Raw genomic sequence first — 144,179 nt, 5'->3', positions numbered from 1 at the left:
TGATTCCATCTAAATAAATTATTAAGTTTTAAATTATATTACATATAGTAAATACGCAATTAACACAAATTTTGAAACTATATAATGATTATTGCTTTATTGAGTCTACTATTTAGAATTAATAATAATCAAAAAAATAAATAAATATATAACAATTTATTGTAAACTGATTATCGATTGACTAGATTGATTAGAGTTGAACTGTAGATAACTCTGATATAAATATAGTTTTTGTTTCATTGTATCTTAATAATTTCACGCGTAGCATTGGGGTAATCATTTTATGCTCTTTTATCACAGTCGAATACAATACAATATGTTATATTCATATACATATAATTATACATTATATAGTATCTATGAATGCTATCCACTAACTCGTCAAACATACGTTATTTATATTTTTTGATATAATATATCATCATAACGTAAGACATCAATAATGGTTTAATTAACTTGATTATTCTTTTTACAGGCTATCGCAGTGAGCGAGACACCGGCGTTCCAAAAATACGGGTCCAAACTGTTGCCAATACCATTCCCTGGCTGCGAACACGAGCAGTTCATGTCGGATGCGTACTGGATGTGCGCCACCGGGCTGGTGTCTACCAACCTGCACCACCAATCGGGCACCTGCAAGATGGGACCGGAAACCGACCCGGACGCCGTAGTAGACTCGAAACTCAGGGTACGTGGTGTTAAAGGCCTCCGGGTAGTCGACACTTCCATCATGCCCGTCATACCAGCCGGGCACACCAATGCTATGGCTTTTATGATCGGTGAGAAAGCGTCCGACATGATCAAGGAAAACTGGCTCAAATTATAACGGAAATGACAGTGATACGCAATAACGATGTAACTGCAACACGTCTATATACGCACCATCCGCATTTATAATATTATAAAATAATTATAGAATAATCCGGCCAGGTATACCTTAAGCACATTATTAGAACGCGCGTTAGTTCATCGTTATTATGAGTCGTTGAGAGCGAGGCAAATTTGTTTAAATATGTGTTCGATTTGTAAGCAACGTAGAAGCAACTTTTAATCACGATTTAATATTATGTATTACCTATGTATATAGCTGTAATAACGTATACATTGTATAGTTCTAATCAATTCATTTTAATTTTTTAAATCATTTTGACTCGCACGTAAGCGTAGTATTATCAGATTTAAGGAACATAATGAATGAATAACATCATATGAATGAATACTATATATATATATATATATCTGATACACTATTTAGGATACCTATGAAATTAAACAACAAAATAATGACGATTAAATAGATGATAAGAAAAATTGCATTTTAATCTGATATGCGTACCTAATTTTTTTTATGTATTATGATCTCACACTATAAATATTTTTATTATTATTGTTATTGTTTCTCAATCAATGTGTACATACTGTGTTGTTTAATAGCTTTAAATATAATATTATTATATATCATGCAATTTCACCGAATCTATTACAATAACATTGAAGTAAAATATTATAATAATATAATTCGATGTCAATTAAATTATTGGTTAAGTTATTTAAGATTAGAAGAATATTTTAGTTATACTCAAAATGTATTATATTTACTATCAAACTGTTTATGTTAATGTATTCACGGTTTTAACTAAATGATTAAAATAATTAATGTAAATAAAATTTATAGTTTGAAATGTGTATAATGATTTATATATATAATATATAATATGTGTGTGTATATGAATTAATAAATGAATAAATTTAATAATACAATGTAAAATAATTCTTTGTCAAAAGTAATTATAATTTAAACTTTTTAAATAGCTATGACTAAAAAGTAACAAGGAAGTTATATTGTATATTAATATGAGTAGCATAGTTATCTTGGATTCAAATTCTTCTAAAATTATACAAAATATATTAATTTTTACATAATTCGTTTAAATAATATAATAATGATCGTGGAAAACTAGCATTAATTTTTCCCATACTATTAAATAAATAGCTATTTACTTTTATACAATTATTAGTAATTAAAAAATTTGTGAAGTAGGTGCATGCAGGTATCTTACTATTGTCTACATTGCAGCCAAAATGGAAATTTAGGTAGGTTCATACCAGTAAATATTCTGTCCTCTTTATTAATGTAAATTTTATTATATTCGTATTTGTAGTTTTTTAAGATTTAAAAAAAAACAGTTTTAATTTTATAATATTTAAGTAAATATAAGAAAAAAAAGGAAAAAAACAACTTAAGTTATAATTTTCTTATAAATAAATCTTAAAAGTCTATAGTCACGTAAAAAATCAATAATTTAATAAGCAATTAAAAATATTATAAATTATATAGCCGTTAAATAAAATAGTTTGTAACTAGTAACAGTAACATGTATCTAATAATTGCCAATTGTCAAACATTTTTTAAAACTTAAGTAAATAAATATTCAGGTTTTATTAAACATGCATTTTTTTTAGTATTATAGTTTATCATATAAATGTGTTTAAGTGATATTAAGTGCTTATCTCAACGTTGCATTGTTTGCATAATTTTAATTACATCAGTAGACTAATCTAAAACAGATTCGTGCTATCTAGATTTATATTATTGTATATTTTTATATTATATTATTGACATTACATAAATTACAATGCTAAATTTTGGATGAGAGCCCATAGGTCCCATGTGCCTTTAAAAAATATTAAAATACTTGGGTCATTGTAAAAGTATTTTTTTCTTTAGCTTAAAAAATAGGAATATTTAAATGAAAAAAAAATAAACAAATACAAATTACAGCATATTTTAATATGAATTAAGATTTTTGTTTGACAACTTATGCAAGACTATTAAAAATAAATGAAACCACAAGAAAATATGTACTATCTATATTATTGATAAACAACTATATAGGTACAATAGCTAACAAAATCGAAAAATATAACAAAAATGGGCCATTTATATGACTATATGAAAAATGTGGATAAATTAAACAGAAAATTTAAGTAAAATTACAAATATTATATAGTTGAATAAAATTCCATGATGATCAAAATTATGATATAAGATTAATATAATCATATAATCACATATCAAGGAAAAACTTTAGTAATTTATTTCTTAATTCTATTCATAATATATAATTAAAAAAATATAAAAACTCATAAAAGTTAATAAATAATTTTAAATTAAGAAAATTAAGTGCCTTACCACCGTAAAGCTCTTTACCGATACCTCATTTCACACCTTTACTCACACCAGCAATTTTCATCCTGTCTATCCATCTATTCTTAATTTTTTTTAATAGATTTATACCCAGGTAAATGTAATTTACAAAGAAAACATAAGCGTTGATTTTACTTTCAATATAATTTCTTGTATTTAACCTATAGGTATCGAATTTATCATTTTAACACATCGTTATTTTTTTGCTTACAGTGAATTGATTCAGTAGATTTTGGTACGTAAAAATGTCGACAAATAAAATTATTTAATCGTGCAAATATGTGAATTCGAATTCTTTCGTATTTAAATGTATATTAAAAATACGGACTAAATTTGCAAACAAGAATACATAATATTATAACAATGTCTCTAACCAACTTGAAATTTTATAAGAGCATAGCACACATTTTATGCGTATTCAAAATAAATATACCTATATATATTATCTTTTTTTATATCAACGGATTAACAAATGTATGAAATCAAGTGGATTAGGTTAGGTGCCATTCTTTACATGTATTTGTTATTATATAATTGGCGCTGTGTACTCGTGAAGTCTCGACTATTGACCGATATTATTACCGCATACAAGACAAACGATACCGATGTTTTGTAAGATGCAATAGAATACATTAAATATTGTGTTATTAATTACAGAAGTATCCCGTCAGATCAGAACTTGATTCTTTGTAATGTTATAAACGTACTATTTATGATTTCAGGTCATAGTGCATATAATTTGTCAATATTTCTATATTCGTAGTTTGTACAACAAGTGTGTATTATATTAAAGTTATGAAGTGAAGCTAGATTTAAGTTTAAAACCATTTTGAAAACATTTATTATGATAAATAGCGTTATCACGAATACTAGTTGATTATTATAATAAACGTTACGATTTATCACTCGTTTATCATTTTTTTTAAAACTTCGTATAATAATTATTATAATAACATAAGTCTTTGTAGACACCTATGAATTAATATCAAGTTTCTTAATGATGTTTACGTTTATTATTAATTATCAAGTGTATGATTTAAATTCAATGTTTTGTATAATTCTTAGATTTGCGTTTATCAAATTAGATAAAGCTTAAACATTGTCTATAAATTAATATAATTAATCTTTATGCGTAATAAATTCAGCAGTAAAATTATTAGACGCAGTTATAAACCCTCTCAGTATTAACAAATAATAAATAATTATCACTATGAAAACTACGAGATATTAATTATTTACTTCACTTTAGGTACACAAGTAAACAATGCTTCTTGATTTTGTATACAACTTAAAATGTAAATATTTAAAAATTTAAAACTATACTTATTTTCTTATTTAAAATGTTGATAAGTACATAACATTTTCTTAATATTATTTTATTCAAATTATAAATAATATACATGTTTAGTACTCCATTAATAAGTAAATTTTTTTCAGTAATAAAAAGAAACATTTCAGAAGTTTGTGTAAAAATTAAATTGATATATTAAATGATAATGTTATATATACTGAATGTATTCTATAAACTATATATAGGGCAGTATTATAATTGTTTTGAAAAATATCTCATAATAATAATAACTAAGTAAAATAAGTTACTTTTTGAATACTAATTAAAATTTAATATAATATAACATGTAGTTTTTTTTAAGATAATTCATGTCAATTGATAATTAAAATATATATTTTTTTTTAATCAATGCTTTAATTTTCTATCACGACTTAAATAACCGTTATATACTTGTAAATAGTGAAAACGTATAAAGATTACTATAGAAGTATAGGTTACTTTCTTAAAAATAGTGAATGATAAATAAGTTATAAGTAAATTACTATGTTGGCTTATTTAAAATTCAAAATTGATAGAATAGATAAATATTTCTATCTCAGGCATTTAAAAATTACAAATATTCTTTACTCGTCCAAATCTTTTAAAATATTTACGATGATAAATTATTACAATTAATTATATAATTATACATTGGATAAATAATTTACGTAGATATTTTTACGTAAAATTTACTAATTGCATTTCATTTGGGTTCAAGATGATGTAAGACGGCTTAACAATAATCGTGTGCATATTGAATGTTCTCAGCGTGTGTCTTTTAAAATGTACAATACTATATAATTCATTACTATGTAGTACTACAATTCATAAGAAACCAAATATCAAATTCAAAAGATTATTAGATGTATTGACTTAAACAATGGACATGGTTTATTATACAGACTTTAGATATATCAAATATAAATAGGTATATAGGTATACAATTAACACATTCATATTTCATAGAAAGCGTCATATTATGTAGATAATCATAATTTTATATCATAATATACAATGATAACGAAATAAAAAATATAATATTATATAGTCATTAATACTGATACAACACGCGTACTTAATGACGCGGAGAAATAATATTATGCCTAATATTATTATTTATTATTCATTATAAATTCTTTTCCTTGTTTTGAAAACAAGAGACCGAAAAAACTACGTGTTGTATAAATAACTTAGTATAAATATATATATACTTACATATAAATATGAGTATATGGCATACGTACAATTTTAGAAATTTTAACATTGAACGTGAACAACATATTTTAATAGATAGATTGTTATTGTTCTATCTAAACAATTGCTACTTAAAATTAACCAAAATATTATGGTACAAAATTTACTTGTGTTATCCATGAAAACTACTAATCTATACATCACATATTATTATACTGATATACAATGCATCTATACCGACTATACTACATTATAATTATTTATGAGTTATAATCTTACTATAGTCTATAATAATCCATATTGTATTAAAATAATCAGTGTTTATTAACTAATCAGAATTTGATACGATTCGGCGGAATAAATAATAATCAATTTTTATTTTTTTCTACTTCTTTTTATACATTCTCTGTGAATTTCTTTAAATCTAAAACACATGTGTTATAAATTTACCTATAGTTAAATATAAAACACGTACAAAATATAAAAAATTAAACAGGCTGTAAGTTTGTTACTAAATAATAACTGCAGCTGTGTAGTGTGTATGTAGATATAAAAATTAACTTAATCTAGGTATACCACTAATGATTATATAATAATATGTATTTGAAAAATATCATCGATGGGATAAGTTGTCGTGAACAAGTAGTTCAATGGCATGGTCACTATTAAATAACATGTTGAAACATAGCAAAACGTAAAAATACAAAAAAATCACTATTTATTTACAAATGGCAATGTCTATTAATTCCTCTGTGTAAATATTTAGGTTAAAAATGATAAATTATTGTTTTTATAGAACACAGCTGATAGTGTGAATACTTTATCTGCAGTGTGTACTGTTAATACTTAAATAATACTTATGCATTAGTTATTCAATATTTAATAAACATACGAACTTTTTACATAAATGATATACTAGTAGGTATTAGGAGTACGATAATATTACGAGTACGACGCTATTATTTTTTATATTTCTTTGATAATATCTATAAGATCAAAAAAAAGGTGCAATTATTTATTTTAAAATGATATAGATTTGTTCATAATGTTTTCTTTCATAAAAACTATTGTAACATTTATTTTTTATACCATTTTATAGGTTTTATTCTGTTTAATTATTTTCCTTGCATTTTGTGTTCTTGTCGACATTTATTTAATTATATTTCGTAGCATAGTACAAAAATATATGTAAAACTAATAATTAAAACATGTCACTTGGAAATATGTAATATGACATACAAATGTAGTTTGAATGATATATTATTCACAATATTTGTTTTTACAAGCTGTAATAAAACTACTGTATATTAAATATGAGTAATATATTTTTTAAATTGTCGAAAATATATACACAAATCAAAGAAAAAAACAACAGAATAATCTAATATTATATTAGTATATGAATAATATAAACATTATGTTACTTTTAAGTACAACGCAATTCTCGTATTATAAAAATACTTATTTTATAACCTATGATATATGTTTATAATAATTAATTGTTGTATAAGGAATTTATATTTTACATAAATTAAGTAATTATTATTATACAGTTACAATTGATTCATACTGTATTCGCGTTAACTACAAATACCTTAAAGACAATATTTGACGATAGTAGAAAGTGTCTTTAATATTCAAACAGTAATATTAGCAAATCAAAAAAAAAAAATAATAAAAAATAAAATATTAAAGATATATATTTTTGTACAAATGATTTTACCAAAAACATACAAAAAAAATAATTAATGGAAACAAATAAAGCGAGACGAAGATATATATATGTATAATTTGTATATTAATCATTATAAGTACTCAATAAAACTAATAAAGATGCATAATATTATAATGGCATAGATTAATTCTTATTGGATTAAAACAATAAATGTAATCTAGAATATCACAACAAAAATAAAATCAACACAAAATATTATAAAATGAGAAATTAAAATAATATAATGATACTGAAGCATGTATGCTATTAAATACAAAAGTTGAAAACTTTAAGTTTTTTTGAAGATGACTGTAATTTTATTAATATTAAATTAAATTAAATTTCTTATGATGATAGTAATTTGGTACATTTTAGTGTCATTCACAAAAGATTAATATATTGTTAGGTTATCAATGATTTTGTTCCCAACCGTGATATTGTTAAAATAATAATTGATTAATATACAACAAGATCACAGTGAAATGTTAAGATTAATATTATTAGTCGTTACAAAACTTATTGTGTTAATCATTGAATAATATTTATTCAATACAATTTGAATTGCGTGATTTCGTTTACGTCATGAAGTCAGAAATAAATATTAGAAAAAGAAAATAGTTTTGATATATTGAATTGAGTAACATCGTCATTTTTTTAGTAGTATAATAGGTAATTAATAATTTTTATAGATGACATTAAAAATGAAATTTATAAATTATGGTCTGCAGTCGAAAACAAAAATAAATTTAATACATGTTTCGTCCATATTTTTTTATATATATATAACGGGACTGAAATATCGAAGGTAGTGTAATTAATTACACAATAATTTATTTGTCTAATACTAGTGTCTTTATTATTATTGTATAATGATTAACTAAAATGAGTTTTTGAATTTATAATAATATATACTTATATATGAAAGGAAAACGTTCGTTATATTATGAAAAGTTTGCTTATCTTGTTTGTCGAAAGATAAAAAGATACATTTATAAATATATTTAATATGGATACTTGTAAGACTTGTGATCAATTGATCTACCACACATAATAATAATTATCGTTATTAAGACGAATAAGAGATAATTATGTATTGGTTATGTCCGTTTATAACACAGTTCATCGCAAAAATAACTTTGAAAAAACTGTGTACACATAAAATAACCATGATAATGCCCTCTCTCCCAAATTTAAATCAGAAACTTCAAATATGTGCCAATATTTATTAACATTTATCAAATTTTGTAACCAACATGTGTGACCTACATAACTACTTGATACATTAAAAATTAAATTAAAATAATACAATATGGTACATATTTGTAAAAATTATGCTTTTGCCTCAGTACCGCGACAGTTACTATATCTACAAGAAAAATCATTCACTTCATGGTGAAAATATTTTTGTTATATTTTAACAGTATAAAGATTATAATATTATGAAGACAGCATTTTATGAGTATATGATGTAGCTTACGCGTAAATTATATAGCTATTTTTTTCGTAAACACAAATTTTATACTCCGATAAATTACACGCGTATTACTACATATTACATATTTTAAGTAGTTTGGAAGATCAATATTAAATTATATATAAATAAATAAATTTCATATTAAGCCGTTTGCTTAAATTGTAATTGTGTGACAGTTGAAAATACGAAACAATGGCATATAATCAATGAATGAAAAAAATACGCTTAATGATCGTTACGCATTTAATTATTTTTTTAAATTTACATACAAAACTATGACAGCTTGTTTTTGAAGTTCACGAAACTAAAGCACTGAATTGTAAAAATAATTTTATTAATGGTGAATATTGGACGGAAAATTAAATATATTTTAGATTCATACAAACATAGCAAAATCAAAAAAATAAATAAGACAGTTAAAAAATATAAATTTATTTTTTCTGAGCAACTTACCTTCATGTAATTTGCATGAAATACAATAATATTTAAAACAATACGTTCTAAAGACTATATAAATATTCAACAAATTTAAATTACATCAACTTCACTGACAGGCGTTCAAATTGCTATTAAAAATATGACAATGCCACTGCGCAATAAACCTCCTTAAGTCATAACTCATAAGCTATAACTATAATGATATTATTATTAATTAATGTTGTTTTATAATATAAGTTATTAATAATGGTAGTAATGTTATGGTAAATGGAGTATTAATGATTAAATGGATTTTGCATTGTCATCGGTTCAAAATTTAAAAAAATAATAACATATCAATAATAGTTACTCAATAATAATTAGATTAAATATATTATTTCGTTAGCCAGTTATAAATAGATATTACACTGTACTATAAGATGTATAGTGATCTAGTAATACTGTGAATAATGCTCAAACGATTTGAAAAAAAATCTTATCAAAATTAGATTTGCTTGGTTTTATTGAAAGCATTGTGCACCGTTGATTGTTGGCCAGACATTTTTCACAAAGACATGTCTCAGGTTTTATTCCTGCCCGAATATCATAATAACGAGACGCTTTTGTATAAGACATCTGTGTTTTTTAACCTCATAACTATAGGTATAGACGTATAGTGCAACCCGATAGGTGATAGGTGTACCTTGACCCTTGGGAGACTATAATATAACATTTATAAAATCATGTTATGATTCCAGCCATATTTTTTATTATTATTATTATTATTGTATTCATGAAATTACTATATTAAATTATTATTTAATTAGATAAATATTAATTTTTAGAAGCACCGTGTGTTTGCATGCTATTAATGTTCAGATCATTAGTATGCTTTGATAAAATTCATTTTCACCGTGGATACAATTTGTTCAACGGACAACAATTGTATACTTAAGTCTTAAATATCAAGATTTAAATTAAAAGTCATCCATTATTGGTAAGAAAAAAATACACACAATATATTACATTACATGTAAAATATATATTATTTAAGAGAGTTTCAAATAATATTTAACGAATAACTCTCAATGTTACTTGATTTGTTCTGGTACAATTTCGGTACGAGGTAAACAGACAATTGCGAGATAATTAATTCTACTCGGATAACATAAAACATTCACTTGACTACTTCCATTGAAACGATAGTCACACATATTACAATAGCCTGATATTTTGTATGTTTCCAGTTTCCATAATTTTAATTTTAAGTTTAAATATAGGTCAAACTTGGCTGTAATATTCACTAAGAAATATATTAGTATTTTTTTATTTTTCATATATGAAATATGATTATTTACATATTAGAGTAATTTCTAATTATTATAGTACTATCGTGTTACAAGATAACGCTAGTATTATTTAAATGGATAATCACTAACCAACCAATTTAAAATTTATAATTTACATATTCAATTTATGAATCGAATAAAGTGGTCCATCTTCAAGCCTTGAAGACTTGGAATAGTTACAACATATTTTTGACCCATAGAACAGATACTATATAGTGTATGTTGTTTCAATGCCATTTGAAAGCGAATTATAAAATATATATATGTGTGATTATGTTTACGTAAACCACTTGTTCTTCTCATCCAAAATTGATTAAAAATCTTCTCAGTATTTTAGAGAAATATTCTCTCAGTTATTTATGATTTGTTGACATTTAGATTAAATTAAATCATCTTATATTAAACATATAATATATGTACTGTAAACATTAGTTAACGGCTGGAATAATAATATGGATTTATAACTAATGAGTATGTATTTGAATTCATAATATAATATCATATTTAGATATATTTTTAAACGTGTGGTCCATCCATTAGCCCATATATAATTTAACTAAGTAAGATAATCACTAAAACTGGAAACTAAAAATGTAATACGATTTCTTTTCCAAAGTGTTAAGCCTCTACAATGTTTCACAATAATAAATTGTTTACAATGATACCACACTGCAATATTATTTCAATTTTTCAGATAAAATCTAATTACCATCTATTTGTTATCAGTGTTTTTACAATTAATCAAATTTCAACAATAATCAGATAATCTGATCTATTGGAATGGCCTAATTTATAATAATGAGAGTTACCTATAATATATTGTAGTACCTATTACTATTACAACATATTTTTTTTTAGTAAAATTAATTAAACCTTATATTTATTATTAGAATTAAAAATATTTTACTTAAATATATTACTAAATTATATTACTACATTACTATATTTTACTAAAATATATTTACTATAGGTACACGAGTTCCTACTATTGTAATATAATTAAATATCATGTTAAAATAAAATGGGTAATAGCTATACAATATAATGACAAATATTTTTAGCTAAAGAATAAAAGTACGATTTAAATTTTACATTGCTGTTTACTACTACTAAAGGCACCTCTGATTAAAATCATATTACTTTAATAAAATAATAAATAAATATAACAATATTACTTATTTTATTTGTAAGATTATTTTAATAACAATATAATGTATATCATGTACATACCTTAAATGATAATTATTATTCATATTGGCATTTTTCTGAAATTACTTTCTTTGGCTTATTAAAGTAAGTTTAGTCCTCAAGGCTTTTTACACAACTTCAAGATTTATTCCGTACCCCTACCGAAAAAATAGTAATTTAGGACTAAGTATGCTAATGATAACAATATACCTTCAGTTGTTCAGTGTTTTTATTTTGTCCGTTGTGTTTAAGCCACTAATTTGATATTTTAACATATTTTATGTTATTTGATTATAAATAAATAATATGTAAAAAGATAAAAGAAAAGAAATAAAATGTCTAAAACAGGCTTATGCATAAACTCTAGTGTTTACATTTTTTTTTTTTTGAACTTTATTTACCGAAAAAGACATTTTATTATTGGACAGTACATAGGTAGTTTTTACATGTAGCGTTTTACATTTCAGTGCCTTAATTGAAAAATTGCTTTTGGTGATGTATAGTTATGGGTGGGGCTTACAGATCTGTGTTTTTTTTTATCTAATCAGTTACGGACGTAATTATATGTGTGTGGTTCGTGTAAATCATATGTATATTTGAAATAATTTGTTTTAGTTGATAATATATAATATTTTTAGTTATAATAGATGAACTTACAGACGTATGTAATCAAAGGGGCGAGGCTGAATTATTAATGTAATTATACACTAAATACAGCTACTATATGAATATAATTTTATTGCTTATCTGAAATTAACTCAACTTTGCTGACCGATAACTAGACGTGTTCGTCATAATTCAAGAATAGTTATTTGTTTAAATATATTTTCCAAGCAACTGTGTGTCATGGTGAAAAACCATTACAGTTCTTATTTAAACTGTCGTGATAAGAGTTTAAAATTAAAAAATTAAATCATAAAACACTTGTTTCAAAAATCGTTTTCGCAGTACGTTTTTTGATTGTAAATGTCTTCTTTTTGTTGAACAGTTGTTGACCGAGTAAAAAATATTTTAGACGGTCGACTGACAAACCGTGGTACATTAAAACATGTACGACAGGCCTACGTATTATGCGTACACGCCTATGCAAGTATAACAGTGCACTTCGTACGTGATAGTGTAATATAATATGATGTTTAAGATACACAACTTTTGTGTACACATCCCAATAATATCGTAAAGCTCGATGATCTTCACGCACGCAAATCGACGATTCTCCGTGTGCAGTACCTTACGCGTGTGTCGAGAATATGATATTATAATATCGTTATTCATCATCAGCATTGTTCGATGTCACACATAGATATATATATATATATATATACGCCGATCCATATTTATAATATGATATATACATATATAATACCTGCCGATCTACAAACAGAGAAATCGTCGCATTAGCGTATTTAAAATGTGTACAACACGATCGGCGTATTATTGCATTATAATTGCCTATGTCGCGTTTTGGCCCTACGAAGTGTCGGTCGCGGCGAAAGCATTTCAAGGGGAACGCAAACAGCCACGGGGGCGGGGGGAGGGGGCACGAACGGAATGTTTTAACGACCGGCGCCACTTGCAGAGTGGTAGTGTAAACTAAAGCGATATAACAATATGGTAGAAGTGTAGGTACAGTATATCACTATACTCCGGAGGACCTTGAAAACGCGGAGCGACACGCGTCTGCTCGGGAACGAACCCGATCGAGCGTCCGTCCGTCCGCGCATACCGGTGTCGCTGACAAACCTCCGCGGTCTGGCGGCGCGTTCGCAACGCCTTCGTCCGTTCTCGCTCACGGTGCTTCGACCACGACCGCCGTACAGGCGACTGTTGGTCAGTTGTCGTCGAATGCACACATATTATTGTAGTCGTCGTCGTAAATAGTTTTGCGCAACGCGAAGCGGACAACATGAATCCAACCATAGCGCTTCGGCACGCGGCGGCAGTGCTGGTCGTGGTGGCGCTAATGTCGGCCCGACCCGGCCACGGTATGGCGTACACGGTTTTCCAGGCGGTGGTCGAGTACTACCGGACGATAGCTCCGGAACCGGTGGACGCTGTGCCGGACGCGCCGTACATAGGCCGGCAGTACGACTTCGTGGTGGTGGGCGCCGGTTCCGGTGGCTCGGTGGTGGCCAACCGGCTGACCGAGGTGGGCGGCTGGACGGTGCTGCTGATCGAGGCCGGCGGCGAGGAGAACGCCATGACGGACGTGCCGCTGCTGGTCAGCTACCTGATCGGCACGGGATTCGACTGGGACTACCGGACCGAACCGCAGGACGGCGTGTGCGGCGCGATGGAGGACCGCAAGTGCCGGTGGCCGCGGGGCAAAGTGATGGGCGGCACGAGCGTCATCAACTACATGATGTACACGCGGGGCGTGCCAGAGGACTACGACCGTTGGGCCAGGCTGGGCAACAGCGGTTGGAGTTACGAGGACGTGCTGCCGTACTTCAAGAAATCGGAGGACCTGGAAAACGGACGGGTCGCCGCGTCGTCGATGGCAACGCACCTGCACGGCCGCGGTGGGTACCTCAAGGTGCAGGAGCCACCGTGGAAGACGCCACTGGGACCGGCGTTCCTGCGCGCCGGCCGCGAGCTGGGCTACGAGACACCCGTCGACTACAACGGTCCGCGGCCGCTGGGTTTCTCGTACGTGCTGGCCACGACAGACCGCGGTACACGGTGCAGCGCGTCCAAAGCGTTCCTGCGGCCGATCCGGCACCGGCCCAACCTGACCGTAGCCAAGCGGACGACCGTGACCAAGGTGCTCATCGATCCCGGCACGAAGCGCGCGTACGGCGTGCGGTTCGTCAGGAATCGTCAAACCTCCTCGGTGTACGCCCGAAAAGAGGTGATACTGTGCGCCGGGGCGTTAAACTCGCCGCAGTTGCTCATGTTGTCCGGCGTGGGCCCGGCCGAACACTTGACCAAAATCGGCGTGCCCGTCGTCAGCGACCTCCCAGTGGGCTACAACCTGCAGGACCACGTGTCCATGGCCGGGTTGGTGTTCCTGGTCAACCAGTCGGTGACCATCGTCGAGAGCCGGTACCGGCACCCCAAGTACCTGGTCCAGTACGCCTTAAATGGCGATGGTCCGCTGACCGTGCCCGGTGGTGCCGAGGCGGTCGCGTTCACTGCTACGCGGTACGCGACCAACGGGTCCGTGATGCCCGACATGGAACTGGTGTTCGGGCCCGGAGCTCTGACCGGCGACACGGGAGGCTCGTTGCACCGCTTGTTCGGCATGCGCGAAGACTTCTACGAACGGGTGTACGGCGGATTCCGTGGCCGAGACGCTTGGGGCCTAGTGCCCATACTGCTACGGCCCCGCAGCCGCGGCAGAGTCATGTTGCGATCGACCAACCCGTTTCACGCGCCGCTGCTTTTCCCCGGATACCTGTCCGACCCTCATGACCGCGACGTGCTCGTCGAAGGCATAAAACAGGTATGCTTAAAGGCAACAATGCATAATAGATAAAGTCGGTACGTTTTAATTTCAATATCGTTTGGATTTATAGAATCGATCACATTATAATTACATGTAATACTTCTGTAAATTTGATGTACGTTTGACGTTAATAAATGGTAGAACAAGAAGTATGATATTATTATTGACGTTAGAATCAATTTATAGTGTATATTTATCGATTTGTGCTATATGCGATTGTGACCATGTGTCCCGTTTCATATGGAATTGTCTCTTTTTTAATCATAATCTCCCGTAAATTCGGTAAACTACGAACAGGACGCTTTTCATCCCATTTTTTTCCATATTATTACATTTTTTATTTAAAAAAAAAAACACTACACGAAACAAACATAAAATGGTTTCATATTTAATATTGTAAACCGAAAATATAAATAACAAATAATAATTTTCATTTAACGAGGATTGCCGATTGAAATTAGTGATAAACATGAAGCATGCTAAATGCATTATAAACTAATATTTTTAATACTATTTATAAACAATGATATCAAATATTCGAACTAAAAAAGTCGTATAAACAAAAAATTCAAATTCATGAATATTAAAGATATCTGTCAGTATAACTATTATAAATAATAAATATTATTTAAACTTTATTTATATTATCAGTACATTGTATTGATATGTAAAAATGTATTATTTAAAACAAAATGTATTAGTTTTTAAATGCATTTTATTTTGGTCGAGAGGGGGGTAACAACAGTTTTTTTATTTATTTAAATGTTCGTCCTATTTTTATGTCCCGATACCTGCATAGCGATAATTTGTATTTTCTAATGTTGCAAAAAATAAATCAAAATTTATCGTCTCTTCAACTAAAATGTCAAATATAAGGAAATACATGTAGTTTTTGTTGCAATTTCATGTCCTAATTACCCAGATTTAACAATTTAACAAATTTAAAATTTTTACTAGATAGTAGTTACTTGGCATACTTAACATACTTAATAGTATATTACTTATTATAGTACTACATTGCAATATAATTATAAATAATAAGGCATCTAAAAACTGTTTTTTTGAAAAATCGTAAATATTTACAACATACGCTCGCGTATTTTATTCTGTCGTTTTTGTCAAATTATTAATGTAATAAAATAAAATATTGGTTAATAGTAGGTACGGAGTAAAACCAAAAAGACTAAAAATCAACTTTTACTCCCGTAGGTCTACTATAAGTTGTTTAGTGTCAGCGTAGAAAAAAAAAGCGAAATACATTTATACTCAAACCGTATATGCCACAATATTTCCACACACTTTTATACCAGACATCATTACCCCATACTTGTACTACAACAAATGGTATTCAATATTGTGCATACTATCAAATAATAATAATATTATATTATAAATAATAAAACCTGTTTGTCGACGGAGGGCAATGAAATCGTTTGACGGTTCGTCTGCACAAATATACTACTAACTCGTTCGCACATACCTATAAAATATAATATATAATATACGCGTATTATTATAACATCTACCTACCTATTTCCATTAGCTAGTGCAAATAATAATTTATGCGCAGCCCGACGACGACGATTTCGATAAACCGGAGGCAATGCCGCGGAGTGACGCGTCTGCTGCAGTCTTATCTTGTCTTTTTTGTACAAATATATAAACTTAACCGGTGTTGGTCGACTTGACATATAATACGCGGTCAACGACGATAGATATATTAATATAATAATAATAATATTATTATTATTATTATTATGATAGTTCATACAACATATCATCCGAGTTGTACGCATAGTGGGAAAAGAATGAAATCGAAAACCCGTTGACCGGACGACAAGCTTTACTTACGGTCACGCTGTTTTTACTCGGCTATATCGTTATGAAATTTCTCGTGGTTGTTGCACACCCACATGACTGCAGCCCCCGGTCAAGTCGGCCTATTAAATCATTCGGGATCATTCGCCAAGCATGCTTACGTTCTCGTATTCGTTTCATAATAAATGTATTTAAACCATAATTTTTTGGATTTTTTACTATTTAGTATCCGTCGTAAGACTATATATTTTCAAATATTTAGTTTTTTACACTATTTAAAGATTATTCTATGACAATATCAACATAAATCCTTCAAATTAAAATAAATAATTGTTTTTTCTAGTAAAGTTCAAGTAGATGATATTCTGCAAAGGAGCATGCTTGGTAATTTTTTTTATGATGAGCAGATACGCCACCGCGTCTTTTTATTTAAACAGGAGATGATCATATACCAGCCTACTCGCGTGATATATTAATGTCATATTTGTTGTAATAATAATATACGACGTTATTATAGGTGCTTAATTTGTTTCGCAATAGTTTCGTCGGGCGATCACGACTGCGGTTTTCAAACTGTTTGCGACCCAAACGACCATGTCTATTAACTATGACTTCAATGTTCATATGAAATAATATATATGATTTATAATTATCTTTTTCGCGAATGCTAATAAACAGTATATATACATTCTGCCATCATCGATAATTACGATAATTTATATAAATACGATAATGATCAATGTCATTCAATTTTTTTTTAAACCACCACAATAAGTTTTTCGACAACTATAAAGGATTTAAAAACATAAATATATACATACAGACTGGGCTCAAACAACAAACTTAAATTATTTTATACTGTTTTTATATTTATTGAAATTATTTTGTTTGTCCTTCAAAGTTATCTATGCAAATATATGTATCTCTTAATACATTTCCAAATTTTTATGATGACTATATTTACAATTACAATATTATCAGTTAATTAAAAATTTGTCTTTTATTCATTTTTCAGTTTTCTTTATAAATGTACCTACTAATTACCATTAGCGAGTTATCGTCTATGTTTTTATAGAATAGGACTAAATCATAATTAATTAAACAAGCGTATTTTTCAATAACTATGGTTTATTTATATTTTAACGTAATTCTACTTAAGTAAACTATTATTTTGTAATTTAAACAAACGTTTACACGAGTATTTATAATATGTTACAAAACCTAATGTTTATCATTTCATTTTAATAGGTATCAATTAAATCATTTATCAATAAATCTAAACATGTATTATGAAAATTGTTTTCATTTTCTTTGTTACTTTAAAATTATTATTCAAAATTAAATATTTCAACGTTTAGAAATAATAATAGTAGTTTTGTAAAAATCATTAAATATAAAATAAATAACTCTTTTTTCTTTTTTATATTCATTACACTTAATTATTGTCTATAATAAATTGTTATTGCCTAATTCAAAAATTATAAAATTATTGTAAAATTTAAATTACGCATAAATAAATAAATACATCAATCGTTTTTTTGATAATTAATACATCCTGTATTGCTTTAAAATTAAAATATTACATTTTATTAATTTAAAATGAACGTATTGTATTCAAACTACAAATCAATTGCTTAAAGTAAATGTTTAAGGTCTTTCAATTATCTTATTCATAATATTATTTTATGTAAATTTATAAAATATGTATTAATTATAAATATATTATTGTTACATTAATCTTTAAATTTGAAAGTCAACAGTTTATTACAAATGTATGATACTCATCATAAATCATAAAATAAATTATAACTATACGACATACGTGTTAAGTGACTTTAGTAATAATTTATAACTATTATTATTAATTTAACACATAAGTAGCATTTATTCTTTATAATAGTTATTTGAAGAATGGTTTGTGACTCATATTATACATTTTCATAACGAATTTATACAAAATATTGACCGTGTAACACTAACCAAATAACACCTTGAAATTTTACTGTTACAATTGTAAATGTAATTTTAAATGATTATTGAATTAGCAATATACTCGTAACATAGTTACTATAATTACACTGTGAGTGAATTAATATAACTGATGTTTAACAATATTTTCTAAATAGGTGCGACCTTCCAAGTTAGTTGCAACATAATACAAGATAAAATCACACTTTTTCTTCTTACCCATAGATAAGTAATTTTTGAATTTCCAATATATTATAAGCACTAATTTATGTTTACTCGTGAATATTTTTATATTTTCAGATAACATATTTTATAACTATTGAAAAGAAACAAATTTTATTTTACTCGTTTGAATTAAATTTAAAAAAATTGTATACGCAAAAATATTATTTAAATTACTTATTCTAAAATAATATAAAGTAACCAAAAAGTCAAATTTAAATTTCCCCTAAAATATAAAAATAGATACTTTTATTTTATTTATTAATAGTTTTAGCAATTAAAACAGATTCTGGTCCACGTTATCACCAACTAAACTTTCTTACAAATGAAAACATTTTAAAAGTGTACTAGAAAATCTATCATTCAATAAACTTATAGTTCTTTTAAAATAATTTTCAGATGTAATGACGAAAGTAATTTATTACGATAATACACTATTATTTGTGCCAAAAATTTTCAGATGTAATGACGAAAGTAATTTTTTACAATAATACACTATTATTTGTGCCAAGACGATCTCCCAGTTAAACTACATACTATCAGTTAATGTATAAACACAATTTATTGTACGGCGTAACATATAGGCAATAGAGGTACATCATTGCGTTCAATCAAAATTAAAAAACAATTTAAAATAAAAACGTTTGTTTTATATTACTAAAAAACTGAAATTCTAAATGTGATTCCATAGATCATAATAATATACAACTATAGTAAAAAATTTCTTAACATTTGTTTTAATTTTAATTTTTTTATTTTTCACATCATCTGGTAATCATATTGCAGGCCATCGCGATAAGCAAAACCCAAGCCTTCCAAAAATACGGATCTACGCTGTTGTCAGTGCCGTTCCCGGGCTGTGAACACGAACCGTTCGGGTCAGACGCATATTGGGGATGTTCCATCGGGCAGTTAACCACCAACCTTCACCACCAGGTGGGCACGTGCAAGATGGGACCGGCTTCAGACCCGGACGCCGTGGTCGATCCAAAGTTAAGGGTGCTCGGCGTTAAAGGGCTCAGGGTAGTGGACGCGTCTATCATACCACTCATACCGGGCGGTCATACCAACGCGATAACATTCATGATCGGTGAGAAAGCGGCCGACATGATCAAGGAAAACTGGATCAAATGATTTAACCGATTGTGTTGCGCTACGGTGAATGTCATATAATATATACTACGGTAGGTTCTATTCATAATATTGAAATAATTTGTCGTTGTTTCTGAAATATCTAAATTATATAGAAAAAAAAATTAATATTTTTTACTCGTTATGCGATATATACGGTGTTTTGTGTAGTTTTCACCACCATCATCTTATGTGAAATAATTTATGTTTCAGGTGTGAACGAGGAATTTGATGATAAATCAGTAATTTATTTTTATGAAGATCCTACATCATATCACCCATAATATAATACTGGAAAATGTAATCGTTTTGTGGAGCAGATTTTTCCATCATCGATACTTCCTATCCATACATCGATACTAATGCATAATACACGGTTGCACACATTTCGATACCAATGAACAATAGTGCTCAAGATAGCATACGCTGTAAACTATACGTCATGTAAATAAGAACATTATAATGATAATATTATCTAGTCAAAAAGTTGTACAATTTTGCTTCCATTTTTTTTTTTTTTTTAATTACCTATCTACATTTAGTTTATTAATATCGATTATCATGGTTATTATGTATAAATACTATTATATATATTTAACTATATGATATAATAATTATCATTTAAAATAATATATTTTATTGTTATGTTTTACTTTACTTAAAATCAAAAAAATACAATGTACATATCTTGTTTTTAAAAAAGTATCAAAGAATACTTTAAGTGTAAATAATACATAGTTTAATATTATTTTTATAGCTGTTTTTCTTAATAATATTCCTTTTTTCTACTATACTAGTTATCAGTTATGGAATATTGTTAATTATATAAACTTTTTTATTTTATGAATAAATATATTTGGCAATACTATGTTATAATATTATAGTAGGTTAATGCTGATTAATATTAAGTACGAATATTTAGTGGTGTCTCCATTCAGATTTTTTATAAATTTACATTTGTCTAAAAAAATAGACTATTTTTAACTTCAAACATTCCTCAGTGATATAATATTTAAATATATAGCTGAAACCATATAAAAATATTCAAAAGTAATATTTTACACAGTGATTCACAACGCAAACTTTACATATTATTATTTTAATTTAACGTGATATTGATTAGTAGTCATGTTTTCTAGTAGGTTATTTTAAATTTTATTCTTGTTTTTGAATCGAATATTCAAACTAAATAGATATTAAAGTATTAAAAGAGAAGCATTAATAAGAAAAACTATACATCATACGTAATATTTATACAGTCTTACAACTGCTCAGTTAAAAATGTTGTATGACGTAGTATTAACGTGGTATATTAAAAGTGTTTTGATGTTTAAATCGTGTTACAATATATATTATCGTCGTTGAAGTTTAAACACTTATTCATTTTACACCCAATATTATATCAAATATTTGAAACCCGTCAATTTATGTTGAATTTTTGGTAAGTATTATATTCAATTGAACTATTTTATTAAACAAATATATACTTATACATAAATATAAAATTTATATTTTATATGTGTTTATTAATTTATTTTTAAATACGAAAATCATTCTTAGATTTTGTGCTTATCATTGAAAAATGTATTGATTTTACAAAGATGGGAGTATTTTTGTTTTGTATAATATATATATTTAATAAAATATACACGATTGGTTGTTGAAAAAATAATAATTACATCTTCAATTTTGAGTTGATTTATGATAGTTAATTGGATCTAGTTTATATTTTGATGAGGTCAAAATAAAAAAAATCTTAGTAATTTTCAAAATATTTACTGGGAAAAACAAAAAATAAATAAATAAAAATTAGAATTAAACGTAGAAAAACCAGAATTTGACAAAATTGATAATTGTTTTTTATTGTATTTAATAATCAAATTATGCAAACTTATTAATCATGTTTGGAAATGTAAATATATTTATTCACTATTAAACAAAAATATATAAAATTACGATATTGAGTGATTCTTTTATCATAAAACACTCATTATTTTAAAAAGTTTTCATGTTTTCAAAAACATTTTTTTACATAGTTTCAAGTTGTTAAAAAAACAACGTTTTTATTAAAAAATTATATTTGTTAAGTTTTTTACTTTTTTGAATGACAACATAGTTTTCATTTCATATTCCAAAGTAAAATAATTTTCTGAGTATTTTTATACATAAAAATGAAATTTAGGGCGAGTAGTTTACTAGTTTATGGGTTATAAGTATTTAAAGTTTATAGATGCGCGGAGTGGAGTGGTACGGGGATACCCCGCAATTATATGTGGGTACTCACATAATTTGTAAAGATCATTTTCGACATGTATAACGACCGCTAATAAATTACGCGGAGCTCCGCGAGCACGATCTACATCTGGTATATATACTCTGACGGTTGAACCTATTTCGAGTGGATCAAATCGAGATGGTGATGACTTTAACATATTTTCCGCTTGTTTTTACAAATATGAGACTGATTTTTTCGTTCATTCATTATTTTGTTTTGACACTCGTTAACTAAAATATTTTAAATGTTTTTAATTGTATTTAACGAGAAAAATTATATAAAAAAATCAAACCAAGTTTTGCTTCATCTTTAATAAAATTTTTACGATATTCATCACTTAGACTTGAAATATTTTCAGTGTTTTCATCACTATTTTATATCCTCCTCAGTACACAAACTTTCAATTTCATTTGTTGGAATACCAATTGAGGCTAATCCTACTCTTGTAAGACATCCGAACATCGCTTCATACGGTGATCTACCAATACCTATATAATAATAATAATACATAATAATATATTTAATATTAATATAGTAAAAATTATAGGTATGCAAACTACCATGTACAGAAAAACAAAATTTAAACTTGATTTAAGTATAAATAGGTTAAGTTAATTATAATATAAATTAGTGCCTGAATGGAAAGCGCGATTTTTCTGAAATTGAATAAATTTCAAGCCATTTTGCCAGTCCTTTATATTATTTTGTGCCATCCGAGTGGCAAGCATGTCTTCTACATTTCTGTTTGCCCTTTCTATGGAACCTTGACTTTGGCTATGCCGAGGTTTTCCGTGGACGATTTTAACGTCACTCCACATTAAATGTAATTCAGTTATTATTGAGTTCACAAATTCACGCACATTATCCGAATGTAATATAACCGGAGCTCCAAATGTTGTGTAAATGTCGAATAGGTTGTGAGCAATTTCTTCCGCGCGTTTGCTTATCAAAGGTTTTAACACAACAAATTTTGTAAGATGATCATGATAATTCATTATGAAACAGAAATTATTAATACACTGTAATTGCATATCAATCAAATCGATATGTGCTCGAGAGTTAAAGACATTATGTAAAATTGGTTTTGAAATCAGTCCTCTTTTCGGATTGGATGATTTTTTTTGACAGTATACGCAAAGACTTAAATGTACCATTTTTGTTTCATTTGTAATATTACAATATTTCATTTTAAGCTCAGCGCTCATTCGATTTCTTCCACCGTGGCCAATTGCGGAATGAGTCGAATGAAGAATACCAAATAATTCATCGTTTGTCACATAGTATAGTACGGTATCATTAATTACAGGTTTGATGAGTTTATCTTTTCCATTCATAGTTAAAATATCGAATTTACGTACTATTCTATAATCTTTTATTGTCTTCTTCATACCAATTGTATTTAAAGCCAACTTTGATGTTTTTAATTTCAAACGACAGTCGTATTCATATGAACTTAAAAATACTTTGTTGTCATCACGTTTTTGTGTAATTATAGAAGATATAATATCATCAAATTTTTTCTTCATAACGTTTTCATCCATTTTTAAATATTAAATAAAATAAAATATTTCCTTTAAAAAAAAAAAAAGAAAAAATGTATATATAAGTTATTAATACGAAAAAACAATACGCTAAACAACATATACGCCAAATGACAATTACGATAGTGTCTTCAACACAGACTAGTGTAATTTATTCTTATACCTACTTCATTTATACAATTAATTATATTGGTTTTTCTAATTATAAGATAAAACTTCATACTGGACTTGATTATCGATTACTTATACCTTTAATCTTTAGGTAATGATTATCAGATATCTTGCGCAAAAACATATTTTTAGATACTAGAAATCTACCTAATCTAACACTGTACAGCAGAAAAACATAAAAGTTGTGTTATAGTCGAATTTTAGTAGGTATTATACACAATATTTACCAATTTGTTTGGTAAATATCGCAATTAACCGGTGAATATCGAAAATCTCCATTTTGTATATATGTTTACGATAATTCCCGGTTAATTACGTAATTTTCATGTACATAATTTACCGTAACATATATAACGTATAATATTGTTTAACTTTAATGCATTCCCATGATTAAAATATAAAGCGAATATAGTTTACAGATACAGAATTCATCATCAAAAATGTTTGGATTAAAAAAATTCTGATTTGTATCTTATTCTACGGCGTGAATTTCCGTGAGTATTATATTTGTATATTTTATTATACTTCATTAAAAACGTAGTGAAAAATAGCCACATCGTTAACATTTCTAAAGATGTTCTTAATGTTAAATGTATTTCAAATACGAAAAATAATTGCCATATAAATATTCTAATGAAAATTTATTAACTTGATATTTTATACTATTGCTTATAGTATACTAAATATTAAGCAATTTTTTAATTTCGCCGAACGACGGAAACATAGAATATTAGCATATCATTTATAGATTAGTACCGTTTGGAATAGTCTGAATAGATTCGTGATAAAAATATAGCTAAAAATGAATCTAAATATTTTTATTAGCAATGATAAAATGTTTTTATTCACTACAATCAACATTTATTAAAGTACGACATAATTGTCAAGGTTTGAAGAAAATTGTAATTTTTCATTTAAATATCCATTCTTATTAAAATATAAATTAATAATCTTTTAATAAAAGCTATCTTTACGTATTTTCGATATTTTTGAATTCATCTGTAAGAAAAACTTATAAGGAGCAATGTATTAAAATTTTAAACTTTTATCAACATTCTAATACACACACACATATATATATATGTGTGTATGTATTTGAAAAAGTTTCAAATTGCAATCATTATTCATTTCAGAATAATTAAAACTATAAACAAAATATATTTAAACGTAAACTATAGCTTTTGCAACATAAATGTATTCTAACGTTATCACACTAGAGCCTAGAAACCACCCTCGTCAAAGTTCTGAGAATATTTTCTTCTTTAAAACGTGATGATTAATACAGAAGAAAATTATATTCTTAGTAGATAAAATAATAGAAGAAAACTAAAGATTCATGTATTATTATTATTATTATTATTCATTTTTCTTACCATAATATATTATAATTATACCTATAATAATCATACCTACAACATACTTTATACTTCAATAGTTCAATTTAAAATTGCAGTTGAAGCACGATCCAAAATACGATTCAACAATGAGCTTAACATGGATACCAAGTTTATTCAAATAAATAGTAAGACAATCAATTAGTTGAAAATATATATTGTTTACTAAAAAATATAACTATTAATATACCTATTGGCAACTTTATTTTTAGGAAATTCACCACCCTCCGCATCAGTATGAAACAGAATAAAATATACAAAAATACATTTATTTAATATTGTGTGATTAAGACAAAATGAATATGTTTACCGCCGAAGAAACACACTTATCACTGGTTATTTTATAACAACTTAGCACTCTATGATGGATAATATTAAAGAAAAACAAATGATCTTGAACGATATACCTAAACAAATATAAGTTAAATACAGAGAATATTAATATTTTTAAGTTATAACGTATTGTTTAAAATAAAATATAACTGCAACTCTCTACGATTTTATTTTATTGATTAACTAGCTGAACTAGAAACGTTTTGCTATTACTATATTTCAGTCTACATATAATATACATATAAATTATACTTTATATATACTATGTAGAATTTAGGTATTATATATTAATTTATTATACTATCTTAATAACCTGGCTTCACTCGTGTACAGTTTTCCACCAAATACCGGTTAGGAAATTTTTTCTATTTTTACTCATTTTGACCTTCTTAGGTTAAATTCACATTAAAAGCTTATAGATCAATAAAATAAAAAGAATCCTAAATAGTATTGAAAGTTGGTAGCATAAAGATTATTAATTGTCTATAATAATGCACTTTGCTGATAACAACCAAGTTTTTTATTTAAACGGCTGGTCTTTATGATCGGTTACTTTACTTCAAATATCTCTGGTTAAACCTAACATTTTGAAGAAAACCAATAAGCTATTCAAGTGTGAAAGTCTTATTCTAATTACTTCAATGGTTTTGGAAGAGAAAATTTACAGTTTACAATGTAAAGGTAAGTACAATTTATAAGTAATTCAGTTGAGATAGGTGATAGATTATATAGGTGGGATAGATAGTCTAAATCAGTGCTTCTCAAACTAATAGCAGCAAATATATTACCAGAAGGTAATAACATTTATTTTATTAAAATTATTTTTGACTCAAATTTATATGAAGCCTATTTAGTTATTAAATAACCGAACATATGATTAATCATATTCAATAAAGTCTAATGTTAGATAACCGTTATTTAATAATATAAACCCAAAGCTATTAAAACAAAACGCAGTCGTGTTTCTTTTTTCAATATCGTACGTTTTGCGCTATCTTAAATATTATTTAAAAATAACAATGGAAAAGTAGTTGTAAGGAAATATAGAAACAGATACTTCTATTTAAAAAAAGCTACATAGCTTACATAAATATATTTTGTGCAATATAATTTTTACATTTTATTATTCATACACAAGCCGAACAAACTTTTCGCATACTGTCTTCAAAGGTTTTGCTTAACGTTTGGAAAATATCTGAAGTTACAATAAGCTAATTAATAATATTTAAGTTTATTAATTATTCATTTAAATCAACATAATTCATAAAAATATACAGAAATAAAAACTTCTAAAATTAAAAAAAAAAAATGTATAAAGTTTTTATTTTTTCATATTTAAAGTAAATATCAATATTAGTAAATAAAATGAAACATCAACGCTTACCAAGAAAGAATTTGTTGTTCATATTGTGTTCGCGGAAGATTTTACTTTCTGCTGGACTTCCTGAAATTTTAATAATGTCAAATATTGTTAACTATGTTCTATCTAAATTCTTAAACGAAATGAAAGTGAAAATTTAACTTTATGATATAAAATATAAATATAGAGTATAATAAAGCTAATGGTTTTTATAATAATATAATATATTATAATTTTCTAAATAAAGTTTATTGTGAATAATAAATTAATACTATTAATTTTATACTTACCAAATACGCTTGCGCCATTCAAGCGAAACGCTAACATAACAATCATAAGTACTATAAAAAATGTTTTTCTTAACTGAATCATTATTGAGATTTTAAATATCTATAAAAATAAAAAGTCTTGTCATTACAAATTATATAATAATATTAACAGCATTATTTAATCATAAGGTATATTATTATTTATTAAGCTTGGGATGTAATATATTATGTATTTAAATATTTAATTATAACTGATTGTTTAAACTTATAGTTCCCCATAAATTTCATCCAAATTTGAACTTTAAATTTATATAAAAATAATTATATTCATATAGGTATTTTTTAAATTTTTAAATTCCATTATAAACTCCCTATGAAGAATATTGTTTTAAGTTTTAAAACTTTAGCTATACAAATTGAAGATTCAATACATTTTTACTATAAAATACTTGTAGTTTGTACATATTCGTGATTTTGATAAATTTTGTAAAAATTTAAACTAAAAAATAATATAAAAAAATATTGTATTTATACATTTTTAGTACTTTTATATAAATAAAAAAAAAAATAACTTATGTGGAATTTTGATAGATATTTCCAAGAAATTTGACCCAACAAAAAATTAGTAAAAAAAAAAAATAGAAATTTTCTCATTGTCATTCATAGCTCAAAAAGTACCAAAATAACTTAAAATGAAAATTATACGATATATAGAAAATTATAATACAAACATTTAGTGAAATTTAGTGATTTTTAATAATTATTTGAATAAAAATGTAATTAAATAATTGTCAAACATAATTCTAATAGAATAGATTGCCAAAATTTGTTTACAGTATCATATCAAAATTCAAAAATTAAATTTTTTAGAACAACTAAATTATATAATATAAAAATTATAAATAACTAGATTAGTTTTCTGATTATTGCAACGGTGTGAGTGCATAACTCCTAGTTAATTGAAAAAATCAAGTATTTTTCTGAAATTACACGACTAGGTAGCAAACATAATATATTATATAATAAATTACATATCAATAATATTAATTTGGTATATAATAATAAAAATTAATATATTACCTGAAGCGCTCTCAAATATTACAACAGTTCGAAATATTATTTGTAACTAATAAATTCGAGTGCATAAAAAAATTATTTTGTTTAACACATTTTATGTATCATTTGACAAAATACACACTAGGACGTGTGTTACTGTGCAAATATAATAAAAATCCTGTACAATGTTAGTTTTTATTAAACAGGAACTGTGCATTTCATTTTGACTAAATATAATAGGAATTACAAAACATTATGTACCAGTTTCTTTGTCTTATACATCAACAAAAAAATTGTATTATTAATTAATGATTCAACTAACCAATTACCTACAATTTGGATTAAATCTTTTTTTTTTAATAACAGAGTATTAACCGTTTTTAATTAAAAAAATATATATCTGCAATATATACGAACCAATTTTGCGTTATTTTGATGTTGACCGAATTGGATTCTCCACTTATTGTCGAAAACACAATATTATGTCTTGATCTAAATCTTTGAATCCAACCAGTGGAACAATTAAAATTGTGCTTATCAAGGCCTTCAGCTAATTCATTGGCCTTCTGTTGAAGAATTAGTCCATTTATTGGAATGCATAAATTTCTTTGATTTTTAAACCACCGTAGTAAAACCGTGTCTAAATCCATATGCATACAATTTCGAATTTTTTTAACTGATAATTTTTCGTTTTGAAACATTTGTTCTATTTTGTCTCGAGCTTTCTATATATTAGAAATTGTTAAGTGACCTACGCTTAATTCATTAGCTACGACGGAATTTTTTCACCCTTTTTTAAACGGAAAATTACATTTGCTTTTTTTTCAATTGTAAATTGCTTTCGTTTATTCATATTGCAAAGATTGAACACTCAAACACAATTTACAGTTTATCACAGGACGATTACGATCAAGTACATGAATATCGGAACACTGACGATAAATTTACAAAAAAACAATACAATTAGCTTTATCGGTTGTTACAAGACCTTCGATAAAATCAATAATGTCATTATAGATAAAACCTTTTTCCAATAAAATCAAAAATAACCGTCATAATATCCGTATAGTCACTATACAGACGTCATTATAATCTATACAAATTAGTACATACAATGTAGGAGTTTTGTCGGAATTTGCAATCTAAGGTCATTACAACCGGTGTAATTATAAACGGTTTCTACTGTATAATAATAATAATAACCAATAAGGATCCAATTAATAATATAAGTGTGAAGTGATAAATTCTAGGGCTCGGAAGTTGTTGTGTTTACGTTTTTTGTTTTTGAACTATTTGATTAGTGAGATAAACATCTTTTCCCAGACACTACCAAAATACATGATTATAATAGAAAAATTATTTCAATAATGTATTAATATTTTAAAATTTAATTAAATAAAAATGAATAATAATTATCAAACATTATTTATCGTACTACTGTTTTATTTAAAAAAAAAATGTATCTCCCTATGTCCTATAAATATTATCATTAAAGATCGAAGTAAATAGTATAATGTATTACATTTTTTTAATGATTTTAATGTATGAAAAATACGTTATAGTCCGTTTATACCTTTAAAAACATGTACAAAATATTTTCAAATAATATACAATAATAATTAAAATATCGTAAACGAGAAGACTGCTTAAAAGAATTAAATTCACATAAAATAATTTGTATATATTCAATATTTTTCAATTCTTTAGAATAATGAAAATGCAATCTAACTATTTGAATATTTTGATATTACAAAGTGCTGATGTTTGTTCAAATAGACACAAATGTATAACAGCTTACAAAACATCACCCACTCCACTAACTAACCAAAACTAGTAGATAACAAATTGTTGTTTTCAGGATAATGTTTATCTAGAAGAAAAATACAAAAAAATAAAATAAAATATAAACAATTTGTTGTTTATTATTATTTTAAATAAATATTCAAATTCGATCGTTCCAATTTATCATATGGGTACTTTATGTATTACTGTTGTCACATTTATCACAATAGTCGTTGAGGTGTAATGGTATTAACCCTGAAAGCCAATAAAAAATTATACAATAATTTGTATTATGAAAAATAATTATATAAATATTATTAATATTAAATAATATTGTTTATATTTAATATTCGCATTATAATGGCGGATTTATATGCAAGCACTATAGACACAAGTATAGAGCTTAGATATCAGATATATTATATAGGCTTCTATATAGGGCCTACAGCGACAAATTATTTAAGGTTATACAATATACATATAGATTTTACGGCTATACATACACTGAACTAAATACATGATACATGTATTTAGTTCAGCGTAAACATAATTTTTAAAATTTATAATTTTAATATTCAAAACACATCTTTGAATTCTTTATAAATATAATTGAGTTAGCTGAGAAATTACAAAAAATATACCCAAATGATTTTTTATTCAGCACTTACATACTAACTGAATTTATTCCTCACGATTTACATTAAAGCAACAAATTACATTAGAAATAATATTTAAAAATTAAACTTAAATATTACTAAACTTCTATTATTATTATTGTGTACACGAATAAATAATATAAATAATAATCAATCAACAACCTAAACTGTTATAAACTGTAAAAAAATATATTATACATCACTGTTATTGGATAGATAATTATATTTATCATTTTTTTAAACTTATCATATATGAATTTATTTAATTAAAAAAGTTAGGATACATTATTATATAGTTACCTATATTTCATCATTATTAATCACAACTAAACACAATATTTTAGGATACATATAATTTCATTTTTTATTTATTGTTTTCTTTAAACTCATTTTTTGAATGTGCAATTATCAATTCATTACTAGTAATTAGTATAAATTATTATCATTTATACTCGTACATATCTTAAAAAATTCATAATTGACATATTTTTTACTATAACGTAAATATTTTAGATTTTTATTCATCGTTTGTTTATTATGTAAATTAATAATTGAGTTTAAAAAACTTATTCAACTCGTATCTATTTTTTGGTATAGGTATCTGACTTGAGAATTCTTTCAATATATTCATACAGAATATTATGAATTTAAATGATATATAATTCTAAGATACCAACAAATAAATGTTTCAAATAATATGTATTTATATTGGTTATTGAATTTATCAACATTGTAATAATATAAAAGAATTTTTACAGAAACTAAGCGCATAAATATACAAAATACAAACTAAAATCATTAATTTATTAAATACAAACAATTCATATTTACACAGAACTTAGTTATTTAAATTTTTAAAAATAATAATAATAAGAGTATAAAAGTATGGTAGTGGGTACGTAAAATTGTAATTGAGTTTGTCTATACTCTTGTATTCACTTCTTAAAAATATATATCCGTATATATTATATTCAAATAAATATACAAGGTAAAAAATATACAAAAGAATTTTTTATATGATTAATAGTTGTTTTATATCTGTGTGTACCTATTATAAAAAATAATTGTAATAAATAAGATGTATTTTCCGTAGTATTTCAGGTTTTACTACAAGATAAATCACAATTGAATTGAAAATATTAAATTTTAATATTTATATTATTATTTAATTAAAAAATTTAAAATTACATTCACAAACCTTATAAATATGATCAAAATATCTGTATACATGATAACTTTTTAATACATTAGTTGCTTAGTTGTAAATTACATGATGGTATTTTTTCAAAGCATTTTTGTATAAATTGTTTGTATTGATTCTTAAAACAAAATAATTTTTGTATTTGTTTTATAGAAACCAGTAATCGCAATAATGATTGAATCCAAGAAAACATGGCTTTACGTTCTTTTCGTAATGGCAATAATATTGGTTTCTTCGTCATATGGTATGAGTTTCTTAAGTGAATATTGTCAGCATTTGTACATAATTTTCACAATAAAAATTACAATTTTGTTTTTTCCATAACTAACCCAGGAAACATGATTTTTCGTTTGTCTTTTGAAAAACAATTAACACTATCTCGGTATAAATTAAATCATTTTAGTATAAATGTACTGATTATTGTTTGGGAATTTTGACCAGACTTACGATCTATTTATTCAAGTCGGGTCACTGGGGCAGTTGGACAAGATAACTCCATTTCAATACCGGTTAGTCTGGTTGGCATGGTAGATCACACACCCAACACACTACCTACTCACAATACGATAGAAATAGGTTGGTCCCAGGTTATAAAGGTTTCTATAAAATAAGTTAAGCAATTCCAATCAAGCATTGCACATTGTGTTGCATCAATAATATGAAGTCTACTGATAGGTATTTAATAATCCAAATAATTATTGTATCATATATTATATTATGAATACCAATAAACGAAATTAAAAAAAAAATTGATTTAAATCTATGTATAAAATCTATTAATCTATTTTACACCTTTAAATACTATGTTAAACGCTAATTTTAAATTTTCAGGAGCTCATATTTCGATGAATATGGTCACCAAATATGCCAACGGTAAGCAAGTTCATTTATATTGCGTATAATTAACTTTATAAATATTTAATTCTGACTTTCATGGTGTAGCATTATTGTAAACATTTTTATCTCCATTAATTATGGATATAACAGTGAACATTATTCTATTGTTCCAAATGAGAGTTCTAGTTTAAGATATTGTAATGGTTAATAGTTATAGATATATAATACAAATATATTGAGTAAATAATTGCAGAAATTGATAACACCATTAATTTTAAAATATATTTTAATTATCCAGTTGTATTGCAAGACTTAATGCTATTGTTTTTATATTTTAGAACTAATATCGTTAAGGAAAAAAATGAAAAACACAATTATTACGCATTTTAACATAGTTTTTATTCATTATTACGATATAATTTGCAGATGTAATACAATGAAACATTAAATCATTATATCACGCATCATCAATCATTATTCATCATATGCATATACATTGTACTCTAGATTCTTCTATGATTCTTATTAAAATAAAAATGTTCTATAACTATTATATTTATAAATTACAATTTTTTCAGAATTTCAACTCAATGACAAAACTATATTAAATATCTCAACGCCTATATAAATATTTACAAAATAATAATACGGTTTAATAAAGTAATCTATTTAGATGAATGTAATAAAAAATTTAATTGAATGTTTACATAAAATATGTTTACAGGTATTCAACAATTTACAAATGATTTTAAAAATTACAAATCAACGACTGTATAATGTAGAAGTTAATTTGACACTACAATATTGATTTTATGTAATTTATGATTATAAAAAATAACAACTAATCCAACAATAAAATTGAATTATCATTATCATGCAATATTTATCGCATTATTATTATTATTATATTTAATCAATTTATGTTCCTATTCCTATACACTAACACTAAAGTTTGAATTAAAATTTAATAGTTCTTTAATCCTATTTTATTGTATGGAAAAAATATTAATATTTATAATCCACTTATCATGTGAACAAAAAATAAAATACAAAAATAATAAGATATTAATAATAAAATAATAATAACATTTTTATAAAAAAATAAATAATTCTAATATAAAATAAATGATAGACGATTATTTTAATATTGTGATATTAAGTTCTGTTATTGTTCAAATACACACAAATGCCAAACATAACACATTTCAAAAAATATCGAATCAACTATCATATTGTTGTTTGCAAACAAAATATGTAAGTAAATCCAGAAGAAAAATACTAAAACCAAAAAAATAAAACATATAGATGAATATTATTATTTAATATTTTTCAAAATATTCAAGATCAAATGTTTCAGCGTTGATATTTTATAAAATACCTACTGATTACTGTTATATATATATATATTAATATTTTAATTTTCTTAACTGTTAATAAACATAACAATATTGTTATAGAAATTAGAAACAATTAATAAATATTATAGTATATTGTACATTTTTAAAATTATAACGATTCACCATTCTTTTTTACATTCTTGATAACTGATTTAAACATCTTTGAATAAATGACTTATTATAGCTTTAACTATGAATTTTTAATATAACTAAAAATATTTATTTACCTTGATTTTTCAGGCTTTTGTGATAATCTTTCAGAAGTACCTTGTAGATTTTCGATAAACCAATCTTATCAACAATTATGTTTCTGTTGTTCATAAAAACCTTCTCATAAATGTTTTTTTTTTATATAATATAAAACATTTATTGGTGGATTGGATAAATTATTTTTTCTACTACATACTCATTAATTATTGTATTATTGTAGTATAATATTATAATATGTATCTACCAACATAAAAATAAAGTTAGGTAACCGCTATGCTCATATCGAATATGAACTGAAATATATGTTTTTCAAGTTCAAATAAAGATTAACAAAATAACATTATGAAAACTCACAGAAAATCTCATGTTTCTAAGATAAATACTATTTTTGAATAAAAACAAAAAACTTGAGTAATTTAATTAATCGAGAAGGTGTTATACGATTGAGAACGTTTAATTTTTTTAGTAACACGATTGAGAACAATTGTTGGCAAATCAAAAAAAAATTATATTTAACCAATAAGAACCATTTTTAATCATGTTCTACCCAATCGAAAAATCATTATTTTTAATGTGATTTCGTCAAAATGTTAACTTCATTCAAACACTCATAATAAATAATCAAGAATACTCTCAACATGATTAATAATGTTTGTAAGAAAAATGTATGAAGAATTGAAGAACCTCCAATTAAATGCTTAATTAGTCAATTAACCTTAGAAAAAAGTATTAACTAAATCCAATATACTATTAATAACCTATATACCTCCCCCTCCCAAAAAAACAAGTACTATGTTTCAAAAATAGCTAGTAAGAGAGTTAAAATCAAATCATTTTTTTTAGTTTAAATCATATACATGTGAATGTGAATACATGTATAAAAATACACAAAATATTAAGGGTTTGTATACAACATATCCTTTGCTCCAAGCAAAATTTTAAATATAAAGTTAAATTTTCTTGACTATTACCATTAGTGCATTTTTTATTCAATAATAAAGAAAATTGACATATCATCTATAAAATTTTCACGTTCTATGTTTTTAATCGATGATCTTAAGTACTGTATTCAATAATATTGATAACATTTTATTACAAATGTTTAATAATTTTTAAAATTTTTAAATTTGTTGATCTATCCTATAAATCTATTTTAACTTTTGAAGGGGTTTTAATGATATAAAAAGTGTCCTGTGAGGATTTACCCATTGTAATATCACCTAATATAATGAAAATATTATAATTCTGTTGTTTTTTATAAGACTCAAAGGAGCCATGACTACAAGTATTTTATATTTTAATTTAATTTTAATGTAGTTTTTTTTTAATAGTTTATTTTTAATTAATTAGTTTATATAATTTAGTTTATTTCTCTGAAAATGTTGACGTTTTAACGTTTTATTAATAATTAAATAAAATTATGAGTCATAAAAAAAACAGAATTACGATATCTTTATTATTTCTGGAGATATGACAATAGATAAATCCTCACGAAACACTGTACTTTGCAATTTCCAGGAGATATTTAATGTAACTACATCCTATAACTAAAATGATTTTTGTTGTCTAAAATAAAAAAACTCAAAAATATCAAATTATTTACATCATGTATAGGCTGTTTACATGTATAAACATTAATCATGGAGCTATTGTTTTTAAATTCCTACTGTTCCGATTATTGACTAACTCTTTTAATTATTAGACTTCCATTTTTCTTCCAACTGTAGCTGAATTATAATCGATAATTCCTATTCAAAATATAAAAAAACACACCTTATAGTTATAACTTATAAGTAACATAATAGTATAGCCATATAAGTACTTATTAACTATGAATATTATATTATATTAAGTTTATAAATTATTTAAGCATAACACGTTATTCTTAATTTAATTTATTTTTTATGACCATATAATTATATACAACAATTTACTCGTATACTCGTTTAAAAAAAAATTCAAATTTATAGATGCATAGTATTGATTTCAAATATCGAATTCCGCTAATACAAAGTCAATGTTAAACTTTGTAAATGAATAACCATTAACTTCTCATAATCCTTGTTTAATAATAAATTTATGTTTCTAATTCTAAATCTTTAATTTCACAAATATTAAGTATTTATAATTAATAATTTTTCTTCAAATAAAAGTAAATATATAAAAACTACGGAATAAACATTTTATCATTTTCTAATTTTTTACATCATAAGCTTAAAACAATCGCATTTGTTACAATTATGAGTGACAACTGACAAGCACCCTTAATAGTGTTTCACGGATTATAAAAAATGAATATTAATTTTTGAATCATTTCTGGTTTTTTGATTCACAAATTTTTACACGAGCTAATTTTTCTTAGATTTATAAAAATTCTGGTTAAATGTATTTGTAATGTGCCGTGCTGCTATGAGTTTTGTATAAAAGTGACACATAAAATATTAACAAATAACATATTTCGCTATGTAATTTTAATACCCACTGTATAAATAAGACAAACCTGTTCTAGTTACATACATTTTAATACGCGATATAAAATACAATGTATTTATGATATAAAATATAAGAAAAACATTTAACTTAAGAGTCGTGAAATTTTTGTTTAATGTTTGAAACACAAATCATGATTACAATTACAAATGTCTATTAATAATATTAGGAGATGAAATATTTTTGAAAATTGTATCATACATAGAAAATAATCATTTAAATATTTAGTAAATGTTTTAAGTATCTATAGTTATTCGTTTTCGATTTATAATAAAAAACAAAAATTGTTTAAAAAGAAATAGTTATTATATGGATGAATAGCCAATGTCATAAACATTTTAACTTCAAACAATCATACAAAAATAAATGTCACTTTCCAATAAACTTTTTATTTTTTTTTTTATAAGTGGAAAAGCTTATGAGGAACCTTATACTAAAATTGCTATTCCCAGCAATAAATTTTTTGGCTTACCACCCATATAACAATAACTGTAATTACTTAATTTATATGTCAATGAAATAATACAAGTAATTTAATAATAATTAAAATAAATATAGACTATAATATCAAAATATTAAAATGCTGTATCGTAAGCATATCAAAAATTGCAATTACCATCGCGTTGTATCAACACTAAATAAATAAATTATTCCCAAATTCAATTTTTTATTTTTTATAATTAATTTAATTTGAAGCTTGAGCATATTTAAAATCTTAAAATCACATAATTTATTAATTTAAAACACTTTAATTATGTTTAATTTACTTATATATTTAAAAAAAAAAAAAACCATAACAATCTTCAAATCGTCCAAATGCTATTTAAAATAACGCTAAATATTTACAATAGTAATTATATTGTGCACGAACCATAATAATAATTTAAATTAAATTAAATAATATTATATTATAAATTATAATATCATGATATAATTAAATTTCATTTAATGCTATGAAATAATTTGGATTTTATAAGTTGTTGGATATTCTGATATCTTGGTATCCAGATACTTAGTATATTTATACTTTCAGTAATCTAATTATATGATCGAATTAAAATTACTTATGAATTACTTATGCAGAATCAAAAACGATTTTACAAATTATTATTTGACGAATATTAAAAATGATGCCTAGATAATCATAATAATGCAATTAAATGATTTAATAGTTAAAAACTTTAAGAGCTGAAAAATCCAACTATTCAAATTCTCTAGATTATCCTAACAATTCAAATGATTCGATGTATCTTATTTATCTTGAATGTCTTAATAATCCTAAATTTTCAATAAATTTGAATGTGGACACTCGATATTAGACTCAGCTATTATTATTTTATTACATTTCAGTTTGATGTTGATCGCTGTCCAAAGTTATGGTCACGCTGGGAATGTTTTGGATCGTTGTCTTATGCGACGACGTATAATTGTCTTGGATCTGATTAGGTATGGTTGTGGGCTTAGTCGTAGCCGGTCTTCCACTATTGACATTTGGTATGGTATCGTTGTACTGATATTCGACACTGAAAACAGCGGGTACTGTCGACTGGCCACTACTGGTATACCCACTACTCGTTGAAGGCAACCACGATTGTGGTTGATAGTAATGATCATTCCGCGTTGCTTCCTCGTACGTTGGTGGTGGGGTCGGGCTGTTTGGATACGGGAGATCGGGAGTTTTTAAAACTTGTTGGTTGTTGTTGGAGTTCATTGTCGAGACTTCTCCCTAAAAAATAATAATATATTTAATATAAGCAAGTAAATAATATAAAAATTCGGAGAGCTCGATTTTGTGTTTAGTAGGTTTCGATAATATCTCGTCATCGAGTAAGTTACTATAATTGCAGAGAAGTATTTAAAGTTTTAACGCATTATGTATATCACCCTTACCTCCCCCCTTTAAAAACGTGACATTTATCTATTTAGATTTTAGATTATACATTCAAATCTTCTAGTTTCATTATCATAAAATAATTTTCTAATTTAGGAACATAAAAGAAATAAGTATATTTTTAAAATTTGCTTCTACAACTAATTTTTTAAAACCTACACTTCTTAGATTTATTATTTTTCGAGCCATTTAATATGCAATTATTCATATAATATTATAAAAATATCAAATCGTATCAACTTAAATTCAAAACAATAAATGCAATAGTCAACTATATGATTATATTTTAAAATATTTAAATAATAACTAACTATAAATTATATACTTAAAATTAAATCAATAGGTAGCTACTTAATTTCGATTTTCAAGCAATAGTATTTACTGCTGAATTTATTATATCACTACAAATTATATTGTAATATTATAACATAGTTAATAATACGCCTAGATATGTTTTTGTGCGTTCAGAATTCAAAGACATATTTACAAATTTCAAACAATTTTATTTAAAAAGATGTGCTATAATGTATCTACTGTAACGCAAACAAAATTGAAATGTATAAAATATAACCATACGATAGCTGAATAATTTATATTATATTTTCGGTCTCCTTATTACTTTACTTAAATATAATCGAATGTATTCTATTTTATGTTTTTGCGATTGCATACTTTTAATTTCTTTTTACGTACGATCTTACTAATAAACCAATACTATTTGTTATACATTTTACGTCTCGACAAATGTCATATGGTTTAAATAAATAATTTCTCTTTGAATTAAAATACTAAATAAAATCGATTTTGCCCAAAAAAATGATTATGCATAAAATATTATTTTCCTATTTTTTTTTTTTTATTATTTTTTTTTAAATCATGAAAACAAAAAAATCATAAATGCTTGAGATTGAAGCAATAATTATCAGCTTCAAAATAAAATGATAGACAAAAAACAAAATATACGCAATTCATTAAAAAACTAATTAATCATTATTTTATATTACACCAGCTAATAAACCTAAAAAACCACATTATGTTTTGAACTATTTCATACGAAATTTCGCTTAACAATTTACATGTACAGGGTCATTAGTTTAAATTTTTATGGATTGCCAAAATGCCTTTATTGGAAAGTCTCTACATTGAAGTACATACTAAAACTAAACCCACTAAATACCTATAACATTGACACTTATTGTAAAAATATTTTTTTTTATAGATTGTGTAATAAAAAATTAATGTTAAAAAAATACTATGGATTAGTTTTCTTAGTAATTTTAAATATTCATGTTTTTGCAGAATTTTAAATACTTGTGACATTTGGAATATTAGCATTTAAAAAACAAGCGTGAACACTTGTGTTCAAAATAAGACTATATTATGTTATATAAATCGTACGTATAATAAATGGTTGCTGCATACTATACCATTATATATTAAAAATTATAAACGCAAACTTATTAGTTATTACTAATAACAAAAATAATGAAAAGTGTAAATCAATTTTATTTCACTAATCAATATTATTTTAGTTAAGAACAAAATTTACAATAGACGCGAAGACCATGACGAGAAATTAAAATCACATTCGTGAATAATTGTACACATATAATTATTGTATGTGACAGCTATAAAAAGAAATAATTGTTCGAAAAACATTATAATTAAAAAACTAATTTAAAGGCTATTCAATTAATTTGCTATAACGATAATTTTCACATACCTACTAAAACACGCGATGATAACATAGTAACCGAATTTAACGAGTTCTATGTTCTAAATAAAATTAAAATAAGAAAAGTTTTAGAAATATAATCAAGAAACAATACTGTAGATATTTCCTCTATTATACTTATACCATAATGAAAGTACAAAGCACTAAGTTATCGGTATGTTAGGAGGGCTCTCCTAAGATACCTTACATTTTTAATAAATGATTTCGAGTTAACTTAATAATTCTTATATTATAAATGTAAAACATTATGTGGGGCCTTATCCCACTCTCCTAGCCCATACATTGTAGTTATACGAGTTTATACATAGCTTATACGTTTTACATAGTATGTTATTAGAATTTCTTGACCGAATATTCAATAATGGAGTGGTACGAAGATACCCCGCAAAATGTCGATTAACTTAACAATATTATATAAAATATGATAGACTTATTATAGACTTTTTTTTAACAATTTTTAGTATACTCGTGTACATCGATGGGCTCATTCTATATTTTGCATACCTATGGAAAATTCCTAGATAAATGCGTTTATTTATGAGTATGATACGACAATGTGATGTGTTATTACTTATTACATTTATAATGACTATTATTATACACGAGTGGATGTATAACCAAATCAATTGGATTCAATAAAATATACCTATACTATACCTATACCTATACTTTTACGCCATTAAATTAAACAGAAAAACTGGAAACAATTAATAAAGATAGTATTATATTGTAATAATATAGTGTTGTGTTATTTTAAACAGCAGTCTCATTATTATTATTATATAACGAGCATTTATTTTATTAGCCTCGTGTAGGTAAAATAAAAATTTTAATTATATACTCATATGTAATAATATTATAAGTATAATTCGTAAATGAACTCTGTGTTATTGTATATCTATATCATATATGTATAATATAGCTATATTAGCTATAATATGTATTGTACCTCCTAAATATCCCAAATGCCCATAGGAATTTAAATTTGGAATCAGCAATATGATCGTAAAATGCATCTAACCAATAAAATAAAATTACAATAATTTTGATTTCAAAAAAAAAATTAAAAAAATACATATGAAATATCAAAATGACGATTGTGCTGATCAAATATGCTTTTGCAAACATAACTTGTGTAAACTTTCCGTATTCTGCAGTAGTTTCGCTGTAATGGTAAAGAACAAAATTTACAAACTATACATTACCAAAAAAACAACAATTCTTACGAAGAATTGTCAAAACATTCTACACAAACAATATTACCAACTTATGCACCAATTTTCTAAAAAAATAATAAACGACATAATATTTTAACATCAGTCTAAGGAAATCTGCAACAATATATGACGTTCGAAATTAGTACAATGTACATCAATAAATATTATTTACACTTGAAAGTTGAAAATATAAAACTATATACCTACGTACGCATTGACAAACCTACTCATCAGGGACTTACGCAGAAAAAACTTTCTTGGGAGAGGAGGTGTTTTTGAAAATCAGTTAATGAAAAGTAGAACTTTTTTTAATAAATAAACAAAAAAAATTTTATGAAAATTAGGTATACTTAAAATTCTTTTTTTTTAAATACAAACATTGATATAACAAAATTAACATTAAAATTGAATAAGTAAATAACCATAAAAAAACCCAAATATTTCGGGTGTTTGAACACCCAAAACACCCCCCTGTGTACATGCCTGCTACTCATATTCACTCGTATTTAAAACACCACAATGTTGCGTCGTTTTAACTATATTTGTGGAAAATTAAAAACCTAATAATAAAATGAATTTAAATAATTACTAATAAGAATTACTAATAATACAACAACAAAATCATAACTTTGATTTCTCAATAAATCGGATTGATCAAATATTTCAATAATCATGCAAGTGTAACCATATTTACATTTCAACAGCCTAACGTATTATATTTAATTTCAGACTAGTTATGTTTATTCTCTGATGTAAATTATTCGTATTATTAAATAGTTATGATACATAATTTTCTCCTATCTGATAAAATTGATATACTTGCAGTAGTATAGTACTATAACTACTATTGTATCGATAGCTTTTCTATCATATCTCACGGTTGCATGTATAATAATGTACCTAAATACTTACATAACTTGTATTCCTAAAAATGTACAAAATATTTTGTAAGTATGAGCATTTATATTAGGTATATAAATGTATGTATTTAAGTGTAATAACGCTGCAGTTTTAGTAAGTTTAAAAAGAAATATTATCATTTTTTTTTTTTTTTAATTTCAGTTCAATCAAACGGAAATTTGTTTTGAAAAATACGAGGAAAAGGGTTTAGGCAACAGTAAAGTCATCGATGTCAATTTTATATCGAACGTTGCACCTTTTTTTGGTGGTTAAGATTATTGAAGTGCATTAGAAAAAAATTTCCTCCAAAAATTAACTTTCATGATATCTATAGGCTCATAAATATATGAACTAGTTATAACTTATAATCAAAAACGTAAATACGATAATGTCTGATTATGACGCAATTTAATTTTTTTTACACCAATAAGTAAATTCTATGAACTATGAATCCAATATAGATATTACAGCCATGAATTTATGATATTCTTACACGAAATATTGTAAGAAGAAAGGTCTTTCGATAAAAAGATGTATATCTAGCTTAAATTTTTAATTTATTAGACGATACTGTGCTTAGGCATATATTATAATTGATAATGATTTTTCAGTGCGGAATGGGACAATAAAATGTGCCACGGTCTTTTTTTTTTCTTTTTTTAATATTTTTTACAATGTTTTCTAAAAATGTTTAAAAGATATGCATTTATTTACCTAGTTCAAAACAAATTATAAAATTCTGTAGTATAATATTTTGAGAAGTGGGAAAGATGTGAGGTTTCAATGTGCAATTAGCCAATGGAAAAATCAAAAATCTGATGAATTCTTACTCTTCTAAAAAAAATGGCCAATGATCTATCCCCTAGCCTCTAAAGCATAATGACTAACTGCTGACTACGGTACTGGAGCGAATTAAATACATATATATATATAAATATTACGATATAACGTATATAATATATTGTCTTATCATATGTGCTGCACACAATACAGTGTGTAGTCCGCGATAAACAAAAACAAGCAACGACCTATCGCATAGGCGCAGTATATTATGTGTTGTACCTACATGATGAATACCCTTGAAATACTTTGCATAATATTACGTACAGTTTAGCCAGTTTACTGTGTACGGTGTTGGCCAGAGTTGACACACACTACGATGTTATAACACGTATACCCGTGTTTAATCATACTCACGGCTTGATTCGAAGCAATTACGTTGGTGCTAAACTTCAGAACGAGAACGGTCGTGTAGTAGACGGCCGGCAACAGCACTAACGTGACGATGATCAGCGGCACGACGTGTACTGAAAACTTGGAGAAATGAAACACCGATAACAGAACTAGCAGAACGATTATGAATGCGATTATGTATTTCTTCAGGTGGTTAATCACAGACAGCAATTCGTCGATGTTACCGCGATAAACTGCGTCAACCATGGCAGCGGTTCTATAAAAGACAAAAATTACATACACGATAATATATTATATTATATTTAAACACAATGATATTCTATTTTATATACTGCAGGTACGGTGGATAAAATAGATCGATACAATTTGTTTCAATAAAAAATAATTTGACGCCCACGTAGTATGCCGATTTAATATTTACTGTACCTGCCTATATAAGTATTATTATAACAATATATTAAGTATATAAATAATATTTTAATTTTTAATGAAACAAAATATTGTGCTACTTGTGCGAAAATTGCCAAGTTTTATCAACCAAATATAAATCATTTTTTACATCATATTAGTTATAATTTTAATACGTTTACTTTCTTTTTATTATTATTATTATTATTCAATTGGCTATATAGAATGTTATCGAAAGCGGCGCGCCCATATACGACTCGTATTGTCTTATATTATTGTATTGTATTTTTTAAGTATTATTTTAAATAGTAAAAATTACATTAAATGTAGTTCTCATATTTTTATTTATTTTTAAATACCGATACAGAGATCCGTTATACCTATTTTACTTCGCTCGTCTCGATGATGTAGAGTTACATAAAAATTTAAAATCTAAGATGAAAAATCATAGCAATCGAGAAACGATTCCGAGTTGAGCAGTTCGAGCAATGCCACTGGCAGGTGGCATTTCTTCAAAAATTTTCGACGGACATCTGTAATTTTTTCCTAACTCTTGAGTAAAATCTAAAAGTTACAACTCCAATAACGTACCATTTAGAAAAGAATTGTTTTCTTTAAATATGTTGTAAGTAGATTAAATAATTTATGAACACTTATGATATTTGAAAAAAGTGTTCATGAAAAGATACAATAGGAACCTATATCAAGGAATAATAAAAAAAAAAATCACTAACTAGCATTCTTTGCTTCACTCAGAATCTATGAAAATATAGAACCACAAACGTCAGTAAATATTTGCACTGTAGATAAACAGATAATACAATATATTATATTATATTATAGAGAGTGGAACATTTAATTTTCTATATAATAAACGTCGTCTTACACCAGTGTCAATAGCAATTGCATCATTATTATTATTATCATCATATATATATAGGTACATTTAACAGCATATATTAAAAGACATTTGATAATATTATATTACTATTAAAATAGTCGTAATGAAAATTAATAATATAATCATTTAATATACGTATACCATGCGTATAGCAATATAAAAAATGATTCATAAAAAAAAAATGTAATTTTTACAGATTTCATTATTGAGTATAATTCATTTAAATCGATTAAAGCGGTTATCATGTGCGTACATGTCTGCACAGTTACACTTATTAGTCCTTAGTCACAATAGTCTATTAAGTCTATTTTAACCCAATAATAAATTGACTATTGTACACTGGCTTCCTATAGGTAGTTAGGTATATATTATTATTATATATATTATTCACTGATATATGCGTTATTAGGTTTCTATATATATATTTATATTAGATGTATAGGTATAAACGGAATATTTACATAGAAAACAAACGCTCTAAGAAAGAACCTAAGAGTGATAAACTTTAGGGAAAAATAATAATCATAAATTATATGGACTTACCATTTTAACCGTAATAAATTAATAACGCGTATATATGTACGTCGTGCGCTCGCGAACGGAACAAAATAGAAGAGTACAGGATTGAAACCCACAAACGCGCGAGTGTCTATGTAGTGTGTATATATGTACATATATAAAGCAATATATATATATAATGATAACTCCTATTTATTAGTGTTACAATAATATGTTTAAAATAATGTTTATATAGATATTATAATAATGACTAACGAGGATTCGAATTTAATACGTTCGCGTTAATCGTCCATCGTTAAGTCTCGTTTACCAATCGTAATAAAGCAAAACGACTTGTAGTCGAATAATAAGTCATGGGTTATTATTTTTATAATATTGTTATTAAAATATACACACGCATACGTACTTAAATATATACATACACTATACACGATACACACATGTACATACATACATATATGCAATAATACAACACTCGACTACCACTGTTTACCAGTTGATAGATATATTTTGTATTTACTTGACAGATACTATTGTAAAATGGCGACAAAAAAGTTAGGTACTCCAGATAATAATAGACAATAACCACGGCAAATTATCATTATTATCATCGTCATCGTCATCATTATTGTAACACTAACTGTATGTTATATACTATTCTAAAGCATATTACATAAGCGCTGTATAGGGTGTTCGTCATTGTCGGATAATGCGTGTTAATATTATGTATAGATCAATCGACACCAACGGCTGATACACGCGTGACACTCACCCTGTGCGAAATGTATAACATCGAAAAGTAGGTATTCTTCTTGTGAAATCGAAAAAATATATCAGTTGTTTCAATGTCAAAATGCAGCCGGATTAACTGGGTATTGTTGATAGACACTACGCTGAAACATGCAAACTACAAAATCAAACACTGCGTATTTAGATAAAAAGAAATCGGCTTTGGAAGATTTTCTAAAATAAATGCACGTAGGCCTCGTTAAACGAGTTATAATAACTCGTTCGCACAAAATAAAATATATAAATATATTATAATATTATACAGATTGTAGATATTGTACCAACTGCGATACGATTACTAACATCTAAATCCACTTTATAACCCAGCAACACCCCTATTACACAATACTCGTAAAAAATATAAAAGTATAATATTTAATTGACTGTTTAAAAAAATATGATTATATAATATTATTAAAGAACTAATAATAAGCATATAGGTGCGGGGTTACTCTGTATGGTTTTAAAATTTAATTGAAAATTACAAAAGAAAAACAAATTTAATATAGGTATAACTTATAGTTAATTAATTATACCAAGTTAGGTTAGATTAGGTAACCTAACTTGAGTTTCAATTAGTTCAATAGGAATAATAAATATATAAATATATTTATTTATTTATTTATTTATTTTGTAAATCACAAACTTAGGTCCAGTTACAAAATAAAATACAGTATTGTCAGTATTCGATTAATAACTTATAACTAAGTAACAACAAGTTGAACATTTTTTACATAGGGTAACTTAATAATATAGGTACTTACAAGTAACCAGAAAAATACAATAGAAATAATGTATAAGATATATAATAAGATTTTTATACAAAAAAAATCAAATTTAGAATTGACATAGTTACTATTCACTAATAGAATATTAATAGGATACTAGGAAAGTTAAGTATGTAACTGAGGGAAGTATGTTTTATATAAAATAAACAAGTCTCTAGTATTATGAACATTAATTTTAAAGGACTTAATAAATAATAATCATCTATTTTGTAATTGAATGTTTTTTTTTTTTTTTTAACATAATATAAGAATCTTTCCTACGCTCTTTTAAAAATGTATATAGATTATCGTAATAAGAAAGAGGAGTCCTCGCGGTATTAAATTTAAAACCCATAAAAATGTATTTTGAACCATTTTAATGTGATTGGAAATACCAATTTTATTGGAGTCCCAAATAATATAAGCATATTATAAATGAGACCTGACAATAAGTGAAAAGACGTTTAAAGATGAGAAGATCTTTAAAAGAAGAACAATTTCGCATGATAAGACCCAGCATAGATCCATTATTATTATTATTGTAATAATATGATGGGAAAAAAGTTTAGTATAGTTAGTTAGTAAAATTTAATATCAAAAAACATACCAAGGTCTTTTACTTGATTAATATGAGTGAAAGTAATATCATGTAAATTATAATTAAAAACTAGAAATAATAAAATATTAAATAAAAAAAACTTTATATATAACACGGATCGATCTGATTTTTTTTAAATTAATGATAGGTATCCATGTAAATAAATAAATTACCTCTCCTTCTAAATTATAGTCAATAGAGTCTAAACATATGCACATAAAGGGTCATAAAAGCCTAGCTTATGGTAATTTATCATTATCTGTTTTATAAATAATATATTATATATATATAACTGGATAGAATATGATAGAGACGGCTTTTGAGTAAGTATTAATGATACAGATAAAGCTTTGATGATTCCGACTCTGTTCTCCCTTCGTTGAAAAAAAATTTTCATCAGCAGTTATTTGATTACAAAATGTTTGCAAAAAATAAAAACTTACAAATAATTAACATTTAATATCTACATGTCAAATCTTCAGGTATCTTCTTTGTCATAAAATGAGTGCCTAAATTAGAAACTTTAAAAATAACAAAATGATTTCTATGGATAATTTTCTAGAAGTCGCGTTAATTAGTTTTCCATAATCTTAATATGTATTGTTTTTAAAATATTAAAAATTATTAATTTATATCAAATAAAGTTCAAACCAATACCTAATAAAAGATATACATCTGACAATTTATACCACTGGTTCCCCAACTGGGTAGCGTGAACACATTGCTATAGGGAAGCGTAAGCAATTATTACGAAACTGTCCAAAAAAAAGTGTTGTCAACATTAACATTAATTATTAATTTCATGAAGCATTTTTTATTTACTATTAATAATATTTTATACTAATTTATTACTATAATATTTCACCTTAATTGATTGTTACATTTTATTATTTACTATTATTTATAATTATAATCATCAATAAAAAAGTAGTAATTCCGAATATTGTATAGTTTATTTTTAAAGTACAAAAAAAAAGTAATCGATTTTTTTAAATTTATTAGAGGGGGGCGCGAGATTTCTAATAATCTACAAAGGGAGCGTTGAATAGAAGAGGTTGGAAACCACTGATGTAGTTAGCCATAGTTTGTTGTTAAATTGTTAACAACAAACCATAACAAAAGAAAATAATATATAAGACAAATATTTTAATAATATTCACTTTATTATACATGTATCTATTTTATATACCATTTTACCTGCAAAATATTTTTAAATTTAAAAAACAATTATTAATTTAAAACAATTATGTTGGTTACTATCATGATTAGTAGAAATTAGTTTCATAAATTTAAATAAATAATTTTGATTTTGAGCGATACAGTAGCACTATCATGTGTTAAAAGCCCTTACCTACTAGTCTACCACGCTGCTTAGTAGGTTATGGCTCTATGTATTAACTATATCATACAATTCATACATTACATAAGTAATTTTATAGTATTTGAGTAACCAAATCAATAATATTTTTTTACATTTTTACCAAGCATGATAACGAAAGTAACACATAATCTTGATTTTTACATGGAATTTCAGTACGATGAAACGTTTGTCATGTTTTTTGATTGACAAATGACAATGGACGACGATTATTGATTGTATGCGGTAAATTTGCTACACTTTTTAATCTCTAAAAAATGTACTACCTGATACCACTTCCCCTTTAAATAAGTCTCTAATTCTACTTAAAATACAATATTATATATAATGATGAAAAAAATAGTAGCCACGGTGAGATGGTCTACCATTTACGAAACAATTTATCCAAAATCAGATTCAACTTAGGTAGGTACCTATCTAGTGCCATTTTAAAAATGTACCAGTTACCTCCGACCGAATTACCAATTGCCCTCAAACTAATGTACCAGTTGCCCTCACATATTATTATATATATATATACATACATGATTATAATACCAATCCGTAAAATAGAGGAGGTAAATATGTAAATAATAGGTAATCTAGTATTCATAGTATATAAAAATAATAAAAATTGTAATAGCTCACTTGGTACAAAAATAGTATTTTACCAGGGTGCGTAATTTTAAACGCGTCTAAGAATAATTATAATTATTGTATTTATTATTTGATTGTACCTGATCATACTATTTTTATAAATTTTACCTATCATTGTATACTATTTATTTATTATTTGCATTTTTCATGTTACAATTATAATACCTACGTATCTTTTTTTATATAATTGCAAATATCAATTTTTTTTATCATCTTATACTATTTTACCTTAATAACAAACTACATGGTATGCCGCTAATAATAATTGTATTTTTTATTCTTTTATTATAAATATTATTATTATTAACATATTTACCTCCCCTGTTTTACGGATTGGTATTATAATCATATCATGTTGGTATATAATAATATGTAAAGACAACTGGTACATTTGGTTGGAGAAAACTGGTGCATTCTATTATCAGTAGTTTCGGGGAATCGTTATAAAAAAAGTAACTTTTGAGGACAACTGGTACACACCCAAAGCACCTAAATAGTATTTGAATGGTTTGTTAGATTATGCATACAAGCCTTCCTCCATCTATATAGATTATAGGTAGTAGATAACCTCTCTACTGGTCGTATTAATTGAACATCTTAATCTCATCTTCTATCCGATTACAGTCTTACACTCTCACGTCGTCCGGTCTTACTGCAGATCGCATTACACTGTATATCCTTTGAGATCGGATCTCATTGAATTATTATTGAATAATTGATTTAGAAAAAATACACGCTATTTTTCAACAAGCCATTTGGAGGAATCAACAAACGTATCTATGAACAATGATGAATATACCTAATACTATACAATCTGTCAATCTATATCAATATTTTAGTTAAGGATAGGCTAATAGGGATATGTTTTAATCTGTTTAAATTATTTCTCAAAATAAAAATATTTTATTTTATTAGGACATTTTCCACTTATAAAATAAATTTCTCTTTAAGAGGATGCTACCTTCGCATGTGTTGTCTGGTTGTCTCCCTTTGTTTTACTACAAACAGACAACAGTACAAACATACTACATAGCAAAGGTGCATTAAGTAGGTAAAATCATTAGTTGTGTTCCTAACTTTATTATTAGAATAAATTGACCTATTACCCAAGTTAAAGGTAAGAATATTGTTTGTGCTAAAGCGTTGGCGTTCTTCAATATATTTATTTTTAAACAAGTTATGGAGTATTAAAATATAAAGGTATATTACAAATTAAGGATGTGTATTGTGTAGCTTAAAAATTGAAATATAGACAAAATCAAGTGCCCAAGCACAGATCAATATTAATATATTATCAATTTTAATGATAGATCAATTCACCAATTTACTTTAAAAGTTATTTTTTACACAATTGGTTCAAAAACAATGATTCAACAAAACACAAATTTGCTATGTTAACATGTATGTTTGTAAGACGAATACAACACATATAAGAATACCTAGCATCCTCTTAAGTTACGAAGATATTAATTAAGATCACTACTCACTTTCATACTTTTAAACAATAAATTTGACAAAAACTATTTAAATAGCATTTTACGTAGCTATTTCGTATGGTTTCAACCACGAAAACTATCTCTAAAAAACGATTTAACAAAAAAATCATCAAATTAATCCAAATACTATATAACAGGTGTTAAGAGATAGTGTGGAGTTGATTTAAAATATTCCACTTTTCATTGATACTTGTGGACTTTTAAGATGGCTTAGTAAAATTACTTTAATCATAGATAACTATTCAAATCACTTTTTGTACTTAATTACTAATTTAAAATTTAGGTAAATCATAAATACCTACAAATTTAAAAGAATTTTTCGAAAGACTGGCAATGATTTTTAATAACTATAATTTATAAATTAATATGCCTACCTATTACGCTTTTTAACAGCACGTCATTTTCATGTACACTTACCACGTCATACGCCTGCTCTGACTTCCACGTCCCGACTTCTAGCTCAATTTTTTTTTTCTTTCATGTATGTAATACGTACCTACCTACTTTTACATTTTATATCATTATAAATAATAAATCACCGATAGTAAAAAAATCCTTTGATTACAGATGTTCAAAATAATATTGCACGTAATAGTTATGGAATAAAGCTGAATAGTTCATACAGGTATTAAAAAAATAACTAAAAACGTTACCTACGGTTTTATTATTTTTTAATTATAACGCTAAAAATACTAAAAAAAAAAAATAGGTAGTACCATAAAATAACATAAAACACACCCGTGTTATTCGATTTTAATTCCGAACTATTCCAATGCCACTTTCAATGAATCCAGTTCCCGATGGATCAGGTTAAATATCAGGTACTTGAACATGATATCACACCAAGGATACCGAGAAATACACTATTTTATCATAAAATGGAATAATAATAGTTATGTTCAATTCATCAGTGTTCCACCAAACAATAAGCCACAATAAACATGTCATATCACTCATCACTCATCATATTATTATGCGTGTTTGTTTACTTGAGATACCGTACGTATTTTAATTTTAAACCACTAAACATATTATTTAGTTTATTATTTATTACAGTTGGGCAATAGATAAAAGCCAAACTTATAAAAATAATAAATATTAATGATACAATTGACAACAGCATAATAGAACTCAAGACATAACATAGTTTTAGTTTTTATTTCATATATAGAAATGTCATTATATATAAGACTATTAAGACATTGGTAGTACCTTAAATTAATTAATAACTATAAAAAAAATATAATATTATAAAGGTATCTACTTAGTTACAACTTGACTTTTATGAATAAAAATTTGGTTACAATAAAATATATAAAACAAACAAAAAAATATTAACCAATAATGCAATCACAGCCTGTAAATAAAAATATATCAAATTACATGTAAACATTTAACATAAAATATATAATACACGGTAGCCCACTAAAGAGATTTTTAAGTTAAAATTAATAAAGGATTTTATTGATCAGCTAATTTAATATGTTTAGTGTGAACTCCACTGTGAACATAAATATAAAATAAGATCTGAACTTTTTAAGTAATTTAAAACATTTACAATTTTGGTAAGTCTGTTTTAACATTTTGATTTGATCAACCATATTAAAGCTTAGTAATTAGTAAATATTAAAAAATAACTAAAAATAATTTTTGTTCGAAAAATTTCTCAAACAGTATTAAAATATATAAATATAATAATCTTATATAATAAATAATATATCAAGGCACAATGTTTAAGGCACTAAGGTAACTTATTGTTAGCATATGTAGCGTTTGTATTTGTTATTAATAGCTCATAATAAAACAGTCTTCTTAAAGATTACTAATGTGTATTACAATATTTCTTTTAAGCACATGAAGCAATATTCCATCACTCAAATATCCAGTCACAAGGGAGTTTTGGCATTTTGGACGCAGGCCATGGCAAATATCCAGCTGTTTTGAATACCCAATAATCATATGACACTTTTCCAATCAACAGCAAAAGTACTGACAATTCTGCAGCAATCACGTAATACATATAGTGTGTCCAATCAGCTTTTTTAATGCACACTAATTTTTGATCCAAATCTATTACCTATGAATTATTCAATAAAATTATCAATTGATTAAATCTGTATTGTCATGGCTGTATAGATAAAAATTGAAGATTTCAATAGGCCTCAAAAATTGAAACTTTATTGGAAAACTTAAACTGCATGCTGCTTTACTTTGGATTATTCTAGCCTTCCTAAAAACTCAACTAAATATCTAAATACCCGCCTATGCAAGGATAATAAAACGATCTGAGAAATCAAAAATGACATTAAACCACAGATGTGTCTATGAGTTGTATATTAAATTATTATTAAGAATATCACATATACTCTTGATTATTTTCTCAAAAATAAATTTTAATGGATAATAATTAATTTTGATAAAAATCGACCAGTATACACTACTGTTATAACAATAACATTTTAAAAAATCCTTAGTAATCCAACATTTTTTATGATTTTTTTTTTTTACCTTAATTTATCGATAAATACAAATAGAATAAAACCACTTAAAAATTATCTTTGTAATATGTCAAAATAACATACATTTTAGTATTTTTACTATGTATCAACAAAGTCTGGAAAAGTCTATAAATTATAAACTCGCTAATAGTTAATTTTTATATGAAGTAATTAAAATTAATTTTAACGCTAGAGATTTATAATAACAATTTTAAAACTGGATTTACTTTTAATTTGTATTGCATATTACTGCATAAAATTTCATTATAGTCTGGAATATGAATTTGATTTGTTAATAACCATATCTGAAATTAAATAAACTTAAATTAATAAAGTAACCTTACATAACATTCATAATAAAGATGAAATAATGAATGATAATATAATTATATTTACATTTTAAAGTATTTAATAAAAATGAATAATGTATATTACCATTGATAATTAAAGTAAAAAGTGAATAATAGTATTTATAATCAATGATATTACTCAGTACCTAATCAATAACATTAAAAATTAAAAAATAAATATGTTTTTAAGTAAGAATTTAGTTATATAATATGTACTAAATTAGCATTATTATAATTGAATATAACTGAATAATAAATACCATTAATTATCATTTATAAAATAAACCAAATATTATTTTTTTAATACAAATACAATTTAAATAATTTTTTTACAACTGTAAAACGGATATGATGAAAAATAAATTAAGTGAGCTAGCTATTATATTTAAAAATTATAATTTGCAACCAACAGAAATGGTATGATATTGTAATCATTGGGGTACCCACCTTAAAATCTTTTATTTAAGCATGTACTTATAATTTATTTTTTTAACATAACATGTTTTCAACATTTTTTTTGGTAAATGAATTTTAATAGTAATCATTATTTATTTAGTAATATTATATACATAGAAAAATAAACAAAATTGTATTGATAGTAGAGCAAAGCTCTCCACATTATTTTCTATAAATTATTTAAAAGTGTACCCATACATTTTTTAAAACTACAACACTGATTATAATAAAATATTTTGGAGAATGATAAAATAAACTAATAATGAAATGTATAATAAATATTAAATTTGAATTTAAATTAATAATTAATTTATAAATTATTGGAATATTAATTATCATAACCAATTGCAGTTTAACACTTTTTTTTAATTATAACAAACCTTTAATGATTTTGCAGTACTGCAGTCACATTGAAGTTCATTTCCACCCAAGTTCACAATATGTCCTTCAAATCTAGTAAAGGAATTTTGAAGTATATACATAGGCAACTAAAAAAATAAATATTAAGTATATGCTTTAATAATGTATACTTAGATAAAAAAAAATAATAAACAATGAAAGTGCTGCAATTAGGTCAGTATAAAGTACTAAATTACTATACTATAAAAGTATATTCCTCCATTAAATCTTAATTAAATTTTTTATATTGCATACAAAAAACAATTCCTAGTGAAGATAGTACTCAACATGTCAATATTCATGAATAATTTATAATTCATTTATATTACTTTCAATAATACAGTATGTTGAACTAGTTTTTGCCATAAACATAACATATTTTATTACTACATTAAATATTATTGTTATTATCTTATACGTTTATACTGTTGCACAGGCACAGTACGTATAATGGTGTAAATAACTTAAAAATAGTCTGAGCATTTAAAAATATCTTTGTGTATAGAAAATAATAATAAACGCAATGGAAAAAAGTTGCATATTCTTACAATTAATATTTTTTTAATAACTATAAAATAAGAAAGATTGTTATTTAATTAGTTGAAGATTAAAGCATTTTTATTACTTCTAAACATAAAAATGACATCAGACAAAAATCAACATAGCATTGTAAAACCAATAAATTCATTGATTATAATCAAAAATCAATAAATTATTATTAAATAATAATTATTGTAATGAAAATATACTTACTGTTTTCAACTGATTTAATTTCAAACTCAAAACAGCATAGTTTTCTATAAAAGGTGAACCTTCCAATGACAAAAGATTAGATATTTTATTTTCATCGGCATAAAAAAATCTCAAAGTTTTGTAAGTTTGATCTGATACTAATACATCTATATTGGTGATCTATAAAAAATATGGTTATCTATAAAACCGTTATACACAAATATAAAATAAAATACTTAAATTTTAAATATTAGCAATTTTTGTTTTTAAAAAAAATATTTTTTACATTATTATTGGTGACATTTAATAACACTGTGTTCTCTGGTAGGTTTTCAGGTAAACTTGATAGTTGTTTATTTGAACAATCTACTTCTACAGTATGCAATGTCTTTGTTTCTTGTACCATTTCTATGCCATGCCATTTACAACTACAATTCCATGGACAATCTTCATATAGCTAAATTATTAAATTAAATAATTACATTTTTATGTATGCAATTACAAATGTAAAAATAAAAATAAGTTTTGTTGAAAATGTTTTCAATAAAATAATAGTTTTAGAATACATTTTACCTTGTTAATAATTTCCACTTGATTTAACGCAACCTTTTCTGTAGAGTTGAACCAATGAAATGACAGTGATGACATACAAAATGTTTCATTATATTTTTTAAAGTACAATTTGTACTTGGCATTTCTTGATCTTTCCATAAGCTCTAGAAGACTTGAACAATGAATTTTTATGTTATCTAAAATCATAAAAAATAAAAATTTAGTAAACATTTTTAGTTATCACATGAGTGCAATGTCTAATTACTTGAAACATCCAGCCAAAACATTGGCACTTGACTTTTTATGGTAGGTAAACTTGATATATTTACATTGGAAAAATCTAACATACCTAACATTTTAAGATTTTCCAATGCTAAAGGATCTTGCCATTCTGTACCAAAAGCATTGTTCGATAAATTTAAGCAAGTGATTTGATGCATATACTCTAAACGACCAAGAAGTCGGTTAATATAACTATTTGTAATTGAAAATGAGATCAAACGGCTTAATTCTGGTGAAAATTTTCCAAAATTAAAATTGTCAGCTGTCATGTTGTATATGTGTAAAGCTGTAATTGTTGATAACTTAGCACCTAAAATGTAAATAAATAAATATCTATATAATATACTAAACAGATTAACACTTTGACTGCGGCATGGGCCTGAGCGGTTCTCCTGTGTGGAACATTTTTTGTAATAATAGTAGTAAGTATAATAAAAATATAAAAAATACCCGGAATCTCAAACCACCAGGAATTAAACAATTTCAACCGTTTTTCATGTGCGGAGGCGCAAGCACAAATAGCTCATTGTATACTGGTATTATTGGGAGAGGTCAGAAAGTAATACAGGTTATCGACGCCCACCGCATAGAACAAATACCATTTATCGATGACGCATCGACGTCAGCAGTCAAAGTGTTAAACTTATTACAGTATTTTTTTTCTATAGACATATACATGTAAATATAATACGATTTCCTTAAATCAAGAAAATCATAATGTGATAATTATTTTTATAAAAGGAATTGAATATGAATGAAAGAAATTTTGTTAAATAAAGAATATTAAAAGGATGTCATATACGTATTTGTCGTCTTTGTCTTAACAAATTCTAACATAACAAGATTACGTTTATCGAAATCAATATTATGCTGTTAGCTTTAATAGAGTCAATTTCTCTATTATCAAACTTAAAGATAATAATATTATCTAGGGCATCTTATAGGCTTTTATTAATATTTTAATTTTAAGGAGAGTAATAGTTATGTAAAATATTAAAACTTCAAAACGCTCATAACTCACTTAAAAATTAAAATATCAATAAAAACTTGAGAGATTCTCTAGATAATATTATTACTTATTATTATAGTTTTTATTGATAATAGGTAAATTGACTTTAATAATAAAGCAAATAGCATAAAATTGTTTCTGCTGAATGGACATTTTCCATATTTAACGTTTGTAAGACAAAGACAGCACATAATATGGGTATGATGTTCTCTTAGTATGCAATCATACAAAGACTGTGTGAGGTATATCACATATTTTATATCAAGCTCAAATTTTAAAATTATGTTTCAACTATAAAAATAAATAAAATAAAATAAATAGATAAAATTCTTAATCCTGAATACTTAGTTTTCCCCATTTTTAAATATAGAGTTTACACAAAAACTACCCAAATGAGTAGTGTTATTTTATTACAAAGCAAATTAATTTTGAATCAAAGTACATTAAAAATGTTACATGCAGTAATAATTTGTTCTATACCTGAACACTCAAAGTTTTTTATCAAATCTTCATTTGACTGAACTTGGCAGCAAAATAATGCCGATTCACCAGTTTTCACACATTTACATTTATTTTGTAATGGACAAGATTCTGCAGGCTGGTTGTAACATGGTGGTAATTCATTACATTGAATTAATTTTACATTAATAAAGAAAATAAATGCTATTAAAAATAAACTTCTTTTACTCATATCTGAAACAATTTTTAAGTAAGATAGCCGTTAGTTGAAATCTAAAAATCAATACATCCAAGCAGATACAAGAAAAATGTCTGTTTCAACCTTTTTGTCAGGGTCTCATTAAAAAAAAATTATTTATGAGTTCATAGTTGTTTACTTATTGTATTGACATATAATCAAACATTTAGAGAACAAGACCACTTTATCCACAATACCTACCAACTTCTTTATTAGTTTATTCTTCACCTATCCTATTAATATCAATACTACTATGTAGGTATTGAGATCAATTAACCATGTTTATTCAATTATATTTTAAAATATATAATAATATTATAGGAACTAGATATATTTTCACCTACAAGTTTTTTCTTATCTACTAATATTTAGGTAAGTTCTAGAGGAATATTTTTGTTTTTTAAACAAACTATATGAATTATGATCTTTACTTAATGAATAATATTTTCTAATAGCCAACTTCCTAACACTTATCTTTAAAAAACCAACATTTCTCGTACCTAATCTTATTTAAAATAATATAAAAAATATGTAACTTGAGTAATTTTATTATTTACCATAATGTAATAATAAAGGGTGCTCCTTTGTAATATTTATAGTAAGTAAATAATAAAAGAGAGCAGTTGTTATTTTTTTTAATAAAAATATCTACCATTTCTAATGTATATTTCAGTATAACTATAGTACAATGAACTATTAACTATTGCCTAAAATTCAAATTTAAAAGTACTTTTAATTATTTGTTTCTAATTGAAGTTATTAAATATGATAGTTAGTACTTAATATTAAATATTTATACAATGTAATAAAAATAAATAGATCAATAATGAATACAATAAATAAAAAGGTATGCCTATTACAATATAGATACCTGCCCAATTTACAATCTATTTAGTTAGATAAATCTACTACTAAATATACAAGTTTAGAATTAAATATTTTTTCCAACCTACTAAATTGTTATAGAGTTGTTGATAAAAAAAAAAAAAAAAAAAAACAAAAAAATGATATTATTAAATAAACATAATTTAAATGATGGTACGTTTAATTAGCATTAAAAGGTCTGTAATTTATAAAAAACCAACGATATGAGCTACACCGTTCGCACCACACACAAATCTATACTAGTATAGTTTAGAAAATATTTATGATAACGCATGATCAATTATTCTATTTTTCTTGTTTTACATTGGCTAGTTAGTTAAACTAATTAAAACAATTTATATCACATTTATGATTAATTGGTTCATACATCGATAAAAAATAACCTTCTAACCACCTTATTGACAAAATATAGTAACAACAGAAGCAATGACTAATCAAAACATAATAATATTTCTTACCTAAACAGCAAGTTGGGCGGAATTATCTTAATTCTAATTAAACACCAACATATTTCTTAAATTAATTCAGTCATCGGCAAATAAAAAATAATATATTGTAGTAGGTAATATACAGGTAAATAATGATGTACTTATAAAATATAATTAACACTAATAAAAAAAAAATACAATAATATGTAATAACAATAACAAAACAATATAAACAAAAACCAAAAAACTATTTAAACAACAATACTATTAAATAATAATAGGTACGAGGTACCCACAAAATATGGTTATCACTTATCATAAATTGTTCACGGTTTGCTATATCAATAATTGTATCGAACATTCAAACAGTGTAGACATTAATAACATTTCATAAAATATATATATATATATGTGTGTGTGCGTGTGTGTGTGTGTAAGTGTGTTTATATAATATTATATACTTATTATTAAAAGTGTATTTAAAATTACCTGTGTAATGATAATAATAATTAGGTAGGTACCTCGTACCTAATTAGTAAAGTATCTAGTAACTATATAAGTATTAAAAAATATCCACGATTTAAGAATTTAAGATGGGTATGGTATCTAATGGCTAATACCAAATATTCTAACTCTATATCTTAAATCGTAGTACCTAAACACTAAACAGTAATAAGTTTCAAATGTCCAATATGTTTTTAAGAGAGAGCAAAATTCAGTGGAGTAGCCAGGCGGCGACTGGGGGGGCTGCAGAGTGCAGACCCCTTGAAATATTAAGAAAATTTAAAAATAATTTTAATCTTTAATGGTCTACACAAATAGCAATAAAAATCTTAGATTATATTTTACAAAAATTGATCAGTCCCACCTGGAAAAATCCTGGCTACGCCAGTAGCAAAATTAAGATACCCAAAAGCCATTATGGTAACTGGTCTCGTCGGGGCTAATGCATTGTTGTCCTCCGGGTGATGAGCCCATAACTCCAACAATAACGGTAGATATCTATATTATTTATTGTATATTTATACTTTATAGCAACAGTAAACATGAAAAAATATCATCACATTAAATCATAAAAACAATCTTCATTCGAGTTTTGTTTAGGTAAGTAACTAAGTATCTAATATTCAATATAATGCTATACAGGGCCGGGACTAATTGGGTGGGAGGAATATAAAATAACTTATAAGATGAATCTACAGTGTATTGTGTACACTAAAACAAAAATAACATCATTATAGATACACTAGATCCAATATACATAAACATTAAAATTTATATTTTTTTAAAACAATTTTGACTTAAATACTCAGAAAGTATATACATTCTTGTACATAAAAACTAAATTTATTCAAATTTTGATTAAATACGTCAACATTTCCAAAACAAAGAAAAGCTTATAAAAGATTACTTTTTATTTTTTAATTCATATAAAAATCTAAATAAATGAAAATATAGATCTTAAGTATACCCATTGTACCAGTAGTACCTACTACAAATGTCAAATTTCTATAACTATCAATATACTAGTATTTAAATTAGTTATTTTTTAAAGAAAAAATGGAGATTGGGATATCTATTTTATTTTCATATAATTTTATTATTAATACCTATACAGTATACACCTATTATGATTTATTTCGTGCAGAAATCTAATAACCGATTTGTTTTATTTATAGTTGACATTGATTTAATTTACATAGACTTTTATAACAACAAGTGCAAATTTACAAATATTTTCGGTGTACATGGAAAATACAGCCCAGAGTAAATATTTCAAACCATATATGATTCATATGACTAAAAACTATATTATACTTACATATGTAATTATATTCATGACTATTGACTCACGCGTGTACCTAGTACGTAGACACTATTTATGTGATACGTTACACAAATTAATTACATTTTTTATTCGGCATCGATGCATTAACCTTAACCTATGTACGGCTAGGCCTTATAACAATATTGTAATACTGTCGAAATTCACATCTCAGTAAAAAATGATTTCCAAGTACAGTAATTGTTTTAAAATTTGTTCAGATAAGAATATAACTAAAGCCAATATAAGAAAATATGATATCAGTACAACAGGCATCTACTATCTATCTTTTATTGCTTTTGTGTATTATTTATGTGATTTTTATATTTTTTTTCCAATTGTTTTAAAAATGATCGATTTTTTTAGTTTTTATAAGAACTATTATTATTATTGCTTATTTTTTCAAATAGATTGCCATATTTATCTATATATCAAGTAGAACTCGTAATTGTTCGTAAATTTGAAGTGATTTTTATAATAAATTATATTTAAAATATCATATCACCAGAACCAGTGCCGTTGGGGAGTGAAAGTTATAGATCCTCCCGGAGCCTTATTTTACTAATATTTTTCAATATTTATAGGTAATCCAACTATAAATATTAGAAATAATTGTGTTCTTAGTAGAGTTTAAGGTTTTATTAATTTTTTTTTTTTTTATGTGATAAAAAATGTACAGCTTACAGTCTTCAATTAAAAAGTTTTAATCCCCCTTTCCCGCCAATAAAAATTCCTAATTACCTACTCCATTGCAGCCTGCAGGATCTATATATATATATATATATATATAAGTATATACACTCTAAGTTAAGTAAGGATAACTTTATTTTAAAAGTTAAAATAGTTACTTTTTTCAGAACAATGTGTTTGAAATTGAAATGTAATAAACATTTAGGTATATCTTATACCTATGATACAATTGATACATTGATACGTAGATATAAAATAATTTAAATTTATCTTAAATAAATAACAAGACTTTCACCAGTAAAATGTATTTATATTGATGATTATTTAAAATTTTATTAAACATCACTAATAATAACTGATTAATAAATATTATAATAGGTAATATTGTTTGTTAATAAATAATAAGGTATAACAATATTGAATATTAACAACCAGCAAGTTTCCATATACCTAGTTCTACAATTAATAGTTATTTTTAACTTTTTAAGTAACTACTGTTTTGAAAATAACTTTTATTTAATACCTAGTTGAAACCTACAAGCCAAGCTTTATTTGTATTAAAAAATATAAAATTAGTGTATGATAAAAAATAGGTATATTTAAAATTGTTTAATACAAAAAAAAATAATACTTTTTACAACACTGTAACCGTGTTGGTTTATACAAAGATATGTGATAATTATACGTACATATCTATACCTATATAAGTATTTTTTAAGATTGTGATGACATATGATGATTTGCATATTTATGTTTACTCGGATATATATAATTATTTTGACATAATGACCTCGTGGAGCATTTTATATGCTCTACAATTATTAAATCCACTTACGATAAGATAACGATATAAGTAGGTATGAATAAACTATAAATTACCTAAAGACTAAGCACTAAGATAATAAAATCTAATAACACTAACACAGTAAATATTATTACTATAATACTATATAAACCATTAGCCATTTTCTTGTTACATAAAATATATTCTCAATCTTAATGTTCAGGTAAATATTTACACAGATTATGTGGATACAATTACGACACTTCAATATTGAAAGTATAATTAAGATTTTAGATTTATACTTAAAATTGAACTATACAAGTACCAACTATCACCATTATTTTGAATATACCTACATCAGATTTTTTAAATAGTTATTTCTAAAATAAATAATTATATATATATATATATATATATATATATATATGTTCAAATTCGATATTTTTACATTATATCTCATTTATGATCGTATTTGAATTTTAAATTAAAATGTAATCTCTATTTGATGAATTTAAAAGTTATTTAAAAAATAATCAAGTAGAAATTTCATTAAAAATAAATTAATATTTTTTTCAATTAAAAAACTTATTTTAAATGTACGAAAGGTAGAATGCAAATAACAATATATAATATATAATATATTAGTATATTACTGATTTTATTATTGATAAATTGTTTCTTATACAATATGTACATACAACATTGATAGCAATATAATCTATAAGATAGTACAATATTATACTAATTTAATCTAAGGCCTAATGTATATAATGTAATACAACTTAACGAGTAATGATCGTGTGATTACTGTTTACTCTTATATTATATCTCAATATCTGATAGGTAGACTTTAGAAATATGTAACAATACAATACATTTTAAATTTGCTTTTAAAAAGCATTTTAAAATAACATAAAACTAGTTCGTTAAAAATATTTAACTAGTTAATTATAAATGTTTTTGAATGAAAATGTTATGATTTCATTTATATTATATTGTTATGTAAAGACTAAAGAGTTTCTATAATCAAAAGTTTATTAAATAAAGATTCCACTATAAATATTATACGTTCCAAAAATAAATAATATGATATAATAACAAGGAATTGGTATTATGTTAATAGGTTATAATATTGGTTATTGAAAAAAAAAAAGTTGATATTGATTAGCCATCAATCATAAAATGCAAAATAGTGTAGACTATAGGTAGACAGTACCTATATTAACTATGTAATAGATTTTATTGTAATTGTTACAAACAATTGTTGTTACTTCTGATGTTTTAAAATAAAAAATAAATTTTAAAGTATTATTAATTATTATAATTATTACTTCTTTATGGTTTGGTTAATTGATTTTTATCTTTTATAATAGTGTAAACAATAAACAGTAAGCCCAACTATCTATATAAATGATAAAATGTTAAATTTTATTAGGTATGATTTATAGTTTATTTATTCAGTACAGGTATACTATATTTCTGTTTAGAAATTAAAGGATGTCGTTTGTCAAATCAAATCCAAAAACAGCGAATACAAATTAGTTACTGCACACGAATACTTACTGACTTTTAAGCATTATTGGGAAACACGGAATTGGTTCTCGAGTCAAAAATCATGTATTGATAAAAATTACTTTAATTATCATTATACCACTGTTGGAATTGGTTTACCTACATATAAATAGGTAATATTATGAATATCTGATTATTGTCATTTTTTACCTGCATAATTTTCATCTACTTAATGAGCGAACTACTTAAAATGTCGAATCGTTCGACGAAAAACTTAATAGAGACATTATTTCAACCATACAAATTTATTTATATTAATTGAATAAGAGATCCAATGTAAAACATATGTATTTAAAACCATTTATCAAGTAATATAATTAAATTATTTCATTTTATTTATAATATTTTGAAATAAAGTAAAAAAAAAAAAAATGTAAATGTATTCATGTATTACAATCTGTAGGTAAATATTCATATAATTATTGGCTTTTCAATCGTGGGTGCATTTTTTTTTTCAAAAACTACATTTAGTTATTTTTTTCGATATATTATATATATTATTATATTTACAATATACCTAATTAACAGGCGAAAATGTATAGAAATTAAATAAGAGAAGGAGGCTAAATGAAAAAATTTACTTCAAGCACATAAAAGCATAGACATTAAGTTTAAGTTTCGAAATATTTTAAGTAGGTACTTAAGACCTAAAGGAGGGGCATCAGCCCCCGTAGCCACTCCCTTATATCCACGCTTTCTAATAGACCCATTAAAATAAATATTATTATTTATTTTTTGTGCACAGATTTTATAATTGTTTTTTTTTACTACAATATGCAATATTTATGTATATAATACGTATAAGATAAACCACTGATGATGTGGTAGTTGGACGTTCAAAAAACTTCTCGGTTTTAATTTATTTATTTTTATACTGAATACAGATTCTATTTTTCTCAATTCGGAATGAAATATGACTGGTTCACGAACATTGATACATAAACAAAAGGTTCTACAATAGAACTTTTTTGGCTATTTTTTTATCAATTCGAACATAGGAACATGTAGCATAATACTTGAGTTTTGAATTACGAACAATGAATGCACAGCACACGCGCCCTTCTCCAGTAGTGACCAGTCTTGGCTTTTTATATATAGTCATATAGATCGACAATAACAGGTACCTATATTAACTATTTTAGTGGAAGAAAATAAAACCAGAATCAGTGAGAAGGTTGACGAGTCTATGTGACTATATGTATATATATATATATATATATATAAAATATAGTTGAATGTTTTTAAAACATACGCGCTATATATTATATATTATATTGTCTTTTAACCACAGTATTCAACGTGACGCCATTTGATCTGCTACTTAAGCAATTAAAAAATAAATAAATTTTTCATAACATAATATTTTTTCTAACACAATATGTATCTCATACCACCAAACGAAACTCAAATCGAATTCATAAAGAATGAAGATTTCTATCAACCATTATACAAACTTGAAGAAGATGTCACTCAACTCATGGAATGGTTGACCAAACAACCACATTTACCTAATATTACTGGTGAGTTATAATAACTTAGTTTTAGGTACCTTTATATTAAATTACATCATTAAAATAGGCTTAAAGGCTATGACTGTACGACTCTATGAGATAGTGGAAATACCTATTAAGTATTAATACAGTTTATCTATATTATGAGAAAATATTAACTACATATGTCTAAACATATTAATAAAATAATATTGTTGCTAAAACTAAGAAATATCATGATAATGTTATGCAAGACACTTATTTTAGAGTGCAGTAAAAAAATACATGATATGTGCAGTTCCTACTCGACTATAAAAATATGGAGCTTAAATAAAATAAATGTATTTAAACTTTTTAAAATGTGTACACAACTTCGTCTCTTAGCACATTTTAATCTTAATTAATAAACAGCAAAAAGCGGGTAGTACAGTACTACAGTTTTTTTAATAGGAACTTAATTATCGTGTAGTTAAATATACGACGGATTAAAAAATGAATCTATAAATCTAAAATTTAATTTAAAGAAAGGTCGTCATTTTTATACATTTAGTTTATTAATTATTACAGTCACTATTCAGTAATAACTAAAAAAAAAACTGAGAAAAACAATCGCATCAAGTCATACAATTTTCAATATCTAAGGCTTTAAAAAAATTGAGGATATTCTAACCTGACACTTAATAATACACACTAAACACACATACAAATCTTATTATACCTATTATTGTTCACCATTTTTTTTATACATAACTAAAATAACTTAGATATTTAATAAATGTTTGAAAATCATTTAAGTTGGTTACAATCGATTATTTTGAAATTTATTTAGGTTTATAATAATATTGTAAAGTATTTAGTTAATCACAATGGAATACAAAATTACGAGGAACTCATGCACAGAATCAAACATCATATATGCATCAGTATTTTATGATTATGTATTATATCTATCATATCATCGTGATATATGTGTAGATATAACCAAGAGCGCCTATTAAAGGGGTGCACATATCACCCCCCCTAGAAAAATTTTTGTTATTTAATGAATAATAAATTATTTTTTCTAATAATAATACTACATGATGTACATACTCATACTCGTACTTTGTTAATTGATTATAATCTTACGTCGTAAATCGTAATACAATATTATTAGCCATTAGGTATGCAGATCAATCAGTTACATATATATATAGGTACATGTACTATGTATATAAATATATTTATATGCCATGAAAACAATTTTATTTTATAATTGTCGCCCCCTAGGTTTTGACATATGGGCGCCCTTGGATATAACCATAGACGTATAGACTTATAGGAGGGAGGTCCATATACAATATAATTCCACGCTGTATATTAGTTGAACGGCTGTGGTGTAGCTGGTGTAGGTAGACATAATGCATAGTACTATACATATTAAAAAATGAAATAAAATGCCCACACTACTAAACTACTAAAGTGGGATACCTTGATCTCCAGACACTTGATAGTTTCCGGGGTAATATATAGTTTCGCGAAAATAAAAACGAACACAACAGAATTTAAAATAGTTATAAAATATAAATTTCAAGTCTGCATTTTTCAAGGGCGTTTTATTAAATACCGCAGTATTTAACCTACTATATATTCGTGTCAGCACAAAATTGGTTTTTGATTTTTTTTTTTATATATAACGTATGTGTTTATACATACCTAGATGGCTTGATAAATATCAAGATTCGATCAATTAAACTTAGTCAACCAACGATTTTATCATAGCGTCGAAGAATTATTATTGTATTTAGATTTCTTAAAAGCAATAATACTGTATTATTGTTATGGTACTTTCATATTCCAAAACTTTTTTAGTTACCTATATACCTAGTTAAATTTCAAATTTCAAATTCAAAATACTTTATTATTTATACTTATTATAAAAACGTGTTTTTTTTAAAATTATTATCACTACATTAAAAAAAAAAAATAAAACTTAAAAGTTTACTTGGCTTTCTGTTTCTATTATACAATATTGAATATATTATACATTAACACAACTACACTAATATTAATACCAACAAGGTAATATAAATAAATATTAAATAGATATCTAAGGTACTAATTAATAACTAATAATGTGTACCTACCTAATAAGTAGTAAAATATATTAACTCAATAATGACTTTACACAAATATATTAGGTATCTTAGGATTTGGAAAATATACTACAAAACATAGGGTGGAAAAGTACAAGTGTACAACTTTAGTTTAAATATGCATAAATTCTTTGTATGGTTACAACTTTATATATAAGATAATAATATTTTTCATCAATTTACCATAAAATACGTGATAAATCTATTAACTTTTACTGCGAGCTTAAAATATTAAACAGTTTTGAATTTTGTTAAAAGTCAACACATTAACAATATTTTAGTACTATTAGTATAGTATTAAGTACATAAAATATTTATGTTCCAATTGCACTTACAATTTAAAGTTTAAATAAAAAATAATAATAACATAAATAACGATGAAAACATACCGGTATGATTATATTTTTATACCTACTCATGAGCTATTCGTTTTTGTTATTATCTAAATAAATTATTATACTTATATTATATTATAAATTATAATAGTCAATAGGTAGGTACATTATATACTAGCTATACTATAGATAATATACTAACAATATTGTAATCTTTTGAGTTTGAACTTGCTATATATGCATTAATTGTAACTGCACTAACAAACACATGAAACACGTTTTACAGGATTATATTTCCTTGATTAAAAAGTAAGTACCTAGGTATACTTTTTAGCTGTAGGTATATAAACCTATATCTAGTTTTCTGCGTTCAATATTTCTTATAATTAATATAAACAAAAATAACCTTGATAAAATGGCAATAATAAATATACTTAGTTGCCATTTAATTCCCACCTAGATATAATAAAAAATATAAACATATAATAATTATTTATTATTAAAGTCATTACTTATACTACTTATAGAATTATAATTTATTTTAAATAAGTAATGTAATAAAAAAATACTAATGTCACTGTGATAAATGACAATATATTTTATTTTATACTTATTAACGGATTTAATACCGTTTTGGTATTTTTTATAAATTACTAAATTATACAATAGCATAAAGTATAATAACTATTAGATTATTAAATTAATGAAAATAAATAATAAATATTCATTTATTGTACAAATTAAATCATTATGGTTTGATTTATTAACTATATATTTGTATATTGTACATCGCAGTACTGTGATTGAGTATATTATAATACGTATATTACCTATAGGGTAAAACATATTACATTTATATGTTTACATTATTTGAATATAGAATTAAATTTATGTCTAAGCATTAGGACACAATAATAGAGTATATTATCCAGTTTGTCCTACATAGGTACAAATATTATAAGAGTTATTGTCTATTGAGTGGGTGTTTTTACCCCGTGGGATTTTGCTTATTAAAATATATTTTGCTAAATATTATTTTATTTAAATATATATTTCAAGTCCTCGTCTAAGAAATATCAATTATTAAAATTAGTTGAAGGAAAAAAGTGATTTCTAGGACTAAACAATAACTATAAGGTCAACGACAATATTTGTAATATTATATAGTATATATATATATATATATACTATCATACCGGTATAATAGGAGTATGTACCTTCCTATCGCTATGGTATAGGTACAACGACAATTTTTGCACGAATTTAATATAATATATGAATACCTTGAGGCTTGAATAATGATTTGTGCATTTATGGGTTTAATACCTACTACAATTTACAAGAATATTTCCGGTTAGCAAATAAAAATCATAAATAATTTTATTATAATATTTGTAATACCTACAGTCTATACACATTACTTGTTTGCTATATTATGCTAAATGAGTAAATGAGTATACTATGATTTATGGTTAATTATTTCGTATTTATGATGAATTAATGGATTCATTAATTCATCATTCCCAAAACAAGTCATATCTACTTTATGTGTTGTCCTTGTGACCCCATCTTAATGCACAGCATATATCAAATTTTATAATACTCATATTACCATTGATTATAGTATAAATAATATTTACAAATTTATAAATTTAAAATATTTATAACTTGTTTTAAAATTAATATATTAAAAAATCCTAAAGGGCCCTAAATAATATTCTTGCATTTACATTTGATAACAGCTGTTCAAATTATATTCTAATTCCAACAAAAAAAAACAATTAAAAACAACTAAGTAGAATAGATTACACTGAATGTAAAATGTGCTATTTATGCGTTAGTTACACGAAAAATATATGTGGGTATGAGTGTAGGACGTCAAATGTTATGGATAGAAAATTATAACCACATAGACAATAATAATACAACGGAATATAGTAAAAATGTATTAAAATTGAATAACTTAATTTGGATATTATTAATAATAAATTAGTAAAAAAAAATACCATTTAACATCTAACATAAACAATTTTATTATTAATAATTTTAAATGGTTTAATTGTTATCACTCATCAGAAACAGTTTATTCAATTACATACTAATTAAATACCTATATAAAATACTAAAAAAGTTTTAAAAGCTACAAGTTATAAGAATTTCTTACTCCCTATCCCCCTCCCAATTTCCACACTTGAAGATATTTTTGAACATCTACCTACGATTAACTTAGTAAACTAGTAACTAGTAAGTTGTAACATAAATTTATATTATTATGATATATATGAATAAAAAATATTATAATTTTCACTAACTATCTATATAAATACCTATAGATACTTTAATTTTAAATTATAATAATAGTTTTAATATACCTTATAATAATTATTTTGGTAGTAATTACTAATTGAACAGAAATTAGTAGGTAATTATTTTATTAAAAATTATGCACTATTAGCTATTGGTATATAAATATAATATATATTTACTATAATAAATTGTTACTATTAGGTATTACTATAATAATAATAATTTTTATTACAGATGTATAAAATTATTATAAAAAAAAAAACATATCTAATCGCATACCTAAATGTATTTAAATTGCAGATAGAAAATGGTTAGCACATTTTATAACGGGATGCAAGTATAATTTGCAAAGATCAAAGCAAGTTATTGAATCATATTTCTTAGCACGAGCAGAATTTCCAGAATTTTTTGGCTCTTTTACTAGAGAACAGCTAAAAGAAGCTACTAAACAAGGGTAAATACTAACTTAATACAGATTACTATTCCTTATTATATATTTACACAATAAATTATAATACCTGTTTAAAATTATTAATATACTACAAGCTATTTTATCTATTGATTAAAATTTGGAATTAGAATGCTAACGCTGACCCATTGTCGTCTAAATTCTAAACGAAGAATTTGTAATTTAAAACCACAACATTAAAATAAAATTAATCATAGTTAGTATCTACTTATGGGTTGATGTTTAATGACTTAACTCAATTTCTTAAATTTTTGGTGCTCAATATTTAGGTGCATGTAAAATTTGCAACCAAATTATTAAATTTTGTTCATCGCATTAATCTATGAACATCCAATGATTGAAAATTATTCATAGCTATTATCGAAAAATTATTTTTTTAATTTCTCGATAATTGTTAAATGAGATAGTTAGCCGACTGAATTCTAACTCTCCCCCACCTGCATCATATTTGAAATTTATTACCGACTTACGTCTATACAAATTATTTAATATACGCACTACTCCTATATAGTCCTACTCGTACTACCTATGTAATAGTATGTCAAGTATTTGTTTTATTTAAAAGCTAGGTATAAATACATACGAATATACGAGATTCATATAGTGCCACGGCTAAATTCAGCGCTGATCTTGTATATACCTACGAACTACCTTTATATGAATGATAATAATTACCGATTGTTTTACACTTTTACAGATCCGTATGTCTGTTCCCAAAACTAACACCGGAGGGTAACCGAATTTTCTGTACTACGACCCGACCATCGTCGGACGATGACAAATATGACGTTATGCTGTTTTGTCAAGTATCCATCGCTATTCTTGATTTGCAACTGAAATTGGAGCCCATGTACGGCAACATCATCCTGTACGACTTGAAGCATATCCGACTAGCTCAATTCATGGCCTTTACGCCGACCTTAACAAAAAATCTATTGAGATGTTGCATCGTGAGTATATTCGCGTTTATTATATTGGATATTATTATAATAACCAATATAGTTATACAAATAATAGGTATACATTTTTACTGGACACTTTTTTTCTTAATGTCTGGAAAATTATACCCTTCAAAAAATATGAAAATTCACTTGTGGTCTACCCGAGTTCCTGGGTGGTCTGACATATACAAAGTTGAAGAATATTTTCGATTTAAATTTTTAACTTTCCAAGCGAACGAGTGTCCCCGCCTGGTCAGCCCAAAATATTAGGAAAAAAATCATAATATTTTTATTATTTATATGTTATATCATGTATAAACAGGATTATTTTCCGTTTACAGGATTCGTTTCCGCTGCGAGTGAAAACTGTTCACTACATAAACCCGCCTAAGTTCATGAGCCGCCTCATCACGTTCTTCAAGCTATTTGTGTCGAACAAAATCAGAGACAGAGTAAGTTTGGATAACTATAAGTCTGTAAGACTATAATGGTGTATTATTGAAATATCAGTAAATCAAAAACGTTTCTAAAGCACCTAAAATCTTCCTAGCATATTATATAACCATTATCCACTTCTATTATTTGTACTTAATATTTACAGGTTTACAATAAACAAACTACTTAGTTTGCTTGTACCAACTTATCATTAATTGTTTATACTTTTCACAAAAACATAAAATACTCTTACCACTTTTAATACTTAAATAGTAAAATTTTTTTATGTTTACATAATAAAAAAAATTAAGATATTACATCATTGTCTATTTATTTTATTATATAGATTTTTGTACATGATTCACTGGAAGATTTGTACCAGTATATCCCAAAAGACGTATTGCCAGACATATATGGCGGTACAGGTGGAAATCTCGAAAAATATGAAGGTGAGGTATACCAAATTTTAATATGTAGTAGGTACATATAATGCTTGAGTGCCTATGTCAACAGCGGGTACTTATGTTTCGAGCAATATATAGGTTCACAGATCATACAATTATATAATTTTGTATAGGTATCTGTGTAATAGAAACTTTTATCTATATTGATAATCAAAAATGATATTTTTCCTTTCAGAGGATATGTTGGACCTTTTGATGGCTAACAAAGAATGGCTGGAAGCACGACCAAAGGCCGACTTGTCAAGACGACCAGAACATACAAAAACAGATGAGTTAGATATGAATGGCACATTTAAGCAATTACAGATTGATTAAATTTCCATTCTAAAATATATTGGTTTGGAAAAGAATCTATAGTGATTATTAATATTATTCGTAATTTATTATAAATATACAATATTATCTTTATTTTTAATGTTACATGAAAATCAAATAAAATATATTGAAACATGTGAAGTATAAAACTGTCGCATAGTAATGTATTAAAATAAATATTTAATAGCTACATAAAAAAAATTGTTGTCTTTTCAAATACATAAAATATACTTTAAACAAATTATAATGGTACTAATAGTTGTTTTGAAAGTAAAGTAATGTGATATTGTCCATCACAAAATATTACGAAATAAGATAGAATGGTTCTTTAATCATTCTGTACTGTTATTATTTATTAAATTCATGAATGAATTATGAAATAAGATCAAAATATGGTTGACATTGAATTACACACTTGCGTTATGAAATTATTACATGATAAATTTTAATCAAATGTTTAAGAGTCTATTAATAAATATTAAAAGTGGACACAACAATATTAATTTCTATATAACAAATAATTTGTCAAAATATTTATTAGTTACCAAAAAAGAAAACAACTATAATAGTAAATATTTGAAACAAATAAATTATATGTATACGAAAAAAAGAAAATATAATTACCATGTTTTCTAATTATATTGAAAAGGAACATTAATTTAAATATTTAAAAATTAAAATAGATAATACAAAAATAATACGTAAAATGTGTTATGCAAAAACAACATAGCCAGTATACAAAAACAGTATACTTTTAATAAGTTTTCTGCAAAAAATACAATAGTGTGCAGTACTCTTAAGCAATTAATACTTAAATTAAGCTTCCGTAATTTTCATCTTTTTTATTTGAATTAATGTTTGGTTGCTTATTTTCATTATTTGTTATTCCATAACTGTTAGATTCACTTTTCCCATTCACTGATTTATTACTGTAAACAATAAAATATGTGAATTAGTACAATTAAAAAATATTACAAGCATATCTGTAAAAATAATCAATTTAATTTATACATTTGTATAGTTTTATATTTTGAAAAGAATATTTCATGTAAAATGTAGAAAAACGTAAAACTAAATACTTGCACCCAAATTAAGTATTGAAATTTGAATAAAATTTTTTAGTTTACTATTCTGAATAAAAAGTTTTAAATAGATAATCAAGTGACATTTTAATTAATGCTAACATAAAATTAATAAATGATACTTGAGCAAATAAATCTTCAAAGTTGCAATGTTAAATATCTGTATATAAGATCAACTCGCTGAATAAGTATATATAAAATAAGGTTATATTAAGTGTTAGGGATACACAATTTTTATCAATTTATTTACATGATAAATTACCTTTCAGTTTCAATATTTTTATTTCTTCTATAAGCAAATCGTCTACGCAACGACGGTGGCGTATCAATAGCAAAAGGACTATACATCTTGGTAGGTGTTCTGCCCAACAAACACTTGGACCGTGTTCTAGGTGTGTTGGGAGTCAAAGGTGACTCGTCCAATTTGAAGCGACGTCTAGTCGATGGTCGTAATTTCTGAAACATAATCAAGTTTGATCAAACAATGGTAGTAGAAATAAAGTTTTTGTAGTATAACAGCAAGCACAGCAAACACATAATGCGAGTCCTATGGTATTCAATTAATAGTAATGAAGTATTGAATTAAGTTAACGGTATAGTTCTAATAACCTAATGAAATATTACAGTAATGTCACTCTGATATTAAAAAACTAGGGTTGAAAGTTTTTTTTTTTTAAAAATGACAAAAAAACGTGTTTAATAATTTAAGCAATAGTTTTTAAACTCAAAAATACTTAAATTTAATTAAATCAGATAATTTTTATAATTGTAAAATATGTACCTATGTAAATTTTAAATGATAGTAAAAAAATTAGTTAAATTTAAATCAATGAATCGCCTCGTATTGCTAGACATTAACTATTTTTATTTTACGTATTTTAATAACGCATATGATTTTATAAACGTCGTTTAATACGACCAACCGTGGCCGTAAAATGTAATGACATTTTAAAAATACCAATCATATCACCACTACCCCACGATATACCTGAGCGGCCACTTTGAATCCAGTCCTGAGTTTGTTCATGGACCTGAACACCGAGCTGACGCTACGCCTCAGCGTGTCGCGCTTCTTGGCCACCGTGTTGACAGCCACCTGCCATACTTGCGAGTTGCAGTTCCGGGCCCGAGGGCTGTTCCGTACCGACTTCCTAGTCAACGAGTACGGACACTCTTCGTCGAACCTGTCGCGTATCTGCCGCTGGATGTCGGACTCGACGATGCACTCGGTGAGCGCGCCCGGTTCGCAACACTCGCCACTGCCGATGAAACTCAACCGCCGGCGCATCATGACCACAGAAATCTGTATCTCCGTCTGTTTCGGGACACTGCTGGACGGTATCCTCCTTCGGAACACTTGCGTTGGAAAAGGGATAAAAAAAATTAATCGGAACCACAGGAAACCGGAGAGCGGACGCGACGAAAAACAAACAAGAGTATCTACAGCAAAGCACAATAGGTCACGGTAAACCGGTGTTCTGGAGCGTGTTTATGTCACTTGTCGGTGGGTACTCGGGTGTTAGAGTGGTTCTCGTGCACGCCCTCGGTAGGTAAGATACAGGCACAGCGCTCCAGTATGAGTAGCGGTGGTCGTAAACCGTTAAAATTCAAAACAATCCAATGCGACGTCGTAGGCGTGTGGGACAATAGATAACTGTGATCGTATATTATTTTTATGGTTACCGGTCCTAATCACGACTCTATGGGACAAAACGAAAACATTCTTATCGTCGTTTGATAACAATAATGTTTTTATAGTTTTTATTATCATCATCGTAGGGCAATGAACATCGGATTCACGACTGATTCAGTGTTTTAAGTGTTTGAAAAGAGCTGCAGAGAAGACGTGAATCAGTGACTATCGAACGAGAAAGTTGAAATGTAAGAAATTTGCTCAATAGGTACGCTAATTGCAGTTCGGTTTTAATCGTTTCGTTTCGAAATTTTTATAATATAATAACGCGGCGGTCGGCCAAGTACCAATTGTTGGCCGTCATAATGTTTACGAGAACGAAGGTCGGTGATATTTGTACTACAAAACTTCACAATTGGCATGTTTAGTACACTATACAAACAAGACGAGAGAATCTCGAGACTATGATAACTTAGCTTATCATACATATTGGTAAGTAAATCATATTATATGTTACATAATAAATAATACATATTATTTTGGTTTATTTTTTATGTTTTTGTGAGCATACTGTACCTAATTGTATCTATTAGTCTACTCCATATTATAGTCTTTATGACTACCTGAAAGATATTATTGTTGAATGAAATAATCATTTTTAAATAAAAAGAATTTTTTCAGTTGCTTACTTTTTACTTATCTCATGTTAGCATACTATTTCTAATAACACATTCCATATTAGTATTTTATTAATTATGATTCTTCTAAATCTGCAGCAATTTTATTTATTTAGAAATATATAGATTTTTTATAAAGCAAATGTATAAAAATATTTACCTTACACTGCTGTAATGCTGTGACTTAACTATTTCTTTTGTACATTTTTTATAATTTAATAACAATTTAAATATTGATCTTGTCGTTCACGTATGAATAATATCTACAGTAAATTATTATTATTAAGTGATAAATTTTAGAATTATTTTTATTTATTAATAGAGTTTAAACATTTTTCTAATTATTATTCAATATTTATATATTATATTATTTACCTATTTATCATCATAAATAATTCATGTATACTTGAGTCAAAGTATATGAATATAAAATAAAACATTAATGATAAGTATGTATTATTTAATCATATTTGGCTAGAATAGTTATACATTTGTTGACATTTTAACTTTCTCATTTTTTTTTTTTATTCCAAACAGTCAGTTTTATTATTTATAGTATAATACATTACATTTTTTTTTCTAAAGTTATGAAATAAATTTTTGTGCTTATATTAAGAATTTTCTTACTTCTATAAGTATTATTACACAATGTAATACTTTATTTTGTTGTAGATAATCTCCTTGGAGGAATATTGGTCTACCTTGGAAACCTAAAACAACGTCTATCAAAAGCTATATTTTGTTACAAAAAGTATAAATTAGGTAAGTAAAATGATTTTATATTATATACTATCTGTAAAGGAATTAATAATTTAAATGTTTGTTCAAGTTTTTAAATTAACAATTTACAAAATAATTGTATGATGTATACCTTAATACTAATTGAATATTTTAAAGATTATAATTGTAGTTGCATCTTTGTTTAATGAAAACTAGTTTGGAAATTACTGAAGATAATTTTAAATTATCTTACAAAAAAAATATAATATTAAGAATAATCATGAATTTTCCTAATGTTTTACCTAATATTTCATTTATCAAAGCTAATTTCAATGTGTAACGTAAATAGATTAGTTGAAGGTATTTTTTTAGTTATCCAATATTTATTTAAGAAAGTTATTTATCAAAAAAATGGAAAAACACTATAACTTACCTTGCCTAATTACTACAATTATATATTTATAAAGTACATTAATATATATTTAGAAAATTATAAGAGCAATAAGAAATTTATACTATTTTGATTAATGTTTGAAATTTATTATAATTTTATTATCTTTTATTTTAGGAATAAAATGACGCTGTTCTACAAAAATCTTGGAGTGCCTTGCAAATGCATCATAGCATCTATGAAAAGTGATGCTATATTAATTCGCAAGTTATCGCGGTATGTTACTCGATACCAAACTCATGAGATTTCTATTGCAAAAAACCAATTATGGCCAATTCGATGTTTTTCTTCCATTAATGACGATGGCAATGATGATGTAAAAGCAAAATCAGAAGAAAAAGACCCATTATTGAAAAGTGTTCCAGTTAAAACTGTGTTAGATAAAGTAAGTTTTGAAAAAAATATCGACAAAGTCCAAAGACCTGAAAAATCTGTTGATAGAAATTATATTACTGCTCGTCGTGCAATGACCGAGTTCATGTTGAAATCGACTGATCTAGAAGGCCTTAAAACTATTAAACGGCGATCTCCTTTTGATGATGAACCCCCAATAAATGTTTATTGGCGAAAAGATGTTGTAGCCAAAGCATCTGAAGTTTGGGGGTCTCAGGAAGGTTTGGTAACTCAATTAATTAAGAGAGAAATTGAGAGAAAAAAAAAACAACAAACAATGTTCACAATTAAAGCACATAGAAGAAATAACCGTCGACAGACTCTAAATAAAAATGATCTCAAAACACAAAAGTCATCAGGACTATTCGGTGACTCTGGTCGTGTTGTCTTGACAGCTGTTTTCATAAATGGTATGAATACAATTTTCAAAGGTTTGGCTTGGTTTTATACTGGAAGCCACAGCATGTTTTCAGAATGTATACATTCAATGGCTGATACAATTAATCAAGTCATTCTTGCATTTGGTATTTATAAATCGGTACAAATAGCAGATTCGTATCATCCGTATGGGTATTCAAATATGAAATATGTTGCTTCTTTAATATCTGGAGTAGGAATATTCTGTATTGGCTCTGGACTCTCTATTTACCACGGTGTAACAGGACTTATTCATGCTGAACCATTAGATTCTCTATTTTGGGCATATTTCGTACTTGGTGGCTCATTTATATCTGAAGGAGCAACATTAGCAGTTGCTATCAATAATATTAAAAAATGTTCCAAAGAATCAAAGATTTCTTTCTTACAATATGTGTTACGAGGTCATGATCCAACTGTCAATGTTGTGTTATTAGAAGATTGTGCTGCTGTATTATCTATTGGAGTCGCCGCTGTATGTATGTCATTAACTTCATACTTAAATACCCCTATACCAGATGCTGTTGGATCATTACTAGTTGGTGGCATTTTGGGCACAGTTGCTTCCTTCATTATTTATACTAACACATCAGCTATAGTCGGCCGTTCTATTAGTTTGACATATTTAAACAAAATTAATGCTGAATTAGAATCTGATGTCATGATAAGGGCTATTCACGATGTCAAAGGCATTGATATGGGAAACAGTTTGATTAGATATAAAGCTGAATTGGATTTTGATGGAAGAGAATTGGCTAAACAATACCTTGATAGACTTGATCCTGAAGCATTGATGGCAGAAGTAAAGGGTATTGAAAATGCAGACTGTGCTGAAGCATTTTTATTGAAACATAGTGAAAATATAATCGACATGATTGGTGGAGAGATTGATAGAATAGAATGGCAACTAAGATCAAAATTCCCTGAAATAAGACACTGTGACCTAGAAATACTTTAGATATTTTCTTTTTCTTGTTAAATTAATACACTAAGCACATAATATCAACTGGCTGGCTGCTAAAGCTTATGATCAAATAGGATTTTGCATGACATGGGAAAATATGATCTTATTCTACATGTTCATTTTAAACTTATTATTAGTTATTATAATAATTAAAATGTATGCAATGTAATTTATTTAGCTTATAAACTATTTAAATGTATGCATGTATTTTTTTTTATAAAGTTATGCTTATTATATACCTAATTATTAAGTATAATTACTGAGAAGAATTTATTTATATTGAAAATGAAAAAATATGATAATTAAAAGAATGATATTAGTAATTTATGGTATTAAATTTGGAGAGATCAAGTCAGTGTCAAAAGCAAAATGATTTTACAATTAAAAGTATTTCTTTAAATTAATATTGTTAATATAAATATAATAATATAATAATAATAATAATAATAATAAAATAATAATAATAATAAAATATTATATTATATTATATTAATAATATAATATATATTATTAATATTGTATTAAACAGCTTCTAATATGTTGATTGTTGATCATATACTGTACTTTTTATGTTCATTTTTATCCAAACCAATTAGGGTTTATTTTGTATCATTCTGCCACTAAACTGTGATTGCTTGTATAGTTATAATATAAATGTTAAAATCTTTAAATTAAGAAGTTTTATTTTAATTAAAACCATTATTACATTATATAATGCAATAAAAATTATTAATGTACACAATAATGTGTTTTTACCTATTTTATGTACCTATATAACTTATTTATTTTAATATTAGACTTAATTTACATTAAATAATAATACTAAATAGTATATTAAATCAAATTTATCTTATACTATTGAATAAAAAATTACTATTCCATGTCAAATGCTAATTTTATTCAAAAAAATATATCCGTTTCCAAGAAGGTGCCACAAATTTATGTTCAACAGTGAACATTAAGTTTTGTCAGTTTAAATATTGGAGTGGATTGTATATTAATCGGATATCATCAAATATCCATATTATTGTATAATACTTTTTGATATTCTTTAAGATATTTTAATTTTAAAGCAGTTATGATTATTTTTCAAGTATAATACTACCATTGATTACAAAGACTACTTCACATACTTATAACTTGTACATATTAAGTGTTAAAAATGTATTTACAACATTGTTATATTGAAAACAGAAATTTAATTATAAACCATATATCCTCTTAATTTTTTAAAAAGTTATGTGTTAAAATTATGATTAAGAAAAATAATACAATTTAAAAATTCTCATAACTCACTTAAAAATTAAAATTTTAATAAGACTCCTATAAAATCACAGATAATGTTCTTACTTTTAAGTCTAGAAATAGATCAATTCACTATTATTAAAGGTTACTACTCATTACACACAATTGTAACTGCGGGTATGTTGGCCTCAAACAGTCCAAAGGTTAATGATTATTTTTGATCTAACACGACTAGTCACTGGTCCTACAAAAATTAGCGGGTTAAAAATTCATGTTTAAAAATAAGTTGTTGTAATTCCTATAGAAAAGTTTTATTTTTTTAGGATTTTTAACATTCGGACTTTTAATGGCATGTAATGTAATTTCTGTTGTAAATGAAAAAATGTTTATTAATATATTTTTTTTACTTTGAAAATTATTTTATGTTTTCCCGTATTCTTGGAACACTCTATATAACATTTTTAAAAATAATATTCTGTGTGTTATTACGAGTATCACTATTATTTTTTTTTAATTAATGCTAAGTTGCAAGAAAATTGATTAATTTAATGGCTTAATAAAACTCAATGGATCAATTATGGACCACTAAATCACGTTAAAAGGACCATTAGCTATTAGTTCACTATTGGTTTATTAAATATTTACCTAATGATTGACATGCAACCATTAACCCAGCATAAGTCTTCCTAACCATTGAAGTTTGTCATTTAAATGTTTCGATATTATATTTTTACATCATTTAATAGTAGGTAGGGCATCATTGCTTGCCTATATTTTAATTATGTAAAACATTTTCGTTGTTTCTTTTATTTTTGACATTTCTTACCTACCAATGGCTACCATAGACTTAACATATTATTGCTACCAAATGAAAAGTATTATTATACAATAAGTATTAAACATTAAAAACAATGTAGGTAATACAATAGTATAAATGTTAAAGAGTGGTCACTAGTATAAAGAACTTATTTTATCTTTATAGTGGCGTAGTTATGGAGGTGGGATGATGGGGATAAATCCCCCAGAGCCTTTTTTTATACAATGTATTATGCGTTGACTTATAATCGATATAAGATTATTTGATTATACAATTAGTAATTACAAATATTTAATGTTAGGTAGGTACCTATGTTATAATCATGCATAATATAATTCACCACGTCATTACCTATTGGCTCTCAAATTATATCTATCGTCTATCATAGTATCATACGTTCATACGCGATACCACTATACCAGGGAGTAGAACCATACCGAAAAGAACCTGTTTCGGAACCGAAACCGAACCGAAATCCTAATTTAAATTAATTTAAAAACCGGAACGTTACTTTTTTGTAAACATTTTTTTACAATTAATTTCGGTTTTGTAATAGATTAAATAGTATATTATAAATATAGTATGCGGTAATAATAAATACCTACAAAGTTGGTGAAATTTTAAAATTTGAAATACCGAATACTAATACAATAAGTGGTAATTAGTAAATAATTCATAATAATTAAAGTATAAATAATAAGGTAATAATTAGAAAAAGGGTTATTTAAAATGTGTTATTGTTATAGTGTTTACTGTTTAGTAATTTTTTTTACTTATTTAGTCTTTTCCTTTGTCCTAAATAATTGGTAGGATATCTGTTAAAAATTGGTATTGACCTGTCATAATTAATGTCAATTTACATTACAGTAATATTTTTTTTTAAAAATCGAAACAACCAAAATTTTTTACTGAAGCATAAAGCCATAAAACCAAAACAGAAAACGTATTTTTCATTTATTAAGAACCGAAATGCAACCGAAACCCAAATTTAAAAACCGAAAAGGAACCGGAACCTGGAACCGTAAAAATCATTAAGGTTCCAGTCTGTACGATATTCACCACTCACCAGATGTAGAAAACTTTGACATTTTACTGGTTGAGCTAAAGTTGCGGAGGCGCAAATTAATAATGTTCCAAAATTAGCTCTTCAAGCTCTTGCTAAAAGTGATGATAATTTATTATTTATTATTTATTTTCTAATAACTAATATACTTAAAATTATCAAAATCTTATGAATCTATATTGCCTGTCTTCACCACCACACCTGAGCGGATGTTATTACTTAAAAAAAAAATAAAGACGTATTTAAGAAATACAATGTCTAAAGTAAGGATAATAAAAAACAACAACTTATTTTTTCTTAAACATTGTCATAAAACAATTGTCATTACATTTTCATTATAATTAATTAATAACCATTATTTGTCATAAAACAGAATAGATTAACTAACTATGTTAGCTGTTTACAAATACATACACATTGACCCAGAGGAAATAATAATCGAGTTAGCCAAAAAACCTAGGAAATTTTTCATTTTAATTAGGTACCTATTGATTTTTGGATAATATCATGCGTGAGTAGTGAAAAATCGTGACTAGCCAAAAATATAATTGTCTTAAAATAGATCTAGATATGCTAGTTTGATCTATTTATCATAAATCATTTTACCTAGCATATTATGAGAACCATTCAACCATCACATAATTGTAATTACCTATTTTTCGAAACGCGTTTCACTATAAATGATAATACATATTATTATGTTATAATATTATAATTTATATTAATCAATAACAATCGTCACGAACGTAAAAAAAAAAAAAAAAAAGAAATCACATAATATTATAACGATATAATGAAAAATGAGATCCTAGAAAATCAAAATATTATAAGATTAAGACACGTCGTGTGCATCGTTCAAAACACTTCGTCCGCTGTGCAGCTCCTCTTGCGGTATTCGATAACGCCGTCTGACGGCTTCTTCCGCAGAAACTCGTCGCTGATCTGCTTGATGGTCTTGCCCCGGGTGTCCGGTACGATTGTCGTGACGAACACGAGCGTGAGCAGCCCCAGCGCTCCGTACAGCGCGAACACGCCCGGGCCCAGCCATATGCGCAGGTACGGGTACATCTTGATGGCGATGAAGTTGAACACGGACGACATGCACGCGACGATGGAACCGGCCACGCCGGCCACGTCGGTGGGGAACACCTCGCCGAGCATGGCGTACGGTATGGGCCGCAGTCCCAGCCCGTTCATGGCCATGTTGAGCAGCACGCAACCGATGACCACCACGTTGATGACGAGCACGTCGCCGCCGCCGTAGAACTGCAGGAACACGGCCAGCAGCACCATGGACGCGGCGTAGCCGGCGCACGACACGTAGGACAGCTCCTTGAACCCGAACCGGGTGAGCAACACGGACAGCAGGATCATGGCGGCCAGGTTGGTGAACCCGGCCAGCAGCGTCACCAGGTAGCCGTTCACGGTCACGCCGAGGCCGCTGAGCAGCTGGATCATGTACGCGGTCAACACGAACGAACCGCTGAACTGCTGGAAGAACAGGAACGTCGTCATTATCGCCATCGGTTTGTAGACGTCCGGTTCGAACAGCCTGTCCACGAACCGGGACCGGACGCGCACCAAGGCCGCCGAGTCCCCGTCCAGCGACTTGGCCCGGGACGTTTGCAGTATGGGCTGGGCGATGCGCAACACCCTCTGCGAGAACTCGGCGTCCACGCGGCGGCCCTGTCCGAACAGCCACGGCGGGCTCTCGGGTATGAGCGTGCCGATGAATATGAACGCGGTGAACGACACGAACGCCGCCACGTAAGCGACCACGTACGCGGGCATCAGCGTGCCCAGCAGGTACGTGAGGAACATGCCGAAGTTGAGCATGATGGACGTCATTATCGTGAAGCATCCGCGCAGCCCGGTGTAGTTGACCGTGATGCACTCGGCCGCGTACACCGTGGCCGGGGTCGTAGACAGGCCCACGGACAGGCCCACCAGCAACTGGCCCGCGTACAGTACGTACAGGCTGGCCGGTTGCTTGGACAACAGCAGCCAACCCAGGCAAGACGGCAGGTTGGTCACCATCAGCGCCGTCTTCCGGCCGAGCTTGTCGATCAGCGGCCCGCTCAACAGGCAACCGATCGGCATCATCGTGGACGGCAGACTAGCTGCACCGGAAAACAAAGAAAATTCCGAGTTATAGGTAACAACAATTGGCGATTGCGAATGCATTTTTTCCAAGTATTATTGTTATATACGAGTACTAATACCAATGCAAGTAGGCACGGTAAAATTGTGTAAAAAAAATGTAAATAAATACCAAACCAAGATTGTTCGTCCAATGATAATTGCAATTGGTCCAACACAATAGCAGAATATCCAATACTCATGCCCGGCGCCACACATGGCATCGCTACTATCCATACTAGCCATAACTGAGACAAACGATAAATAATAATTAGTGATCGATAAGGATATTTTACGAAATTAAAAAATAGGTATATATTTTAATAGTTTATTATTGATATTAATTATTATATTATATACTTATCTATATAAGTACCTGAGCATACAACTAAATAGAACAAAGTTTAATTCAGAATGACTAGGCACTTAACACAATGAAATGAATGTTGTAATTTGTTTTAATAAATAAAAACCGCATAACATATAACAAGTATATACCTAATCGATAATATTAAAAATACTAGTGTATTATAGGTAATAAATTAGCTAATTTATTAATACCTTCAATCAAAATATATATATTTATGTTTAATGCTAATAAAATTATAAAATACAAAGCATACCTACCTAATTAAATAATCAAATAAATAATGGGTAGCTATAATAAAGTTTACTTATTTTTATAAAATAAAAATAACTTAATACAATCTATATAGTTGTTTTTATAGACAGATACTAACCACTCTGCTTATTGCACTTGTATAGTGCAAGTGGGGTGGCTTATTCGAGTAATTTGTGTATACATGATGACTAGTTATTAGGTTTGTTTTTTCATTTGACTCCATGTATTTTGATGTTAAATTCTATTTGAAAGAGCCAGAGAAATATCTGAAAATGTGAGAAAGTTTTGTTAATATTTTTATAAACTATAATATTGTAAGATAATACACACAGCACAAGCATAATATACAATATACATGTATAATATATAGGTACATAGTACTAGTAATTCTAATATTAGATAAGCAGCTTTCAAAGGGTAGGTAATGAAGTTTTTTTATTTTTACCTACTTACCTACCTATTTAAAATTTAAATGAAATGGTCTGTTCCTAATTCGCAGACTTCCAATTTCCCGACCAGGGTTTTATGACCAAAAAACCAGTTTTTAATGGTTTTTTAAAAAAGACACAAATCAGAATTTACTTATTACAGTGAAAAATATTATATACATAGAATAGACTGAAAACGTGGATAAAACGAGTAGCATAAATTCATGGATTTCTATATTCCTTTCTGGACAATATTACCTATTTATAATGGTACATTTGAATGATTGGGAGAGCATGATAAATTATAGCTTATTATAACTATATAGGTAGTAACACTAGTAACAGTAATAACCACAAACATACAAAATATGCTATCAAATAAAATAAATAATATAATATTAGTTACCACAGCAAATGCACAGGGGCCATTATTAAAAATAATATACTGTCATGGGGTTCAACATTTCCTCGCATTAAGAAAACTTAGTAATTATTTCATCATTATTATTTATTTTATACAACACTTACTCACCATCAAATACACAAAAAAACAAAAATTTATTCAAAGTATAGCCTTGCTATCTGCTTATAATAAAATATTATGTAATACCTATAATATAAATTTTACTTGCACAAATTTTCGTGATCGTACCTAAAAAACCGGTTTCATTAAACTGTGTACACACTATACACAGAGAAGATCGATTAAGTTGATTTATTCTGTGATTCCGTTTTTAATCTACATTAAACATTTTACTATATACAGTGATTAATAGGGAACGGATTTGAATGCAAATTGCATTTTTTTCTGAATGTCCGAAAACATTGCTTTCCAAGCACTAAGTTCATTTCATACATCAAGTAATTAAAAAATGTAATTTTAATTTTGCGTTTTTTGTGTATTTTATATATTTTTGAGTCATTTTTATGTAGGAATGAATAAAATTCGATAAAAATGTATGAACATTCATTCTAAAAAAATAAAGGTAAATATGATGACATGGCTCATATGAAGTTTGCACCTATGACGTAAGTTGACGTGGAACGAAGGAATCGCGGAAAAAAACCAAAGGATAAAAAAACCATGAAAATAAAAACCAAAATTTTATATTTTGTCATATTTCATAAAAAATAAGTTAATTTTCTAATTAAAAATTTAGATCAATAATTCAACTACCCAGATGTTCTATGTGTTTAATACTCTCGTAACCAAATTTGTAAATTTTGAATAATTAAAAAATATATATAAAAGTAGCTTATTAACTTTATTATACTATGGTTTGGAAGTACTAGTATTTACTTAGTATTTCCGTTTTAAGAAAATTTAGGTAACATGCTAACATCATTCAATTAACATATTGTATCTTTGTACCTATATATGACCATAGTGTGTGTATAAGTAATAAGTACATAGCCATAAAAGTATTATAGAGGCTTAGAACTACCATTAAGATAAAAAAGGTATCTACGTTATTCATTACAAATTTTGACTTATTTAGACTGTAAGATAATACAGATTATTATTATTCTTACTTTATTCGACTTATAAAATTTTTATTTTTATTATTTTTACTTTATTCGACTAATAAAAATTTTTAAAAACATAACTTATCCTGACTTTTTGTCCAAATTTTTCAATATTATACAATAGTTTTAAATTGTTTTAATTTGTTTCTGTATTTAAGTTAAAACGTATGTTTAATGAAATATGACAACATTTAGCAAAATATGAAAATTTGGTTTTTATTTTCGCGTTTTTTTTCCGTCTACCGGAACAAAGTTACTCGAGATACAAAACAATACTGGCCGATAACCGTCGAAGATTTATGTTTGAGAATATTAAGCAGCACCTTATTATACAATGCTATGCAAAAAAAGGTAAAAGTATAACGAATATCTAAATTGTATACCTATTAATTTTTTGGAAATAATTTTTAGGGTAAAAAGAAGACGGACAGAAGATAATTGAGAAGACAAGAGAAGTTTTTAATATATTTAAATATTTTTTATCAGATAAATTTTTCATAATAATATGTTTTTTATAAGTTTTAAGTTCAAAATTGTGTTTTTATTGAATTTAAATACATTTTTAGTTTTTTAGGGAATTTTTCAATGAATTGTTTTGATATTAAAGCATTTTTTTAAGGCATTAAGTTGTATTTTTTTAGGACATTTTTCTTAATTTTTATGGCATTTAAGTCCGTTTCCTAGTGATCAGTGTCCAATGACATTACTATATTAGTAAGTTATAAGTCATAAGTTTTAATACGTTCATGCAAAAAATATTACTTTTGAAACTGTCATTGTTTATACTGATACATAAATTATTATAATAAACCTACGTAAGTTTCAAATCCTCACAGATATAATACTATCGATATTTTTTAGGTTATAGATAAAAAACCTAAAAAATGTCAACATATTTAGATAATTATACCATGATTAAAAAATATTAATACAAACACAAGGTATGTACCTATATCCATCGCGATTAAAATCCAGCGTGAAAATCGATTTACCAAAAACTGATTTTGCATAAAGATGTCAGTATTTTGAATTTTTCTACTTTTAAAGCCCTCCTCCACCTGTCTAATGAGTAATGAGTAATGACATACAAAAACGTAAAAAACATACATCATTATAAAATCAATGTTTTTCCATTTTTATCTATATGCGGCATAGAATATGCCTGAGACCAATGGCCAATACTGTGAATGTTTTTAGAGCCAAAATACTTATCAATACAAATAAAGTAATAATAAGTTATGAATATTGATAATAAAAATGTTAATCGCAAAATAAGAATAATTATACGAATATTTAAAGTGAGTTTAATATTTTTAATATTACAATTACAAAGTATTAGATATAGGTAGATAATGGACAATGGTATAATATATTGTGTAGGCCCGTGTTTATATTATCATTGCTAATTACTTAAATCATGATATATATTCTTTTACGTAACTTTGCAAAAAATTAACATTGTATTGACTGATGTGTAATTTATTTATTTTTTGTGATTATATAGCATAATTTACGATATTAAAATAGCATGGTAATACGATAACGTAGGTATTTAATTATTTTGACTTCCAAGGCAGTATAATATGTTAACAATTATTATTGTTGTACCTAGTACCTACCTGTATAATAATATAAAAAGTAATATATACATTACACATAAACAATAATCACAGAAATACAGTTTCACATTCATATATAATTCATAGTCTTTTATAGTTTTTATAGATTTTAGAGTCAAATATCAATGCTATAATAAATAGGTACTGAATAAGTAATGAATAATGATCAACATGTATTAATCGATCTTAGATAACACTGTTAGAAACAATTATGTTTTGATAAGTTTAATAAATTAATAATTTTTTCTAATAATAAAAGTAAGTAATCGTATTGTCTTTATGAAGTTACGTGTTTGATACTTCATACTTGGATAGTTGGATATCTGGATTAGTTGGAAGTTCTTAAGTACCTATATATCTACCTACATTATGATGATTCGTGGAGATAACTGACAAAAATCCAAAAATATTAAAAGGAAAAAAATATGCAATTGCGTAGAAATCCGCGCTCTATATATTATAAGTAATAAGTACATATACCTATTTTTCAAAGAAATTTAAAAAGGTATAATTTTAAGAATAATATAAATGGAAATAAAATAAATTATTATTGTAACATATATATATATATATATCGTATGTCTTCGAAACAAGGTACACTCATCATTACCCTGTAAATATTTTTCGATTCTTTTTGCGGGATGTTAAACTAGGTAAACTAATGGATTATAAATTCTTATGATTTACAATTATTTAACTCCTGTATTTTGCACATGCGTAACACAACTTTTTTTTTTTAATTTCAACCTCCATTTTGAATATCATTTTCGAATTAATCATTTTTATTTAAATAATTTTGATCTATCAAACCGAAATTGGCGAAATTAGTGGAAAGTAGAATTTGAAAAAAATGTATTAATACATTTTAATTTTTTTTTAGTTGTACCTACGTATTTTGTTGTTGTAATAATATCAGTTGATAACATTTCTTATTAAAGTAATAAATAAGTAATAATTAATTTATAGTAAATATATTACAATAATAAATGTATAATGTATCATGATATACTATTTAGCATGAAAAAATACGTACAACTAGACACCAGTGGCGTATCCTCTAGGGGCCATGGCCCCTCTCATTGGCCGTATTTACTATTTTTTTTTGCATTAAAAACATTAAATAGTTTGTTGATATATTTTTTTTTTTTTTTTTTGGTAGCATATTTGATAAAATTGTACCAGTGACCCCACCCACCTAAATTGCGTACAACTAAGAAAAAAAATCAAATTGATTACATTTTTTTTTAAATTTTACTTAACTCTAATTTTGGAAATTTTTACATTAGAATACAAGTTTATAGATTAAAATTACTTAAAAAAAAATGATTCATTTGAAAATTATATTCAAAATGGGGGTTGCTAATATAAAAAAAATGAAGTAGTGTTGCGCATGCTCAAAATAGATGAGTTAAAAATATTGTAATTCATAATCATATATAGAAATTCATGACCCATTAGTCTAGTTTAATGTCTACCAAGCAAAATTGAAATAATTTACAGGGTAATAAATGGTTAAGTGTCTTCCGCGCACGGTAATAATACGAATATAGGTATATAAAAATATATAAAAATTTAATTATTTAACTATGTCTGCCTTATCTCAAAAAAAATTATACGTTTAGCGTATAAATAAATTCAAATGGTGATAATCAAAGTATAATATTTTTTTTTAAGATAAATAATTATATAAGTAAGTACTAGCCACAAGGTACATAGTCTATAAGTGTCAAAACTATTCAATATAAATAATATAATTATATACAATTAATAAGTTATGTAGCTATAATAACGTGGTAGCTATATGTATTAAAATAATATATTAATAAATCTATAATATCTATCTTAATATATTTTATCAATTATTTATTGTTAATAAAGTAAACAACTAACTTAAATTATTATTTTTATTATTAAATGTAAATTTGATTCTTTTTTTAACACTTATTCAATTTATTAAAATGAATTAAGATAACAATCAAATAATTATTTTACTATAATATTTCATAGTCTAGGAATAATTATCAGTTTATCACTTATCATAACTACTTATGACTTAGTTTGTACTAAAACTTAATAAATATAACTACAATAAGTGATAAATATTAATTATAGATATATATTTTCAACAATTTAAGACAAATTTAGTTCTTTTATTATAACTATTCAAAAAGCATCTGTTAAAAATTCGTTTATTAATGTCTAAGGAGAGAGACCTGCAGTCACCAGATGCAAACGCACAATATAACAATCATTCCTACATAATAAATGCTAAAAAGTAGGAATTTTTTTTAGGAGAGTTTTGTAGTTTTCTATTTAAGAATCACTTGGAGCAGTTCATGCACTCTTAATTTTATTAATCAAGCTTCATAATAATATCAAATATGAAATACAACTATATGACAACATATTGTTTAGAAACCTATTTAAATATATTTATTAATTTTTTTTATATAAACGTGGTTGTTATTATAATACGAATGTATATACCATTGCTAAAAGCTATACCAAGTGTAAATTAGTATTTTGAGTATTAGCGTAAAAATTCTAAGCATACCTCAACATATCTGTGATTATGAATATAAATGTAAAATATTAGTATAAATATTATACTTTTATACATACCAATCAATAAAATAATCAGAACATATATCATAATAAATATAAGTTCATAACTATGTGAATTACCCGATCCCTTGGTTATATTGTTATAACTAATCGTATCATAATATTTACAACTAAATTGTTGGTTTTATCACTTCTATCCTGTCAATTTATTATTTATATCCTTTATAACAAAGGCTGAATTCTTTATTATAATGATTGTTAACATTTTTAATGGTTTAATATTATTATCATTTATATAAATGCCTTTAAAAATCATAAAATAGGTTTTCAATGTATTATTAATAATATGTAATTATTTACATTTTACATTAAAACGTTTATATGAAAAACTTAGAAGCACCCTGTATTTATAGACATATAGTTCTCAACGAACAACGATCATAGGTTATAGTATTATGTAATTCTTTGTTGGAATCAATTTATGTGATAAAAAAAAAGTTTTTGATCTTTGAATTTGATAATTGTAATTTGTGTTTGAATTACCTATAGATAACTAGGTAAGTACTAAGTCGGCATATAGAGATACTATGTATAATAGGCTCTATAGGCACATATTATAATAATAGACTCGAATATTTTCACAAAAGAATTTTCATATTTAAAATATAAGTAACTCACTTTACAACTCTAATTTATCATCAATTATTTTACTTGGATTTAGATAATGTTTACTTAAATGGCTAAACATTTAAAATATATTATATATATATATATATATATATATATATAAATTGGTACCTACAAGGCTACAACTTACACAAATTAGGTAGTAACTAGTAATTACTAATAAACGTTTGATTATAATATTATGCTGATCTCTTAGCAATATTATGTTTCAACGTTCAAATAAGATGTGTTACATAATAAATTTTAAATATCAGACATTTTAATGTTTAATTAATAAAATAGCCTTGCGATAATATTATGATAACAATAAGAAAAATTGTTATCATTAAATTCTCATTTATGCGACACGTATGTAACATTATAACAAAACGTGTTAAGAGCAATTAAAAAAAAAAACTGAAACAGAAAGATTTGATTAAAAATTACAATAATAGTAGCGATTTGGCAGCTTGACATTTTTGAATACATATTATATAGACACATAACATGTCTAGGGGCGCAAATGTATTGTCTTTTATTTTCTTAAGTCTTTACTTAATTGATAAGCAGCCATATTATAGCCATATAGGTAACATATAAGGGTTACAAATACAATACATTACTATGAAAAAATAATGTAAATGTAAACTAGGTTTGCCAATGCCAACAAGTAATTAAAAAGTCGATTATAATTTAGGCAACAGTTAACTCCGTGATGCGCTTAGAAGGATCATCAGGGGGTGCGGGTGCACCTGGGTCGGTTTGTTTAAAGGGCCTAGGGGTCTATTCTCAAAAACTACGTAAGGGGAACGAACGAGCAAAATGTACGTATGAACAATGTTTTCATTTTGATAATTTAAAATAAACTATTAAAACATAATTTTTTTTAATAATTCAAATTTATTACATAATTCTGAATCAATAAAACATGCAACAATATTTTTAAAAAATGTATAAAATAGTTTTAGTAAAATTAGTGCATTAAAAATTTCACTCCCAGTTAATAATCATAGGTAATACCAGAATTTTCATAAATTATTTAATAAAATGAAAGAAGAAAAAATAATTGGAAAAAGTAGGATTTTCATATGAGATCATCAGTGTGGTTTCCTAAATAATGTTAAAATACTCTTAAAAATAAAAATAATTAAGTAATTATGTTTATCCATACAATTTAAAAAAATGGGCCTCAGTCTACCTAATTATCAAAGTTTTATTATATCTAGACATCAAGATAAAACGACTCTATAATATATACATAATTTTGGTATCTCTTAATTTAATCCTTTAATAGACTATAATTATTCTTATAAATTATAATGTACATATGTAGCTTGTATAATTGTATAATATTAATAGTGTACAGAATACAGAAGCTGAAATATAATAAGTTCACCTGATATAATATAACTAAAAATACGAAATGTAGATGTTAATATTTTTACAATTCATATGGTTGTCATACAGCCATACAGGTCATATATATAATATTATATTTTAAATTACTAATATTATTATACTTCAAGTATACAAATATGGCATATTATAATTATATTATATATAATTATTTCGTAATACAGTGATATATATAATAACTAAACATGATTTGTATACCAATAATTGGAATACAAATCATGATAAAACAAATAATATTATTTATCTAAGGTCTAAACCGTACAAAATATATTATATAATTATTAAAATTTAAAAGTAGAAATCTACGATAGAAGACTTAAGATCTAATTTCTAATATAAACTATCTATACACTATACAGTAAACGTATAATAATAAATAATAATCTTGATAATATATTAAAACAAATTGTGATAAATTTAGGTACATAAAGTATTTTAAATTTATAAAAACAGTTCGTACATTTCTCACTTTATAATTTTTCAATATAGCCAACAAATTTTAATATTTTACATTCACTCAAATTTTTTAAATTAAAAATTAAAAGCCATTGAGCAATGAAAGAAAACAAACAATGAAATATTTAAAAACTTTAAATCTTAAATTGATCTACGAATCAACGAATCTACAGCTTAAATCGTTGATTTAACGCCAAACAACTAGACTACCTACGCAAATACGAACACGCGTTTTGTTTACCATTTTTAAATTCAAATAATATGTTATTTTAATACTAAGCGTATCACGATTATCTAACAGTTTTACATTGAAATTATATTTATTTCAAATCTCAAAAGTGTACAAGATTTTGCATTTGCAAGTGGTGCATTCCTATTTACTATTTAGTATTTTTATAATAGTTTACCTCCTTACTCTGCTTAATAGGTAATAGCCGCTCACCACAAAATGTAACACACAATTTATTATTTAATATAGACTATAAACATAGAGAATAAACTTAAGGCTGCCAGTGGTGCATGTTCAGTGTGCATGAATACGCACAAATAACATTTTTGCTTATTTATTTAATTTGAATAAAAACTAATTTATCTTCTCCATTGTTTATTATGAAATTAAAATAATTTCTTTTTCCATAATTTTTACACGTTTTTTATCTTATAACATACTAGTAAGTACGAATTATAAATTATAAATACATTATGAACAAAATAATATTTATTTATTTGATGACATATTAATAATTAATAATAAAACTGTTTGTATAATTGTATAATAGTAATGTTTTAGAACAGATATTAAAATAATATGTAAATAGATTTTGTTTTATAAAATAATAAATATTATAATCCGCGGCTACCAGCTAGGTAGGTAGGTATATTAAAATGTTTTATAATTATTCGTATATACTTATTATAATAGGCTATAAGTGTACACTGTAATTTTTATTAGCATATTATGTCGTGTTAATAATACATTCTAAATAATTTAATCTCAAATAAAAAACACGTTAACAGAGTATTTTATAACATGGCTAATACTTTGAGTAGGTTACCTACTTAATACCTATATATAATATATTAAGTTAAGATATTAGTGTATATTTACCTTTGAAAATAATTGTTATTACCATACTCAATGAAATTCACAACCGTTTTATTTAACATTTACATAAAATAAATAATAACTAAAAATTATTTAGCACAGACATTTACGGTAAACGTCTATCACCAGGTCAGCTACTGTGGACCACTGACTAGTGAATAGTGACTACGGAGTAATGAGTGTTCCACACTGGTATTGCGTTATAACAGCACATGGCGATGGTAACCAAGCAGACAACATAACTTACATACCTATAACACATTTTTTGTTTTGTATAAAATATTATTAGGTAGGGATATAAGTGGGGAATAGCCGAGAGACGAGAGTAAAAGTACAAAACTGTAGATAACTGATAAAAATATAAAATATTAATTAGGTAATATTGTACCTAATACAGTATTATAAATAGTATAATGTATTAATTGCATTATGTACCTATGTACAATGCACCTAATATACAAAATAAATACAAATTTATTATAATTATATGTATCTATAAAGTATATACTCAAAGAAACGGCTTACTTAGTTACATTATAGATAATAATGTATAGATCACGTGTAAACTGAGTAATCTGAAAATAAAAATGATAAAATTTCAAAGGAACTGCAGTACAAATAAGTTTCTTAAAGACTATAATATCGTAACTTATAATCAATATTTATTATTATAAAAGTCATTTATTATTTTAAAATTATTTATTTATCGTTTATTCATGGAGACACGGAACAGTCATAAACTATAAACATGTTTCATACAATCATAATACAATCACACATACGACTTTACCTATAAATGGATATAATAATAAAACATTTCAAATTTTTTATAACGCCGCACGCGTCTCCATATTACAAAAAACGCAAAAATAACATTTTAATTTTAAAGAAAATTTCGATTGTTTCGTTTTTTTTTTTATATACCTAAATTATTTGTCGTGGATCATTTATTGCCTTAAAAACGGCGTACAATATAAACTTTTTTGTAATTATATTATAGATGTCTGTGCAAAAAAAAAACACCCAAGCAATAAGTCGTAATTCAAATCATAATAGGCTGTAATAATCATAGCTCGTAACGGTATAAGAATAAGATAGATTAAACTTCCATAGTTTTATGGAATGTGGTATTTTATTTTAGATTCTGCAACGGAGTGATGAATGTACTGATTATACAATGATGCGTGTTTTTTTTTTGTGCCTGTCATCCCGTTTTAGAGTAGTAATAGTGCTTTAATTTTTGACTTTAGCCCCTTTTTAAAAATGAAATTTAATCTAATTGGTGCTTTAAGGGGTCAAAAGTAAAAAATTTCCAGTTGTTTTCAAAAGCGTCAGGAAAAACCCTGAAAAAGTAACGGAAAAACGGGAATTTTTACGCGTAACCACTTTTTGACAAAATCGATTTTTTGGTTTGGCTATAACTCAAAACGAATCATTTTAAATACTTGAAATTTTCACCAAATGTTTATATTATGGTTATCTATTTACGATTACATTTTCAAAATCTTTAGAATTTTTTTAAACTATTTATAGACCTTCTAATTTTTTTTCTTGAAATGCTGATAAAATAAATTTGGCTTTCCAAAAAATCTTTAAAATTTAATACAAGGTTTATTATATAAGTTGTTCTTATTGTAGTAAAAAAAAATTCAAAAGTCGTTAGTTACAATTTTTGTTTATAAGCATTAAAAGTTCAAATGTTTACAGAATATGTCAAAATCGCGAAAATTTGCAAGAAATTTTGAATTTTGAATTCATAAAATTTTTGTAATTTATATCTAAGGTTCAAAAAACCAACACAAGGTTCTCATAAAATTTTTCTTCAAATAACTGTAAAAAAAAATTCCAGTGTCAATATAAAAAAATTTATGAATGTATGAAATTTATTTTTTTACGAAATCGAGTAAAATAACGATATATTACAATTTAAATATAGGTAATAATATAATATATCCTAATAATTATCCTAGACTGACAAATCATCTCCGTTCAGAATCGTTTTTCGTATACAATTATACCTGTCATTGCATTCAAATTTAACACGTCCATTATAGTGACCTACTCTCTCCATTTCTACTAGATATATACAGCAGAGATACCCACTTTTTATTATTTAATTTAATAAGGTTTGTTGTATTATTCAACATATCAGCTCTAGACGATAACAATTGTAAGTACATCGACAACAAGGCTCTCGTATCCTCGTTATGCCGTTTTCAACAACAAAATGGCAATCTGAAATGACCGCGACAGTTTCTTGGGGACCACATACATAGGTAGTATAAATATAAATACAGGTTTATAGATATTATTATAGTATCTATTAAACATTTTTTTACAATAGTTATAATTATAAGTGTTACAAATCATAACAAATAACAATAAATATATTCACATGATTAGGATTGGCGCATTCAGTTTACTCGTATATATAGTATAAGTATAAACATTCAGGGGCGGATCTAGACCAAGATAAAGAAGGGGGTGATTTTAAAGGGCACACATTAATTTTGATAAAGTATTTATTTAGGTATATACATATGTTACTTTCCACAGTCTCGTACAGAACAAAAAAAAATATTTTTTGTAGTATTAAAAAAATATATCACTAATTTTGTTACTCTTAAAGTATAATTACGCCAAAAACTAAAATCAGGGACTTTAAACTATTTTTTTTAGAGAGAACGTGGGGGGCGATTGCCCCTCTCCCCGGATCCGCCACTGTAAACATTTGTATAATACCATAAATTATACCTATATCATAATATAAGAATGAAATAAAATAACTTAATTTAATATTATTTTACTTTTTAGACTTTAAATGTTTAACGAATGCTTTATGCTTAATATGTAAATATATCATAGGTATTAATAAAAAGATAATCTACAAATTTAATACACCCCTTACAGTAACCTACTTGACATCTACTAGTGCACAGCCCACCTTTTTATACCTAATACAATTTAAGTTGAATATCTATATTAATTTTATAATTAGTATAATTTGTATTCATAAATTATTAAAATATGTTTTTCTTATGTAATTTCTTATTATTTATTTCAATTGATATAATATGTTTATACTCCAAATTTATGCTGCGTAAAAAATATTTTGTTTGAAGGTTCGTTTAAATAATCCTTTTTTTAAAATTGACTTTAATTTATCATTTAGATATAAACACAAAGCACAGTTATAGACGTATACGTGACTACGACGTATATAATAGGAACAGTGTGACACAATTATACGAACGACGATATTAACCCATTCGGCTCTCGTTTTCCTAAACGGCTCCCGTTTTACAATAAGGTAAATTCCCAAACGGCTCCGGTTTTGTACAACACAAATTTCTTCCCATTTCATATATAGACTTAGGACTGTCTCAAGAAAGGTATAGTTAAAAATGTATTGATGAACACTAAGTAAATTATAAAAATGATATAAAAAGCATATATTATCGTATTATTATGAATTAAATTTAAGTTAAAAAAATAAAAAAATAAAGTAAAACATTTATGTATGTATAAAAATATTAAAAAATCAAACATTTAAATAATAGGTAAATTTTTTCGGCATAATTTTTTATATATTAAATAGATAACAAAATTAATAATTATTGTTTTTGATATAAAACATCGTAAAATTCGTTCACTAATACTAGAACCTTTGAGGAGCTCAAATTGGTATACTAGTATTACCCTTAGCAGTTTGGGAATTTACCTGTTTGTAAATTTTTTTTCGACGGGAGCCGTTTCGAATGCGCCGATTGAACTATATTTATTTATTAAAAATACAGGCTGGTATCCAATAGTAATGGTTACATTATAAGTAGGTAACATTTAATAGTTTTTTGTCAAAAACAATGATAAGCTATAGTGTTTATTTCATGTACATAGAATATAATATATTATTTTCGTTTCATTAGTCATTACCAATTCAAAACTGTACTAAGCAACACATTTGCGGTTATAGCGTCTATTTTTGCATCGTTATAGTCTATAATATTTTTATTAATCGTGTTTAATATAACAACAATGCATCAAAACCAGCTAATTAAATATGCGAGTATACCTGATATTTCGACAATACCTGACCTGCTCTCGGATCTGAACGGGAAAATGTAAACTCCCCTAAAATTTTGTAAATTCCCCTAAAACCGTTTTCGTTCAGCTCGTCTGGATTTTTATCAATATTTGTAGTTAAAATGTAATCTTAATAATTTAGGAATTGTATTGTATAAAGTGAGATAATAGTATTATTGCTATATCATATATTATATATTATTAAATTACAAGTATCGGCATTTAATACATATGTTGTTTTGACGGTTATTTTCAAATATTTTTGTTTATCTGTCGTCTGTCGATATTAACGATATTAATTGGAAGATACGCTGTAAAAATATATAATTCCTTGACTTTTTGAACACTTAACAATTTAGTTTCTTTCAAAAGACGACTGCGTCTAAAATTTTCCTTTCTCAGTCAATCACATACAGTCGTCGTTACTTGTGTGATATATATTATTCTATAGTAAATTTATAATATCGTTTGTGTTTCATGTGATTATTTATTTATTTATAATAATAATTAATAAATTATGTCAAAAATTCAATTTATTACCAGTGAACGTGGTCGTCCATTAATTTTATATAAAATGTATAAATATTATTTTGAACATACATTGATTCAAACTGGCGAAAAGAAGTGGCGTTGTTGTGTTAAGAAATGTCCAGCTTTTATACAAATATTAGAACCTCCAAGTATAATATCATAAAGTAATGAAGATCATAAACACGAATCTTGCAGTGAACAAATGATGCAGCATCAACAGCTATTTGCATCAGTAAAAAGAAAAACAACTGATAATCCGCACGATAAACCAAGTAAAATTTTAATTCAATGTTTAAATGACCAGTCAACTAGTAAATTAGAAATAATTGATTTAAAATATGTTAAGAGAAACGCATGCAATGCACGCCGTAATATTTTACCTCCTTTACCAAAAAATATTAACTCTGTCCACGAAGCTATTGAGCAACTTAATATAAAGACAATCCAAGATGAACATTTTGTATTAACAAATAATATAATAGATAATTTAATAATTTTTTTCACGTAAATTAAATTTAATAGTTTTTTGTCAAGCCGAAATAGTATATCTTGACGGAACATTTGATTTCTGTCCTAAATTTTTTTACCAATTCTTAACTTTTTATGGTTATTTAAACGGTCATTATATTCCTCTAATATTTTGTTTATTGAAAGATAAAAAGGAATTAACATATAAACAATGTTTTCAAACAATAAATGAACTATGTAATGAAGTTGGTAGTGAATCCAAACCAAATAAAATTGTAACTGATTTTAAAAAAGGGTTAAGAAATGCTTGCATATTACAATGGTCCGGAATTAAATTAGATGGTTGTCGTTTCCATTTATCGCAGGCATGATGGCGTGTAATTCAAAGATTTGGGCTCGCGACGAACTATAAAAATGACGAATCAGAAATTATTAAATGGCTACATTACTGTTTTGAATTGATATTTTTAAACCCAGAAGATGTTGAAAACTGTTTTAGTATTGACCTGTACAACATTAAACCAAACGATGACCGCCTGAATACATTTTATGATTATTTAAAAAATACATATATTGGTGAACGAGCAATTTTTCCACCTACAGTCTGGGCAGAAGCTTCTTCCGAATTGACAAAATCCACCAATACTTGTGAATCATTTCATGCACATTTTAAATCAAATTTTAACCATAGCCATCCAAATATTTTTATATTTATTGATACATTAAAAAATATTCAATCAGAGATTTAAATAAAATTACAGAGTATACATAAACCAAATAGTTGCCATAATAATAAGTTAAAAAGACGACAACAGTTATTAAACCAGCTAATAAAAAATTATAAAGTTAAAAAATTAACAAAATTGCATTATACAAAAACAATTTTACATTATTACTTTATAAAAAAATAATCAACATCAACATCAACAACATCTACAATCAATACTTAATAATTTTAATAAAACTAGAATGACAATCTAAAGAGCTGAATTTTTTTATAAAGAAAAAAACAATTTTTGGAGGATAACTAGAACCGCCTCCACGTGGTGTCCTTTGGGTTACGCTAAATGGTTCTAATTTTTTATTAGGGATGTTTACGTAAGTGTAATACGGTAGCAAAATGTTTTTAGGGGAGCTTACGTTTCAATGTCGGACTTTTTTTTCGTAGAAACAGAATCGACGAGCAGACCGCTGGACGACCTAATTACTATCGTTTTACCAGCCGAATTGGAACAGTTGGAAACTGATGATGAAAGAGCGATAGCAATAATTATTCAGTAATCAGTTTTAGTGGTGCACTGTTAGTTCTTGTATTAAAGTGAATTGTCCTATTATTAAACTTTCCGGTAAGAATATTTTCTGTTCTATCCAAAAAGTTTGATATTATGTCGATTCACTCTAATATTAATGAAACTAACAGAATAACAGCACAATATTGAAACTGGTGAACGAAAATTTGCCACATTATACGTTTGTAAGACGGGGACACACATGTGAATGACGCGTTCTCTATCAAAATCATTAAAAATCGTGCATAAATTTATACAATTGGCAACATAAATATAGTATGATATAACACTCTACTACAATACATCACTTATCATGTGATCATCTCACAAAATTATATGTCATATGAAATAACTATTATGATATAACACTTCTTATGTGATATCAATTTCATATAATTGTATATTATATTATTAAATTGTATTATAAATATTATATAATGTCTATAAAATGACTAATGTCAATGTTTATGTTTATATTTATGAATATCTTGAATAAATGTTTTTATTAAATTATTTAATATTGGTTTTTATTTAATATATTATTAATAAATTACAAAATTCTATTGCAAAATGAATTTATACCATGTGAAAATGATGACTGTATTTTTAGATTGTAAAAAACGCATAGAGAACCTTGTGTGGAATAATTGTCATTTTTTTTTACCAAGGAACAAAAAATGTATTCACAACATAATATATCGAACTATATTAATTTATTTATTAAAAATACGGGCTGGTAACCAATAGTAATGATTACCTACAGTAAAATAGATAAGTAACATTTAAAAGAATGTAGAACCCGTATGTGTTGTCTCCGTCTTACACACGTGCGACATAGCAAATTCTCGTTCACCAGTTTCAATATTATACTGTTAGTTTTGATATTAGAGTGAACTGACCTATTATACAATTTAAAGATAAGATTATTATCTAGGGCCTCCTCGTAGCCTTTTAGTGATATTGTTATTTTTAAGTAAGTTATGATTATTTTTATATGTTCCTATAGTTTCAAAAAAATCACAACTTACTTAAAAATAATAATATAAATAAAAAGTTACGTGGGGCCCTGGATAATAATCTTACCTTTGAATTTTATAATAGGTCAATTCACCCTAATATCAAAACTAACAGCACAATATTGGAACTGGTGAACGAAAATTTGCTATGTCGCATGTGTGTAAAACGGAGACAACACATGCTGGTACTACATCCTCTTATTAGTGGAAATATTAAAATACAATTATAGCCCAACCTTGCACATGAGTATATGATCAATGGTTTTTTATTTTTGTATTATATATATCAATAATAGTTCAACTATTGTAGTTGTGTACTTGTGTACTAAGTAAAAAGTAAGGAAGAAAGAAGTAGGTATCTAAAAAGTATGCCACAACTTTTTGATATTAAAATGAAGAATATTATTATACTAATATAAAATATAATACAAAATTTTGATTAAAAAATACATTAAAATAACACATTTTTAAATAATTAAAAAGTAACTTAATAGTAGATTTAATGTTATATTAAATGTGTGTATACATATATTATAACTTTAACTTACTAATTGGTAAATATTTAGTTTAGCTTTTTAAAATTTGATAGGTACAGTTAATAATATTTTGTGTTTCGTCATTACATATTAATAAATCAGAAGATTTCTCAAAATATTTATCAATACCCCAATGACGTAGTTGAAGACGAGCTTTTTGATTGTTGCATGCAATTGACCATATGGCTAAACTAATATCTTTATAATTTTGATTAGTTAGATTTCCAGTTTCTAACAAAGTTTTAATTCCATCTAAAAACACATCTAGATATGACAATAAAATATAGATTCATTTATTTCATATTATAAATTGTATTCATAGTGTATTACCTGATGACAAAATAACTACACGGTTTTGTCCATTAAAACACAAGTTTCTCAATATAGCTAAAGAATCATTTATATAATTTGATTTTAGAAGATCTACTAAAGTATCCAAAGCATAGTCCACCTATATAAGTATTTATGTAACATTAATGAAGACAATAAATATATTATTCTTAAATAATACACTAAAAAATCAATTGTTTTTCACCTTTAAAAGATGTATTTGTCCGTCATTGTAGCTTGTTAAAACTAATAAAAACTTTAAACATTGTTGTTCAATTTTAATCGGACGTTTTTTGTCTTTTATATTAAGAGCTAACATGATGCTTGACAATAGTTTACTCTGAAAAAAAGTTATGAAATGTGTATAATAAATAATATATTAATATAAATTAAATCTATACTTTTGTAATTGTTACACGACATTCTTGAGCTTGACAACAGTTTACAATTACCAGCAGAGTTATATTCAAAATATCTTCATTCAAATGAAAATTAGTGGATAATGAAATTATTTCATGAAATAATGAATATGAAGTACATTTTGTTTTTGGATCGACTCCTAGTGTACTGCTAGTCATTGTCATTGCACTGCACGCTATAGCATAGATATATACATTAAATCATAAATTATAATGTATATTTGTACATGCATCTATTTACTATTAGAAAAAGAGCTATATTACATTTTTAAAAATAAAATTAGTTTTAAATTGTCAAAATGCAATGCTAACACTAAATAATTATTTCACATTTTTAATTAAATTATTTATATAGGTGCTGGGTGATTATATTATTAAACAACACTCATTAATTCAAAATTTATTAAATTTTTTAAATATTCTTTTAAGCTTTTTTACTAATATTATGAACGAGAACACTCATTTTTAATTTTATATTCTGAAACAGGATATTTTTTGGAGTATTTTGATATATAAAAATCAAAATTCAACTATTTAGTTTATGAGTTGAAAGTATTTAAAGTTTTAATAAGCTGAAAGGAGTGGTACTATAGATGTTGGTCTTCTACTCCTCTGCTCACAATAACTTTAAATATTTATAACTCATAGACTATTAGTCCGAATTTTGATTTTTATACATCAAAATACTATGAAAAATATTTTGCTTCAGAATAATATGAAGTTAAAAATATATATTTTTATTCAAAAATATAATTAAAAATGTTGATTTAAAATGGAAATTATGAAAAAAATGTAATAGATTTTAAAATAATATGTGTTGTTTGATATAAGTATTAGCCTGTATATTATTTAATTAATTTTATTACTTAATAATTTTTTAGTGTACTTTAACAAATTAATTGATAAATAATTTGCAAAAATATTTGGACGTGAATAATAGCATAATATTTACCAGAAGGGCATGAAGATGTAAGTGATACTAGCATTTGTAGTGTACAAATCAAGATATCAGATTTAGGGTTGGAAACAATAATAGGCCAAAGTTTATGAATTAAATCTGGTAATTCAGCAGAAGCATCTTCTCTAGCATCATTGCATCCGTGGAATAAATTACAACAAAATCTCATAATTTCCAAATATTCATTTTGTAATACTTTCTAAAATTTTTTTTTTATAATATACTTTTTCAATGCTAACATGATTATTGATGAACATTTTATAATATATACATTATACATACAGATTTTTGGTTTAATTGTTTAGTAACTTGTAACTGCATAATTTTCAATTTAGAAATGATGAACGGTAATACATTGTTCTGCCTTGCTGTTTCATATGTTGATGGGTGTTCGAGAAATATGTTTGATAATGCAATTAATAACATTTTTCGTTTTAATGTATGATGCCATTCCAAGAGTAATGTACGAATTAAAATGTTGCATACACGATGAACAAATTCTAGATCAAATCAAATTAAAATATATTTAATAGGTATTTATTTTAAATTAAAATTATATTGAATATAGCTCTTAATATAAGTGTAAAATTTTAAATTATTATTACAATTGAGTATTAGAAAAATAATGGGTAAAATATATTTAAACTTCATAACCATTTTGTATTTTTATTTATATTATTATTTATTAAAGTATTAATAAAACTAGGTAAATTTTCAGTATTTTCAATTTCAAGAGTTTAAAATTTTAATTATTTTTAATATTGTAGCGTTAAACACAATACTTATAATTGGTAGACAATTATTGTTGCGTCAAATGTTGTTAATTAATTTGGCAATGCAGAATGTAGGACCCAAAAGTTATTAATATAAATAAAATTCCCTAAAACAATAAGCAAACATAAGGAAATTTACAAATCATACTAAAATTTATAATTTAATATTACAAATAGAAACTATTATTATACAAAATTATATTTTTTTTTTTATAGAACACAACTCCAAATGTTTCAAATTAAATTACTTTTTAACCATTATATTATATATCAGACTAAAACATTTAAAGTTTTATCACAGTTTATTAAAAGAAAAAAAAATATAGCAATAATTGATTTTAAAATGAATATAATAGGCAATCACATTTTTGAAGCTAAAAATGCCCAAGAAAATTTAAGATTATAGATAGGTATATCAAAAATTATTCACTTACTTTTAGATAGTTGGGGACATACCAAAGAAACAACATTTAATGCTTCAATGCATAGATCTCTATTTTTCGAAGTTATACTAGTTAATAATGCTGTTATAAAATGATTTGTTATAACAAATGTTTTATAATTTGTACATTGTATTACTATTGTTGTCAGTTTAAATAATGATTTCCATACCATAGTTGTACAATGATCTAAAATAACATACAAATATTACAATTTTTCAATAACTAGATCCATTTTTGTGAACATGTTTAATTTACCTAAATTGGTGTTAATTCTTTCATAGATAGCATTTAAAGAATTTAACAAATTTTCAAAATTATAGTTGCTAACAGGTACAAAAAGCGTAAGAATGGAACATATACGACCGCACATCTCCATAATATTTGGTTTTTCAATACTCATAGGAGTTAAATATTTTTTTAAGCACCTATAGAAATAAATAAATATATAATTATTAATTTAAATTTATTTTTATTATACTCGTAGTTCATAAACATATGATACTAAGAGAAATATTTATACATAACTTAGCGGATTATATAAAATTATTGTAAAAGTCAATTGAAAGAGTTTGACACTTGATGTTATAATATGAAATAAAATATGTATATTAATGATGAAGGGTAATCCGCCTAATCATAGTTCTGACAAAAATCATAAAAATTGATAAAGCAGTTGAATTTAATCATAAATGTATTAAAATTTCTAATGATATAATATACAAAAAACAACTCTTTGCAATAGCGTAACTAGAGGCCCCCGGCTTAGCTGGGCTTCAGTCCCCCCAGAATTTTTGGGTAAATGCATGTGCTTAAAAACATGTTAGTATCAACTTTATTTTTGCCTACAACATAAAAAAATATAATGTTTCATATAAGCAAATAATTATTCAAGTCAGTTATAAACACCAATAGAAAAAGTATAAATATTAATCTAAATAAAAAAAATGTACTATAAAACATTTTTAGGAATTTAGCCCCTTCTCCTTAGTTTAAAGGACTAGTTACTCCTATGTTTAAAGATCTGAGGAAAATCTAAAACATCTGTTCCTTCAATATATAGATTAATAACGAAAATCATTAGTTACTTAAAAAGAAAAAAAAAGATAAGAAATTTAGGTGTATCACTATAAATACATTCTTAATTATTCACAATAGTTAAACAAATATCAAATATTTAGTAGCTTAATACTATACAAAATACATACAGAAAAAGTGCTTGTATAAATTGATTATGTTGATCAAGTTCATATAAATTTACTTCTGTCAACGTAAACATATTGAAAAGCATACAGCATATATTGGACACAAGTTTAGGAGATGTCAAAAAGTATTTTTTATCTGTAAACATTTTTTTATATTAATCATTATATTAATTTATTAACATTTGAAAATTTTACTTACCAGGTTTGGTATAGTCGTAATATGAACACAAATTAATAATTTGAACAAAAGCATCAAAATCCAATTTAATAATGTGTTGGTGGCATAAACTCTAGAAAAAATAAAATAACATTATTTCAAATAAATATATTGTTTTTGATCAAGCAATAAAATAAACATTACTTTAAACTTAGGAGAGCAAAATAGATTTGAACAAAATAAAGTCGCTTGCTCGGCAACAATACAATTTTCCAAGGAATTTGATTCAGAAAAATAACTAAAAAATAAATTGTAATTGTAATATAAACTGTAATAAGCAAGTATATATAATTGTATTAAATGTGTTAAAAACAACTGAAACAAATACTTTAACGCAAGGTGAATTAAATTATGTGATATTGGAATATCAATAACAGCCAAGCCAGCAGAGAATTGAAAGACTAGAGCTCGTACTAATGAATCAGTACTGTGTATCATTGACCATGTCCATGTTTCCCAGTCATACATACACCATACTTCAACAATCTATTAGAAGAATTATATTGTTATATTATGCTTTAAACTTGGGATTAAAGCAATATATTAAATATTAATTTTACATTTGGTATTAAAATTGTATGGTGGAGGATGTGGTTCAGGACAGTTAAATAACTTCGCTGTAAACTTTTTTCATTTGAACTATTTGTCACTATTGTTTTTAATGAAATAAATTGAGATAAATATATTTTTACAAGGTCTTTATCTATATGTTTTGTATTTTCCGTTAATAAAGTAAGACACTTCATATTAACTTGTAATAAAACTGAAAAATAAATTGTATACTATTAGTACTATGCAAACAAATAATAATTGTTGAGAATTATTTAAATAATGAATACATTTTATTTACTGAGTATTATAACATTTATAAACGTTTTTATTAAGTATTTCAATTTAATATTGAACAGTTTTAGTAATAATAATTATGAAACATTATTTTAAAGATAATAATATTTAATAGTTCATAAAAGAAATACCTTTCAAGTGAAAAATGTAAAGCAATATTTTAAAAATAAATTATAAATATATATTGAGTGATTTACCAGTATGCTCATTCACATTTTTTCCTTTAAGTGTACATTTATTAAGTCTAATGACTAATGACTAATTTTTGGGATTTAAAAATAATAGAAACAATCATTTTTATATTAATTGCTAAGCAAATAAGTTATTTAATTGTATGTATTAAGAATAAGAGCCTTAGAAGTTTAAGGTTATGATTTGAAAAACATAGTAATTACAAATAATTTATTAACAATTATCTGAATGTAATGTAAAAACAAAAAAAAAAAATGTAATGTGCACTAGACTAGCAGATTAAAAATTATTATGTACATTTTTTATTTTATGTAATACCATTACTAAGGAATAGTATCACTAAGTTTAAACCAGTAAAAATACACATTAAAATTCTGATTTATATACATGAACAATTTATAATAAAAAGGATGATTCTTGATAAACAAAAAATGAGTTTTCATTATTGAAAGATATTCATTAAATGGTGTAAAATCTAAGGATTTGAAAATATAATTTTAAATTTAAATGATAAAATAAATTACAATATACTTAAAATTTGAATAAATACATAAATAAATATAAAAGAGTTCAGTGAATTTTATTGTATATAGCTTTAATAGATTTATATTATTAATAATAAATATATAGATGTAAATATGTTTATACCAATTTCATGTTTTGTAGATTCTAATCGATCAAATAACAATTTTGTTAAATTTAATGTTGAAAAATGACTATAGTTTTTTAGGCAAAGCCAATATACTTCATAAAGTTCAATAAAAAATTGATTACACTGGAAAAAAATAATATTAAAATTAACTTATTTTTAAGAAAAACAATGCATATTACATATATTATTTTAATTACAAACCAATTTTTTTGAATTATCATCATTTTTAAAATCATCAGCCATATTATGATGCATAGATTCAGATTTCATCATTATTTCAGCAACCCAATTTAATTTATTTATTAAAACTCCTAGAAATATTATATAAAAAAAAATTGTATAATTATTAGGATTAATAGGTTTATATTATTTTATTTTAAATATACATACTTTTTTTTAATGCAAAATTAAGTAGCTTTAAGACAACGATTAATGTTTGTAAATCAGTTAAAAAAATTGGAGGCAATATCAAAAATTTTTTTAACGCAGTTTCTAATAGTTCTTCATCTACTTCAAATTGCTTAATATTTACACTTACTTCTAAATATCTGGGGAAATAACAACATTTTACACTTATTAAACTAACATATTTAGAATATATTGAATTATTAAAGGATAATATATAATATGTAAAACATAAATAGAATTAAATTTGTGTAATTCTCAATATCATAGAATTTTAGAGAATGTAAAATTTTAAATAATATTTGTGAATTTAGTTGTATAAAATTAAAAAATACCAATGTTTATCTATTAATTTTAAATGAAATCCATTTAAAATTATTGTGTTATGAAATAACTTTATTATAATTTTATCAATCTTGTGAATTAAAAATTCATAAGAGTTTAACTTTTATTGGCAGGGTATAATTAAAAATAATATAATATTTTTTATTCTATTATAAATAAATTTCCTTGACAAACAACTACAGTTGTATTCTTCTTTAAGTTTAGAGGTGATAGTTGGAAGAAAAAATTAAAAAAATTGAACAAAGATAGTAGATATATTTTGTATAAAAAATTAACAATACATTAAAATTTAAATGTAAACAATAATTGTATAAAAAAATATACAATAGAATTACATTTATAATTAATTATTAGAAAAGTTTGGTTTTCTTTTTTCAATGAATGCAGTCATTCCTTCCTTTCGGTCATCTGTTGCAAAAGTTCCATAGAATGACTTCTTTTCAAATTGTAAGCCTTGGCTTAAACTCGATTCATATGCATAATTTACAGATTCTTTACACAATGCAACAATTAAAGGTGAATGTTCACTAATTTTTTCAGCCAATTTAATAGCCTCTTCAACTAACTTTTCTGGTGGGAACACCTTACTAACTAATCCTCTAGATAAAGCTTCCTGAGCAGAAATCTGGTTTCCAGATAAACATACCTCCATTGCAAAGCTTTTACCACAAGAACGTATCATACGCTGAGTACCACCAGCTCCAGGAATGGTTCCAATTACAATCTCAGGTTGGCCAAATTTAGCTTTTTCTCCAGCATAGATTATATCGCACATCATTGCTAATTCACATCCACCACCCAGAGCAAAACCATTTACAGCAGCAATAACTGGTTTCTTGCATTTACTCAGATTGTCCCATTGCTTGAGTAAACCAGTTTTTAGATTAGTTGAATAAGTCTTGTCAAGCATTTCTTTAATATCAGCACCAGCCGCAAATGCACGATCACTACCAGTGACAACAATAGCTCCAATTGAATCATCGGCATCATAAGCAGATACAGCTTCAGTTAATTCTGTGACCAAACCATCACATAAAGCATTCAAAGCTTTAGGTCTATTGAGTTTGACAAGGCCAACATTTTGTTTCTCGCCAACTTTTTCAGTAATAATATACTCCAAGTTACATGTGGATAGCTTCATTGAAGTTATAGGTGTAATAATTTTCGACATCGAAAAAATCAATTTTGATTTAGACATTGACGATCTTATAAAAATTGCCATTTTGAAGAATATTATTTAACAATAGTTATATTGAACTTAAGACGTTTATTAATTCGAGAAACTTTAGATTTTTAAAAATTTCAAGAAAAATCACTTCTTATGACCTCCTGCTCCTACGAACTGCACGTAAAAAAATTTATTTTATCTATAAACTATAGCCAATGATTGACTATCTTTCAAAGTCAAACGTAGAACTGTAGACCAGCGACTGCGTACTCCGGACTTTGGACTGTTTTTAGACACTATTTATTGTCCTTAAAACACTTATATAATGATATGCAGTTATGCCTGACGGTATGTGATATGTTACCGAGTACCGGTTTGGGCAATGAGCATGGACAAGTATACTTTGACTACAGTATTGTCAGTAAAGTAATAAAATTAAGTAAAAAACTAAATTACTGATAACGAATCAAATGTGTGCAATTAGTGCAGTGTTAAGACTGAAATTACAGTGTAGGTAATCGAAAATGTTTCTTGAAATATGGAAAAAAACGTATGTAACAAAAATATGAATCTGAAACTGAATTAAGTCACTATAGCTTTGTTCGTTTTGACAAAAAGTGTACACTTTTTCTATAATAGTATACACTGAAGCGTTTGTTTCGAAAAAGTGTATTATGATAAAGAAAATTCACTGGTTGACCAAGACAATTAAAAATATATTTTTTCATGCGGTTAACGTTCTATGAAACATCTTTGATTAATTAATTTTATTTTGATCTTTTGGGTTTTTTCTTTCTAAGTAGTATATAATAAGTTCTGAATTTTGAATTTTTATATTTTGTGTGGGATGTGTTGTTTAATATGATTATAAATTTATAAACGATTTAATATCAGTCTTAAATATGAAATTCTGACACTATTTGTTAAAAATCCTCAAAGCCAAATAAACATTAGTTTTATATTACATCAGAGAATAAATGCTAATATGCTGTATAACACATTTATAACACATTCAACTTAAGTTTTTTCACATTCTCATTAAATAGTATAAAAATTATTATCTTTGCAAAATGTTAGTACGTGTACTAATGTCAAGATAAAAAGCAATACAAATTAAATATATTAAAATAAATAAATAAATTGGAAGTTTAAATGATTATAGTTATTGTATTATCATGTATAAACTACAATTTATATTATTCTTTAGTTTAATTTATATTATTTATTAATATGGTCAAAAAACTGTTAATTATATATTTTAATAAAAAATTATAGACTATTGTATAAATAAAAAATAAGTGAAATTATTACCTCCTCAAATCACCAAGAATGGTCAATGCTACTTGGTGTGACTTGGCAGCAATTAAGTCAACCAAATATTTTTTAACTGACCATGTAATACAAGCTTTTCTACAATTCTGGAAAACATTGTCGAGTATAGGGTTTTGAGCATTTGTAGTAAGGCCATTTTCCAAAAAAACATCAATACTATCATGATGCTTTAAATGCCATGTTAGTATTAAAACTTCCATACAATTGTGGTTCTCTTTAATTTCTAAAATACAAAATGAATAAAATATATTAATTCAAATAAAGTTGATCAAATATTTAGTTTTTAATCTTACTTGAAAATAACATTGTATCATCAGAATTATTAGTTGTATGGTAATATTTATTGAATTTAATAGGAGTATTTATTTTATTCTCAACTACTTTTGGTATTTCACCAAAGTACGTTAAATATTGTTTGAAAACACAATAAAAAAAAATTTGAAACACATATTGTTTTACAAGTGGAATTTCATAAAAATCAGACAGAACTAAAATACATAAAAATGATATAAGTATAAATGTACATAATACATTATACTATTATAATTTATAGTTGATGTACCAGAGATTAATTGTAGTTGTATTTCAATATTATTTGCTAATGAATTATGATCATTAATAATTAATTCTTTTTTCTTTGCGAAACATAAAGTTAATTTTAATAATGCAATTAACAATCCACGTTCATTAACAAACATCTAAAAAATATTTTATGAGATTAATAGATAACTAAGCAAATCATAAAAATTAAATAGTAATAAATACTTTTGATGATTTAAGTAAATTTAATATAATATCCATTCCTCCATTATGAATAAAATGTTGTTGAAGATGATCATATTCAAGTATTACTGATATTTTGTATAAAGCACATTTAATAGTTTGATGACTTGAAGATTCATTAGAAATTAAATCTATCATATCATCTAAATCTTTTTCCTAAAAAATATTTACAATTATAAATCATACTCGTGATCTTAATAACAATAACAGTGACGGCTCATGTCTTATTAAAATATTAAATTTAAAATATTATTTAAGTACAACTAAAAATAACATAATATCAGTCAGATATTATAATATTTTCGGGTAAACCAAATATCTAAAAAAAGGTTTCAAATATAAATTTTGCAAGCAATCAATATATAATTAATAATATTAATTCAGGTACATGTAATATGGATAGTTAGTATAAATCCGCAACGTTTCTGTAGGTAACAAATATGACATATTGATAAATGTATGTGGTATGTACTGTAATTATTAATTGTTCCTCACTAGCCATCACTGTATCATTTTAAACATGAAATAAGGAAACATCTATTTACATACATTATATTCACCAATGGGTTTGTCTACTTGTTCATTTACTTCATCAACTTCCATTACAAAAATATCATTTGGTAGTTTAATGTTTTTATTTAGAGATGTTTTAAAAATCCAAGTAATTCTATTATTTGCTTCAACTCGAGATTCATTATCTTTGCTGAATAACATTGCAATTGTTGAATGAAGTAGCTAAAAATTAAATTTATTTATATAAATGTGATATTTTGTACTATGATAGCAAATCTTTTAAAACAACTGATACATTTGACATTGATTTAAGCATTACAAGATACCAAGTAGTACAAATTATGCTTTGAATTATTTTTTTTATTTTTGTTTTAGTTAAGTTAAAACAAACAATAACATAAAATAAAAATATTTAATGCCAAAAATTTACTCAAAATATATATCATAAAAAAAAATATAAATTTATAATTATAATATACCACTAATTTTGAAATATTTAATTTCTCTGCTTGATCAGGATCAAACAAATCCAAAACAACTTGGCCCAGAGTAGATGTTTGGTTAGCATAACAATATAATACAGGGAAGATTGGAGCTAAATTATTTAAAAAACATTTCCATTGATTAATATTTATTATGTTCTTGCTTTTTATTATTTGTTCTATAATTTCTGATGCTGATTGATTTATCTATAAACAAAAACGACTTTATTTTGGTTGTACAACACTTGAGCGCAAAAAATTGGGTTCTAGACAATTGAGCGCCATACATTTGGGCATAAGAACGTTTATTATTTAATTCAAATTTTAATTATACAATATCTAGTTAAGAATATTTTGCTTTAATTCAATATTTAGGTAGGTAGTATTATAAAATTTACACAATTTTAGTAAGTAATAAAATGTATTTACAATTATAAAAATTTGTAATGTCTATCAAGCGCCCATTTCCAATTTGATAATGTAATTCTAATTTTAAACAATTTTGTAATCTAATTTAATGCAAAAAAATAAAGAAAGGTCACAGTGCACTATGAAAATGTTTTGAAAAGCACATTGTGCCGTTTTCAATAAAAGTTTAAAAACCTTTGGTACAGATACTGCAATAAAATCTAGAATTTATACTTTAAATTCATCTATTATTATTTATTTACATTTTACATTAATTTTAAATAATATTGATATTCACACTCAATTATCTTGCACCAAATTGTCATTGCGCCTAAAAGTCTCGCGCCCAAGTGCCAGCAAACCCTTTTTTTTAATATTAATATTTTAAAAATATACTAAAATACCTGTTCATTTGAATTATTACAGCCAAAACATATTATTTCATTCAACACATTGGTACACAGTAAACTGTTTATAAGCCGGTCAATTTTTTTAGATTCAAGGTTTAAATGATTAAACATTTTCTTCATTGTATTATTAAGTGCTAAGTATGTGTATAATACAATATCAACAGATTTAAAAGAAAGTAAACTGACTAAAATGTTGCTGTATTCTTTTTCATTATCTGTTGTTTCTGTCAAATTTCTAAAGAGGATAATAAAAATAATATTAACAAAATTGTAGTCTTAGCTTTGAATAGATAATTTTAAAATAAGTAACTTAACCTTAAATTTAAAGTATATTATTTTTAAATAAAGACATAAAGTATAATAAAATATGTTATTTATTAAATGATACCGAGAATTATTTTTCTAGTTCCATAAATTATTTCAATAAATGAAAAGTGCTCTCAAAATAAATTATCAGAAAAATTTCATGATAAAATCAATAGGATCTACTATACCTAATTAAAAATAACAAAATGCACTTTTACTAGATTTATTACAAAAAAAATGTCTATATTGTTTTTAATAACAATTTTGAACTTATGAAAATTTTAATAATACCTGTTATATGATTCATTAAATTTTACCCTAAAGACCAAACTTTATTTTTTTAAACAACACAAACAAAATATATAAAGCTAAACATAATGCTAGTGCAAAACACAGTAGTCTAACACATTAGCAGATATGTACTTTAGTGTACAAAATAATGTGAAATAAAATTTATACAATTAGAAAATTATCTAAATAATTAGTATAGAATTAACATTTTCTTATTACTGTCATTAGTGTCATATAAGTTTATTTTAATTTTATATAAACATTAAATATCTTCTAAATCTCATTTTTTAAATTATGTTTGTAATAACTCCCAACTCATCACACATTTATCTTAAATAGGTAGATAATTTTTGTAATAAATATATTGCATTTTTTATTGTTGAAAAAAGTTTAATTTTCAATAAAAAGGTTTGATTGAATAGTTTATTATTGATCTAAAGATTGGTAAATATATTTGAGAACCAGTAGTTGATAATTATTGTATTTGAGGGAAACTAATATTTGCTATACAACACTCTTAAAAAATAAACAATAACATTAACATAATATTATATGTACACTGTATACATTATATTTTTAGTTCCAAAATGAAAAATAAATACATGGCACTGATATAGTTTTACTTATTTTAGATTCTGAAGTGGAGTTATGTATTTATTGGTTTTATTATGAAGTGTTTATTTCATTTTAGTTTGGTCTGTCCTTTTGAGCAATTGAGCAGTATAAATGCTTCAGTTTCCAATTTAGGTTAGTTTCAAAACAAAATGTATCTAATAGGTATTTTTGGGATTCAAAATAATTGGAGAAACAGGAATTTTTTACAGAAAACCTGTTAAAAAACCTTGATACAATAAATTATTATTTTTCAGTTGTAATTCATTTCTTTAAATGTAGATATTCACATATTTTTTTTACTAAATTAGAATATTTTAGAACCTCTAAATTACCTTCTCCACTAGCCATTTAAAACATATGTATATTTTATATAACTTACGCATATTTACACGTGTTTGTAATGAATTTATCAATTATAGTAAATTGTTTATAGAAACATATAATAGGTAATGAACTTCTAAATAAATATGCATATTGTTTAATATCCAAGTTCCTATTAGATGATAAAATATATGCATCGTTAACCCTTTTGATTATTTGTTGTTCTAATAATTCTTCCTAAAATAAAGAAAATAAATTTAGGATACATAATACATTCGGTTAGATTATAATTAAAAAAAAAAACTAATTAATTGTTATAATAATAACTCACATTAATAACTTTTTCATACAATTGGTAGTATAATTCTGGATAAAGATGAATCCAATAGGGTTGTTTAAGTATGTTACAAATTAGTATTTTAAATTGATTGTTAAGTGAACCATGTTTTAATATTTCTTTGGCAATAATTAAAAACTTAAGTGAAGATAGAGGTTCATTTCTAAAAAATAAGTGTGGTTAATATAAAATTAAATATAATTCTTTTTTTTTTTATACATGTTTTAATGTTATTATTAATACTTACAAGAGTATATTTTTGATTGTATGATCAGAAAACACTAATTCTAAGTAAAACTTAACATTACAATTATTAGATATAGAGGATAAAAGATGCATGCTAGACATAAACAAAGAGTAAGCTCCGCCACTATTAAAACTAATATGTTTCAAAAGTACAGGCATCAGTATGACACAAAATTTGGCAATACCCCAACGTGAAATTTCATCCTAAAAATGCGTGACATGATTAAAAAAATATTATCAAAACAAATACGTTAGATAAAATAAAAAATTACTAACGTTAGTTGAAGATTCACTAATAGTGTCTCTTATTGATATTTGAGAATTAGAACCGTAATTGGAATTAATACTTTCATTATTTTCCTGAAAAAACAAATAATGTTTAAATCTGATACAATTTGATAAAATAAAAATAAACTAAAAAAAGCTATTTAAAAGAAGGAAATGTAGATATGCACATATAACACATACATAATTTACAAATAATTTAATCTATTATTAGAACCAAATATTTATGCATATGAGACCTATTAAACACTACAAATATAATTTATAATAAATATAAGTTATTTTATTTAGTTGTATTGTATTTAATAGATTTCTATTTGGTTGTGTACAAAAACTCGTTTAACTTTTTAAAAAATAAACTTACACACAAACCAGTAGTACATTCGTGGTGTCTTATTATTAATTTTTCTACCAAATAACTTAGACATTCCAGTATCAAGTCTTTTTCTTTGTTTTCATTCAGCCATTTAATTAATTTCTGTAATTATAATTGAAAATTAATGTTGAGAAGTAAATAAACTTAAAATTTAATTACCTGAATAATTAATGGATGCTGTAAAAATATTTCTGTTTGAAATTCACATTGAATTTTGTTTTTAAACATATAACAAATCTCCAAAACAGATGGTTCATTTAAAGAAAAATTATTTTCAAACAATAACCATCGGCTATCTTGACATAAATCAACAACAGGGAAATGCCAATCCATACCATTTGAGTAATCATAAGAAAAATCTGAGTATTCATCTAAATTGCTAGATACATTTTTATAATCTTCTGTACCAACTATTAAACCACTATTACTGGACCACTCACTAATAAAAAACAAAATTGTACTTTTAAGCAATTAAATATAACTTGTAGAATACAATGGGAATATTTTTATATAGATATCATATTAACATAATTAAATATTCTTACGTTGACATTTTGAAGCTTATGAAATTAAAACTCAATTATTTTTCAATGATTTCTTATTAATTTACAAAATACAAAACATAATTATCACTACCTAGTACAGTAAAATTAATACTTATACAAGTGTATATTTATATACAAAAATATTGTATATTTGAATTAAATTAAATCAATAATAAAATATTAAAGTGAATAATTAGATACATCTAAGTACTTCAATTAAAACTAACTAGTCATCAATGTATCGTGATAAAGATATTATTTTATAATCAGATTTAAAATGTTTAATAGAACTTTAAAATTTAAACATTGTACTAAGTAGATTAATAAAGAGAACTTATTTTGTTTTGAAATTTAAATATGTTATTTTTTAGTACTTATCACTATACACTAATTCAGTATTAACATTCTTGGATGAATTATTAAATGTATCTAATATCTTCAATTTCAATATTAACGGATTTGTTCTTATCATATACCTCTATTATAGATAAGCATTATAAGCAGTTATAGCCGTGCTCATGAACATTCTCTAATGTTCATGGCCGTGCTACAGACACTGTGTGATATTGTCCAAAACGGTAAAAAGTGGGGTCGTATTTCATGTTCCACAATTATTAATTCCAATAGATATTTGTCCCAAAAAAAGTTTATTCCAAATTTCCAAATAGTTTTTATAAGCCAAATGTAATTTGAAAAAGTTACAAGAGTACATAGGAACAAAGTTTTCATTTACTGGAACAAATATCATTGGAATTTGGAATAAAATGTTTATTGGATTTTAACAATATGTATCGAAACAGATAATGTGTGTAAAAAAAAATTTACATGAATGTCTAGAACAAATATAGAAGCAACAATTTTGGAATAAGCTTTTGTTTCAATAAATATTACATAATAATCTTCTCTGTTCACCTATACTTATGAGTTATTATGCTAAATAGTATAGAATGTATATTTATCTTAAAAAAAAAAAATAATTTTTAAAAACATCGAAAATTTTGTAGTTTATTTTTCTGAAAATTTTAATGTTTTAACATTTTTCATTAGCATTGTGATTTTTAATAGGTATTTTTTTTTAGTTTTAAAATCATTTTTGTTATTATTATCCCGCAGACTACATGTTTGATAGCATTGACACTTATATGGTGTTAAATAATTCACAATTTTTCTCAAAACTAGAAAAAATATTAAAAATCATGAGATTAATGAAAACAAAATATTAAAATTTGCAGAAAAATAAACTACAAAATAGTTATCTTCGTTTTTTTTTTAAATAATTAAATAAAAAATTATTTTTTAACTTTTTTACCAAATCATTAAATTCAATTAAAATATAAACTACTTGAAGTCCTTATAGGATATACCTCTGTGAGTCTCATAAAAAAAAAATCATGACATTTCCATTATTTCAGGAATTTTCGTAATGGTTAAATCCTCATGGGACACTGTAGATATATATTATACTTATATAGTTATGTATTATTAATTAATAATATTTTACATAATAATTGAAATACGTTGACTTTGGAAATAAATTATTGTATAATAAAAGGTAACGAGTTATTACTAATGACTATACTGAGCCAGCTATGGTCCTAATATATTGTATTATTGTCCTAGTCTCTTAAAGGTTATATTACAGCGAATAGATTAAATCTTTAAATTAATCATTAGCTAGATAACATAATATATTCTATAATAGAGAGGTTAATAAAATAATTACTTAATAGTTAATTTTGTTAATAATATTTATATTTTTAATTATTATAAGTTTATAACACTTATTTTAACTTATATGGTGCCACGATCTGTCTTTCATATCGATCAGATATATTGATATATAATAATCAGTGATCACAGACATATTATAAGGATAATTATTGATTGAAAAATTGGCTACCTATATATTTGTTTAAAACTATGATATTATTAAAATTGTATTATTATTTATTATTTATTGTTATTGACATTTCAAACTAATTTACCGTGATTAAAAAAATTGACTATTTGTTTTAATGTTTTATATATTTATAAATTATTGACATTTTATTGCACATTCATAATTACCTAGGTAGAAACACAATCATTTTTATTATAGGGTTGTTTTTTCGCGGTACCCGCGTGCAGTTGGTTATAAATAGAGTATATTTTAATAATATAATAAGTTATAATTGATGAGTATGCTAGCATTGCTAGCAAATTCCGCAATGTTTTATTACGGTGAGAATACGTACAAAAAAAAATAAATAAATAAATAACGATTTATCCTATAACAATAGCATTGTGTTCGGCGTTAGGCAGAGTGAGATTGGTGTACGTTATTATATATTATATTCATCAAATTATATGATGTCTAAATCAAGGGCTATTTTAACGTTAGCGACGAAGATGCGAATATAAGTCATTTTTGTATTTAATCTACACATTCTACACAGATTGTGTTAATCGTGTGATACGTTTCGTTAGGAAATATATTAGGTATAATATGTTGCTGGGTGATATGCGCATATATTGTATTTTTTGAGTTTTCCTAATGTTTATTTTCACATAAAAAATATGCCTAAGCAACGCGTCGCCGAGTCCGTTGTTCAATCTAAGACCATACTATACGTACATAAATTATAGCCCCGTGATTTCTTTAATCGCATATATGATTAAAACCTTGTACAATTAACGGCACCGACACATGACAGTATGACACATGTATGTACACCGCAGCCAGACCGTCGCGCGTAGGAGTGATCAGTGTTGGACACGTTCCAGAACTAAGACGTATATACATAACATATTATATAATATATTAATGATGATCATGCTTAAATCGTCGTCATTTATTTTGGTCATCGCGACTTTGGCCTGTTGCACTTCTTGGCGCTCGATCCAGTGTTATTCCGAGGGGATGTTGGAAGAACTGCAAGAGGTCGAAGTGTTCGTGCGATCCGTGTTGGCGGTCGCCAAACCGTACAATCTGGGAATCCCGGATAAACTGCCAGCGAGGGCGAACGCGTTCACGATAACGGCCGACGGACCGCTGCCGGACGACATGCGACGATACCTGAAAGGCTTGTTGGCCGTCTCGTCGGCAGTGGACCGACGGACGTTGGTAGAGATGCTGCTGGACGACACGTTGATCATCGGCGAGGATCAGGAATCGCACAGTGTGTTCGATCGGGTGCACGGTGGCCGGAAACCCAAACCGAAGTGAAGAAGCCCATAGTGCGTATGCCGAAGAAAACATAAGATGGGCAGTGTGAGCCTAGCGTGGGATCCCGGGTCCGGAATCTTACACAGTCGCCATCGGATGCGCCACGTCTTCTTCGGCATATTATCTACGTTTTTTTTTTTGTTATTTAAACTCGTTTGTTTTTTAAAATGTGATATTTACTCATGATGAATTAGAAAAAAAAAACAAAACTACATTAATTGCTCAGCCTCTGGACATTCACTAACTATTATCTTGATTCCAAATACATTTTAAAATGATTATCTATTCAACCAAATTAACTAATATTGTATAATAATTGATATTTTACCATTAGGCAATAACATATGTTCCCCATGTTTAGAAATCAATCTTTTTTATTGCATTAATTTAGTAATGATTTTAATGTCACAACTTTCTTCTCAAGGTTTCTATTTTGCTGTTGTAAACCTTTTATTTTTTTTGGTTTTTGTAAATATTGACTTTTTATGAACATTAAACTATTCTTTCATCTTTTAGGTGTACTAAAATATTCTTCAGTAAAATCGCCTATGTATCGAAGATTCGAAGATGAAAGTATAATTGTATTTTCATTGCTGGTGTAAAATCACTAAAAAAAACCATACTTTATTGTTTATATAATATATTATATAGATATAGAATCTAGCTAATAATGATAATATAGCTACCTCAAAGATTCCGCGGAAGATGGTTGAAATATTGTATTGGACGAAGATGATAAATTATTTATTGGGCTTATATTATGTAGAATTTTAGTAGGTGTAGCATTGTTGAGAATTCAGTTGAACACCCAAACCCCCCCCCCCCTAGTCACGCCACTGAATAACTTGAATATTGTATATATTAGGTTATTTAGGTATGTAAAATAATAATTATTATAAAATTTTATAATAACTTAATATGCATAAAATTAAATAGTTGATGACAACCATAATCATAAATAATAATTATTTTAAAAACACAAGCAGCCAAGTAGGTAATTACGAATGAAAGATAATTTGGGATTGAGGGTTTTTGGTGGTTTTATTATTATACAAAATACATTTAAAAACCTTCTTCAAAAATAAAACTAAAACTGTGTACTTAGTTACATTATACAACATTTCATAATATAATTTTCATACCGCCAAAAAAATCGTTTCTGTTATCATTATATTTATTTTTCTCTCTTGCAAAAATTTTTATTTTTCTATTGTTAACAATCTTTATCTATTAATCCTCCTGTGATACTGCGATCTAAAGCCGTGTGAAGTATTGTCACAGAATATTCTATGGTATCTACTATTATTTTAGATTGTAATCTGTCATTTGTTGTATTAATTTAATTGTTTTTAGGACGTTCTCTACAGAGAATAGAGGTAGATTGTAGTACTGTAGTTCTATCCTACTACAACTATAGTGACTATAAATGATTATAATATAGTAATAGTAGTATTAATGTATTATTATAGCGAGGATAGGAATACACTACATAATGCAGTAACGCCAGTATCAACACGCAATACACATTAGTAATGTATAATAATAATAATAATAATAATGTAATCATTAATCAGCTTTAAAAACATATGTAATACAGTATAATATACTGATATCTACTGTAAATGAAAAATATTATAATTTATTTATTGGTCTTGATAGTTTAATACTAATAATTATTAAAATATAATTATTGTTGATATTTTATTGTTTACTATTGAAGAACATTTTTTTATTCAATACCTAGCTATAAATTATATTAGTGAGACGTAATAAAGTTTATTAAAGTATTACAATAATGATATAAACATGCCAAAGTCTCAAGAAGAAATTGTTCGTTTATTTTTTAACTATTTATCAAAATCTAATTATGATGAAGCAAAAGAGTTTATGGTAATTTAATATTAGCCATTAAGTATATTGTATATAGTAGATAAATTACAAGAACTATTCAGTAATGTATTTTTCAGGAGAGACAGCGTTTAGTATTTTTAAACAATGCTTGGCCCAAGGCAATGTTTGATATTCTATGTGATTTTGCTTTGGCTGAAAAGAATTATTATGATACCAATTTTGAGCCATCAAAAAATAAAATGCTTGAGCGAAAAGAAGATGAGGTACCTATTTATAATAATACGACATGACATATTATTGTGAATCTTCCACTTATTATCATTGTAGAACTACCTGGACTTTGTGTACAAGACTTTGTATCAAGACCTTGAAAAACTTCAGACTGAGGTTGATGATAACTATGTTATAAAACTTATGACTACACTTCTACAGTTTATATCCGTTAGACTCCAACTTCTTGAACTATATGATAAGTTATATGAAATTGGATCATTAAATAGTTGGATAAATTTTAGTGAGCTATCTGAAACTGTTGAAAATATTCAGAATGATCTTAGTAATTTTTCACCTGTTGATCAAGTATTAAGAATTGTACGGTAAATAAACATTTTATTGTTAAATTTATAAATATAAATAAATAATGATAAGTAGATATTAGTTCAATATGTTTGGTTTCATATTTTACAAGTTTTAAAAATCAGCAAATTGAGCTTTTCATATTTTTTAAGTATTTTATTCAGTGGTAAATGCAGATTTTAAAGTATGGGCATGCTTATTTAGTATAATTTACTATAATATTTTCTGTTTAGTCGAAATAAGTTATCTTCACATTTTTTTTTTTATTTATAATGAAATAATTTTTTCTATAATAATATAAAATAATATATTTATAGTATTAAAGAGTATTAAAAATAGCATTATAAACCAATACGATAAAAGATTGTCATATATTTGAACATAAATAAAACAAATTAATCATTGGAGAAGCGTAATTGAATGAATATGCCCTGGGTGGCTAGGACCACGGCTGGTAGTGAAGCAAGTTTTTGGAATAGCTGGTATTTTACAGCAATAACAAGCATTGTATAGTTTTGTACATAGCTATTGCATGCTCTGGCGCTCTGCAAGTAACAATTATGATAAAATTATTATAAATAGTAAACACATAATATGAGTCTTAACAGAAACAGATGAAATATTTTTCATACATATGATTTTTTTTTAAATAATAATATATTATTGATGATAAAATAATTTTTGTATTTTTATTACTTATGGTTTTATTCTTAAGCATGCTTATGCACAGGAAAGTTGCTATTAATTATATTTATAATATGGTAATAGTAACAACTTATCCATATTGTCTTAAGTCAAAATATGAATAACAATTACCTATAATATAAATATATTATGTATAATCTAACTATATTAGAAACTTTAATCACTCATATTGTTTTAAAATCCTTTGAGTACCTACTTAATCTACGAACATAAAATATATTTTTACAGTTATGAACTGGATTGTATTCAACATTTATTCAAGTGTCATGAGCATTTAGGGGAATGGTCATATTTTGATTCGTTGATTAGCTTAAAGGAAAGTAGCGATGCATTTATCTTGTGGGAAAAATGTTATCAAAACAAAGAGGTAATAATGTTATATTAATCAAAAATAATATAAATGTTGCATTAGATGTGTCCATTGATCAGGGGTATGCTGGGATGCCCCATTTATAAACCCTTGAAGGGAATTCAATTATTATTAAGGTAGGATAAACCATGATGAAATCATGTATTAGTATAACAAAATGGTAGCATAATGTTGTTATAAGCAACTATGGAGATAGGTGATTATCATGGCAATCACTTATAAAAAATAAAATTTTAGTTATTATTGATTTATCGAAAATGCAATGTTTAAATGGTATGAAGAATTATTTCAATTAAACAGTAGAACTTGGTAATCAATATCAGATGGATGAACAAATTATGTAAGATATTTTAATTAAAAATTAATTTGGTAGTTCATAGGCGTAACTAGGATTTAATAGTTACATGGGCTAGAGTCCTAAAAACCAAAGTTAAAAATAATTTGAAAGTTAATTGAGGCTAAATAGTAAAACCTTATAGAGGGGCTAAATACAAATTCAAGAGGGCTAAGCCCCCCTAGTTATGTCGATGTGGTATTTAAAATTTGGGATGTGATAAGTTAAAATCATTCTAACCAAATCAATTTTATTGGGAATGTATAAACGAGATGAATCCGATAAGGATAATAACATATTGCTTTGCCACTTACTAAAAAGTGTGTGAACTTAGTATAGATAAGTAAAATCTAAATTAGATGTATGACTGTATTTTATACAGAAATTTTGGACAAATAAAAGGTATTTAATATATATTTTTTTGGACATTGTTGTTTATATCAAAAATACATTTTCAATTTTCTTCAATTATATTAAGTTGGTTAATTGTGTACATTTTTTCTTAAATCATTTAATATTTATTAATTTAAAATTTTGTTTTCAAAAAATATCCTTGTAAATAGATATTGAACAAGTTCTACTAATTAGTCAAATTAGTTTAAATCCTTTATACTAGTAAAATGTCAACTTGAATTTAATAGTCAATTAATATTTTATTATAAAAGATTATCCACAAAAATGACACATGAATGACAATAAAATATAAATTGTGTTTTTATTATTATACTTTTTATTTTTATTTAGGTTGAAGGACATAAAGGTTTTTTTTGCATATTCAGTAAAGTAGATTAAGACTATATACAAGTACTATGTACTATCTATGTACAAGTTAGGTTAAGTTTTAAGAATTGTCTTAGTGTTTGGTATACGTATAATAAGTATTCTGTGGTATAACATTAATTGATGACTACTGCTATACTGCTGTATAGTATACATCATAAGTTTGAACTTAAAAATTGGAATTATTATATATATTTATTTTATTATTAAAAATTAAAACATACTTTAATAATTAAATGCATAGTAGAATTCATAATTTATGTGCCTTGACTTTTAATTTTGATTTTAGGCCTGGAGATTTGGCTCGTTGTTTATGAGCAAAAGCACTTTACCTCCATTGCTTTTATGGTTCAAAAGATTCAAACACATGACGATTTCTAAATTTATGTTATATTTTTACGGTATACTTGTTCGACAATCATCATTGCGTGAAGTTAAGAATACAAGTGAAACCAAAAATTTACATTTTTTTACAAAGTAGGTACATACAGCTTAAAACTATTTATTTTTTATTATTCATAGTTAAACTAGACTAAATAATTATATATAAATATACGTTAATCAATATTAAAAAAAAATGTGTAGAATAACCACTGATTGTTTTTGTACTTAAAGGATGCAACAATTAAAGCAGAAGGCAGAAGCTTTATCTGCAATGTTAGTGTTTGAATCACCTGATTATGTTACTGATGATGACTCTTCTAATGAAAGTCAATCTATTATTAAAATGGATCCATATATTAAGTATAAAATTATAATAAGTTATCCAAAGGTATTAAAATAAAATATGTTCAATCGTTTATTGAATTATTGGTTATTATTAAATATTTATTGTAGGTTCCAGTTAAATTTGATGTGGTAGAAAAGATGAAAATTAATGAAGAAGAACACTCAGTAAATAAAATTGAAATGATTACAGATGAAAATGTAAGTTAATGACCTCTTCAATAATGTTATTACTTATTAGTTATTACCATATAAATAATAAAAAATAAAATATAATGTTCTATGTTTTATATAATTATAAATCATAGTATAAATGTATAGTATAGATGGGAGAATGTGTTATCACCAGGGCTCGGATTTTATAACATTTGCTAATTATTATAGGATACAGATAAAAATAACAGAGTGATCTATAAATTTGTTGTATGCACCAGAAACTCCAAATATGAAATTTTATTATGCTATTACGCTTTTGCATATTGAAGTATTTTAGGTTTTTAGTACTATTTTTTGCTAATTTGCATAATATAACGTTTTATTTTGTATTTTCATAAATGTAGTTTATATTATGTGGTACCTATGAAAATTATGAAAATGTCATTTATTTCAATTTTTTTTTTAATACATATGAAAAATACCCACATTTTTGTTCATATTAAAATCTATTTTTAAATAGTCCAGCGTATTAGCCTATTGAGCAGTAATTAATAATTATGACTCCTTATCGGCCTTATGGCTTGTATCTATCTTTTTAATTATGAACAGAATACATTTTTATTTTTGCTATTGTTCATGTTTTTAGGGCATATTATAGTGCATATTTCATTTATTTTTAGTGCTATAAAATCCAAGCCCTGGTTATCATCAAATCAAAAGCATAAATCAAATGTTTTATTATTATTTATTATTTTACATTTTAAAGTTATTATAAATATTTTTACCTTAAAATTTAAGAGATATCTAAAATATATAAAAAAAAATTACAATACCAATAGTTTCCTACTTTGCTGAAAATATAGAATACATTTTATAGTTAAAAAAATAAAATCACTAAATAAGTATCTTTTTTTTTAAAATTTATACTATATTTAAACTTATCAACATAAAGTTAATTAAACTACAGTAACACTAATTTATTGAAACAAGGTAATTTTTATTTTTTTTTCAGGTTACTTACATGATAATGAGAGTGGATTTGAAAATACTTTTTATTATGTGTTTTAACGGTAAGCCTAAAAACGAAGAAAGGGAGAAAGCAAGCACATTAGAATTTGTTTCAATGCTTCGATGTCATAAATATTTCACTTCTGTTAATAGATAGATACAAATCTTTACAAAGATTATTTTTACTTTTATTTTCTTATTACTTTATAATTTATTAATATTTAAGGTTTGATGTTTATTTATTAACTACTAAAGCATTTGAATACAGATTTTATTTTGCCATTTTTTATCTTTTATATTTCCTTTTTATTTTTTTTATTAAAAACGTCACATACTTGTCATATACTTGACAGTATAGCTGGTTAGGCAAACTTGTTTACTAGATGATGTACTCTATTTAAAATTACATAGAGTAAAAAATGAATTTATATTACTCATCATAGTTGAAAAATTAATTAAAGATGTGTTATTAAAAAAAAAAAAAAAAACAGATAATTGTTATTTTTCTTCTATAAATTTGCAATGTTCACCAAGGAAAAATAGTTAATTTTCTTTTAACCTTTTTTGTGTAATTAATCATGTCTTCTACTAAGTTGTCAGAATGTTCTTCTATAAATATTTGAGTATTTTCAGAATTTGTTGGGCAACCTGTACAAAACAAGTATAAGATAGGTATATTAAAAAAACATAACACCTACTTTTAAATAACTATGGATATGGGTACGCACCAATTGTGTCGTGTAAAAATTGTACTACTAGACTACTTTGTAGATTTAATGCTGTTTTAGCATTTAACTTCTTCAGCATTTGCAAGTCCAACCAGTAACCATGCATGAAAGCTGTATCTGTAAGACTTTCGTGTGTAGTTTTCTTCAAAGTGTATAGTTTCCGAATACCTTTGGACTGTAAATACTGGCGAATCAAATTTAAATTTGCTGGTATTTGGAATGTGTGAGTGTTGACAAATAATATTGGTTGTTCAATGTCCAAAAATGGCTCTGATTTTAATGGAAATATCCAACCATCGAGAATTATAGCTACTCTATATTTAAACATACAATATATTTTGATATTTTAAACTCTAGAATAATATGATGTGTATTGTGTAGTTATGTAATATGTAAATGTCTTATGATGGGTTATGATTTAAAAAAACTTGGATATAAATTATAATATTATATTTCATTTGTAAAATCATTTAAATTGTACAAATATTTTTATTTAATAGTAAAAATTATTTAGTATAATATTAGGTAAGTAACCTTATCAATTAATGTTAATCTTAACTCAATTTTACATCCCAGCTTGCATCAATACAAATATAGGAATAGACATAATGTATACATTTAATTTAGAATTTTAAAATGTCTTATGCTAATATTGTTTTATTATAAGAATATTCTTAAAAAAAGTATTTTTCAATTTTCATCCTTTAACATTTTTTTGTTTGTTTCATAATTGTTTGGTATAGTATAATTAATGTTATAATTTTGAAGAAAAGTAAAAACTTAGTGAAGTCTAACTTCAATTATTTTTAAAGTATCTACCTAAAAAATACATATACCTAAAATGTTTTTTTTTTAATTTTTTATTGTAGTAGTAAAAAGTTCATAGGTAGGTACTTTTGGATTTAAGTTGTTTTTTTCTTAACCACTTTAAAATTTTCTGTTGTAGATTGAATAGCTTAATATTATAAAATAAATAATCGAAATGATCTTATGTCCAACTTTTTGTAGAATAAATTATATTATAATCCAATAATCTATACAATGCTAAGTTAGTAAAAATACTTACCGATAACGACTGTCATGACTTATATTATACATTGCAGTTGCTCCACCAAATGAAAATCCAGATGATATTATTTTGTTGACATTGATCTTTCTCTAATTACACACAAATGATAGAATAAATACTCAATAAAATATTATATAAGATATGCTTTTCAAATTAAAATAATAATATATGGGAGTACATTTATGTTGGTATAGGTATTTATAATGCTGTATCTAAGTTCTTATATAGTAGACATAGTTAGCTGTATATTAGGTAAATAACTACAACATGTATAAAATGCTATAAATAATAAATACAGAATTACAGATAAGTTTCATTAGTACAATAATACCTCCTACTTATATACTATAATATGGTATTATGATATAGTACTTACATTGAATTGATTCAAATCAAACGATGATTTGAGTACGTTCTTCACAGAAACGCCTGCATTGATATCTAAAAACGTATTCAGAAGTTTGGTGCATTCTTTATGTCGAAATTTCATCTAAATGGATATACCATCGAATTGTGTTTTAGTTAGAAAATATGTACGAGTAAAATGATTTAAAATGTAGTATTACTTGGTTATTTGTCATGGTATACGTATCAGAGTTGTATGTTTTATGAAAATGTCGATAATGGATCCATGTGGGTTTGTCCTGCTCAGCGTTTTCAGGAGAATCATAGTAAAACGTAACAGGCGATGATTTGTCTCTAACTCAGGATAACGTGTCACGTAGTTAAATATAATTTATTACAACAAGAATATAAATGTTATTATTTTATAATAGGTACCTAGGCATATGGCTATATTAAAATTTTGGCAAGGGTAAACGTAAACTTATCTAAACTTAATATGATGACATGCAAATAAATAAAAATAAATATATTCATTCATTATATTGCAATAAATTGTAAGATCCAAGTTTTCAGAAAACTACTTTAGATAATGATATAAAAAAAAATAAGGGTTGAATCATTAAACATTTTTAAAAATCTAGCTTTTTCATACAAACACTTATTATATCTATTAATCTTATAATTTTAAATAGTTACTTTAAAAGTGAATTTTTAATTTAATTTTTTTTTGATAACATTTTATAGTAGAAGATATGTTCTAATCTTTAACATTGAGGGAGGTTTTTAATAGAAAATTGAATCTTATAGTAATTTGTATTTTGAGTGGTCAATAGTAGAAATTTTTAATTAAATATTATTATTATTATTATTATTATTATATTTTTTTTATATTATATTAGCAGTTTCTAAAAAGTATAAACCTTTTTTTTTAAAAAATTGAAGTAGGTAAATATAGATACCAATCGATTTATAATATAGACATTTAAAATTTTTAGTTAAAAAATATCGAACATTATCTATAAACATTTGAATTTGAATTTTTAATATACATATATTATGATTTACTACGACCAGCTGTCTCCGTTTATAAACGTATAGGTATAATGATAAATATTATTAAATTCAAATTTAACATAACACTAATTACTAACTACCAGTGATCTCAGGCACGTATACAAAAAAAAAAATTTGGTGGAAGGAGGGGTTTTATAAAATATAGCAATATAAATTGTGCGCCAACATAATAAAACAATTTTTCCTTGTTATTCGAAATGTTTTCCTGGGAAGGGGGGGTGTTTGAACCCTCGTTGTATACGTGCCTGAGTGATCTATATTGAACAACCACGAATATTCAACATCTGATTTAGAGAAGAGCAATTATTTTTTTTTTAAAACACAAAAATAAATATACTTTGTAATAAGTGTTTACTGCTATATGAATCACCTAACCCACAAAAACCCCCAAGTACTTCACTTAAAAAAAATTGTTCTTGACTTTTAACATCATTATTTAATAATACTTTACTATAATTTTTATAACTCACCTGTGTTCAATGGCAGCGACTATAAATCCGTATGACGCTAAAGTGTTGCAAAAATGTGAGCAAACGAATCTTGTGGCTGCGTAACCATGTGAAAATAAGACAAAGGGATACGATTCTTCTTTGTTCGATATTGGCGCATCACTAATGGTTGGTATGTAATAAGGTGCTGTAATGAAAAAAAATGTATAGTATTATTATGATTTAGTTTTTCAAAATGGTTTTTATTTATATTTTCATTATATGAACTTATGAAGAATCTTGTATAAAATGTTAAGACTATGTGGTTTTAATTAAACATGTTATTAGTTCTTAAGTAAAATATCATTTTCGTAATTTTTATGAATTTTGTAAAAGTTTGAATTTATATGCTTAGGCACATACAAATATTGTAACTATATAGTTTTAATATTTTTTAAATGTGGTAAGTACCTTAAAGGTACGGTTTCCCTGCAGCGTCAAAGAGTGGAACAGCACGGCGTCATGACGCCGCGTCTAAACGCTTACCTATGTACAGACCGGTAGTTGACGCTAGACTCCACGTCTGGACGCTGCAGGGAATCGTACCTTTAGGGACCACGTATTATTATTATTTAAATACTTTAAAATTTAAATATATATATATATATAAATAATATAAAAGAGCCAAAATACTTTAAAATTTTTGTTATGTCTATATGAAATTACAAAAAAAATACTTAAGATTTATTTACTATAATTTTCTATACAGCCATAAAAAAAAAAAAAAGAATCTAAAATATTTGCGTGGGAATAAATATTTTTAAAATTATTATTATTATTATCAGTACGTAGGAATATAGTTTTAAGCTGCTAAAAAAATATATATTTTAGTTACCTATTTAATTATTTTACATGCCAATATCATTATTTTAAAATATTTATTTGTATAAAAGCTTATCATTAACCATTGTATATCGCTTTTATACTTTTTAAAGGTTCTGTTGTAAATTTGTTTATTATTGTGCTCGTATAACGCACACTAAAATGTTCAACAATTAAAACTTATTTTTTGATCAATTGATTACAAGTCAAACTGATTGGGTATAATATATTTTATAACAGTATCGGGAATTTTATGAAATAAGTTATAAATTATAATGTAATATAACTAGTATTTAATTTTGAATAATTAACAATAAAAAAATAACTTGTAAAATGCGAAAAAAAATATTCATATTATGTACTAATACTTACAAAAAATTGGTTAGTGTTTTCATTTAGGTATTATACAATAATTATAACTAACTAATACATTTTTCTTAAATATTGAATATTTGTATCGACCCTTAAATGTATAGAACGCAATTGTCTATCAATCCTAAAATGTTTAGAGCGCTGCCTTTTTCGTGTGCCATGTTATCTCTCTCTGGAGTCTGGACACCGGATAGCTTTTTGGACTGCTTTTGTCTAGCGAATAGTTCGGCCAGTTTGGTCCTGAGGAACCCTTATCAATATCTTTTGTGAAACGTATCCCTTTTCTTCTGCGGAACATAGGAATGGCTTAGCCAGATACATTTTCACGTTGTAGTTACCCCCATTTTTTTTTCATTAGCACCTCGTGAAAAATAGTGAAAATATAACCTAGTTTTTAATTATTATCGAGAAGATGAAACTTATCTATGATGATATAAAAATCGTATAGATCAGTGACGCCCAACCTTTTTTGTTCGGCGTGCCACTTTGGTAAACAATCATCTCTGAACGGGCCACCAAATATAAAAGTACAATGATCAGTATATCAACATATGAAAAAACTGATTTATAAATTTATGATGGGGGCCACTCAGAATACCTTCGTGGGCGACATGTGGCCTGCGGGCCGCGGGTTGGGCACCACTGGTATAGATTGTAAAATGTGTCTCGGTTAAAAATAAATATCGTGTCCGATTTAATTTAATTTACGCGTTCAATTTAACGATTAATCACACTCAAATATAAAAGTGTAACAACAACAACAACAATGTTCTACTACGATTATTATTTAAAAATATACCTAGTAAGATTTTTTTTTAAAGCATTAATAAGAAAATCAATTTTATCATCTACCAGAAATAAATCTTAGTATTGAAGTATTTCTTAAAGTTTCTACAGTTAAAACCATTTGAGTTACATAAAAAAAAAAATAAAATTGTTTATTAATAAATCGTAATTTTACACACGAATAATATCATAAAATTAAATAAATTGTTACCTTGGCCAAGGATTGGTGGAAAATATTTGAATATGAAATAAGGTACATGAAGAGCATTGGCAAATTGTTTCATATAAATTTCATTTGGAACCCACGGAATCCATTTATCTGAGTATTTCTGTAATTAATAATAAAAATAATATGCATATAATAGATAATATAATATTATACTCACACTAAATTTTGATTAATCCGATAAACTTAAAATTGAAAATATATTATTTCAGTTATGGGGACCTCGTACCCTCTAGTGTTGACTTCATCGTATTATGCATAATTGCATAACATATCAAATAAATTTACATTTAGACTAAATACTCCATTTTATTGTTTATTATTTTATAGTGTTAGAGTAAATTAACCAATTATAAAATTTTAAGATAAGAATAATATTATCTATATGTTTTTATATCGTTTTTATATTTTAATTTTAAAGAGAAATTTAAGTATGTAAGTACCTATATTATAATTAATAACTAATAAGTATGTAAAATGCTAATAATCTTTATAACATTTTTATTTTAATATATAGGTAATTTGTTTTTACTTTAGATTTGTTTATATTTTATATACTTAATAGTATTATGTATATTTAAGTGTGTATGAATATAATAGTATAAAACTATAAAAGTATCTATATATAATACGTTTTACATTCTAAATTTTTATTCGACTGTGTAAAGCGTACGTATTTCGCTTTTTTTATTAGACTGTATAAACTGACCTAGAACTACCATTAAGTCTTCTAAACATAATTTTGAATTATACAACTCATGTTGGTAAATTTCCGTGTTTTTGTTATTCATAAATCGGTATACAATAAAAATAAACATTTTAAATGTTTACTTAGGTATTGTTTTAAAATAAGGATGAAGAATTAACAGGTTCCTTTGTGTGTATAGTATTTTTTAATTGTTTAATTTGATAGGTCAATAAATAATATGATTTACGCATTAGTGTATTAATCTAGAACTTACAGGCCACAACTTTGATTGCGCAGAAAGTAATGAATTTTGTTTAAATGCGCAACTGAAATATAAATAACAAGATTATTTTGTCAAGTCTTTAAGACCTACATATGCCTTTATACAGTCTTTAAATATTAAGTATTTATACAGGTTTAACTTGATAATCAGACGGTTAAATCTGTCAAATATTTCCAAATATCGAAACATTTAAAACAAAAAGATTTAACAATAATTAAAATAGTTAAAATAGTCGTTGTAATTTGAGTTATAAAAGTGTTAGTAAGTCTTTTATTAACTGTTAAATAATTCGTCTAAAAATTATTATTTCATAGTAATGTGAAAATTATCTCATTAAATGAAAACGTAAAGTTTATGAATAACTAACAAAATGTAATATATATACCTATTAATTGGGAATAATAATTATAATTATGTTTTCAAATGAAAAAGTTTGTAATTGTAGTATTATAGGTATACCTATCTAGTATTTATACTTATCTAATAGACTTTAAGTAAAATATTTTACAATTATCTATAATACATAAGAGTATTACAAATATGGGTTGGATTGATTTTCTTGAATAAATTAAATTGGTACATTTTGTTGATTTCAAATAATAATTCACAATTTATAATATATTAAAAAATAAAAACAATTTAATTTAATTTAGTTTATTAAACGAATATCAGGCATTCGGAAATCGATTTTCCGCAAAACATATTGTCTGATCCAGCATTTATTAATTTATTGTACGAAATCAGGAATGATGAATTTTTTAATTATTAACTATTTGACATATTCACTACAATAATATATTTAAAGATAACCGATATTTTTCATATTGTCATAGACGGCTTAATATAATTTAACATACTTACATACTCCTTATAATAGATCTAATATCGATTATTGGTTAGGTATATATATTATATATATATATTGAATTTATTATATGATAATATGGTATTTATAAACAACGATACTTTTATACTTACGTCCAATTGATCAGATGGAATGTTAGTTGGGTAAAATACCCTCGCAAAACATCCTTCTTCGGAATATTCTGTCATCAATTCCATACATCCTGTGGCATATGGACCTAGATAATTGTAAGTTATTTATTTATTAAGACATTTAACAGGCAGAATTATTTTGAATATTTAATTAAATGTAATTAACTATAATTACAAAGAATAGATACAAACACAGCTTAACAATGATTATAGGTTAATTTAATAATATATAAACACCGAAACTTAGATTTAGAATTTCCGTACCTCTACATCCCCCCTAATTCAAGCACTGGTAATACCTGTATGGTTGTATAACTCTTACCAACTAAGGAATAGTAAACAGATCATTAGTTCTGGGAATGTATGAGAAAACCTTGATTTATATTTAAGCCAGTTCAATGTAATCATTTAATACCGTCCTATAAATCATATTATATTCATATAATCGTTAATCATGTATATGTTACCGTCATTGTCGGTAACTTCGGCAATGGCGGTATAATGACTAGGTGATGTCAGTAATGCTGGTGCACACCAGTAATTGTGGGCAATCGGTATATATTTCCTTATTTGACTGATCAGTTTAGTCAATATAATTTATCAGTATTTATCAACACCAATCCCTGATTTTGATAAGGCTAGATGATCATCTTAGAATTTATTGGTTGTTGTCACTGATGTTTAAGATGGCTTGTACAAATTATGTGAGTGATTAAATTATTTTTTATTTTTTATTCATACAACTTTAGATATAGAGTATGATTTCTTAAAGCATAGATACACATGAACAAAAATAGTTCCATGTGACGAAAATTTTCTTAATTTGAAGGGGTGCCAAAGAAAGTGCGAGAGAAAAAGAAATTACTCTCCGAGAGGCTGCCGGGCATAGCAGTATTATTGTAAAAAGTGTCATTTAAAAAAAAAAATGTAAAAATAATCGATGTGCTTGTTCAGCAGCTAAAAAATTATGTAATTCGACGGGCCATAGTAGTTTGTCTTGTGAAAATAAATAAAATATATTTGTATGATACTCGTAATAATACATGGTTTTGTTGATTTGTTATATTTTAATAAATAAATGAAGTATTACCCACATTGACAATTCATCAATTTATCAATTGTAGGCATTTTATACATTGTCAGCATTGTATTACCTAATTATTAATTAGTCACTGTTAATCTTGACTAGTCATTATTGATAATGGCTGATTTCCGACATTGATGGTAACATATAACTAAAATCAATAAATAAACGGACATATTTGTTTATTTGTGACTTATGCAATTCTATTTAAAATATTTATATTGCATTAACTCAAGGTATTTTAAATACGTAGATAAGTTTTTAGTTTTAAAACCAAACTATCCAAGATCTTTATCGAGAAACAATTTAAAATTTTTTAAGTTTGAGGTCTGTTTAAAATGTTTAGTATTCCTATCAATAAAACTTGACATTTTATAGATTTATATAAAATTGATTTATGGTGAAACATAAATAATACGAATATACCAGATTCAAAATATATCCCTAAACCTTTAATTATTGATATGGATTATCGAGATATATTATATCAGTTATAAAGCCGTACCTAGGGGGGGGGGGTGGTTGGGGGTTCACCCCCACAAAATTTTTTCGTGTTATATTATGTGGTTGTAAAATAACCTATACGATATTATAATAAAATTAGACTACTATTTTTAGTTTAAAATCCCTCCTGAAATTAATTTACAGTTCCGGCCTTGATCAGGTATATTAATTCGTTATTATTAAATTTATAGTTGAATATAATTGGATTTTTATAACGAGTGAATGAAATTATTTTGCATTTATCAATGTTTAATTCAAGACAGTTCATATTCAAAGCGTAAACTTTGTTTAAATCTTGTAGTAACTCAGAATGTAAATATGATCGAATTGAACAAAATAATTAAGTATCGTGTGTTTCACTGTTTCAACAGTAGTTCACATTGAATTTCTCATTTTTCGAATAAATTAAAACAGTGCTACCTAATTCTAAATTTAGTTATGTAAATTCATGCTCATTGCGTACTAAATATTGGCATAATAAAAATGTTTATTAGGCGCGGTTGGCGCAATGCACATGATAGTTTGTACGGACTTGAAGAGATAATGCTTTACATTTTCTACGAAGTTCAGAAAAAGTAAAATAATAATTTTTGGAAGAAAATTACTCTATTAAAATTTTTTTATGTGTGTGTTATTTTAAATTTATACAATTTTGGAAGACAGGGTTTATCAAGATAAATACTTAATATTTTTATTGTATTTAGGATTAAGTTTAATTTTAGAACATTGACATTAAATGTTATGAACTTTGTAATGGTAACTTCTAAACTCCTATTATTAATATTGTATATAAATTCAAGTCCTGATAAAAATATACATACATTATCAAAATTACATGAATTAAAATTGAACACAATAGCAGTTAATGGTTTAACTAGAATAATTGGAGTAGATAAATTCCAAAGAAGGATGGTAAGCGTTTTACTTGTATGTTAGTGTGAGGGACAAACTTTTAAGAATATTAACAATCAGACTATCAGAAAATATTAAATCGTTAATGGGGGAAACTTTTTACGTTGTATTTATGTAACCATTATAGTAACCAGATTAACAATAGGTAATACCTACTAGATAAAGGATCAAAGGATCATTAATGATTAATTGATTACAAAGCACTGGATATATTGTAAACCATGACTATAATGGTTAAAGTATTTAAAATAGAATGAGAGAACACAATATTTTCAACTTATTCACAATATGCAGTGTACATATCTTTTTGTGTATTTGGATGCAAATAAACGTAACATTATAACAACTTACAGTTATTAAAGAAAAAAATATAATCTATACCAATAACACTTTCTGTACATTTTTAAAGTATTCTAATGCAACTGTATTTACGATTTAAACCTAATAAAACTACAGTACCCCTGACTTCATGATTAAATATACTCGACTAGCTCATAAAAAATATTATAATTGATAAGTCCTAATTTTTATCACTACAATTATTACTTTAGTTTTAGATAATAAAAATAATAAATCACAATCTTGAGAAATAAGCGGATTACTAAAATAAATTAGTTTGGTCTTCAGGCCTTTTACATTTAGGTAACAAATATGTTAATTTAAAACATGTTTAGAACTATATAAATTATATTAACACATTTTTGCATAATTGTTAGTAGTTTGGTACTCTTCTTAAACAATTGTATAGCCAAATTGATTTCATTATTGGATGCCAATTCCTCTCAAAGTTTCTTCATATTATGCGGGTCTCCTTGACATTGAGTACGGTCTGAGTTTAAATAAATTGATGGGTATTAGGATGCGAGTTTCTCTTTGGTGTTTATAATATTATAAACATCTCAAATATAGGATTTAGCGTATACTTAATAAAGACCTTGGTTTTACGTTGTTGTTAATAATGAGCAGTGATTGATACCAATGTCCTTGGTTGGTACCTGCATCGTATCATTAGACATCTACCGAATTAGGTTGTTATTTTCCTAATCGCGATCGTGAGCATGAGCATTATGAACATCGGACATTCTTACAAGCATCATTCTTGGTTACATTATATTGTATAAGATCTACTTATTTATATTATTATTATAAATTCGTTACAATTAGTACGTTGAAATGGGTAATTTTTGAGCCCCTTAAGTTCCACAAGTAATTTCTTAGTTATTAATTTTTAGTCAGGAAATTCCTTTAAATGTTCATCAAAATAAGCAAAAGTATTTTAATGATGTATTTTTCATCGTAAAACATTTAATTTCCATGGTAGTCCCGATTCCCGAGTATTTACCTAAACCGTTTTTTGAACAACTATCACATTTTATCGGATAGGTTATCGATTATCGGATTTTATTCTGCAAACCAACCAGACAAAAATCGTTAAGTTTGCAAGTTGGACAAATTTAAAATAGATTAGATCGTAAAAAAATAAATTAATATCGGTGACTTAATTAAATAGCTGAAAAAAGATTAGGGAATAACGCGCATTATGCTGTATTTTTCGAAATAAAAGTTTCTTTCGTTTATTCAAAGTTTAACCGATTTCAAAATTGTTTTTTTCTCCATATTACAAATAAATAATTATACAAAATAGTGATTTTCGAATTTTCAAAAATAATTTGAGGGATTTTAGATTTTATTTTAGACCATTGTAAAAGGTAGGCCGTAGACATATATTACATCGAAAACACTGCACTACAATATTTGTATTATTTTTCGAAATACAGCTACTGACTTTCCAGTTAATTTACTTACTATATAATACTATAATTATATTAATATTTTAATATGTATATAATATAGTATATACAATATGCATATCAATATTAATAAATTCTTCTTTTTGAGTATCGAGGAACTCACTGGCCACTTTATTGTATCACCTTTATGTATAAAGGTAGAATGTATTGAACGTATTGGGGTAAAGTGTTATCGAAGCTCATTTATATTTAGTATTTAATAATATTTGTTTGATTTCCTAACCTAGGGCCGTCCTTAGGGCAGGGCGAGAATGGCCTTCGCGTTTCATAGATACAATAAAAAAGTCAAGTTGATGAGCAAAAATAAATGTATATATCATTTTTTTTTCATGTAAAACTGTATAAGAAAAGGGTCACCAACTTAGCTATAATCTCTGTAGAAAAAGAAAACGCTGACCTATTAAAATATGATGATATTATTGATAAATTCACGGATTTAAAAAGTAGAAAAGTTAATTTTTAATACATTTTCATATTGTACCTAGCTTTTACTATATTTTATATTTATTTTCTTATTCTGTTAATACTATTATTTGTTATATTAAGTTTGATCATATGACATGTTCCATTATTAATTAATTTATTCATATTCATATCGTTGTAGTCTTATAGGTGCAAGGTACTATATTTGTTAAGACTATACGAGTATATGCCCACATTTGAGTTTCAAATTTGGGGAATTATATATGTAACTAACGCGCGAAAGTGAAATCTTAGACATTTTAGGCCCAGAAAATCATCGGGACGGCCCTGTCCTAACCGGTCTTGGAACAGTAATATTCACATGTTTTTATTTTGGGCATAGGAGCTAGTAATTTTTATATATTTTGTGGATATTATTCAAATTTACAGGTAGTCATTTTAATCATAATCTACTAATGTACTCGTAATTAAAATAACACAATAAGTAAATAGATACGTATGATGAATTGATAACTATAATAATCTGTGGCGGATTAACCACTAGGGTCGTGAGGCTCGAGCCTTGGGCGGCAACTTGTAGGGGGGCGGACAATTTCTTATGTTATTTTATTTTTATTTTTAAAAAAAAAATTGAACAATTACTATTTTTCACTACCGGGCGGATGTAACCGATTACCCATTACTCTTCGAGGTTAGACCATTTAAACTACGATCCTTGGATAGTATGAAAAAAAGGGTGACTGTAAACATTGAGTGTGCCTCAGGTCACAATGAGGGTTAATTCGCCACTGATAATAATAATAATAATAATAATAATATAATCTATAGATCGACAATACCGTTTTTTAAATTAATACAAATTATATTCAATCAAAAATTTGTACCTGTTGGATAAGGTATGTGAAGCTTTTTTGATCGTTCCTTATTCATCGCTAACGTATTTGCACAGCTTAAAAAATACCGAATATTTTAACCACTGCGGTAGGGTCAGCATGTATTTGCACGTATGAAGTTTAATATTAACAAAATTGGTGAACTAACATAGTTTTGCTACACGTTAAATAAGACTTAACTCAATGCGTAATTTTTAGTGGGGATATGCATTATAGTTATTTACTAAATTATATGTTTAATGTCTTAATGATATACTCGTACCTACATCGTATAATATGGAAGTGGTAATAAATACCCACTACGTATACCATAATAATAAATCATTTTTTTCAATTAATAATAGTTTATTTCTACTGCTCTTAAAATTTAAAATTTTCATTATAAAATATTACATTACGATAGCAGATAAATAAAATGCGAATAAAATTAGTAAGAGTTATTCACGATTTGCACCCATTATAATATTATTAAGGGGATTCAATATTGATTGTTTTTTAGGAATTCAATATAGGCAATTTTCTTAATGTATAAATGCGGCTTGTGAAATGTGTACCTATATAATAAGTGATCATTCATAATGTTTGTTCCCATGTGCCATGTAAATTAATATTGACATGATAATAATGTGATCACAATAATTACTTAAATAAATATTTCATCATCCAATAATATAATATAACAAATTTTTGCAATGAATGTGAATATATATTATGATTTAGTAAATTAGCATATAATATTAGTCCACTTTATATTTGCGTACTGAATTTATATTTAATTTTTTTTTAATAATACGTTTAATAAGAAGATGGACAATCGACCGATAATAATATATTTGTAGTATTGTAGTCATTTAATTTTACTTTTAATTTATATTTTTATTTTAAAATCTTCTCTTAGTTAATATTAAAATGAAATATTTAAATATGGTTTAAAGCATCCAAATATTGTAATATAGTAAATATTGTTGACATTTTTGCAAATTAGCACTTGTGTCTAGTTAAGACTAAAAATAATGCGGGTTACGCCGAAATGATAGGAGATTATAACGTTATAATATAGAAATAAATCGGTCATAATGAAATGATACGTCGCCCAGGTACATTGTATAATGTTTTTATCTAATCAATACATTTTATCACGCGACAACGAGCACTCAATTGACACGGAACTTTTATTCAACTGTGTAAATTTAGTTGAGCAGTCGAAGATACAAGCAGTCTTTTTGCGTATTTTATATTCTATAGGTTAAATGGAGGAATATTGTTATAATATTGTCTCGTCACAACAAGGCCGAGAAAAATTAGTTGTCAAAGAATATTTAACGGTAAAAGATAAAAATAGAGATGTTACATATATTATTGGAATTGTGAAAAAAGTTTTTTTATAAATGCAAAGGGCGTGCGTCCACAATTATAATTAATGTGAGAAATAAGTTGAGATCCGGCAATTATATTATAATCATGATCTAGAAACTAATCGGTAGTAGTATAACTAGTTTTTACGGTACCTATTTTAGTTTTCGGTTGATTGTCCTGTTGATCGATTGACCTAGAACTCATTTAATAGACTGTTATTATTTTTTTCTTTTTTGATGATTTATTTTAAAGAAGGAAATGTTATGATATTGAGAATGAGATTGAATCTACTATGAAGGAACAATCCGTGAAATTGAAATGTAACATTTGTATTGTAAATACAGAAAATCTAATTAAATTGTTATTATTTCATGCGAAATTGATGACAATTGTTAAATGTTCTAGACGTTCTAGCTGACCAAACGGAGCTGCATTAAGATCTATATGCTATCCTAAAAATAACGCCCAATAGATAAGTTAATTTATGGTATTTAAGCAGAAAAATTACACAGGTACCTAGTGAAAGAAAACATTATTACCAAAAAGCTCACTAAAAATAAATAAATTG

General features: G+C 25.8%; 13 protein-coding genes across 19 annotated transcripts in view; 5 read left to right on the top strand and 8 right to left on the bottom strand.

Moving 5' to 3' along the window:
- The window catches only part of LOC113553656 (glucose dehydrogenase [FAD, quinone]-like), a 7,909-nt gene extending 6,452 nt beyond the window's left edge, over nt 1-1,457 (top strand). Inside the window, exon 2 of the mRNA XM_026957105.1 lies at nt 476-1,457. Coding sequence (XP_026812906.1) covers nt 476-826 — 351 coding nt within the window. The 3' untranslated portion in view covers nt 827-1,457. The remainder of the gene's footprint in view (nt 1-475) is intronic.
- Nucleotides 1,458-13,519: 12,062 nt separating this feature from the next.
- LOC113553957 (glucose dehydrogenase [FAD, quinone]-like) lies at nt 13,520-20,985 on the top strand. Its single transcript, XM_026957564.1, has 3 exons — nt 13,520-15,319; nt 20,117-20,514; nt 20,675-20,985. Exons 1-2 carry the CDS (start codon nt 13,781-13,783, stop codon nt 20,462-20,464), a joined length of 1,887 nt encoding a protein of 628 aa, XP_026813365.1. The 5' UTR covers nt 13,520-13,780; the 3' UTR covers nt 20,465-20,514; nt 20,675-20,985.
- Nucleotides 20,986-22,932: 1,947 nt separating this feature from the next.
- Nucleotides 22,933-26,222, bottom strand: LOC113552505 (KRAB-A domain-containing protein 2-like). The gene is made up of 5 exons (XM_026955373.1): nt 26,033-26,222; nt 25,858-25,936; nt 23,365-24,307; nt 23,029-23,224; nt 22,933-22,966 (listed from the first exon to the last, which is right to left on the bottom strand). The coding sequence occupies exons 3-4, from the start codon at nt 24,275-24,277 to the stop codon at nt 23,106-23,108; spliced, it is 1,032 nt and encodes a 343-aa protein (XP_026811174.1). The 5' UTR covers nt 24,278-24,307; nt 25,858-25,936; nt 26,033-26,222; the 3' UTR covers nt 22,933-22,966; nt 23,029-23,105.
- A 12,139-nt stretch (nt 26,223-38,361) lies between these two features.
- On the bottom strand, nt 38,362-52,537 carry LOC113553473. 4 transcript variants are annotated; one of them, XM_026956820.1, is made up of 3 exons: nt 52,280-52,537; nt 44,374-44,626; nt 38,362-39,159 (listed from the first exon to the last, which is right to left on the bottom strand). In XM_026956820.1, exons 2-3 carry the CDS (start codon nt 44,614-44,616, stop codon nt 38,773-38,775), a joined length of 630 nt encoding a protein of 209 aa, XP_026812621.1. In that variant the 5' UTR covers nt 44,617-44,626; nt 52,280-52,537; the 3' UTR covers nt 38,362-38,772. The 4 variants fall into 4 exon arrangements, with proteins under 4 accessions (XP_026812621.1, XP_026812622.1, XP_026812623.1 ...); XM_026956821.1 differs by lacking the exon at nt 52,280-52,537 and adding an exon at nt 46,971-47,091; XM_026956822.1 differs by lacking the exon at nt 52,280-52,537 and adding an exon at nt 45,159-45,277.
- An 812-nt stretch (nt 52,538-53,349) lies between these two features.
- Nucleotides 53,350-60,327, bottom strand: LOC113551767 (protein halfway). Of its 3 annotated transcripts, none has more exons than XM_026954237.1 (9): nt 60,181-60,327; nt 58,621-58,833; nt 57,115-57,441; nt 56,871-57,046; nt 56,584-56,754; nt 56,319-56,477; nt 55,547-55,654; nt 54,588-54,665; nt 53,350-53,939 (listed from the first exon to the last, which is right to left on the bottom strand). In XM_026954237.1, the coding sequence occupies exons 2-9, from the start codon at nt 58,829-58,831 to the stop codon at nt 53,733-53,735; spliced, it is 1,437 nt and encodes a 478-aa protein (XP_026810038.1). In that variant the 5' UTR covers nt 58,832-58,833; nt 60,181-60,327; the 3' UTR covers nt 53,350-53,732. The 3 variants fall into 3 exon arrangements, with proteins under 3 accessions (XP_026810038.1, XP_026810039.1, XP_026810040.1); XM_026954238.1 differs by lacking the exon at nt 60,181-60,327 and adding an exon at nt 59,791-59,830; XM_026954239.1 differs by lacking the exon at nt 60,181-60,327 and adding an exon at nt 59,787-59,807.
- Nucleotides 60,328-66,300: 5,973 nt separating this feature from the next.
- Nucleotides 66,301-74,084, top strand: LOC113552031 (alpha-tocopherol transfer protein-like). Its single transcript, XM_026954685.1, has 6 exons — nt 66,301-66,541; nt 71,589-71,742; nt 72,455-72,707; nt 73,040-73,150; nt 73,480-73,582; nt 73,773-74,084. The coding sequence occupies exons 1-6, from the start codon at nt 66,400-66,402 to the stop codon at nt 73,910-73,912; spliced, it is 903 nt and encodes a 300-aa protein (XP_026810486.1). The 5' UTR covers nt 66,301-66,399; the 3' UTR covers nt 73,913-74,084.
- A 453-nt stretch (nt 74,085-74,537) lies between these two features.
- LOC113552030 lies at nt 74,538-76,572 on the bottom strand. The gene is made up of 3 exons (XM_026954684.1): nt 75,983-76,572; nt 75,257-75,450; nt 74,538-74,841 (listed from the first exon to the last, which is right to left on the bottom strand). Exons 1-3 carry the CDS (start codon nt 76,283-76,285, stop codon nt 74,724-74,726), a joined length of 615 nt encoding a protein of 204 aa, XP_026810485.1. The 5' UTR covers nt 76,286-76,572; the 3' UTR covers nt 74,538-74,723.
- A 116-nt stretch (nt 76,573-76,688) lies between these two features.
- Nucleotides 76,689-80,611, top strand: LOC113552029 (zinc transporter 9). Its single transcript, XM_026954683.1, has 3 exons — nt 76,689-77,119; nt 77,977-78,066; nt 78,593-80,611. The coding sequence occupies exon 3, from the start codon at nt 78,600-78,602 to the stop codon at nt 80,241-80,243; it is 1,644 nt and encodes a 547-aa protein (XP_026810484.1). The 5' UTR covers nt 76,689-77,119; nt 77,977-78,066; nt 78,593-78,599; the 3' UTR covers nt 80,244-80,611.
- Nucleotides 80,612-83,714: 3,103 nt separating this feature from the next.
- LOC113550973 (facilitated trehalose transporter Tret1-2 homolog) lies at nt 83,715-96,111 on the bottom strand. Its single transcript, XM_026952951.1, has 4 exons — nt 95,921-96,111; nt 86,254-86,401; nt 85,647-85,761; nt 83,715-85,494 (listed from the first exon to the last, which is right to left on the bottom strand). Exons 2-4 carry the CDS (start codon nt 86,356-86,358, stop codon nt 84,230-84,232), a joined length of 1,485 nt encoding a protein of 494 aa, XP_026808752.1. The 5' UTR covers nt 86,359-86,401; nt 95,921-96,111; the 3' UTR covers nt 83,715-84,229.
- Nucleotides 96,112-103,842: 7,731 nt separating this feature from the next.
- On the bottom strand, nt 103,843-119,091 carry LOC113553126. 2 transcript variants are annotated; one of them, XM_026956291.1, is made up of 30 exons: nt 119,041-119,091; nt 118,655-118,934; nt 118,484-118,597; nt 118,111-118,194; nt 117,836-118,038; nt 117,583-117,751; nt 117,310-117,488; nt 115,713-115,953; nt 114,898-115,107; nt 114,455-114,640; nt 113,888-114,061; nt 113,685-113,820; nt 113,416-113,610; nt 113,102-113,345; nt 110,263-110,420; nt 110,074-110,183; nt 109,869-109,995; nt 108,743-108,945; nt 108,511-108,668; nt 108,327-108,420; nt 108,165-108,255; nt 107,969-108,101; nt 107,019-107,188; nt 106,755-106,949; nt 105,830-106,047; nt 105,542-105,746; nt 104,572-104,765; nt 104,376-104,510; nt 104,171-104,291; nt 103,843-104,104 (listed from the first exon to the last, which is right to left on the bottom strand). In XM_026956291.1, the coding sequence occupies exons 1-30, from the start codon at nt 119,046-119,048 to the stop codon at nt 103,872-103,874; spliced, it is 4,968 nt and encodes a 1,655-aa protein (XP_026812092.1). In that variant the 5' UTR covers nt 119,049-119,091; the 3' UTR covers nt 103,843-103,871. The 2 variants fall into 2 exon arrangements, with proteins under 2 accessions (XP_026812092.1, XP_026812093.1); XM_026956292.1 differs by having other exon boundaries at nt 103,843-104,092.
- On the bottom strand, nt 110,858-112,171 carry LOC113553127 (enoyl-CoA hydratase, mitochondrial). The gene has a single exon (XM_026956293.1). It carries the CDS (start codon nt 111,842-111,844, stop codon nt 110,966-110,968), a length of 879 nt encoding a protein of 292 aa, XP_026812094.1. The 5' UTR covers nt 111,845-112,171; the 3' UTR covers nt 110,858-110,965.
- A 4,849-nt stretch (nt 119,092-123,940) lies between the features above and the next one.
- LOC113554500 (KICSTOR complex protein C12orf66-like) lies at nt 123,941-129,033 on the top strand. Its single transcript, XM_026958380.1, has 8 exons — nt 123,941-124,135; nt 124,213-124,359; nt 124,424-124,692; nt 125,606-125,744; nt 127,151-127,338; nt 127,477-127,633; nt 127,699-127,788; nt 128,756-129,033. Exons 1-8 carry the CDS (start codon nt 124,052-124,054, stop codon nt 128,906-128,908), a joined length of 1,227 nt encoding a protein of 408 aa, XP_026814181.1. The 5' UTR covers nt 123,941-124,051; the 3' UTR covers nt 128,909-129,033.
- On the bottom strand, nt 125,015-142,380 carry LOC113554499 (platelet-activating factor acetylhydrolase-like). The gene is made up of 10 exons (XM_026958379.1): nt 142,247-142,380; nt 136,611-136,714; nt 134,647-134,764; nt 132,438-132,603; nt 131,115-131,247; nt 130,925-131,038; nt 130,546-130,637; nt 129,480-129,793; nt 129,311-129,399; nt 125,015-125,217 (listed from the first exon to the last, which is right to left on the bottom strand). The coding sequence occupies exons 1-10, from the start codon at nt 142,290-142,292 to the stop codon at nt 125,068-125,070; spliced, it is 1,326 nt and encodes a 441-aa protein (XP_026814180.1). The 5' UTR covers nt 142,293-142,380; the 3' UTR covers nt 125,015-125,067.
- Between the last annotated feature and the right edge of the window lie 1,799 nt (nt 142,381-144,179).

The sequence above is a fragment of the Rhopalosiphum maidis genome, chromosome 2 (assembly GCF_003676215.2).
Source record: "Rhopalosiphum maidis isolate BTI-1 chromosome 2, ASM367621v3, whole genome shotgun sequence".
NCBI classification, from domain to species: Eukaryota; Metazoa; Arthropoda; class Insecta; order Hemiptera; family Aphididae; genus Rhopalosiphum; species Rhopalosiphum maidis.
This window is presented reverse-complemented; position numbering and strand designations above follow the sequence as displayed.

Excerpts from the sequence above, each read along its gene's own strand:
- LOC113553957 (XM_026957564.1), top strand. The coding sequence starts at position 13,781 with ATGAATCCAACCATAGCGCTTCGGCACGCGGCGGCAGTGCTGGTCGTG. Across the intron at positions 15,320-20,116 it reads TCGTCGAAGGCATAAAACAG|GCCATCGCGATAAGCAAAAC; the intron begins GTATGCTTAAAG and ends ATCATATTGCAG.
- LOC113552505 (XM_026955373.1), bottom strand. The coding sequence starts at position 24,277 with ATGGATGAAAACGTTATGAAGAAAAAATTTGATGATATTATATCTTCT. Across the intron at positions 23,225-23,364 it reads CGCTTTCCATTCAGGCACTA|GTATTGGTAGATCACCGTAT; the intron begins ATTTATATTATA and ends ATTATTATATAG.
- LOC113553473 (XM_026956820.1), bottom strand. The coding sequence starts at position 44,616 with ATGGTTGACGCAGTTTATCGCGGTAACATCGACGAATTGCTGTCTGTG. Across the intron at positions 39,160-44,373 it reads TAATTGCTTCGAATCAAGCC|GGAGAAGTCTCGACAATGAA; the intron begins GTGAGTATGATT and ends ATTATTTTTTAG.
- LOC113551767 (XM_026954237.1), bottom strand. The coding sequence starts at position 58,831 with ATGAGTAAAAGAAGTTTATTTTTAATAGCATTTATTTTCTTTATTAAT. Across the intron at positions 57,442-58,620 it reads AAAAAACTTTGAGTGTTCAG|GTGCTAAGTTATCAACAATT; the intron begins GTATAGAACAAA and ends TTTACATTTTAG. Across the intron at positions 56,755-56,870 it reads AAGTGGAAATTATTAACAAG|CTATATGAAGATTGTCCATG; the intron begins GTAAAATGTATT and ends TTAATAATTTAG.
- LOC113552031 (XM_026954685.1), top strand. The coding sequence starts at position 66,400 with ATGTATCTCATACCACCAAACGAAACTCAAATCGAATTCATAAAGAAT. Across the intron at positions 72,708-73,039 it reads ATCTATTGAGATGTTGCATC|GATTCGTTTCCGCTGCGAGT; the intron begins GTGAGTATATTC and ends TTCCGTTTACAG. Across the intron at positions 73,583-73,772 it reads AAATCTCGAAAAATATGAAG|AGGATATGTTGGACCTTTTG; the intron begins GTGAGGTATACC and ends TTTTCCTTTCAG.
- LOC113552030 (XM_026954684.1), bottom strand. The coding sequence starts at position 76,285 with ATGATGCGCCGGCGGTTGAGTTTCATCGGCAGTGGCGAGTGTTGCGAA. Across the intron at positions 75,451-75,982 it reads GATTCAAAGTGGCCGCTCAG|AAATTACGACCATCGACTAG; the intron begins GTATATCGTGGG and ends ATTATGTTTCAG. Across the intron at positions 74,842-75,256 it reads AAAAATATTGAAACTGAAAG|TAATAAATCAGTGAATGGGA; the intron begins GTAATTTATCAT and ends TATTGTTTACAG.
- LOC113552029 (XM_026954683.1), top strand. The coding sequence starts at position 78,600 with ATGACGCTGTTCTACAAAAATCTTGGAGTGCCTTGCAAATGCATCATA.
- LOC113550973 (XM_026952951.1), bottom strand. The coding sequence starts at position 86,358 with ATGGAGTCAAATGAAAAAACAAACCTAATAACTAGTCATCATGTATAC. Across the intron at positions 85,762-86,253 it reads CAAGTGCAATAAGCAGAGTG|TTATGGCTAGTATGGATAGT; the intron begins GTTAGTATCTGT and ends CGTTTGTCTCAG. Across the intron at positions 85,495-85,646 it reads GGACGAACAATCTTGGTTTG|CTAGTCTGCCGTCCACGATG; the intron begins GTATTTATTTAC and ends TTTCCGGTGCAG.
- LOC113553127 (XM_026956293.1), bottom strand. The coding sequence starts at position 111,844 with ATGGCAATTTTTATAAGATCGTCAATGTCTAAATCAAAATTGATTTTT.
- LOC113553126 (XM_026956291.1), bottom strand. Across the intron at positions 118,039-118,110 it reads TTAGTGAATCTTCAACTAAC|GATGAAATTTCACGTTGGGG; the intron begins GTTAGTAATTTT and ends ACGCATTTTTAG. Across the intron at positions 104,105-104,170 it reads TGTAGTTATTTTGTCATCAG|ATGTGTTTTTAGATGGAATT; the intron begins GTAATACACTAT and ends TGTCATATCTAG.
- LOC113554500 (XM_026958380.1), top strand. The coding sequence starts at position 124,052 with ATGCCAAAGTCTCAAGAAGAAATTGTTCGTTTATTTTTTAACTATTTA. Across the intron at positions 125,745-127,150 it reads AATGTTATCAAAACAAAGAG|GCCTGGAGATTTGGCTCGTT; the intron begins GTAATAATGTTA and ends TTTTGATTTTAG. Across the intron at positions 127,339-127,476 it reads AATTTACATTTTTTTACAAA|GATGCAACAATTAAAGCAGA; the intron begins GTAGGTACATAC and ends TTGTACTTAAAG.
- LOC113554499 (XM_026958379.1), bottom strand. The coding sequence starts at position 142,292 with ATGAATAAGGAACGATCAAAAAAGCTTCACATACCTTATCCAACAG. Across the intron at positions 134,765-136,610 it reads TTCCATCTGATCAATTGGAC|AAATACTCAGATAAATGGAT; the intron begins GTAAGTATAAAA and ends TATTAATTACAG. Across the intron at positions 129,794-130,545 it reads AGTCATGACAGTCGTTATCG|AGTAGCTATAATTCTCGATG; the intron begins GTAAGTATTTTT and ends GTTTAAATATAG.